Source organism: Somniosus microcephalus, unplaced genomic scaffold (assembly GCF_052327205.1).
Source record: "Somniosus microcephalus isolate GS21.2 unplaced genomic scaffold, FLI_Smic_1.0 scaffold255, whole genome shotgun sequence".
Lineage (NCBI taxonomy): Eukaryota > Metazoa > Chordata > Chondrichthyes > Squaliformes > Somniosidae > Somniosus > Somniosus microcephalus.
The window spans coordinates 50,190-194,368 of NW_028225442.1; the positions used below are offsets into that span (position 1 = coordinate 50,190).

General features: G+C 52.5%; 2 protein-coding genes across 5 annotated transcripts; one reads left to right on the forward strand and one right to left on the reverse strand.

The window, feature by feature from the left end:
- Positions 1–8,129: 8,129 nt before the first annotated feature.
- Positions 8,130–12,257, reverse strand: LOC147081971 (uncharacterized). Of its 2 annotated transcripts, XR_015076342.1 has the most exons (3): positions 11,843–12,257; positions 8,490–11,588; positions 8,130–8,235 (listed from the first exon to the last, which is right to left on the reverse strand). XR_015076342.1 is itself a non-coding variant. In XM_085980553.1 (2 exons), exon 2 carries the CDS (start codon positions 11,405–11,407, stop codon positions 9,164–9,166), a length of 2,244 nt encoding a protein of 747 aa, XP_085836679.1. In that variant the 5' UTR covers positions 11,408–11,588; positions 11,843–12,257; the 3' UTR covers positions 8,254–9,163. The 2 variants fall into 2 exon arrangements, 1 of the variants encoding a protein (XP_085836679.1); XM_085980553.1 differs by lacking the exon at positions 8,130–8,235 and having other exon boundaries at positions 8,254–11,588.
- Positions 12,258–13,036: 779 nt separating this feature from the next.
- On the forward strand, positions 13,037–118,718 carry LOC147081972 (NACHT, LRR and PYD domains-containing protein 3-like). 3 transcript variants are annotated; one of them, XM_085980555.1, is made up of 13 exons: positions 13,037–13,140; positions 19,888–20,067; positions 23,109–23,606; positions 31,902–31,997; positions 38,133–38,299; positions 90,423–90,594; positions 90,694–90,759; positions 102,010–103,747; positions 112,170–112,256; positions 112,396–112,566; positions 112,708–112,878; positions 113,020–113,187; positions 113,360–118,718. In XM_085980555.1, exons 4-13 carry the CDS (start codon positions 31,934–31,936, stop codon positions 113,445–113,447), a joined length of 2,892 nt encoding a protein of 963 aa, XP_085836681.1. In that variant the 5' UTR covers positions 13,037–13,140; positions 19,888–20,067; positions 23,109–23,606; positions 31,902–31,933; the 3' UTR covers positions 113,448–118,718. The 3 variants fall into 3 exon arrangements, with proteins under 3 accessions (XP_085836681.1, XP_085836682.1, XP_085836683.1); XM_085980556.1 differs by lacking the exon at positions 13,037–13,140 and having other exon boundaries at positions 19,643–20,067; XM_085980557.1 differs by lacking the exons at positions 13,037–13,140; positions 19,888–20,067; positions 23,109–23,606; positions 31,902–31,997; positions 38,133–38,299 and adding an exon at positions 85,699–85,853.
- The last annotated feature ends 25,461 nt before the right edge of the window (positions 118,719–144,179 follow it).

The following is a 144,179-nucleotide window of genomic DNA, read 5'->3' on the forward strand; positions in this document are numbered from 1 at the left end:
CTGCCATCCCAGGTATCAGCCTGGTGAATCTTCGCTGCACTCCTTGCATAGCAAGAACGTCCTTCCTCAGATAAGGCAACCAAAACTGCACACAATACTCACGATGTGGTCTCACCAAGGCCCTGTACAACTGCAGCAAGACATCCTTGTTCCTGTACTCAAACCCTCTCGCTACGAAGCCCAACATACCATTTGCCTTCTTAACCGCCTGCTGCACCTGCATGCTTACCTTCAGCGACTGGTGCACAAGGACACCCAGGTTTCGTTGCACTTCCCCTTCTCCCAATCTATTGCCATTTAGATAATAATCTGCCTTCCTGTTTTTGCCACCGAAGTGGATAAGCTCACATTTATCCACGTTATATTGCACCTGCCATGTTTCTGCCCAATTACCCAACATGTCCAAATCATCCTGGAGTTTCTCGGCATCCTCCTCACAGCACACACACCCACCCAACTTTGTCTCATCTGCAAATTTGGAGATATTACATCTAATTCCCTTGTCCAGATCATCTATCTCAATCTATATATATAAACGAGTCGATCTGTCTGTCTGTCCTCAGGTGTGCGTCTGTCTGGCTATGCGCTCGAAAGTTATAGAGCGTACCTACGCGCGCGTTACCTCCGAAGAAAGCTTACGGTTCCGGGACGGTCGTAAGCGTATTTACTTTTCGGTCGGACCAAAATTGTTCGCGCCTTATGCAAAACACCTTCAAAATTAAACTCATTATCTGCTACTTAGCATTGATTGACTGATGTCAAGGTTCGACCAATCCTGTGCCGTCACGATTGACCAATCCTACAGTACGGCCCCCTGATGGTTGGCCAATCGGTGTGTGTGTGTGGGACTAATCGTTTTCATCTCCGGGATCTGGCAGCCATTGTTTCACTGCCATTACTTCAGCTTCCAGCTCAAACTACTTTGATCATCCAGCTTTGAAAAAGTTAGTATCTCTTTTAAAAATAACATAAGATTTACCAAAAACGTTTTATAAGTACTTTCACTTTCATCTTTCAAGGTATTAAAAGGTAGAAATGTTGCCCGGCAGCAGATTGAGAGAGGGACACAGAGACAGGGCCCAAAAGCCTGTGACTCCATTTAAAATGTTGCCCGGCACCAGATTCACAGAGGGACACAGAGAGGCTCCAAAGCCTGGGACTCGATTTAAACCGCCCGGCCCAAAACAGCCCTGGCAAAGCCGGGCTCCCCCAGCTAGTTTTATATATATTGTGAATAGCTGGGGTCCAAGGACCGATCCCTGCGGTACCCCACTAGTCACTGCTGCCATTCAGAAAAAGACCCGTTTATTCCAACTCTTTGCTTTCTGTCTGCCAACCAGTTCTCTATCCAAGTCAATACCTTGCCCCAGATCCCATGTGCCCCAACTTTACACGCCAATCTCTTATGCGGGACCTTATCGAAGGCCCCCTGAAAGTCCAGATACACCAGATCCACTGGTTCTCCCTTATCTATTTTACCAGTTACATCCTCAAAATATTCCAGTAGATTCGTCAAGCACGATTTACCTTTTGTGAATCCATGTTGACTTTGTCCAATCCTGTCACAGTTTACCAAGTGCTCTGCTATTACATCTTTTATAATGGACTCTAGCATTTTCCCCACTACCGATGTCAGGCTTACCGGTCTGTAATTCCCCGTTTTCTCTCTACCACCTTTTTTGAATAGTGGGGTAACATTAGCTACCCTCCAATCCATGGGTACTGTTCCAGATTCCATCGAATGTTGGAAGATGATCAGCAATGCATCTACTATTTCTCGGGCCACTTCCTTAAGTACCCTAGGATGTAGATTATCAGGCCCTGGGGATTTATCGGCCTTCAGTCCCATCAATTTCCGTAACACTATTTCCCTACAAATACTGATTTCTTTCAGTTCCTCATTTTCATCAGACCCTATGTTCCCCGGCATTTCTGGGAGGTTATTTGTGTCCTCCTTTGTGAAGACAGAACCAAAATATGTATTTAGTTGGTCTGCCATTTCTTTGTTCCCCATTATAAATTCCCCTGATTCTGACTGCAAGGGACCTACATTTGACTTCACCAATCCTTTTCTCTTCACATATCTACAAAAGCTTTTACAGTCAGTTTTATGTTCCCTGAAAGCTTACTCTCATATTCTATTTTCCCCTTCTTAATTAATCCCTTTGTCCTCCTTTGTTGAATCCTAAACTGCTCCCAATCCTCAGGATTATTGTTTTTTCTGGCAAATTTATATGTCCTCTCCTTGGATCTTATGCTATCCCTAATTTCCCTTGTTAGCCACAGTTGAGTCACCTTTTTTGTTTTATTTTTATGCCAAACTGGGATGAACAAATTCTGTAGTTCATCCATGCGGTCTTTGAATGTTTGCCATTCCCTATCCACCGTCAACCCTTTGAGTGACATTCCCCAATCAATTCTACCCAACTCGCGCCTCAGACCATCGTAGTTTCCTTTATTTAAATTCAGGACCCCAGTCTCTGAGTCAACTACTTCATTCTCCATCTTAATTAAGAATTCGATCATATTATGATCGCTCCAACCCAAGGGGCCTCGTACAACAGGATTGCTAATTCATCCTTTCTCATTATATAATACCCAGTCTAAGATGGCCTGATCTCTGGTTGGTTCCTCAATATATTGGTCTAGCAAACCATCCCGTAAACACTCTAGGAATTCCTCCTCCACAGTATTGTTACTAATTTGGTTAGCCCAATCTATATGTAGATTAAAGTCACCCATGATAGCTGCTGTACCCTTATTGCACGCTTCCCTAATTTCCCTTTTAATGCCATCTCGAACCTCCGCATTACTGTTTGGAGGTCTATATACCACTCCCACTAACGTTTTCTGCCCCTTGGTATTTCTCAGTTCTACCTATACAGATTCCACATCATCAGAGCTAATATCCTTCCTTAGCATTGTGTTAATCCCCTCTTTAGCCAGCAATGCTACCCCACCTCCCTTTCCTTTTTGTCTGTCTTTCCTGAATATTGAATACCCCTGGATGTTGAGTTCCCTGCCTTGGCCACCCTGGAGCCATGTTTCCGTAATCCGAATCAAATCATATTTGTTTACCTCTATTTGCGCAGCTAATTCATCCACCTTATTACGAATGCTCCTCGCATTAAGACACAAAGCCTTCAGGCTTGTTTTTTAACACACTTAGACCTTTTAGCATGATGTACGATAGCAAAATACTGCAGATGCTGTAAATCCGAAATAACAACAGAAAATGCTGGGAAAACTCAGCAGGCCAGGCAACATCCGTGGAGAGAAATCAGAGTCGACGTTTCGGGTCAAAACCCTTTATCAAGACTAAAGAGGCACAGGGAATGAAATAGATTGAGAGGCCAGGCTGGGAGAGAACAAAAGAGAAGAGACATTAAGAGGTATTCAAAATGAGACAGATGGTGATAGGACTAGTGGAGACAAAAGACAGCTCTAGATTAGGTGTGAAATGCGCCGGCAGAATGGGAGACAGCTGCCATGTGGGAGAGAGAAAAAAAAGGAAAGGGGTGGGGGGAGGGAAAAACCAAAACAAAGGTGTGGATAAAAAATATAAAATATATCAGTAAAAATGTAATAGGGGCCGAGGTTATGATCTGAAATTGTTGAACTCGATATTGAGTCCGGAAGGCTGTAAAGTGTCTAATCGGAAGATGAGGTGCTGTTGCTCGAGTTTACGTTGAGCTTCCGTGGAACAATACAAGAGCCCAAGTACAGTGAGGTCTGAGTGGGAATGGGGCGGTGAATTAAAATGACAGGCGACCGGAAGCTCGGGGTCCCCCTTACGGACTGAACGGAGGTGTTCCGCAAAGCGGTCACCCAATCTGCGTTTGGTCTTCCCAATGTAGAGGAGACCGCATCGTGAGCAGCGAATACAGTATACTAGATTGCAAGAAGTACAAGTAAATCGCTGTTTCACCTGGAAGGGGTGTTTGGGGCCCTGGACAGTGGGAAGGGGGCAGGTATAGGGGCAGGTGTTACATCTCCTGCGCTTGCACGGGAAGGTGCCAGGAGAAGGGGAAGGGTTGTTGGGGGTGATAGAGGAGTGGACTAGGGTGTCTCGGAGGGAGCGGTCCCTACGGAATGCTGAAAGGGGAGGGGAAGATGTGTTTGGTGGTGGGATCATGTTGGAGGTGGCGGAAATGGCGGAGGATGATCCGTTGAATGTGGAGGCTGGTGGGGTGAAAGGTGAGGACAAGGGGAACCCTGTCGTGGTTTCGGGAGGGAGGGGCAGGGGTGAGGGAAGAAGTGCGGGAGATAGTACGGACCCGGTCGAGGGCCGTGTCAACCACGGTAGGGGGGAATCCTCGGTTGAGGAAAAAGGAAGACATGTCGGAAGCACTGGTGTGGAAGGTGGCATCGTTGGAGCAGACACGGCAGAGACGGAGAAACTGGGAGAATGGAATAGAGTCCTTACAGGAGGCGGGGTGGGAGTCCTATCACCAACTCGTCTGGTTTTGAATACCTCTTAATGTCTCTTCTCTTTGGTTCTCTCCCAGCCGGTCTTTCAATCTATTTCATTCCCTGTGCCTCTTTAGTCTTGACAAAGGGTTAGACCTGAAACAATGACTCTAATTTCCCTGCACGGATGTTGCCCGGCCTGCTGAGTTTTGCAGCATTGTCTGTGGTGATTTTAGACCCTTTAACACCATTGTTCACTGTGGCCATGGAGAGGCCTGCCTGGCCTGCTGAGTTTCCCAGCATTGTCTGTGGTGATTTTAGACCCTTTAACACCATTGTTCACTGTGGCCATGGAGAGGCCTGCCTGGCCTGCTGAGTTTTGCAGCATTGTCTGTGGTGATTTTAGACCCTTTAACACCATTGTTCACTGTGGCCATGGAGAGGCCTGCCTGGCCTGCTGAGTTTCCCAGCATTGTCTGTGGTGATTTTAGACCCTTTAACACCATTGTTCACTGTGGCCATGGAGAGGCCTACCTGGCCTGCTGAGTTTTGCAGCATTGTCTGTGGTGATTTTAGACTCTTTAACACCATTGTTCACTGTGGCCATGGAGAGGCCTGCCTGGCCTGCTGAGTTTCCCAGCATTGTCTGTGGTAATTTTAGACCCTTTAACACCATTGTTCACTGTGGCCATGGAGAGGCCTGCCTGGCCTGCTGAGTTTCCCAGCATTGTCTGTGGTGATTTTAGACCCTTTAACACCATTGTTCACTGTGGCCATGGAGAGGCCTGCCTGGCCTGCTGAGTTTTGCAGCATTGTCTGTGGTGATTTTAGACCCTTTCACATCATTGTTCACTGTGGCCATGGAGAGGCCTGCCTGGCCTGCTGAGTTTTGCAGCATTGTCTGTGGTGATTTTAGACCCTTTAACACCATTGTTCACTGTGGCCATGGAGAGGCCTGCCTGGCCTGCTGAGTTTTGCAGCATTGTCTGTACATTGTCAATGGTAGGTTCATAGGAGACCTCCTAGGAAGATCGACCTATTGCTCACCTCTTGGCTGCAGCACAGTAGACTATATGATTACAGACTTAGACCCATCCTCTTTCAGAGCATTCACAGTCAAACCACAAACAACACTGTCAGATCACAATCAAATTACTATGTTCCTCAAAAAGACAGAAACAAACAACATAGAAACACAACCCAGTAAACTGTACAACACCAAAAAATCGTACAGATGGGCCAAAAACGACACGGAAAAATACCAGAAAACAATTAGCAATGCATCAACTCAAGCTCTCTTAGACACCTTTCTGGATAACATATACACTCACAATAAAGAAGGCGTAAACCGGGCAGTTAGTAAACTAAACAATATTTTTGATAATTTGGCAACAAATGCAAACTTGAAAGCTCACAAGAACAAACCCAAAACAAAAAACTATGAAAAATGGTTTGACCGAGATTGCCATAACATGAGGAAAAAACTTAGAAAAATATCAAACCAAAAACACAGACATCCAGAAAACGAGGAACTACGCCTTACTTATTGTCAGACACTAACACAATACAGAAACACACTCAGAACCAAAAAAGAGCAATATATTAAGAATACACTCAGCTCCATGGAGGAATCCATTGATTCCAATTGTTTCTGGGAAAACTTGAAAACACTACACAAAAAACAACACGACGATTTGGCCATTCAAAATGGGGACACATGGGTAAACCACTTTGAAAAATTATACCAGAAAAACACACTAAGACCAGAGCAACACCAAATATGCAAAAAACTGGAAAAGCTAGAAATGGCCATAAAAGATAACCAAAACCCGCTGGACGCCATAATAACAGAAAAAGAACTTCTTGAAAAACTCAAGGACCTGCGACCAGGAAAAGCCTGCGGGACAGACGGCATACTAAACGAGATGATTAAACACACAGACAACAAAATGAAACTGGCTATCCTAAAACTCTTCAACTTGGTTCTGAGTGTCGGTTATTTCCCTGATATCTGGAACAAAGGACTCATAACGCCCATATACAAAAGTGGGGACAAAATCGACCCAAACAACTATCGAGGCATCTGTGTAAACAGTAACCTGGGGAAGGTATTCTGTAGCATCATAAACAAAAGACTTATAAACTTCCTTGAGGAGCACAATGTCTTGAGTAAAAGCCAAATTGGATTCCTGCCAAACTATAGAACATCCGACCATATCTTCACCCTACAGACCCTAATTGACAAACACGTTCACCATAACAAAAGCAAAATCTACGCATGCTTTGTAGATTTCCAGAAGGCTTTCGACTCCATCTGGCATGACGGTTTATTCCTGAAACTTATCGAAAGCGGGGTAGGAGGGAAAACATATGATGTAATTAAATCAATGTATACAAACAACAAATGTGCAGTTAAAATTGGAGACAAACAAACAAAATACTTCCCACAGGGGCGGGGGGTGACGCAGGGCTCGCCAATCTCACCGACACTCTTTAATATTTACATAAATGGATTGGCAAAACTACTTGAACAATCTACAGCACCCGGCCTCACCCTATATGAATCCAAGGTTAAATTCCTCCTCTATGCAGACGACCTGGTTCTGCTGTCACCTACTAAAGAGGGGCTACAGCAAAACCTGGACCTGCTGGAGTCGTACTGCCAGACTTGGGCCCTGACAATAAATCCCCAAAAAACCAAAGTCCTTGTGTTCCAGCAAAGATCCAAACATCAGGGACCCAAAATAAATTTCACAGTAGGAACAACCAAAATTGAACAAACCACTAACTACACATACTTGGGCTTAAAAATCAGTTCTACGGGAAACTTCAAACTGGCTGTGAATGAACTGAAAGAGAAAGCAAGAAGGGCTTTCTATGCCATCAAAAAATCAATCCAAATAGAAATCCCAATTAGCATTTGGCTCAAAATTTTCAAATCAGTAATTGAACCAATTGCACTCTATGGCAGTGAAGTATGGGGACCGCTAACTCAACAAGAATTTGCAAAATGGGACAAACACCCAATTGAGATCCTACATGCAGAATTCTGTAAAAGTATCCTCCGGACTCAAAGGAAAACAGTAAACAATGCATGCAGGGCGGAACTAGGCCAATATCCATTAATAATCACTATCCAAAAAAGAGCCACCAAATTTTGGAATCACCTACAAATGAGCAATCCCCAATGCTATCACTACGACGCCCTGAAATGCCAAGAACTGACCATAAAGAAGAATACCCTCAGTCAACTAGTCCTGGGACTCAGTGAAGTAACTACTAACAATACTAACAATAACCAGCACCAGGACAGTGACAGGGTAACACAAAGAATTCGACCCAACACAATCGTCGCTAAGCAAAAGGAAAAATATCTGACATATTGGGCAGAAACAACAAAAACCCAAAGCAAACTCAATTGCTACTTGGCCCTAAACAGACAATACAACATAGCTGATTACCTGACCATGGTAAAGGATAACAAACTGAGAAGAACCTTGACAAGGTACAGACTTAGCGAACATAGCCTAGCGATCGAAAAAGGCAGACACAGGCAGACCAGGCTACCAAGAGAAGACAGGATATGCTCTCACTGCAGTCAGGGAGTAGTGGAGACAGAGATGCACTTCCTCACAGCCTGCGGAAAATATCAGGGCATCAGGGAGAATTTCTACCAAAAATTCTCACAAATATGCCCTGTGTTCTGCCCTCGCAACGCGCTTCTATGCAGAGCTAGACAGATAGCGAACAACTCGATATCTTCCAATAAAATCACAAGGCTTGACTTTTCTTGTAACGCTTTACTGAACGATTCTAATTGTAAAACTGAAATACAACACAGAAATGGAAGCACACATTAGTATACAGGCGCATAACTGATATGTATACACAGATTTAGGTACGCCTGAGCAACACAGTACATTTAGTAAACTGGGAGGCATTCTCTTTAAATTAGCCCTGTACATAGTGTATGAAAATACAGCTACTAGTTAATCAGCTAGACAGAGAAAAGTTACAACTAAACATTTTCTACAACATACAGTGCACATTAATCATCCATAGCATTCTAAAATACTTACAGACAAACAATTTCCAAGACTCAAGCATGGGGACGATACAACTGCCCGGAGCCTGTGCTGCTGTAGGAGCACCGTGGTGTAGGTCTGTGTCCCAGCGAGGACTCCACGAGGACTACGTAGCAGTCCTGTGGGGAGCGTGATGACCTCATCACGCTCGGTAGCGTTGTCCGCGCTTGGGGCGTCACGTGATGCGCGTGGTCGCGTTTCTGGCCGTGGAGGCCGAAGTCGGGAGCGGGAGCTGGAGGCCAGGCTGAGCCGATGCTTGCCGCGGGAGCGGAAGATCGCGTCGCTCCCGGCGGCTGGTAGATGCGGCCGAAGACGCTAGGCCGGGCTGTGCCGGCAGCCTTTCTGGAAGGCCGAGTCGGGCCGGCAGCCGCCTCACGCACGTCACGTCGTACGTGCCGTGACGTCAGCACGCTACGTTGTACGTGACGTGACGTCAGCACGCTAAGGCGCGTCTTAAAGGGGCAATGGCCCTAAAAGGTAAGTTAAAGGGGCAACGGCCCCAACAGGTAGGTTATACATATATAAGTAAGTTAAATACATACAGTGAGGTTAAGTTAGAGGGAGAGGCAGCACACTCCCCGCTTGGTACAATTCCATTGTACCACTACAGATACAAAATAAACCTGAAGAAAACGTCCTTTGGCTGCAACATACTCAGAGTCCGTTCTCTAGGTTACTTCAGAAAGGAGGATCTCCGAGACTGGCCTCAGAAACACTTTGATAGGCCCCTCCTTGACAATCTTCACCTCCACCTTGCGGACCCTCTTGTCCCTGGTCGGCAGAGTTTTGACAACCAGGCCCACTGGCCATTCATTTCTGCGTGCTTGGCTGTCTTTCAGCAAGACAACGTCTCTCACTTTGACGTTTGGCTTGTCTTCTGTCCATTTCCTACGGCTCTGTAGGGTGGACAAATACTCTCCTCTTTGCTTGGGGAATGTCTGTCCCTCTTCAAGACATTTGAATTCCTCCTTGAAGACATCATGCTGGACAGAGCGAATGATCACACCTTTGGCTTGTGAAGGCTCACTTGTGCTGGATACTTCTTTAGAACATTTCCATCCTTTGCGTTCTATGTTGTCCGAATTCCCCTTGAAGGATGCTGCTACATGAATGAGTCGGGCTGTGGTTCGGCAGAGTGTTCTCCAGCTTGAGAATCGCTCGAAGCTTTGTGAGCCCAACTGAGATTCTGAGGCTTTGGTGACCAGGGTCATAACTTCAGGCCGAATCTCAGTATCAGCTTCAGGCTCCACAAGGGTGAAGGGATTGGACTCAGGAGTCTCCTCTGTGTTGACATTAGACAGGAAAGAGGGGCCCGAGAACCAACTGCTTTGCTGTAGGTGTGCTGCTGGTATAGACCTGGTAGCATGGTCTGCAGGGTTCAGGTCTGTGGAGACATAGCACCACTGGTCAGGGTGAGTGGATCGTCTGATACGAGTCACCCGGTTGGAAACATACACGTAAAACCTTCTTGTGGAGTTGTGGATGTAACCAAGTACAATCTTGCTGTCCGTGAAGAACTTGACGGCGCCCACATCGATGTCAATCTTGTCTCTGATCAACTGTAGGTTCCATTTTGCTTCTTTTTCTGGGAGGAGTGGAGCATCCCACTCACTCTGATCCGATGAGAGTTCCCGTACTAATGCTTTTCCTTGCATTGTTATGGGAGCTACGAACCCCAAAGGGTCGTACAAACTGTTGACTGTGGACAGGATGTCTCTCCGTGTGAATGGCCTTTCTTCACGGGACACCAGGAATGTGACGCTGTCTGTTTCCAGGTTCCAGGAGAGCCCCAGGCTCCGTTGAAGGGGGGGAGGATCCACTCCAAGGTGCAAATCCTTCAGATCCTTGGCACGGTCCTCTGCAGGGAAGGCTTCCATCACCTGTCCACTGTTCGATGCTACCTTGTGTAGTCTCAGGTTGGGCTCTTTCCATGACCAACAACTTTCAGGACGGCCATCTAACTCCAGAAGGCCCGAACTCAACAACTCTCGGCGGATAAGGCACCCAGCGAGGTCCTGTGTACCCTGTGGCTCGGGTGAGGACTGCTTGGCTGGATTGGCCGAGTGCTGTGGAGGTCTCTGTAGGTAAGTCTTGCTTGTTTCTTCTCCTTTAAGCTCAGTGTCTCCAAAAACAGGCTGTTTGCTACTGTGTTGAGTAGCTGGTTCTGCGTTGAGATAGTTGGATGTTTCCTTGGAGAACAATTTGGAGTGTTGTTGGACACACTCACTTGTACGTTGCACTGGACTGAGGGGCTGTCCCAGAACGTATGTTTCCTGGCTGGGCTCCCCGCTTTCGTTCTCCTCACCTTCTTCATAAGCTGCGGCTTTAGCTTTAGCTTTAGCGGCAGCTCTCTGGCTTTGGAGAATGTGGAGACTGGCAGCGAGGTCAGCTCTCTGCTTCATAACCCTAGCTTCTTTTTCAGCAAGGGCCAATTGAGCCTGGGCAGCTTTTGCCTTGGCACGTGCTTTGGCGGCTGCAGAAGCTGTCGATGACGACGGTCTGCTGGACTGCCGAGATGATCTAGTGGATACTTTAGAGGACTGTGCTGTCTGCTTCATCACACTAGCGTCGAGGTCATCTCTCTGCTTCATCACACTAGCGTCGAGGTCGGCTCTCTGCTTCATAAGGTCAGCTTTCTGCTTCATCATACTAGCTTCGAGGTCGGCTCTCTGCTTCATAAGGTCAGCTTCCTTTTCAGCGAAGGACAATTGAGCCTGGGCAGCTTTTGCCTTGGCACGTGCTTTGGCGGCTGCAGAAGCTGTCGATGACGACGGTCTGCTGGACCGCCGAGATGACCTAGGGGATACTTTAGAGGGCTGTGACTTGGCATCGTTTGCTAGGAGAGGCTCATGCTTCTCGCTTGACTGGTCGACGTCCTCTAGGGTATATTGTTTTCCTGAGCGTAGACTCATGGTAGCTGAGTGGTATCTTCCTGCGCTTGAGCCCGCTGTGCTGTTGTCTTTTTACTGTTCTGCCCTCGCAACGCGCTTCTATGCAGAGCTAGACAGATAGCGAACAACTCGATATCTTCCAATAAAATCACAAGGCTTGACTTTTCTTGTAACGCTTTACTGAACGATTCTAATTGTAAAACTGAAATACAACACAGAAATGGAAGCACACATTAGTATACAGGCGCATAACTGATATGTATACACAGATTTAGGTACGCCTGAGCAACACAGTACATTTAGTAAACTGGGAGGCATTCTCTTTAAATTAGCCCTGTACATAGTGTATGAAAATACAGCTACTAGTTAATCAGCTAGACAGAGAAAAGTTACAACTAAACATTTTCTACAACATACAGTGCACATTAATCATCCATAGCATTCTAAAATACTTACAGACAAACAATTTCCAAGACTCAAGCATGGGGACGATACAACTGCCCGGAGCCTGTGCTGCTGTAGGAGCACCGTGGTGTAGGTCTGTGTCCCAGCGAGGACTCCACGAGGACTACGTAGCAGTCCTGTGGGGAGCGTGATGACCTCATCACGCTCGGTAGCGTTGTCCGCGCTTGGGGCGTCACGTGATGCGCGTGGTCGCGTTTCTGGCCGTGGAGGCCGAAGTCGGGAGCGGGAGCTGGAGGCCAGGCTGAGCCGATGCTTGCCGCGGGAGCGGAAGATCGCGTCGCTCCCGGCGGCTGGTAGATGCGGCCGAAGACGCTAGGCCGGGCTGTGCCGGCAGCCTTTCTGGAAGGCCGAGTCGGGCCGGCAGCCGCCTCACGCACGTCACGTCGTACGTGCCGTGACGTCAGCACGCTACGTTGTACGTGACGTGACGTCAGCACGCTAAGGCGCGTCTTAAAGGGGCAATGGCCCTAAAAGGTAAGTTAAAGGGGCAACGGCCCCAACAGGTAGGTTATACATATATAAGTAAGTTAAATACATACAGTGAGGTTAAGTTAGAGGGAGAGGCAGCACACCCTGATTTCAGAAATCTGAATGACAACCAAAAACTCCCATACCTACTGGGAGAGGAGAGAAGCTGTATAACACTGGCGGCACACTATGTTACAGCTTGCCATGAACAGAGGGACAACCAGTAAACTAAGAAAAGAATATATATAAACAATGCGAATGTATATTTATACACTCAGGGATATACCTGTTTATACACTGTATGAATAGAACTGCGTTTATGTGCTAAACCATAAATGTATTTTGATGCTTTGGCAACATAAGATGTAACTTATCATGCCAATAAAGCGATTTGAATTGTGAATTGTGAATTGTCTGTGGTGATTTTAGACCCTTTAACACCATTGTTCACTGTGGCCCCGCCCCTCAGCAGCCGCAGGGGGCGGGGCTATGACGTCACCGCGCGCGGTGGGTGAACGGCGGTTCGGGGGGCGGGGTCAGAACAGGAGCCACGTGACCCCGGAGCCGGCCTCGGCCTCTCCACACGGTGGGCGGGACCCCGAGACGTTCCGGGCGGTGATTGGCGGGCGCGGCTGTCAATCCACCAGCCGCAGCCAATAGAAGAGCCGGACTCAGTGAGGGACTTTAATTAGCGTGTGCGGCCGCAGTGCATATGCTCGGTGCTGCTGCCAGTGCCCGGATGAGGTTCCGGTTTGAGGAAGGAGATAAAATGGCGTCGGGACTGAGTGTGGAGCCGGAGCGAGAGTGGGCGGCTGGCCATGGTGCGGGGATTAGGGAATCGCCGACATTTCCAGCAGCGCCCGGGGGGGGTTTGGGTCGGAGGGGCGGGGTGTGTGTTTGGGTCGGAGGGGCGGGGGGGGTGTGTGTTTGGGTCTGAGGGGCGGGGGGTGTGTGTTTGGGTCTGAGGGGCGGGGGGGGGTGTGTGTTTGGGTCTGAGGGGCGGGGGGGGGTGTGTGTTTGGGTCTGAGGGGCGGGGGGTGTGTGTTTGGGTCTGAGGGGCGGGGGGTGTGTGTTTGGGTCGGAGGGGCGGGGGGGGGGTTGTGTGTTTGGGTCGGAGGGGCGGGGGGGGGTGTGTGTTTGGGTCGGAGGGGCGGGGGGGGTGTGTTTGGGTCGGAGGGGCGCGGGGGGTTGTGTGTTTGGGTCGGAGGGGCGGGGGGGGTGTGTGTTTGGGTCGGAGGGGCGGGGGGGGGTGTGTGTTTGGGTCGGAGGGGCGGGGGGGGTTGTGTGTTTGGGTCGGAGGGGCGGGGGGGGTTGTGTGTTTGGGTCGGAGGGGCGCGGGGGGTTGTGTGTTTGGGTCGGAGGGGCGGGGGGGGGTGTGTGTTTGGGTCGGAGGGGCGGGGGGGGGTTAAATCCAAGGTTAAATTCCTCCTCTATGCAGACGACCTGGTTCTGCTGTCACCTACTAAAGAGGGGCTACAGCAAAACCTGGACCTGCTGGAGTCGTACTGCCAGACTTGGGCCCTGACAATAAATCCCCAAAAAACCAAAGTCCTTGTGTTCCAGCAAAGATCCAAACATCAGGGACCCAAAATAAATTTCACAGTAGGAACAACCAAAATTGAACAAACCACTAACTACACATACTTGGGCTTAAAAATCAGTTCTACGGGAAACTTCAAACTGGCTGTGAATGAACTGAAAGAGAAAGCAAGAAGGGCTTTCTATGCCATCAAAAAATCAATCCAAATAGAAATCCCAATTAGCATTTGGCTCAAAATTTTCAAATCAGTAATTGAACCAATTGCACTCTATGGCAGTGAGGTATGGGGACCGCTAACTCAACAAGAATTTGCAAAATGGGACAAACACCCAATTGAGATCCTACATGCAGAATTCTGTAAAAGTATCCTCCGGACTCAAAGGAAAACAGTAAACAATGCATGCAGGGCGGAACTAGGCCAATATCCATTAATAATCACTATCCAAAAAAGAGCCACCAAATTTTGGAATCACCTACAAATGAGCAATCCCCAATGCTATCACTACGACGCCCTGAAATGCCAAGAGCTGACCATAAAGAAGAATACCCTCAGTCAATTAGTCCTGGGACTCAGTGAAGTAACTACTAACAATACTAACAATAACCAGCCCCAGGACAGTGACAGGGTAACACAAAGAATTCGACCCAACACAATCGTCGCTAAGCAAAAGGAAAAATATCTGACATATTGGGCAGAAACAACAAAAACCCAAAGCAAACTCAATTGCTACTTGGCCCTAAACAGACAATACAACATAGCTGATTACCTGACCATGGTAAAGGATAACAAACTGAGAAGAACCTTGACAAGGTACAGACTTAGCGAACATAGCCTAGCGATCGAAAAAGGCAGACACAGGCAGACCAGGCTGCCAAGAGAGGACAGGATATGCTCTCACTGCAGTCAGGGAGTGGTGGAGACAGAGATGCACTTCCTCACAGCTTGTGGAAAATATCAGGGCATCAGGGAGAATTTCTACCAAAAATTCTCACAAATATGCCCTGATTTCAGAAATCTGAATGACAACCAAAAACTCCCATTCCTACTGGGAGAGGAGAGAAGCTGTATAACACTGGCGGCGCACTATGTTACAGCTTGCCATGAACAGAGGGACAACCAGTAAACTAAGAAAAAAATATATATAAACAATGCGAATGTATATTTATACACTCAGGGATATACCTGTTTATACACTGTATGAATAGAACTGCGTTTATGTGCTAAACCATAAATGTATTTTGATGCTTTGGCAACATAAGATGTAACTTATCATGCCAATAAAGCGATTTAAATTGTAAAATTGTAAATTGTGTGTTTGGGTCGGAGGGGCGGGGGGGGTGTGTGTTTGGGTCGGAGGGGCGGGGGGGGTGTGTGTTTGGGTCGGAGGGGCGGGGGGGCTGTGTGTTTGGGTCGGAGGGGGGGTGTGTTTGGGTCGGAGGGGCGCGGGGGGTTGTGTGTTTGGGTCGGAGGGGCGGGGGGGTGTGTGTTTGGGTCGGAGGGGCGGGGGGGGGGTGTGTTTGGGTCGGAGGGGCGGGGGGGGGGTGTGTTTGGGTCTAAGGAGGGGCGGGGGGGTGTGTGTTTGGGTCTAAGGAGGGGTGGGGGGGGTGTGTGTTTGGGTCTAAGGAGGGGGGGCGGGGGGGGTGTGTTTGGGTCGGAGAGGGGGCGGGGGGGAGTGTTTGGGTCGGAGAGGGGGCGGGGGGGGTGTGTTTGGGTCGGAGAGGGGGCGGGGGGGGTGTGTTTGGGTCGGAGAGGGGGCGGGGGGGTGTGTTTGGGTCGGAGGGGCGGGGGTGGGTGTGTGTTTGGGTCGGAGGGGCGGGTGTGTGTTTGGGTCGGAGGGGCGGGGGGGGTGTGTGTTTGGGTCGGAGGGGCGGGGGGGGGGTGTGTTTGGGTCTAAGGAGGGGCGGGGGGGTGTGTGTTTGGGTCTAAGGAGGGGCGGGGGGGGTGTGTGTTTGGGTCTAAGGAGGGGGGGCGGGGGGGGTGTGTTTGGGTCTAAGGAGGGGGGGCGGGGGGGGGTGTGTTTGGGTCGGAGAGGGGGCGGGGGGGGTGTGTTTGGGTCGGAGAGGGGGCGGGGGGGTGTGTTTGGGTCGGAGGGGCGGGGGTGGGTGTGTGTTTGGGTCGGAGGGGCGGGGGGGGTGTGTTTGGGTCGGAGGGGTGGGTGTGTGTTTGGGTCGGAGGGGCGGGGGGGTGTGTTTGGGTCTAAGGAGGGGCGGGGGGGGTGTGTGTGTTTGGGTCTAAGGAGGGGGGGCGGGGGGGGGTGTGTTTGGGTCTAAGGAGGGTGGGCGGGGGGGGTGTGTTTGGGTCGGAGATGGGGCGGGGGGGGAGTGTTTGGGTCGGAGAGGGGGCGGGGGGGAGTGTTTGGGTCGGAGAGGGGGCGGGGGGGTGTGTTTGGGTCGGAGAGGGGGCGGGGGGGTGTGTTTGGGTCGGAGGGGCGGGGGTGGGTGTGTGTTTGGGTCGGAGGGGCGGGGGGGGTGTGTGTTTGGGTCGGAGGGGCGGGGGGGGTGTGTGTTTGGGTCGGAGGGGCGGGGGTGGGTGTGTGTTTGGGGCGGGGGGGTGTGTTTGGGTCTAAGGAGGGGCGGGGGGGTGTGTTTGGGTCTAAGGAGGGGCGGGGGGGTGTGTTTGGGTCTAAGGAGGGGCGGGGGGGTGTGTTTGGGTCTAAGGAGGGGCGGGGGGGTGTGTGTTTGGGTCTAAGGAGGGGGGGCGCGGGGGGGGGGTGTGTTTGGGTCTAAGGAGGGGGGGCGGGGGGGGTGTGTTTGGGTCGGAGAGGGGGCGGGGGGAGTGTTTGGGTCGGAGAGGGGGCGAGGGGGAGTGTTTGGGTCGGAGAGGGGGCGGGGGGGTGTGTTTGGGTCGGAGAGGGGGCGGGGGGGTGTGTTTGGGTCGGAGGGGCGGGGGGTGGGTGTGTGTTTGGGTCGGAGGGGCGGGGGTGGGTGTGTGTTTGGGTCGGAGGGGCGGGGGGGGTGTGTGTTTGGGTCGGAGGGGCGGGGGGGGGTGGGTTGTGTGTTTGGGTCGGAGGGGCGGGGGGGGGTGGGTTGTGTGTTTGGGTCGGAGGGGCGGGTGTTATTTGGGTCTAAGGAGGGGGGGCGGGGGGGGAGTGTTGGGGGCGGGGGGGTTGTTTGGGGAGGAGAGGGGGCGGGGGGTGGGTGTGGGTTTGGGTCGGAGGGGCCAGTGGGGGTGTGTTTGGGTCGGGGGGGGTGGGGGGGAAGGTTCACCTTCACCTGACGAAGGAGCAGCGCTCCGAAAGCTTGTGATTTCAAATAAAGCTGTTGGACGATAACCTGGTGTTGTGACTTCTTACATTTGTCCACCTCTGGCATCTCCACACCAGTGAGATCAGACAGTGTGTAACATGGCAGAATGGGCCCAGTGAGATCAGACAGTGTGTAACCTGGGGAGATTGGCCCAGTGAGATCAGACTGTGTAACCCGGGGAGGATGGGCCCGGTGTGATCAGACAGTGTGTAACATGGCAGAATGGGCCCAGTGAGATCAGACAGTGTGTAACCTGGGGAGATTGGCCCGGTGAGATCAGACAGTGTGTAACCCGGGGAGGATGGGCCCAGTGAGATCAGACAGTGTGTAACATGGCAGAATGGGCCCAGTGAGATCAGACAGTGTGTAACCTGGGGAGATTGGCCCAGTGAGATCAGACTGTGTAACCCGGGGAGGATGGGCCCAGTGAGATCAGACAGTGTGTAACCTGGGGAGGATGGGCCCAGTGAGATCAGACAGTGTGTAACCCGGGGAGGATGGGCCCAGTGAGATCAGACAGTGTGTAACCCGGGGAGGATGGGCCCAGTGAGATCAGACAGTGTGTAACCCGGGGAGGATGGGCCCAGTGAGATCAGACAGTGTGTAACCCGGGGAGGATGGGCCCAGTGAGATCAGACAGTGTGTAACCCGGGGAGGATGGGCCCAGTGAGATCAGACAGTGTGTAACCTGGGGAGGATGGGCCCAGTGAGATCAGACAGTGTGTAACCCGGGGAGGATGGGCCCAGTGAGATCAGACAGTGTGTAACCTGGGGAGGATGGGCCCAGTGAGATCAGACAGTGTGTAACCCGGGGAGGATGGGCCCAGTGAGATCAGACAGTGTGTAACCCGGGGAGGATGGGCCCAGTGAGATCAGACAGTGTGTAACCCGGGGAGGATGGGCCCAGTGAGATCAGACAGTGTGTAACCCGGGGAGGATGGGCCCAGTGAGATCAGACAGTGTGTAACCCGGGGAGGATGGGCCCAGTGAGATCAGACAGTGTGTAACCTGGGGAGGATGGGCCCAGTGAGATCAGACAGTGTGTAACCCGGGGAGGATGGGCCCAGTGAGATCAGACAGTGTGTAACCCGGGGAGGATGGGCCCAGTGAGATCAGACAGTGTGTAACCCGGGGAGGATGGGCCCAGTGAGATCAGACAGTGTGTAACCCGGGGAGGATGGCCCGGTGTGATCAGACAGTGTGTAACCCGGGGAGGATGGGCCCAGTGAGATCAGACAGTGTGTAACCTGGGGAGGATGGGCCCAGTGAGATCAGACAGTGTGTAACCCGGGGAGGATGGGCCCAGTGAGATCAGACAGTGTGTAACCCGGGGAGGATGGGCCCAGTGAGATCAGACAGTGTGTAACCCGGGGAGGATGGGCCCAGTGAGATCAGACACTGTGTAACCCGGGGAGGATGGGCCCAGTGAGATCAGACAGTGTGTAACCCGGGGAGGGTGGGCCCAGTGAGATCAGACAGTGTGTAACCCGGGGAGGATGGGCCCAGTGAGATCAGACAGTGTGTAACCCGGGGAGGATGGGCCCAGTGAGATCAGACAGTGTGTAACCCGGGGAGGATGGGCCCAGTGAGATCAGACAGTGTGTAACCCGGGGAGGATGGGCCCAGTGAGATCAGACAGTGTGTAACCTGGGGAGGATGGGCCCAGTGAGATCAGACAGTGTGTAACCCGGGGAGGATGGGCCCAGTGAGATCAGACAGTGTGTAACCCGGGGAGGATGGGCCCAGTGAGATCAGACAGTGTGTAACCTGGGGAGGATGGGCCCAGTGAGATCAGACAGTGTGTAACCCGGGGAGGATGGGCCCAGTGAGATCAGACAGTGTGTAACCCGGGGAGGATGGGCTCAGTGAGATCAGACAGTGTGTAACCCGGGGAGGATGGGCCCAGTGAGATCAGACAGTGTGTAACCCGGGGAGGATGGGCCCAGTGAGATCAGACAGTGTGTAACCCGGGGAGGATGGGCCCCGTGAGATCAGACAGTGTGTAACCCGGGGAGGATGGGCCCAGTGAGATCAGACAGTGTGTAACCCGGGGTGGATGGACCCAGTGAGATCAGACAGTGTGTAACCCGGGGAGGATGGGCCCAGTGAGATCAGACAGTGTGTAACCCGGGGAGGATGGGCCCAGTGAGATCAGACAGTGTGTAACCCGGGGAGGGTGGGCCCAGTGAGATCAGACAGTGTGTAACCCGGGGAGGATGGGCCCAGTGAGATCAGACAGTGTGTAACCCGGGGTGGATGGACCCAGTGTGATCAGACAGTGTGTAACCCGGGGAGGATGGGCCCAGTGAGATCAGACAGTGTGTAACCCGGGGAGGATGGGCCCAGTGAGATCAGACAGTGTGTAACCCGGGGAGGATGGGCCCAGTGAGATCAGACAGTGTGTAACCCGGGGAGGATGGCCCAGTGAGATCAGACACTGTGTAACCCGGGGAGGATGGGCCCAGTGAGATCAGACAGTGTGTAACCCGGGGTGGATGGGCCCAGTGTGATCAGACAGTGTGTAACCCGGGGAGGATGGGCCCCGTGAGATCAGACAGTGTGTAACCCGGGGAGGATGGGCCCAGTGAGATCAGACAGTGTGTAACCCGGGGAGGATGGGCCCCGTGAGATCAGGCAGTGTGATTTGCTGGAAGCCATGGCGGGGATCTGAGAAAAGGGACAAAAATCAGACAGAAGCACTCGGACCCAAACTTTTATTTTTATTAAGCAGAAGAAAAGTCTACATTACATTACTTCATACTATTCATGTTGTTATTTTCAGTCCTGCCATAATTAGATCTCCCGGTGAAAGACTGAGTGATTGAGAAAGGTTCACAGCTGAGAGTAAACAGGGATTGTAGACTGAGGATCGACAGCAGGTGAACCAGCACAGGATTGTGAGAGCACCAACCAGAGAACCCTTCTGATTCAAAGAGCTTCCAGAGATGGACTGGGGAAAAAGGTAAGAGGAAGTCCCATTGACTCAGATACACACTGGTCCTGGAGATGGACTGGGGAGAAAGGTCAGAGAGAGTCCCATTGACTCTGATACACACTGGTCCTGGAGATGGACTGGGGAGAAAGGTCAGAGAGAGTCCCATTGACTCAGATACACACTGGTCCTGGAGATGGACTGGGGAGAAAGGTCAGAGAGTCCCATTGACTCAGATACACACTGGTCCTGGAGATAGACTGGGGAGAAAGGTCAGAGAGAGTCCCATTGACTCAGATACACACTGGTCCTGGAGATGGACTGGGGAGAAAGGTCAGAGAGAGTCCCATTGACTCTGATACACACTGGTCCTGGAGATGGTCTGGGGAGAAAGGTCAGAGAGAGTCCCATTGACTCTGATACACACTGGCCCTGGAGATGGACTGGGGAGAAAGGTCAGAGAGAGTCCCATTGACTCAGATGATGTCCCCACACTATTACTGCAGATTTGGTTTCCCCAATCTATACATAGCTTAAAATCCCCCATGATTACGAAATTACCCTTGCTACATGCACCTCTAGTTCCCTGAATTATACGCCGCCCTACATTACAACTACAGTTTGGGGGCCTATAAACACATCCAACCAATGTTTTCTGCCCCTTGCTGTTTCTTGGCTCCACCCAAACTGATTTATTTACTTTATTTTTGGAGCTAAGATCATTTCTCCCTACTGTCTTTATCCCATCCTTTATCGATGTGAGACCAGAACTGTGCCCGGTACTCTGGGTGTTGTCTCACCAAAGCCCTGTCCAATTGTAGCAAGACTTCCTCACTGTTGTATTCCAACCCCTTGTAATAAAGTCCAACATGCCATCCGCCTGCCCAATTGCTCGCGGTACCTGCATGCTAACTTTGTTTCCTGTACGAGAACACCTAAACCTCTCTGAACGCTAACATTTAATAATTTTCCACCATTTAAAAAAGGTTCTGTTTTTCTACTCTTCCTACTAAGGTGAATACGCACACATTTCCCCACATTATGTTCCATCTGTCACCTTACTGCCCGCACACTTAGACTGCCCATATCCCTTTGCAGGCTCTGTGTCCCCATAGCTTACTGTCCCACCTAGCTTTGTATCAGCAGCAAACTTGGATCCATTACACTCGGTCCCTTCATCTAAGTCAGTAATATAGATTGTAAATAGCAGAGGCCCCAGCACTGATCCTTGTGGCACCCCACTAGCCTGCCAAGCTGAAAATGTCCTGTTTATCCCTACACTCTGTTTTCTGTCAGTTAACCAATCTTCCATCAATGCTAATAGTCATAACGGCACAGAAGGAGGCCATTCGGCCCATCGAGTCCGTGCCGGCTCTCTGTAGAGCAATCCAGTCAGTCCCATTCCCCCGCTCTATCCCCGTAGCCCTGCAAGTTTATTTCCATCAAGTGCCTATCCAGTCTCCCCTTGAAAACATTGAGTGTCTCCACTTCCATCGGCAGCGAGTTCCCGGTCCTCACCACTCGCTGTGTAAAAAAGTTTTTACTCACATCCCCCCTGTATCTCTTGCCCAAAACCTTAAATCTGTGTCCCCTAGTCCTCGTACCATCCATTAGTGGGAACAGCCTTTCCCTGTCTAGCCTATCCAAACCCGTCATAATCTTGTTCACCTCTATCAAATCACCCCTCAACCTCCTTTGCTCTAATGAAAACAAATCCAGCTTCTCCAACCTGTCCTTGTAGCTAATATATTCCCCTCAACCCCATGAGTCCTTATCTTGCACAGCAGCCTTTTATGTGGCACCTTATCAAATGCCTTTTGGCAATCCAAATATTTTACATCCACCAGTTCCCCATTATCTATCCAGCTAGTTGCATCCTCAAAGAACACTAATAGCATGATTTCTCTTTCATAAAACCATGTTGACTCCACCTGATCATATGATTTTCTAAGTGCCCTCTTACCCCTCCCTTAATAATGGATTCCAGCATTTTCCTGACGCCAGGCTCACTGGCCTGTAGTTCCCTGCTTTCTCTCTTCCCCCTTTCTAGAATAGCGGGGTTACTTTTTCTACCTTCTCATCTGCTGGGACTGTTCCAGAATCTAGGGAATTTTGGAAGATCACAACCAATGCATCCACTCTCTCTTCAGCCACCTCTTGTCGAACCCTAGGATGTCGGCCGTCAGGTCCTGGGGATTTGTCGGATTTTAGTCCCATTAGTTTCTCAAGTACTTTTTTTCTCGAAGGAACTGAAAGTAATTGATGTCAGTCCTTTCATTAGTCCCTTGGTTCCCTGCTATTTTTGGTACGCTATTTGTGTTTTCTACTGTGAAGACAGATACAAAATATTTGTTTAAAGTCTCTGCCATTTCCTCATTTCCCATTATAATTTCTCCTGTCTCAGCCTCTAAGGGACCAATGCTTACTTTTGCTACTCTCCATGTTTACTTACTTTCAGAAGCTCTTACAATTTTTAAATGTTTCTTGCTGGTACACTCAGTCGATTTTTCTCCCTTTTTATCAATTTTTGGTCATCGTTTGCTGGTTAACAGAATTAAACTTCCCAATGCAATTTCACACACTGAAGGTCTGCTTCTGTAAATAGCATTCAGGTACATTTATCGTTTATTACTCGCTCAGGAACAAAGAGTTCGAGGTTGATACCATAGAAACTTGGGACCAGACAGTACAAAATGAGGCCATTGGGCACAACGTGCCTGTACCGGCTCTTTGAAAGAGCAGACCAATGTGTCCCACTCCCCTGCTCTGTGCCCAGAGCACTGCTAATGTTCTCCCCTTTGTGTGTTTCACTAATTCAGGTTTAAAAGTTACTATTGTCTCTGCTCCCATCACTCATTCAGACATTGCATTCCAGATCATAACACGATGCCTAAAAACAATCTTATCTTACCTCCCCTCTGGCGTTTTGTCAATTACATTAAATCCGTCTCCTCTGTTTACCGACCCTTCTGTCAGTGGGTACAGTTGCTCCTTATTTACTCTATGGAAACACCTTCATGATTTTGAGCACCTCTATTAAATCTCCCAATTAACATTTTTCTGCTCTAAAGAGAACCTGCGAGGAGTCGGCAGCAGCAGCGAGGAGGCATAAATACAGCGGGAGGCCGAGGACAGCGCGGACCTGCGAGGAGGCATAAATACAGCGTGAGGCCGAGGACAGCGCGGACCTGCGAGGAGTCGGCAGCAGCGAGGAGGCATAAATAGAGCGGGAGGCCGAGGACAGCGTGGACCTTCAAGGAGTCGGCAGCAGTGAGGAGGCATAAATACAGCGGGAGGCCGAGGACAGCGCGGACCTGCGAGGAGTCGGCAGCAGCAGCGAGGAGGCATAAATAGAGCGGGAGGCCGAGGACAGCGCGGACCTGTGAGGAGTCGGCAGCAGTGAGGAGGCAGATACAAGTCCGGCGAATTCCAAAAGTACAGCAAAATCGAGGAGAGACGTCACAGGACTGCAGGAAAGAGTCCGAGAGCGGGAGCAGTCAAACTACAACTGCAAAACCGCTAAAGTGACGTCGCAACCAGGGAAGGAGCTGATTGGGAAGTAGGACCTGGTGAGTATTTCTACAGTCCAGTCGTTAAAATAAAAGTAAGGTCTCTAGTTTAGCGTAAGTAGTGTTTTAAAGGGAAGTAAGGTCCCGAGTGTATTTAATATTCTTTAAAGGGAGTAAATTAAGGGTAGGACATGGCAGGGCAGCTCGGCAGTGTGGCGTGCTCCTCCTGTGCTATGTGGGAAGTCAGGGACACTTTCGGTGTCCAGGGCGAACATGTGTGCAGGAAGTGTCTCCAGCTGCAGCTACTCGAAATCCACGTTTCTGAGCTGGAGCTGCGGCTGGAGTCACTGTGGAGCATCCGCGAAGCTGAGATCTTCATAGATAGCTCGTCTAACGAGGTGGTCAGACAGAATGGGTGACCGCCAGACAGAGTAAAAGAACTAGGAAGGTAGTGCAGGGTCCATCTCCCTCGCCAACAGATTTTCCGTTTTGGATACTGCTGGGGAGATGGTTTCTGAGGGGAATGCAGCAAGAGCCCAGTCCGTGGCACTACGAGTGGCTCAGCTGCACAGGAGGGGAGGAAAAAGAGTGGGAGAGCAATAGTGATAGAGGATTCTATCGTAAGGGGAACAGATAGACGTTTCTGTGGCCGCAGACGTGACTCCAGGATGGTATGTTGTCTCTCTGGTGCCAGGGTCAGGGATGTCACTGAACGGCTGCAGGGCATTCTGAAGGGGGAGGGCGAACAGTCAGAGGTCGTGGTTCACATTGGTACCAAGGTCATGGGTAGAAAGCGGGATGAGGTCCTGCAACAAGAATTTAGGGAGCTAGGTAGCAGATTAAAAAGCAGGACCTCAAAGGTTGTAATCTCTGGATTGCTCCCGGTGCCACATGGTAGTGATTATTATAGGAATAGGTGGATAGAGCAGATGAATGCGTGGCTGAAGAGTTGGTGCAGGAGGGAGGGCTTTAGTTTCTTTGATCACTGGCTCTGCTTCTGGGGAAGGTGGGACCTGTACAAGTCGGACGGGTTGCACCTGAATCGGAACGGGACCAACATCCTTGCAGGGAGGTTTGCTGGTACTGTTGGGGTTTAAACTAACTTGGCAGGGGGATGGGATACGGAGTGGAGCTACAGTAGAGGGTGATGCACAGCCAAATATAGAGGAAAAAACAAGTCAGCCTGGAAGGCAGAGCAAATATGTAACGGCACAAGGGAGTATGGCAAGGCTGGATGGCATTTATTTTAATGCAAGGAGTCTTGCGAGTAAGGCAGATGAATTCAAGGTGTTGATGAACACATGGGAGTATGATATTGTTACTATCACAAGAGACATGGTTGAGGGAGGGGCAGGACTGGCAGCTCAGTATTCCAGGGTATAGAATCTTCAGGCAAGACAGGGGGGGGTGTAAAAGAGGAGTGGGTGTCGCAATATTAATCAAGGAGTCAATTACTGCTGTAAGGAGGGATGATATCTTAGCAGGTTCTCATTGATTTATCTCCAGAAGGTTCCTGAACACCGGCGCTAGACTGATTCGCCTGTAGATCATTGGTTTAGCACACGCTCCGTTTTTAAACAAGGGGGTAACATTTGCAAATCCCCAGTCCTGTGGCACCACTCCCCTATCCAAGGAGGATTCAAAGATTGTGGCCAGAGCCTTCCTTCTCTCAGTAACCCAGGATGTATCCCATCCAGACCATGACACTTCCACTTTGAGCGCTGTCAACTGTTTCACTACATCCTCTTGGTCTATTTATATCCTGTCCAATTTCACTACCACCCTCTCCTTCACTGTAACATTAGCAGCATCCTCTTCTTTAGTGAAGGCAGATACAAAGTACTCATTCAGTACCTCAGCCATGCCCACTGCATCCACCAGAAGATTGCCCTTTTGCTCCTTAATCATCGCACCTTTCCATTGACTCTCCTTTTAGGCTTTACATGTTTAAGAAAGATTTTAATGTTCCCTATTCTATTCCCACTAATCTTTCCTCAGTTTTTCTGTGCCCCTCTTAGTTTGTTTTTGATTTCTCCTCTGTACTTTCTGTATTCAGCTTGATTCCCTACGGTGGTGCTGTTGTTGTCGTGTGTTTATTATACCAGAGTCTGCGTGTGTCAAACAGCAGAAAACTCCATCTTACAAGGTCTCAAATTGGGTTATAACTTAATGCCGGCAAATAACATCAACTTAAGTTTGGAGAAATTACTGATCCGGGACTGAATCACTTTCACATTTCCACAGTGGGGAAAGGGAAGGACGCTGACTGAGAGTTTGTTAGACACACAGCGGGACACGCGCACACGTGGAGAATTATAATTGTAAAACAGCAGTCAGATCAAACCAGTTATGTATTTAAGACATTTCCAGATATTGTAAGACCCCTAAAGATATTGCGTCACCAATCTGCTTAAAGTGACCCCACTGTTAATATTAGTGGAGCAGTGGTGAATGTCCTCGCCTCCGACAGTGCTCATTAGTCAAGTGCTGACACCATGAGCCATGTCCTCGGCTTTATTACAGGAGGAATAGCGAATAACAGCAAGGAAGCGATGTTCAACTGTTAGAACAGACTGGTTAGGCCTCAGCTGGAGTCTGGTTTTCAATTCTGGGCACCACACTTTAGGGAGGATATCAAGGCCTTGGAGACGGTGCAGAAGAGATTTGAGAGAATTGTACTAAGGATCAGGGACTTCAGTTCTGGGGAGAGACTGGTTTGTTCTCTTTAGAGCAGAGTTGGTTAAATGAAGATTTTATAGAGCTGTTGAAACTCATGATTGGTTTTGATGAGTAAATAAGGAGGAACTGTTTCCATTGGCAGAAGGGTCAGTAACCAGACGACGCAGATTTAAAGTGAGTGGAAAAAGAGCCACAGGCAAGGTGAGGTAACATTGTGTTACACAGCGAGTTAGTGTGATCTGGAATGCATTGCCCGAAAGGGTGGTGAGGTAACATTGTGTTACACGGTGAGTTAGTGTGATCTGGAATGCATTGTCCGAAAGGGTGGTGAGGTAACATTGTGTTACACAGCGAGTTAGTGAGATCTGGAATGCATTGCCCGAAAGGGTGGTGAGGTAACATTGTGTTACACAGCGAGTTAGTGAGATCTGGAATGCATTGCCCGAAAGGGTGGAGAAGCAGATTCTGTTGTAACATTGAAAAGGGAATTGGATAAATACTTGAAGGGAAAACATTTACAGGGCTATGGGGAAAGAGAGGGACAGTGGTAATAATGGGATCGCTCTTCCAAAGAGTCAGCACCGGTGTGATGGGCTGAATGACCTTCTGTGCTGTGTCATATTATGGGTCTATGATGCAGCCTCGCCCAGTCAATGGAGGTGCCTGATGGGCTGAATGACCTTCTGTGCTGTATCATATTATGGGTCTATGATGCAGCCTCGCCCAGTCAATGGAGGTGCCTGATGGGCTGAATGACCTTCTGTGCTGTATCATATTATGGGCCTATGATGCAGCCTCGCCCAGTCAATGGAGGTGCCTGATGGGCTGAATGACCTTCTGTGCTGTATCATATTATGGGTCTATGATGTAGCCTCGCCTGGTCAATGGAGGTGCCTGATGGGCTGAATGACCTCCTGTGCTGTATCATATTATGGGTCTATGATGTAGCCTCGCCCAGTCAATGGAGGTGCCTGATGAGGCGATCTCGGCACAGAGATTTCAATGCCCTGGCAAATCCCAAGAAGCAGATATTGAAACAATCCAATCTGCCTCCGGCGCTACAGTAATCGGTTACTATGCACCAGAAGCAGCATCATCGGTTCAATATTGGCCAACAATATAGGTGTGGATAGAAAGACAAAAGTTAACCCATTGCTGGAGGTTTGCGATCTGCGATCAGGGAGCTAGGACAGGAAGCACATGAGGATCAGTTTTATGGGATGGACAGTGGAGGCCATGACATTGAAAAGAATGCCAGATGAGACTATATCGAATGCTGTGGGAAGGTGAATGATGGACAAGGAAGGGTTACACACCATGGTCACAGTCACAGAGATTGTAGTTTGTGACAATTCAGGACAGATTGGATTTACATCGAAACTGCAGCAGAGAAACAGTCCATTCGGCTCTAGTGGTCTATGCTGTGTTTATACTCCACGGGAGCCTCCTCTCACTCTCATTACAGCTTGACACCGTGTCCACATATACGTTCGAGGGCGTTAGACTCGTGACACCAATATTAAATAACATTCAGAACGCCGGAGAACCCACCCTCCTGGAATGGATTGAGTGAGTTTGTCGCACTCCCCTCACCTCAAAGAAATGAGCTCATTCACGTTGGACCTAAAAAGGATCGATCAGAGAATGTTCTAAATGGTTAGAAGTTAGGAACTGTGGATGGGCAGAGAGAACGAGGGGTCCACGTAACCTTAACCGCAGAGCGAGGCCGTTCAGGGGTGATGTTAGAAGTTAGGAACTGTGGATGGGCAGAGAGAACGAGGGGTCCACGTAACCTTAACCGCAGAGCGAGGCTGTTCAGGGGTGATGTTAGAAGTTAGGAACTGTGGATGGGCAGAGAGAACGAGGGGTCCACGTAACCTTAACCGCAGAGCGAGGCCGTTCAGGGGTGATGTTAGAAGTTAGGAACTGTGGATGGGCAGAGAGAACTAGGGGTCCACGTAACCTTAACCGCAGAGCGAGGCCGTTCAGGGGTGATGTTAGAAGTTAGGAACTGTGGATGGGCAGAGAGAACGAGGGGTCCACGTAACCTTAACCGCAGAGCGAGGCTGTTCAGGGGTGATGTTAGAAGTTAGGAACTGTGGATGGGCAGAGAGAACGAGGGGTCCACGTAACCTTAACCGCAGAGCGAGGCCGTTCAGGGGTGATGTTAGAAGTTAGGAACTGTGGATGGGCAGAGAGAACTAGGGGTCCACGTAACCTTAACCGCAGAGCGAGGCCGTTCAGGGGTGATGTTAGAAGTTAGGAACTGTGGATGGGCAGAGAGAACTCTGGGTCCAAGTACAGAAATCACTAGAAGCTAGTTGATGGGTACCAAAAATAAGTAATACTCTAATGGAATGATGGGCTTTATCTCGCGGGCTGGATTACAAAGGGGTAGAAGTTCTGTTCCAGCTGTACAGAGCTCGGGTTAGACCCATTTAGAGAACCGCACCTTGGGAACAATATCTTGGCTTTGGAGGTGGTGCAGCTCAGATTCACCAGAACGATCCCGGGGCTAAAAGATTTAAATTATGAGGATAGATTACACAGACGAAACTTTAATTCCCTTGATTATACAAAGTTAAGGGGTGATCTAATTGAGGTGTTTAAGATGATCAATGGAATTGCTAGCATAGAAAGGGTTAAACTATGTCTTTCGGTGGACTAGTCCAGAAAAAGGGGGCATAACCTTAACCGCAGAGCGAGGCCGTTCAGGGGTGATGTTACAAAGCATTTCTTCAGACACCGTGTAGTGGAAATCTGGAACACTCGCCCTCAAGAAGCTGTTGAGGTTCGGTCAATTGAAAATGACAAACTGTGATTGATAGATTTGTGTTAGGCAATGGTATTTAGGGATATGGAACCAAGGCGGGGAGATGGAGTTAAGATACAGCTCAGTCATGATCGAATTGAATGGAGGAACAAGCTGGAACAAATGAGTGGCCTACTCCTGTTCCGATGTTCCTGTGCCTCTAATTATAAAGCCAATGCTCCCATATACGTTTCTAAAAGCCTTATCGCCCTGTCCTGCCACCGTCAAGGATTTCTGTATCTATACCCCCAAGTTTTACTGTTCCTGCAACCCCTTTAAATTGTACCAGTTGGTTTAAATTGCATCGCCTCATTCTTCCTTCCAAAATGCAGCATTTCATAGAAAACATAGACATAGAAACATAGAAGATAGGAGCAGGAGTAGGCCATTCGGCCCCTCGAGCCTGCTCCGCCATTCAATGAGATCATGGCTGATCATCCAAACTCAGTACCCTGTCCCTGCCTTCTCCCCATATCCCTTGATCCCTTTAGCCTTAAGAAATATATCCAACTCCTTCTTGAATATATTTAATGAATGGCCTCCACCGCCCTCTGTGGCAGAGAATTCCACAGGTTCACCACTCTGGGTGAAGAAATTCCTCCTCATCTCAGTCCTAAATGGCTTACCCCTTAGACTGTGACCCCTGGTTCTGGACTCCCCGGCCATCAGAAACATTCTTCCTGTATCTACTCTGTCCAGGCCTGACAACATTTTATAGGTTTTGATGAGATCCCCTCTCAATCTTCTAAACTCCAGCGAGTACAAGCCCAATCGACCCAATCTCTCCTCATACGTCATTCCTGCCATCCCAGGTATCAGCCTGGTGAATCTTCACTGCACTCCTTCCATGGCAAGAACATCCTTCCTCAGGTAAGGCGACCAAAACTGCACACAATACTCAAGGTGTGGTCTCACCAAGGCCCTGTACAACTGTAGCAAGACATCCTTGTTCCTGCACTCGAACCCTCTTGCTACGAAGGCCAACATACCATTTGCCGCCTTAACCGCCTGCTGTACCTGCATGCTTACCTTCAGTGTCTGGTGCACAAGAACACCCAGGTCTCTCTGCACTTCCCCTCTCCCAATCTATTGCCATTCAAATAATAATCTGCCTTCTAGTTTTTGCCACCAAAGTGGATAACATCACATTTATCCACATTATAGTGCATTTGCCATGTTTCTGCCCAATCACCCAACCTGTCCAAATCATCCTGGAGTTTCACGACATCCTCCTCACAGCTTACCCTCCCACCCAGCTTTGTGTCATCTGCAAATTTGGAGATATTACATCCAATTCCCTCGTCCTGATCATTAATATATATTGTGAATAGCTGGGGTCCTAGGACCGATCCCTGCGGTACCCCACTAGTCACTGCCTGCCACTCAGAAAACGACCCGTTTATTCCAACTCTTTGCTTTCTGTCCGCCAACCAGTTCTCTATCCAAGTCAATACCTTGCCCCCAATCCCATGTGCCTTAATTTTGCACGCTCTGCACTTCTCTGCATTAAACTTCACCTGCCATGTGTCTGCCCATTTCACCAGTGTCTCTATTTCCTCCTGAAGTCTTCTGCTGTCCTCCTCACGGTTTACGACTTTTCCGAGATTCGTGTCATCGACAAACTTTTAAACTATGCCCTGTATACCTAAGTCCATGTCACTGAAATAAATCAAAGAGCAGTGGTCCTAATCCCGCCCCCTGGGGACACTGTAAACTTCCCTCCAGTGTGAACAATATCGGTTCACAACTACTGTCTGTTTTCTGTCCCTTCACCAATTTAGTATCCACGCTGCCACTGCTCCTTTAATATCATTGGCTCCAATTTTGTTCACCAGTCTATTATGAGGTACTTTATCAAAGGCCTTCTGAAAGTCCAGAAACACAACATCAACTGCACTACCTTCATCAACCCTCTCCTATTTCATCCATTGGCTCATTCAAGTCAGCCAGGTTAGATTTGCCTTTAAATAAAATCCATTTTGTCTGTCGCTAATAAACCCATGTTCTTCCAAGTGACGGTTAATTGTGTTTCGGAAATAACACCGATGTTAAGCTGAGTGGCCTGTAGTTATTTGGTTCATCGCGCTCTCCTTTTTTGAACAGGGAAGTAACGTTTGCAGCCCTCCCGTCCTCTGGCACCTTTCCCATATCTAAGGATTGGAAGATTGTGGCAGAGCGGGTGACATTTCTACTTTGAGCCCTGCCAACCAATTTAGTACATCGTCCTAATCGATTTATATCCTGTCCAATTTCTCTACCACCTCCTCCTTTACTGTACGATTGGCAGCATCCTCTCCTTTAGTGAATACGCAGGCAAACTGTTAATTTAGTACCTCAGCCATGTCCTCTGCTTCCACAAGATTGCCTTTTTGGTCAGTAATCGGCCCCACCTTTCCTTGGACTATTCTTTCACTATTTATATGTTTATAAAAGGCGTTAGTGTTCCCTATTATGTTACCACTAATCATTTCTCACACATTCTCCCTGCCCCTCTCTTGCTGTTGTGTGTTTATTCCACTAGTGGCAGCGTTAGTGAAACAGCAAAGTACTGAATTTTACAAAGACTCAAACTGGTACTGAATTAACTGAATCGCTTTGACATTTCCACAGTGGGGAAAGGAAAGGCCGCTGATTGATAGTTTCAATGGCCGCACGTGCGCGGGCTCACACACGAATGGAGAATTATGATTGTAAAACAGCAGTCACATTCACCAGTTGTATATTCGTGGTGTTTTCTGAGATCCCAGAGCTACCAGCTGCTGTACTGATGGGGGAGGAGGGACTTGATATCATGGCAACAAGGCAACGTTCTTCTCATTTTAATATTTCCCTCAAACACTCCATTAATATTATATTTGTTACAGAGCATCAGAGCCTGGGAACGCCTGTCACCACCATGGCTGAAGGTCCAGACAGGGGAGAAGATCCAACATCTTCAACACGAAAGAGAATGGACACAGGTAGGTTCACAAAACTCTGTAAAATACAATTTCTGTCCTGACAAAAGGTCCAGATCTATTGCCTGAACCTGCAGCTCTCTCAGGTCGAGGGAACAGGACAGAGACTGAGTACAAAGAGGGGATTGAGTGACCATCTAGAGGGACACTGCAGTCACAGGTGGAGGGAGCCCCTGAGTACTGGAACTGCCCAATAGATACCTGGTATTGGGGGCTGTAAGGTGGAGAGAGACAGTGACTGAGGATCACAGTCACAGGTGGAGGGAGCCCCTGAGCACTGGAACTGTCCAATAGATACCTGGTATTGGGGACTGTAAGGTGGATAGAGACAGTGACTGAGGATCACAGTCACAGGTGGAGGAAGCCCCTGAGCACTGGAACTGTCCAATAGATACCTGGTATTGGGGACTGTAAGGTGGAGAGAGACAGTGACTCAGGATCACAGTCACAGGTGGAGGGAGCCCCTGAGTACTGGAACTGTCCAATAGATACCTGGTATTGGGGACTGTAAGGTGGAGAGAGACAGTGACTCAGAGGATCACAGTCACAGGTGGAGGGAGCCCCTGAGTACTGGAACTGTCCAATAGATACCTGGTATTGGGGACTGTAAGGTGGAGAGAGACAGTGACTGAGGATCACAGTCACAGGTGGAGGGAGCCCCTGAGTACTGGAACTGTCCAATAGATACCTGGTATTGGGGGCTGTAAGGTGGAGAGAGACAGTGACTCAGGATCACAGTCACAGGTGGAGGGAGCCCCTGAGTACTGGAACTGTCCAATAGATACCTGGTATTGGGGGCTGTAAGGTGGAGAGAGACAGTGACTCAGAGGATCGCAGTCACAGGTGGAGGGAGCCCCTGAGTACTGGAACTGTCCAATAGATACCTGGTATTGGGGGCTGTAAGGTGGAGAGAGACAGTGACTCAGGATCACAGTCACAGGTGGAGGGAGGCCCTGAGTACTGGAACTGTCCAATAGATACCTGGTATTGGGGACTGTAAGGTGGAGAGAGACAGTGACTCCGGACCATATTCTTGAGCAAACAGTGTGGCCCCAGAGAGCAGGAGGCCACCCAGCGGGGCGAGAGTGAGAGGCAGGTGGGGCACAGGAATAGGAGAGCGGGACTGGTGTCAGATTGTATAGTCGGGGGAATAAACAACCTCTTCTGTAGCCCTGAGCAGGTCCTGAATGGTTAGTTACCTCCCTGGTGCCGGTGGGAAGAACATCCTTGACCGGTGGGACCACCTCTGGGCAGGAAAGGAGAGCAGAAAATAGCCACGGTCGGAGCCAGTAACACGGATAGAAATACGTTTATAGAGGGACTATTGAGACTGAGGCACTAAACTAAGAAACCAGGCCTCAAGCTGTTGATCTCCGGATTGTTTTGCACTGGGCTGCTTAAGGCGGGTAATATGAGGCTGGTCAATGTGTGGCTGAGGGCTGGAGCAGGAGGGAAGTGTTCACGTTCTTGGGACACTAGAGTGCGTTCAGTTGGAAGGGAAGTGACGGCTGTGATCTGTCCCGACCAACATTAATGGTTTTACAGAAAAGGTGAATGGAGCAGTGGGAGGGTATCAGGGGATGTGACTGGAGAGTGGGAAATATCCGGATCGGAGACTAGAGAGAGGAATTAATAAAAATGCTGGAGTTGAAACAGAAGATTTAAGAAATAGTGAAAAAGGTATTAGCAAGAAAAAGGAAAGAGGATTTGAAATAGTGAGAGATAAAGTTGTGTTTATAAAAAGAACCGGGGACAAGTCAACATTCCCAGTGTTGGAGCGAGTATTGAGTTGTGTGTGAGTGAACAAATCATTCCAAACATTCAGAAACATGGGATGTGATCTAGTATCTATAGAAGAAACGGGGACAAGTCAACATTCCCAGTGTTGGAGCGAGTATTGAGTTGTGTGTGAGTGAACAAATCATTCCAAACATTCAGAAACATGAGATGTGATCTAGTATCTATAGAAGAAACGGGGACAAGTCAACATTCCCAGTGTTGGAGCGAGTATTGAGTTGTGTGTGAGTGAACAAATCATTCCAAACATTCAGAAACATGAGATGTGATCTAGTATCTATCGAAGAAACGGGGACAAGTCAACATTCCCAGTGTTGGAGCGAGTATTGAGTTGTGTGTGAGTGAACAAATCATTCCAAACATTCAGAAACATGAGATGTGATCTAGTATCTATAAGACACGGCCTTGGTTTTCACAGGACTCGGAGGGAAATGTTCCTGGTGATAACATTTTGAGGGAAGAGCAACAAAATTGTGGACACCAGTATTAATAAAGCATTCTATGACAATGCAGCAACAACAAGAACAAACTGGTGTTTATATAGCGCCTTTAATGTTGAAAAACCTCTCGCGGTGCCTCGCAGGAGTGTGACCAATCAGAATTTGACACCGAGTCACACAAGGAGATATTGGGGCAGGTAAAGTTTAAGGAACGCCTGAAAGGAGGAGAGCGAGGCGGAGAGGTTTAGAAGGTAAGGGTGTTCCAGGGAGCAATGCTAAGATGGAATCCATATGTACACAGTGCAGCAACAGGAAGGGAGATAGCACAATTCTCTGGGTTTTACAGGTCAGCGAGCAGTGGAGGTGAGAGAGGTGGGACTGGGGAAACTAGTTCTGACGGATGCAATTTGGGGCGATACAAAATATTTCCTTAACTTTCTAAAAATGATGGTGGAAGTGAAGTTTTGATGTACTAGATGAGGATGTGGGCCCACAGTTAGACATCACTGTAGAGAAGGATTTGGATCTGAGTAAAATAGCCGAGGTGGAGAAGTCACTGGGCTCCGAGATAATACACCCCAGACTGTTAGAGGAAGTCAGAGAGGTGATAGGAGGGACTGAGCACAGCATTTCAACCCAGGTTTAATATCAGATTGTTAGAGGAAGTCAGAGAGGAGATTGGAGGGACTGAGCACAGCATTTCAACCCAGGTTTAATATCAGACTGTTAGAGGAAGTCAGAGAGGTGATAGGAGGGACTGAGCACAGCATTTCAACCCAGGTTTAATATCAGACTGTTAGAGGAAGTCAGAGAGGTGATAGGAGGGACTGAGCACAGCATTTCAACCCAGGTTTAATATCAGACTGTTAGAGGAAGTCAGAGAGGTGATAGGAGGGACTGAGCACAGCATTTCAACCCAGGTTTAATATCAGACTGTTAGAGGAAGTCAGAGAGGTGATAGGAGGGACTGAGCACAGCATTTCAACCCAGGTTTAATATCAGACTGTTAGAGGAAGTCAGAGAGGTGATAGGAGGGACTGAGCACAGCATTTCAACCCAGGTTTAATATCAGACTGTTAGAGGAAGTCAGAGAGGTGATAGGAGGGACTGAGCACAGCATTTCAACCCAGGTTTAATATCAGACTGTTAGAGGAAGTCAGAGCGGTGATAGGAGGGACTGAGCACAGCATTTCAACCCAGGTTTAATATCAGACTGTTAGAGGAAGTCAGAGAGGTGATAGGAGGGACTGAGCACAGCATTTCAACCCAGGTTTAATATCAGACTGTTAGAGGAAGTCAGAGAGGTGATAGGAGGGACTGACCACAGCATTTCAACCCAGGTTTAATATCAGACTGTTAGAGGAAGTCAGAGCGGTGATAGGAGGGACTGAGCACAGCATTTCAACCCAGGTTTAATATCAGACTGTTAGAGGAAGTCAGAGAGGTGATAGGAGGGACTGAGCACAGCATTTCAACCCAGGTTTAATATCAGACTGTTAGAGGAAGTCAGAGAGGAGATAGGAGGGACTGACCACAGCATTTCAACCCAGGTTTAATATCAAAAATATACTGTTGGACTGAAGGAGCCCAAGTGATGTTTCTGTTCTAATGTGGAGAGAGGATTAACCTGGTAACCAGAGACCATTGTGTAGAAACCCCACCAAATCTGTTAATCCAGGTTGAATTAGCGAGCATTTAGCGAGAAAGAGGATGATGAGGGGAGGATGGAACGGATTAGCTGCAGAAAAGTCATATATGACAATTTTACAAACAATGACGGACAGGTAAAGACCCTTTGGTCCATCCAGACTTTCCCAGGCAATTGCGATACTTTGTTCTAGTTATCCCAAACCAAACCATGGGTGAGGTGAAAAAAAACAGGTAAAAACACAGGTCAATTTGGGGGATTTAAATAGGGGAAATTCCTCTCCGACCCATCTCGGCGATTGAAACTAGTCCAGCAGATCAATCTTGCACTGAATTCCCGGAAGTGTCTTCCTGTTGTAAGAGGTGATGTCCGCACCAAACAGGAACCGGTCCAGCTCTCGCCTGAAGGAATTCACCGAGTCAGTGTCCACTGCCAGAGAAGGTATCCTGTTCCAGAGGTCGACTATTCTCTGGGAAAAGAACCACCTCCTGACATCTAACTTAAATTTGGCCTTTCACAACTTAAAGTGGTGACCTCTCCGTAAGCTATGTCATTGGAACAAACTGTTAAATGGAACACAATCGATTCCCTTCATCATCTTATAAACCTCAATCAGATCACCGCTTAGTCTTTGCTTCTCTAAAGTGTAGAGTCCACATTCTTAGCCTATCTTGATAACTAAATTGCTTTATACTGGGAATTAGTGTAATGTCCCTCTGCATCAGTTTCAAAGCCTCAATATCACCCACCTTATGTGGGGACCATAACTGGACACAGTATTCCAAGTGAAGCCTTTACCAAGGTCTTGTACTAGGACAGAATAGGTTGTCTTATACCCTACTGTCATATGAATGCACCCCAATATCCCCTTTGTTCTAGCTATCACTTCACGGCATTGCTCCTGTACCTTTAGAGATGTATACACCAGAATGCCTGGATCTTCCTTTCTCCCCCTTATTTAATGCCATGAAGGGTGTATGAATGTTGAGCACTCGCACTGCCCACAGGAATAACACGGCACTTATCCAAGCTAAACATCATTTGCCAGTCATGTGCCCAATCTCCCAACACATTAAGATGCAGTTTTGTGGAGCCGTGACTATACAGGTTGATGGAATGTTGTACATGTGGTGTATGTGGGTTATCAGAAGGTGTTTGATAATGTGGCTCACTGGAAGGTGTTTGATAATGTGGCTCACCAGAAGGTGTTTGATAATGTGGCTCACAGGAAGGTGTTTGATAATGTGGCTCACCAGAAGGTGTTTGATAATGTGGCTCACCAGAAGGTGTTTGATAATGTGGCTCACCAGAAGGTGTTTGATAATGTGGCTCACCAGAAGGTGTTTGATAATGTGGCTCACCAGAAGGTGTTTGATAATGTGGCTCACCAGAAGGTGTTTGATAATGTGGCTCACCAGAAGGTGTTTGATAATGTGGCTCACCAGAAGGTGTTTGATAATGTGGCTCACCAGAAGGTGTTTGATAATGTGGCTCACCAGGTGTTTGATAATGTGGCTCACCAGAAGGTGTTTGATAATGTGGCTCACCAGAAGGTGTTTGATAATGTGGCTCACCAGAAGGTGTTTGATAATGTGGCTCACCAGAAGGTGTTTGATAATGTGGCTCACCAGAAGGTGTTTGATAATGTGGCTCACCGGAAGGTGTTTGATAATGTGGCTCACCAGAAGGTGTTTGATAATGTGGCTCACCAGAAGGTGTTTGATAATGTGGCTCACCAGAAGGTGTTTGATAATGTGGCTCACCAGGTGTTTGATAATGTGGCTCACCAGAAGGTGTTTGATAATGTGGCTCACCAGAAGGTGTTTGATAATGTGGCTCACCAGAAGGTGTTTGATAATGTGGCTCACCAGGTGTTTGATAATGTGGCTCACCAGAAGGTGTTTGATAATGTGGCTCACCAGAAGGTGTTTGATAATGTGGCTCACCAGAAGGTGTTTGATAATGTGGCTCACCAGAAGGTGTTTGATAATGTGGCTCACAGGAAGGTGTTTGATAATGTGGCTCACCAGAAGGTGTTTGATAATGTGGCTCACAGGAAGGTGTTTGATAATGTGGCTCACCAGAAGGTGTTTGATAATGTGGCTCACAGGAAGGTGTTTGATAATGTGGCTCACCAGAAGGTGTTTGATAATGTGGCTCACAGGAAGCTGTCGCCGTTTGGTATATGATGACATGTAGCCACCTGGGTAGAAAGTGGATAATATGTTTAGTTTTCTCCATTTGTGTTCACAGATCCGAACTCTACAATCACTGAGTTCTTGACAAAGTGCGACGATTACCAGCTGTTCCGGTTCACGAAATTCTACCGGGACAGACTGGAACAGGCGATTGAAGGAGGGGTGGACGGAGTCAGCTTGTTGTTAACATACGAGAGGCATTTCAGTGGACAAGAACATCGGGTAAGTGGGAGGGACACAGAATGAGTCTGGATTATCCAAACATCACAGAACTGACAGGATATCAGATCTTAGAATCACAGAATGTTACCGAAGAGAAATTGTCAAATAGGAACTAAATAGATAAACTGAAAATATTGTGAATCTGAAACAATGATATGAAGAGGTGAAAATACCCAGCGGATCGGTCAGTATCTGTACAAAGGACCGGGGAACGGTTCGGGTATAACTCTTTGTGGACTGAAAACAAAGGGAACAGTTTTAGTGGGACTGGGAAAAGGAGAGGCCAGAGGCAACAGACAGGAATTACAGGGAACGTCGTGAGTTTACTGACCTGGAAACTACTTAAAGTAAATGAAGGAAATGAGACATGACAAAAATCATCTGTGGAGTAAATGAGAGGCTTTTCAAGAACAGAAACACAATGGTTAAAATGTCTGAGACACGAACAGGAAAACTAACCCCCCAAAGAATGAGGATTGAAAACCCGACGCTGTGCAGGTTTTTCCTCCCCCTGCATCACCGGGAGTCAATTCCAACTTTGACAGAGACTCAATACTGGTGGTAGAACCTGTCGAGGAGCGTCACTCCCCGGGACAGCACTTCAGGAAATTACAGCAAGCAGCCTGTACTGTTCTGTCAGTTACCTGTAATGGAACAGAACTAAATGGAAATGATAATCGGGCAGGGTGTATAATGGACGGTCGACCTGCTACCAACTTTCCCAGTCGATAATCTAGGACATTTACTCTCATCCCAACCTCCTGCTCACTGCCCATTACTGTTAATATCCCACCTAGTCTAATCCCAACCTCCTGCTCATTACCAATTACTGTTAATATCCCACCTAGTCTAATCCCAACCTCCTGCTCACTGCCCATTACTGTTAATATCCCACCTAGTCTAATCCCAACCTCCTACTCACTGCCCATTACTGTTAATATCCCACCTAGTCTAATCCCAACCTCCTGCTCACTGCCCATTACTGTTAATATCCCACCTAGTCTAATCCCAACCTCCTGCTCACTGCCCATTACTGTTAATATCCCACCTAGTCTAATCCCAACCTCCTGCTCACTGCCCATTACTGTTAATATCCCACCTAGTCTAATCCCAACCTCCTGCTCACTGCCCATTACCGTTAATATCCCACCTAGTCTAATCCCAACCTCCTGCTCACTGCCCATTACTGTTAATATCCCACCTAGTCTAATCCCAACCTCCTGCTCACTGCCCATTACCGTTAATATCCCCCCTAGTCTAATCCCAACCTCCTGCTCACTACCCATTACTGTTAATATCCCACCTAGTCTAATCCCAACCTCCTGCTCACTGCCCATTACTGTTAATATCCCACCTAGTCTAATCCCAACCTCCTGCTCACTGCCCATTACTGTTAATATCCCACCTAGTCTAATCCCAACCTCCTGCTCACTGCCCATTACTGTTAATATCCCCTCTAGTCTAATCCCGACCTCCTGCTCACTGCCCATTACTGTTAATATCCCACCTAGTCTAATCCCAACCTCCTGCTCACTACCCATTACTGTTAATATCCCACCTAGTCTAATCCCAACCTCCTGCTCACTGCCCATGACTGTTAATATCCCCTCTAGTCTAATCCCGACCTCCTGCTCACTGCCCATTACTGTTAATATCCCACCTAGTCTAATCCCAACCTCCTGCTCACTGCCCATTACTGTTAATATCCCACCTAGTCTAATCCCAACCTCCTGCTCACTACCCATTACTGTTAATATCCCACCTAGTCTAATCCCGACCTCCTGCTCACTGCCCATTACTGTTAATATCCCACCTAGTCTAATCCCAACCTCCTGCTCACTGCCCATTACTGTTAATATCCCACCTAGTCTAATCCCAACCTCCTACTCACTGCCCATTACTGTTAATATCTCACCTAGTCTAATCCCAACCCCCTGCTCACTGCCCATTACTGTTAATATCCCACCTAGTCTAATCCCAACCTCCTGCTCACTGCCCATTACTGTTAATATCCCACCTAGTCTAATCCCAACCTCCTGCTCACTGCCCATTACTGTTAATATCCCACCTAGTCTAATCCCAACCTCCTGCTCACTGCCTATTACTGTTAATATCCCACCTAGTCTAATCGCAACCTCCTGCTCACTACCCATTACTGTTAATATCCCACCTAGTCTAATCCCAACCTCCTGCTCACTACCCATTACAGTTAATATCCCACCTAGTCTAATCCCAACCTCCTGCTCACTGCCCATTACTGTTAATATCCCACCTAGTCTAATCCCAACCTCCTGCTCACTGCCCATTACTGTTAATATCCCACCTAGTCTAATCCCAACCTCCTGCTCACTGCCCATTACTGTTAATATCTCACCTAGTCTAATCCCAACCCCCTGCTCACTGCCCATTACTGTTAATAACCCACCTAGTCTAATCCCAACCTCCTGCTCACTTCCCATTACCATTAATATCCCACCTAGTCTAATCCCAACCTCCTGCTCACTCCCCATTACTGTTAATATCCCACCTAGTCTAATCCCAACCTCCTGCTCACTACCCATTACTGTTAATATCCCACCAATCTAATCCCAACCTCCTGCTCACTGCCCATTACCGTTAATATCCCACCTAGTCTAATCCCAACCTCCTGCTCACTGCCCATTACTGTTAATATCCCACCTAGTCTAATCCCAACCTCCTGCTCACTGCCCAGTACTGTTAATATCCCACCTAGTCTAATCCCAACCTCCTGCTCACTGCCCATTACTGTTAATACCCCACCTAGTCTAATCCAAACCTCCTGCTCACTGCCCATTACTGTTAATACCCCACCTAGTCTAATCCCAACCTCCTGCTCACTGCCCATTACTGTTAATATCCCACCTAGTCTAATCCCAACCTCCTGCTCACTGCCCATTACTGTTAATATCCCACCTAGTCTAATCCCAACCTCCTGCTCACTACCCATTACTGTTAATATCCCACCTAGTCTAATCCCAACCTCCTGCTCACTACCCATTACCGTTAATATCCCACCTAGTCTAATCCAAACCTCCTGCTCACTACCCATTACCGTTAATATCCCACCTAGTCTAATCCCAACCTCCTGCTCACTGCCCATTACTGTTAATATCCCACCTAGTCTAATCCAAACCTCCTGCTCACTACCCATTACCGTTAATATCCCACCTAGTCTAATCCCAACCTCCTGCTCACTGCCCATTAGTGTTAATATCCCACCTAGTCTAATCCCAACCTCCTGCTCACTGCCCAGTACTGTTAATATCCCACCTAGTCTAATCCCAACCTCCTGCTCACTGCCCATTACTGTTAATATCCCACCTAGTCTAATCCCAACCTCCTGCTCACTGCCCATTACTGTTAATATCCCACCTAGTCTAATCCCAACCTCCTGCTCACTACCCATTACTGTTAATATCCCACCTAGTCTAATCCCAACCTCCTGCTCACTGCCCATTACTGTTAATATCCCACCTAGTCTAATCCCAACCTCCTGCTCACTGCCCATTACTGTTAATATCCCACCAATCTAATCCCAATCTCCTGCTCACTGCCCATTACTGTTAATATCCCACCTAGTCAAATCCCAACCTCCTGCTCACTGCCCATTACTGTTAATATCCCACCAATCTAATCCCAATCTCCTGCTCACTGCCCATTACTGTTAATATCCCACCTAGTCTAATCCCAACCTCCTGCTCACTGCCCATTACTGTTAATATCCCACCTAGTCTAATCCCAACCTCCTGCTTACTGCCCATTACCGTTAATACCCCACCTAGTCTAATCCCAACCTTCTGCTCACTGCCCATTACTCTTAATATCCCACCTAGTCTAATCCCAACCTCCTGCTCACTGCCCATTACTGTTAATATCCCACCTAGTCTAATCCCAACCTCCTGCTCACTGCCCATTACTATTAATATCCCACCTAGTCTAATCCCAACCTCCTGCTCACTACCCATTACTGTTAATATCCTACCTAGTCTAATCCCAACCTCCTGCTCACTACCCATTACTGTTAATATCCCACCTGGTCTAATCCCAACCTCCTGCTCACTGCCCATTACTGTTAATATCCCACCTGGTCTAATCCCAACCTCCTGCTCACTGCCCATTACTGTTAATATCCCACCTGGTCTAATCCCAACCTCCTGCTCACTGCCCATTACTGTTAATATCCCACCTAGTCTAATCCCAACCTCCTGCTCACTGCCCATTACCGTTAATATCCCACCTAGTCTAATCCCAACCTCCTGCTCACTACCCATTACTGTTAATATCCCACCTAGTCTAATCCCAACCTCCTGCTCACTACCCATTACCGTTAATATCCCACCTAGTCTAATCCCAACCTCCTGCTCACTGCCCAGTACCATTAATATCCCACCTAGTCTAATCCCAACCTCCTGCTCACTGCCCATTACTGTTAATATCTCACCTAGTCTAATCCCAACCTCCTGCTCACTGCCCATTACTGTTAATATCCACCTAGGCTAATCCCAACCTCCTGCTCACTCCCCATTTCTGTTAATATCCCACCTAGTCTATTCCCAACCTCCTGCTCACTGCCCATTACCGTTAATATCCCACTTAGTCTAATCCCAACCTCCTGCTCACTGCCCATTACCGTTAATATCCCACCTAGTCTATTCCCAACCTCCTGCTCACTGCCCATTACGATTAATATCCCACCTAGTCTAATCCCAACCCCCTGCTCACTGCCCATTACCGTTAATATCCCACCTAGTCTATTCCCAACCTCCTGCTCACTGCCCATTACGATTAATATCCCACCTAGTCTAATCACAACCTCCTGCTCACTGCCCATTACTGTTAATATCCCACCTAGTCTAATCCCAACCTCCTGCTCACTGCCCATTACTGTTAATATCCCACCTAGTCTAATCCCAACCTCCTGCTCACTGCCCATTACTGTTAATATCCCACCTAGTCTAATCCCAACCTCCTGCTCACTGCCCATTACCGTTAATATCCCACCTAGTCTAATCCCAACCTCCTGCTCACTACCCATTACTGTTAATATCCCACCTAGGCGAATCCCAACCTCCTGCTCACTCCCCATTACTGTTAATATCCCACCTAGTCTAATCCCAACCCCCTGCTCACTGCCCATTACTGTTAATATCCCACCTAGTCTAATCCCAACCTCCTGCTCACTACCCATTACTGTTAATATCCCACCTAGTCTAATCCCAACCTCCTGCTCACTGCCCATTACCGTTAATATCCCACCTAGTCTAATCCCAACCTCCTGCTCACTACCCATTACTGTTAATATCCCACCTAGTCTAATCCCAACCCCCTGCTCACTGCCCATTACTGTTAATATCCCACCTAGTCTAATCCCAACCTCCTGCTCACTGCCCATTACCGTTAATATCCCACCTAGTCTAATCCCAACCTCCTGCTCACTGCCCATTACTGTTAATATCCCACCTAGTCTAATCCCAACCTCCTGCTCACTGCCCATTACTGTTAATATCCCACCTAGTCTAATCCCAACCTCCTGCTCACTGCCCATTACTGTTAATATCCCACCTAGTCTAATCCCAACCTCCTGCTCACTGCCCATTACTGTTAATATCCCACCTAGTCTAATCCCAACCTCCTGCTCACTACCCATTACCGTTAATATCCCACCGAGTCTAATCCCAACCTCCTGCTCACTGCCCATTACTGTTAATATCCCACCTAGTCTAATCCCAACCTCCTGCTCACTGCCCATTACTGTTAATATCCCACCTAGTCTAATCCCAACCTCCTGCTCACTGCCCACTACTGTTAATATCCCACCTACTCTAATCCCAACCTCCTGCTCACTGCCCACTACTGTTAATATCCCACCTAGTCTAATCCCGACCTCCTGCTCACTGCCCATTACTGTTAATATCCCACCTAGTCTAATCCCAACCTCCTGCTCACTACCCATTACTGTTAATATCCCACCTAGTCTAATCCCAACCTCCTGCTCACTGCCCATTACTGTTAATATCCCACCTAGTCTAATCCCAACCTCCTGCTCACTGCCCATTACCGTTAATATCCCACCTAGTCTAATCCCAACCTCCTGCTCACTACCCATTACTGTTAATATCCCACCTAGTCTAATCCCAACCTCCGGCTCACTGCCCATTACTGTTAATATCCCGCCTAGTCTAATCCCAACCTCCTGCTTACTGCCCATTACTGTTAATATCTCACCTAGTCTAATTCCAACCTCCTGCTCACTACCCATTACTGTTAATATCCCACCTAGTCTAATCCCAACCTCCTGCTCACTGCCCATTACTGTTAATATCCCACCTAGTCTAATCCCAACCTCCTGCTCACTGCCCATTACTGTTAATATCCCACCTAGTCTAATCCCAACCTCCTGCTCACTACCCATTACTGTTAATATCCCACCTAGTCTAATCCCAACCTCCTGCTCACTGCCCATTACCGTTAATATCCCACCTAGTCTAATCCCAACCTCCTGCTCACTGCCCATTACTGTTAATATCCCACCTAGTCTAATCCCAACCTCCTGCTCACTACCCATTACCGTTAATATCCCACCTAGTCTAATCCCAACCTCCTGCTCACTGCCCATTACTGTTAATATCCCACCTAGTCTAATCCCAACCTCCTGCTCACTGCCCATTACTGTTAATATCCTACCTAGTCTAATCCCAACCTCCTGCTCACTGCCCATTACTGTTAATATCCCACCTAGTCTAATCCCAACCTCCTGCTCACTACCCATTACTGTTAATATCCCACCTAGTCTAATCCCAACCTCCTGCTCACTGCCCATTACCGTTAATATCCCACCTAGTCTAATCCCAACCTCCTGCTCACTACCCATTACCGTTAATATCCCACCGAGTCTAATCCCAACCTCCTGCTCACTGCCCATTACTGTTAATATCCCACCTAGTCTAATCCCAACCTCCTGCTCACTACCATTACTGTTAATATCCCACCTAGTCTAATCCCAACCTCCTGCTCACTGCCCATTACTGTTAATATCCCACCTAGTCTAATCCCAACCTCCTGCTCACTGCCCATTACTGTTAATATCCCACCTGGTCTAATCCCAACCTCCTGCTCACTGCCCATTACTGTTAATATCCCACCTAGTCTAATCCCAACCTCCTGCTCACTACCCATTACTGTTAATATCCCACCTAGTCTAATCCCAACCTCCTGCTCACTGCCCATTACTGTTAATATCCCACCTAGTCTAATCCCAACCTCCTGCTCACTACCATTACTGTTAATATCCCACCTAGTCTAATCCCAACCTCCTGCTCACTGCCCATTACTGTTAATATCCCACCTAGTCTAATCCCAACCTCCTGCTCACTGCCCATTACTGTTAATATCCCACCTAGTCTAATCCCAACCTCCTGCTCACTGCCCATTACTGTTAATATCCCACCTAGTCTAATCCCAACCTCCTGCTCACTGCCCATTACTGTTAATATCCCACCTAGTCTAATCCCAACCTCCTGCTCACTGCCCACTACTGTTAATATCCCACCTAGTCTAATCCCAACCTCCTGCTCACTGCCCATTACTGTTAATATCCCACCTGGTCTAATCCCAACCTCCTGCTCACTGCCCATTACTGTTAATATCCCACCTAGTCTAATCCCAACCTCCTGCTCACGACCCATTACTGTTAATATCCACCTAGGCTAATCCCAACCTCCTGCTCACTGCCCATTACTGTTAATATCCCACCTAGTCTAATCCCAACCTCCTGCTCACTACCCATTACTGTTAATATCCCACCTAGTCTATTCCCAACCTCCTGCTCACCACCCATTACTGTTGATATCCCACCTTGTCAAATTCCAACCTCCTGTTGACCGCATTAGGTTAGCATCCCAATTAGTCCAGGTGCAATCTTCTGTTCACTCCCCATTCTCCAGCATTAATTTCTATCCATGCAGCAAAAGAAATAGATTTTATTTTTTTAAAAAGTTCCACTTGCTTCTAACATAGCTTGTGGGATTGAATTCTGCTTTGTAACCACCTCATGTGTAATTCAGTTTATTAACCTTCACACCGAATTCTTCTAAATAGCCTAAATATGTGCCCTCTGGGCAATCAGTGGAAACTATCAGTAACTATTTATTGGATCATAACTCTACAGAATCTGAAGAGTTGCAGCAAACCCTCACTTAATCTGCTCACCTCTAGTGGATTGAGTCCAACGTTCTCAAATCGCACTCTCTCATGGTAACTCCACATCCCTGCTAACATCTTAGTGTAATTGCACGCTGCTTTTCCACTGCTTTTACATCCTAAACATGGAGTGCACAAACCTGTGCACAACTGGGTAAATTACCTGCCCCTGTGCTCCTGGTGTGGGACGTCACTCCCCAGGGGGAACATGAGGAATTTGAGATTTCTCAGTCTGTAATTACCTGCCCCTGTGCCCTCGGTGTGGGACGTCACTCCCCAGGGGGAACATGAGGAAATTGAGATTACTCAGTCTGTAATTACCTGCCCCTGCGCTCTTGGTGTGGGACGTCACTCCCCAGGGGGGAACATGAGGAAATTGAGATTTCTCAGTCTGTAATTACCTGCCCCTGTGCTCTTGGTGTGGGACGTCACTCCCCAGGGGGAACATGGGGAAATTGAGATTACTCAGTCTGTAATTACCTGCCCCTGTGCTCTTGGTGTGGGACGTCACTCCCCAGGGGGAACATGGGGAAATTGAGATTACTCAGTCTGTAATTACCTGCCCCTGCGCTCTTGGTGTGGGACGTCACTCCCCAGGGGGAACATGGGGAAATTGAGATTACTCAGTCTGTAATTACCTGCCCCTGCGCTCTTGGTGTGGGACGTCACTCCCCTGGGGGGGAACATGAGGAAATTGAGATTACTCAGTCTGTAATTACCTGCCCCTGTGCTCTTGGTGTGGGACGTCACTCCCCAGGGGGGAACATGAGGAAATTGAGATTACTCAGTCTGTAATTACCTGCCCCTGTGCTCTTGGTGTGGGACGTCACTCCCAGGGGGAACATGAGGAAATTGAGATTTCTCAGTCTGTAATTACCGGCCCCTGTGCTCTCGGTGTGGGACGTCACTCCCCAGGGGGGAACATGAGGAAATTGAGATTACTCAGTCTGTAATTACCAGCCCCTGTGCTCTTGGTGTGGGACGTCACTCCCCAGGGGGAACATGAGGAATTTGAGATTTCTCAGTCTGTAATTACCAGTCCCTGTGCTCTTGGTGTGGGACGTCACTCCCCAGGGGGAACATGGGGAAATTGAGATTTCTCAGTCTGTAATTACCAGCCCCTGTGCTCTTGGTGTGGGACGTCACTCCCCAGGGGGGAACATGAGGAAATAGAGATTTCTCAGTCTGTAATTACCTGCCCCTGTGCTCTTGGTGTGGGACGTCACTCCCCAGGGGGAACATGAGGAAATTGAGATTACTCAGTCTGTAATTACCGGCCCCTGTGCTCTCGGTGTGGGACGTCACTCCCCAGGGGGAACATGAGGAAATAGAGATTTCTCAGTCTGTAATTACCTGCCCCTGTGCTCTTGGTGTGGGACGTCACTCCCCAGGGGGGAACATGAGGAAATTGAGATTACTCAGTCTGTAATTACCTGCCCCTGTGCTCTTGGTGTGGGACGTCACTCCCCAGGGGGGAACATGAGGAAATTGAGATTACTCAGTCTGTAATTACCTGCCCCTGTGCTCTTGATGTGGGACGTCACTCCCCAGGGGGGAACATGAGGAAATTGAGATTTCTCAGTCTGTAATTACCTGCCCCTGTGCTCGTGGTGTGGGACGTCACTCCCCAGGGGGAACATGAGGAAATTGAGATTTCTCAGTCTGTAATTACCTGCCCCTGTGCTCTTGGTGTGGGACGTCACTCCCCAGGGGGGAACATGAGGCAATTGAGATTACTCAGTCTGTAATTACCTGCCCCTGTGCTCTCGGTGTGGGACGTCACTCCCCAGGGGGGAACATGAGGAAATTGAGATTTCTCAGTCTGTAATTACCTGCTCCTGTGCTCTTGGTGTGGGACGTCACTCCCCAGGGGGAACATGAGGAAATTGAGATTACTCAGTCTGTAATTACCAGCCCCTGTGCTCTTGGTGTGTGACGTCACTCCCCAGGGGGAACATGAGGAAATTGAGATTACTCAGTCTGTAATTACCTGCCCCTGTGCTCTTGGTGTGGGACGTCACTCCCCAGGGGGAACATGAGGAAATTGAGATTTCTCAGTCTGTAATTACCTGCCCCTGTGCTCTTGGTGTGGGACGTCACTCCCCAGGGGGGAACATGGGGAAATTGAGATTTCTCAGTCTGTAATTACCTGCCCCTGTGCCCTCGGTGTGGGACGTCACTCCCCAGGGGGAACATGAGGAAATTGAGATTACTCAGTCTGTAATTACCTGCCCCTGCGCTCTTGGTGTGGGACGTCACTCCCCAGGGGGGAACATGAGGAAATTGAGATTTCTCAGTCTGTAATTACCTGCCCCTGTGCTCTTGGTGTGGGACGTCACTCCCCAGGGGGAACATGGGGAAATTGAGATTACTCAGTCTGTAATTACCTGCCCCTGTGCTCTTGGTGTGGGACGTCACTCCCCAGGGGGAACATGGGGAAATTGAGATTACTCAGTCTGTAATTACCTGCCCCTGCGCTCTTGGTGTGGGACGTCACTCCCCAGGGGGAACATGGGGAAATTGAGATTACTCAGTCTGTAATTACCTGCCCCTGTGCTCTTGGTGTGGGACGTCACTCCCCAGGGGGGAACATGAGGAAATTGAGATTACTCAGTCTGTAATTACCTGCCCCTGTGCTCTTGGTGTGGGACGTCACTCCCAGGGGGAACATGAGGAAATTGAGATTTCTCAGTCTGTAATTACCGGCCCCTGTGCTCTCGGTGTGGGACGTCACTCCCCAGGGGGGAACATGAGGAAATTGAGATTACTCAGTCTGTAATTACCAGCCCCTGTGCTCTTGGTGTGGGACGTCACTCCCCAGGGGGAACATGAGGAATTTGAGATTTCTCAGTCTGTAATTACCAGTCCCTGTGCTCTTGGTGTGGGACGTCACTCCCCAGGGGGAACATGGGGAAATTGAGATTTCTCAGTCTGTAATTACCAGCCCCTGTGCTCTTGGTGTGGGACGTCACTCCCCAGGGGGGAACATGAGGAAATTGAGATTTCTCAGTCTGTAATTACCTGCCCCTGTGCTCTTGGTGTGTGACGTCACTCCCCAGGGGGAACATGAGGAAATTGAGATTTCTCAGTCTGTAATTACCTGCCCCTGTGCTCTTGGTGTGGGATGTCACTCCCCAGGGGGGAACATGAGGATATTGAGATTTCTCAGTCTGTAATTACCGGCCCCTGTGCTCTTGGTGTGGGACGTCACTCCCCAGGGGGAACATGAGGAAATAGAGATTTCTCAGTCTGTAATTACCTGACCCTGTGCTCTTGGTGTGGGACGTCACTCCCCAGGGGGAACATGAGGAAATTGAGATTACTCAGTCTGTAATTACCGGCCCCTGTGCTCTCGGTGTGGGACGTCACTCCCCAGGGGGAACATGAGGAAATAGAGATTTCTCAGTCTGTAATTACCTGCCCCTGTGCTCTTGGTGTGGGACGTCACTCCCCAGGGGGGAACATGAGGAAATTGAGATTACTCAGTCTGTAATTACCTGCCCCTGTGCTCTTGATGTGGGACGTCACTCCCCAGGGGGGAACATGAGGAAATTGAGATTTCTCAGTCTGTAATTACCTGCCCCTGTGCTCGTGGTGTGGGACGTCACTCCCCAGGGGGAACATGAGGAAATTGAGATTTCTCAGTCTGTAATTACCTGCCCCTGTGCTCTTGGTGTGGGACGTCACTCCCCAGGGGGGAACATGAGGCAATTGAGATTACTCAGTCTGTAATTACCTGCTCCTGTGCTCTTGGTGTGGGACGTCACTCCCCAGGGGGAACATGAGGAAATTGAGATTACTCAGTCTGTAATTACCAGCCCCTGTGCTCTTGGTGTGTGACGTCACTCCCCAGGGGGAACATGAGGAAATTGAGATTACTCAGTCTGTAATTACCTGCCCCTGTGCTCTTGGTGTTGGACGTCACTCCCCAGGGGGAACGTGAGGAAATTGAGATTTCTCAGTCTGTAATTACCTGCCCCTGTGCTCTTGGTGTGGGACGTCACTCCCCAGGGGGGAACATGAGGAAATTGAGATTTCTCAGTCTGTAATTACCTGCCCCTGTGCTCTTGGTGTGGGACGTCACTCCCCAGGGGGAACATGAGGAAATTGAGATTACTCAGTCTGTAATTACCTGCCCCTGCGCTCTTGGTGTGGGACGTCACTCCCCAGGGGGAACATGGGGAAATTGAGATTTCTCAGTCTGTAATTACCAGCCCCTGTGCTCTTGGTGTGGGATGTCACTCCCCAGGGGGAACGTTAGGAAATTGAGATTTCTCAGTCTGTAATTACCTGCCCCTGTGCTCTTGGTGTGGGACGTCACTCCCCAGGGGGAACGTTAGGAAATTGAGATTTCTCAGTCTGTAATTACCTGCCCCTGTGCTCTTGGTGTGGGACGTCACTCCCCAGGGGGAACATGGGGAAATTGAGATTTCTCAGTCTGTAATTACCTGCCCCTGTGCCCTTGGTGTGGGACGTCACTTCCCAGGGGGAACATGAGGAAATTGAGATTTCTCAGTCTGTAATTACCTGCCCCTGTGCTCTTGGTGTGGGACGTCACTCCCGAGGGGGAACGTGAGGAAATTGAGATTTCTCAGTCTGTAATTACCAGCCCCTGTGCTCTTGGTGTGGGACGTCACTTCCCAGGGGGAACATGAGGAAATTGAGATTACTCAGTCTGTGATTACCTGCCCCTGTGCCCTTGGTGTGGGACGTCACTTCCCAGGGGGAACATGAGGAAATTGAGATTACTCAGTCTGTAATTACCAGCCCCTGTGCTCTTGGTGTGGGACGTCACTCCCCAGGGGGGAACATGAGGAAATTGAGATTACTCAGTCTGTAATTACCAGCCCCTGTGCCCTTGGTGTGGGACGTCACTCCCCAGGGGGGAACATGAGGAAATTGAGATTACTCAGTCTGTAATTACCTGCCCCTGTGCTCTTGGTGTGGGACGTCACTCCCCCAGGGGGAACATGAGGAAATTGAGATTTCTCAGTCTGTAATTACCAGCCCCTGTGCTCTTGGTGTGGGACGTCACTCCCCAGGGGGAACATGGGGAAATTGAGATTTCTCAGTCTGTAATTACCTGCCCCTGTGCTCTTGGTGTGGGACGTCACTCCCCAGGGGGAACGTTAGGAAATTGAGATTTCTCAGTCTGTAATTACCTGCCCCTGTGCTCTTGGTGTGGGACGTCACTCCCCAGGGGGGAACATGAGGAAATTGAGATTTCTCAGTCTGTAATTACCTGCCCCTGTGCTCTTGGTGTGGGACGTCACTCCCCAGGGGGGAACATGGGGAAATTGAGATTTCTCAGTCTGTAATTACCTGCCCCTGTGCTCTTGGTGTGGGACGTCACTCCCCAGGGGGAACGTTAGGAAATTGAGATTTCTCAGTCTGTAATTACCTGCCCCTGTGCTCTTGGTGTGGGACGTCACTCCCCAGGGGGGAACATGGGGAAATTGAGATTTCTCAGTCTGTAATTACCAGCCCCTGTGCTCTCGGTGTGGGACGTCACTCCCCAGGGGGAACATGAGGAAATTGAGATTACTCAGTCTGTAATTACCTGCCCCTGTGCTCCTGGTGTGGGACGTCACTCCCCAGGGGGAACATGAGGAAATTGAGATTTCTCAGTCTGTAATTACCGGCCCCTGTGCTCTTGGTGTGGGACGTCACTCCCCAGGGGGAACATGGGGAAATTGAGATTTCTCAGTCTGTAATTACCTGCCCCTGTGCTCTCGGTGTGGGACGTCACTCCCCAGGGGGAACATGGGGAAATTGAGATTTCTCAGTCTGTAATTACCTGCCCCTGTGCTCTTGGTGTGGGACGTCACTCCCCAGGGGGAACATGAGGAAATTGAGATTACTCAGTCTGTAATTACCTGCCCCTGTGCTCTTGGTGTGGGACGTCACTCCCCAGGGGGGAACATGAGGAAATTGAGATTTCTCAGTCTGTAATTACCTGCCCCTGTGCCCTTGGTGTGGGACGTCACTCCCCAGGGGGGAACATGAGGAAATTGAGATTTCTCAGTCTGTAATTACCTGCCCCTGTGCTCTTGGTGTGGGACGTCACTCCCCAGGGGGGAACATGAGGAAATTGAGATTTCTCAGTCTGTAATTACCTGCCCCTGTGCTCTTGGTGTGGGACGTCACTCCCCAGAGGGAACATGAGGAAATTGAGATTTCTCAGTCTGTAATTACCTGCCCCTGTGCTCTTGGTGAGGGACGTCACTCCCCAGGGGGGAACATGAGGAAATTGAGATTTCTCAGTCTGTAATTACCTGCCCCTGTGCCCTTGGTGTGGGACGTCACTCCCCAGGGGGAACGTTAGGAAATTGAGATTTCTCAGTCTGTAATTACCTGCCCCTGTGCCCTTGGTGTGGGGCGTCACTCCCCAGGGGGAACGTTAGGAAATTGAAATTTCTCAGTTTGTCATTTTCCATCCGCTCACTTTAATGGTTTGATTTCTGCACCATTTTGTTCACGGACTGAGTGACTGGGGGTGAAATAGTGGTAGCTTCATATTTTTGCAATAGGCCAGATTTTGCGGTAGAATTAACGGTGGGGCTAACAGCGCTCACTTATTAAAGTGTAAATTGGACAGTAACTTCCAGTGACCGCACATGCGGAGTTAAACAGGAAAATCGGGAATGCCCTGTCCGAGTTGCCCTGTTGCTCACCAAGCTGCGCGAGGATGGTATCTCGCCGAGAGACTCGCCATTGAAATGGAACGGCGTAAAATTACTGTACTTGATAGATACACAGGAAACTCACCAGGAAAAGTCAGGACTTGCCTATTCCAGTGTAATTATTTGTTTAACGGTGTGATCAGTCTTAACTAATGCCAGACATCCTCTCTTGCACTGAAAATTAACCTTTACACCTGTGGAGTCTCATTCCTTCAGATTTTAATCATTGTTGGAGCTGTACAAACAAAAATTCAATAATGTTGGTTCCTTTTCTTTGTCACTTTTTTTTTGTTCCCTCTGAACATAAGATAAGAAATAATAGCAGGAGCCCATTTATCCCTTTGAGCCTGCTCCGCCATTCGATGAAATCATGGCTGATCATCCAAATTCAGTACCCTGTCCCTGCCTTCTCCCCATATCCCTTGATCCCTTTAGCCTTAAGAAATATATCTAACTCCTTCTTGAATATATTTAATGAATTGGCCTCAACTGCCTTCTGTGGCAGAGAATTCCACAGGTTCACCACTCTCTGGGTGAAGAAATTCCTCCTCATCTCTGTCCTAAATGGCTTACCCCTTATCCTTGGACTGTGACCCCTGGTTCTGGACTCCCTGGCCACCGGGAACATCCTTCCTGCATCTAGTCTGTCCAGTCCTGTCAGAATTTTATAAGTTTCAATGAGATCCCCTCTCATTCTTCTAAACTCCAGCGAGTATAAGCCTAATTGAACCAATCTCTTTTCATACATCATTCCTGCCATCCCAAGTATCAGTCTGGTGAATCTTCGCTGAACTCCTTCCATGGCAAGAACATCCTTCCTCAGATAAGGCGACCAAAACTGCACACAATACTCAAAGTGTAGTCTCACCAAGGCCCTGTACAAATGCTGCAAGACATTCTTGCTCCTGTACTCGAATCCTCTCCCTACGAAGGCCAACATACCACTCGCCTTCTTAAACACTAGCTGCACCTGCATGCTTACCTTCTGCGACTGGTGCACAAGGACACCCAGATCATGTTGCACTTCCCCTTTTCCCAATCTATTGCCGTTCAGATAATCTGTCTTCCTGTTTTTGCCACCAAAGTGGATATCCGCGCATTCATCCACATTATTCTGCATTTGCCATGCATCTGCCCAATCACACAACCTGTCCAAATCGTAATGGATTATCTCTGCATCTTCCTCACAGCACATACGCCCACCCAGCTTTGTGTCATCTGCAAACTTGGAGATATTACATCTAGTTCCCTCGTCCAGATCATTAACATATATTGTGAATAGCTGGGGTCCTAGGACCGATCCCTGCGGTACCCCACTAGTCACTGCCTGCCTCTCAGAAAAAGAGCCGTTTATTCCAACTCTTTGTTTCCTGTCTGCCAACCAGTTCTCTATCCAAGTCAATACCTTACCCCCAATCCCAAGTGCCTTAACTTTGCACACTAATCTCTTATGCGGGACCTTATCGAAAACCTTCTGAAAGTCCAAATATACCGCATCCACTGGTTCTCTCCTATCTATTCTACCAGTTACATCCTCAAAAAATTCCAGTAGATTATTCACGCATGATTTACCGTTTGTAAATCCATGCTGACTTTGTCCGATCCTGTCACTGTTTTCTAAGTGCTCTGCTATTACATCTTTTATAATGGACTCTGGCATTTTCCCCACTGCCAATGTCAGGCTTACCGGTCTGTAATTCCCCATTTTCTCTCTGCCACTTTTTTTGAATAGTGGGGTAACATTAGCTACCCTCCAATCCATGGGAACTGTTCCAGAGCCTATAGAATTTTGGAAGATGACCAGCAATGCGTCTACTATTTCTAGGGCCACTTCCTTAAGTACCCTAGGATGTAGATTTATCGGCCTTCAATCCCATCAATTTCCCTAACACCATTTCCCTACAAATACTGATTTAATTCAATTCCTCCCTCTCATTAGACCCTATGTTCCCCGACATATCTGGAAGTTTATTTGTGTCCTCCTTTGTGAAGACAGAACCAAAGTATGTATTTGTGGTAAACCACTGTTATCGTTCACAACCGTTCACTGTTGTTATCACTGTTTACACTGTTGTTATCACTACACAAGGTTATGTCTTGCCATGCACGCTGTTATACCTGGGCATACCTCAGCTGACTCCGCCCATGGCTCCGCCTGCTTGCCCAAGTATAAAGGTGACCGCTTGGCTAGTATTCTTCCTTGTTGGAACCGATCACCCACGAGGGTGGGCTGTTATTTAGCCAATAAAAACCTATATAGTTACTATCTTAACTCGTCGCTTTTCATGGAATGAATTGATAGGTATATCAATTTTATTGGCTAAATTTTGAAATGAATGGACTGGAGCAGCCAAACGACCAGCCAAACGGCCAGCTACAACAGCCCCAGCAGCCGACTTGGCTGCGAGCCCTCCGACCACCGTACCTGGGTCTAAATCCACAGGCAGCGAATTCAGCCCTCGACTTCGATCACTGGCTGAGCTGCTTTGAATCCTACCTGGTAGCCTCCGGCGTGCCATCGGAAGCCGACAAACTAAGAGTTCTGACCGCCCAGGTGAGCCCTAAAGTATTTGCACTCATCCGGGACCTTGCTACATACGAGGAGGCCCTCGACCTGCTAAAAGAGCAGTACCGGAGCCCAGTAAATTCAATGTATGCCAGACATCTCCTAAGATCCCACTCGCAACAGCCAGGAGAGTCTGTAGATGAATTTTTACGGGTGCTACAAACACTCGGCAGGGACTGTGACTTTAAAGCTGTATCGGCTGCACAACATGCTGAAGGAAATATCCGTGATACCTTCGTGAAAGGCCTTCGGTCCGACTACTCACGGCAAAGACTGCTCGAATCAAAGGACCTCGGCTTGAAAGCAGCTGCAGCCCTCGCTCGCTCCCTGGAAGTGGCCCATCGGGACCTCGAGGCGTACTCCGGGTACAGTGCTGCGCGACCCTGGGACTCGGGCCCGACTTCGGCCGCAATACCCCTCGCACTGCCGCCCTGGGACCTACTACGGCATCGGTGTCCCGGAATCGATCGGGACCGCCACCCTCGGGACCTGCTGCGGCAGCGGAGCCCCGCGATCGGGCCGCCAGCTGCTATTTCTGTGGCCAGGCGAGACATCAAAGGGCGCGCTGCCCTGCAAGGAACGCGACCTGCTCCGGATGAGGAAAAAAAGGCCACTTCGCAAACGCCTGCAGGGGGAAAGCCACAGACGCCAGCAGTGCCTCATGTGAGTCGCGGGGGCGGCCATCTTCTCCGCCATTTTGTTCAACTTCGACCTCGTGGGGATCCGCGTCATGGGCGCCGCCATCTTGTTCGCCGCAATCGACCGCCATTTTGTCTCCCGACCCGACCACCGCCTCACCTGCAGACTACAGCAGCTCACTCAGCCATACACTGGCCTCCGTCACGCTTGACCAAGCTCTCCCGCATCATCTGTCCAGGTCCATGATGGACATCGAAGTAAACGGCCACGCCACGACCTGCCTGTTCGACAGCGGGAGCACGGAGAGTTTTATTCACCCAGACACGGTGAGCTGCTACTCCCTCACTGTCCGGCCAACGCGCCATCGGATCTCGATGGCGGCGAAGTCCCATTCAACAGACGTCAGCGGCTACTGTGTGGTGACCCTGTCGGTTAGGGGCACGGAATATAAAAACTTTAAACTTCTCGTCCTGCCCCAGCTCTGCGCTGCCGTCCTACTGGGGCTGGATTTCCAATGCCACCTTCAAAGTGTCACTTTGGCATACGGTGGACCCCTCCCCCCACTCACAGTCTACAACCAGCAGTTTTTAAACCGCCCGCCGCGTACCACCTGCGGCCTCTCCACTCTCAAAGTCCCGCCCCCCTCCTTGTTCGCTAACCTCACCCGCGACTGTAAACCCGTCGCTACCAAGAGCAGGCGGTACAGCGCGGGGGACAGAGCTTTTATTAGCTCTGAGGTGCAGCAACTCCTGAAGGAGGGCATCATCGAGGGGAGCACCAGCCCCTGGCGTGCCCAGGTCGTAGTCGTTAAGACCGGCAATAAACACCGCCTGGTCATCAACTACAGCCAAACCATAAACAGGTACACCCAGCTGGACGCATACCCCCTTCCCCGCATATCTGTTATGGTCAACCAGATTGCACAGTACCGGGTATTCTCCACCATCGACCTTAAGTCGGCCTATCACCAACTCCCTATCCGCCCTGAGGACCGCCAGTATACCGCCTTCAAGGCGAATGGCCGCCTCTACCACTTCCTGAGGGTTCCCTTCGGCGTCACCAACGGGGTTTCGGTCTTCCAAAGGGAGATGGACCGGATGGTTGACCAGAACGCGCTGCAGGCCACGTTTCCTTATCTAGATAACGTCACCATCTGCGGCCACGACCAGCAGGACCATGATGTTAATCTGGAAAAATTCCTCCGTACGGCCCAACGGCTGAATCTCACTTACAATAAGGAGAAATGTATGTTTAACACCTCGCGCCTTGCCATCCTCGGCTGCGTAGTAGAGAACGGAGTCATCGGCCCTGACCCCGAAAGAATGCGCCCCCTCATGGAGCTTCCCCTTCCCCACTGTCAAAAGGCACTGAAAACCCTGGGGCTCTTTGCTTACTATGCCCAATGGGTGCCCAATTATGCAGACAAAGCCAGACCCCTCATGAAGTCCACCTCCTTCCCCCTGACAGCAGAAGCATGCGCAGCCTTCTCCCTCATAGAAGGAGACATTGCGAAGGCCACAATGCACGCAGTGGATGAGTCCATCCCTTTCCAAGTGGAGAGCGATGCATCCGACTTCGCCCTAGCTGCAACCCTTAACCAGGTGGGGGGACCTGTGGCCTTCTTCTCAAGGACCCTCCAGGGCCCTGAGATCCGACACTCTTCTGTCGAGAAGGAGGCCCAGGCGATTGTGGAAGCGGTACGACGCTGGAGGCATTACCTGGCAGGCAAAAGATTTACCCTCCTCACCGACCAGCGTTCGGTTGCTTTTATGTTTAATAACAAGCTGAGGGGCAAAATCAAGAACGACAAGATCTTGAGGTGGAGAATTGAGCTCTCCACCTACAATTACGATATCTTGTACCGGCCTGGTAAACTCAATGAGCCCCCAGATGCTCTATCATGAGGTACATGCGCCAACGCGCAAGTTGATAGACTGCGGACCCTCCACAACGACCTCTGCCACCCGGGGTCACTAGACTTTACCACTTCATTAAGGCCCGCAACCTGCCCTACTCCATCGAGGAGGTCAGGACCATGACCAGGAACTGCCAAGCCTGTGCCGAATGCAAACCGCATTTCTATAGGCCGGACAGAGCAAGCCTGATCAAGGCCAACCGCCCCTTCGAGCGCTTGAGCATCGATTTTAAGGGGCCCCTCCCGTCCTCTGACCGTAATGTGTACTTCCTCAACATTATTGACGAGTACTCCCGTTTCCCCTTTGCCATCCCCTGCCCAGACATGACCAGTACCATGGTCATCAAATGCCTGAACGACCTCTTCGCCTTGTTCGGGTTCCCGAACTATATACATAGCGACCGGGGCTCATCCTTCATGAGCGAGGAACTTCGCCAGTTCCTGCTCGCGAGAGGTATTGCTGCGAGCAGGACCACCAGCTACAACCCCCGGGGGAACGGCCAGGTGGAAAGAGAGAATGCGACAGTTTGGAAGGCCGTCCTCTTAGCCCTAAAGTCTAAGGGCCTCCCAACCTCTCGCTGGCAGGAAGTCCTCCCGGCAGCGCTCCATTCCGCCATTAACGCCACCCCTCATGAGCAAATGTTTGTTTTCCCCAGGAAGTCGACTACGGGAACCTCGCTACCGACATGGCTGACTTCTCCGGGGCCCGTCCTGCTGCAGAAGCACGTGAGGACCCATAAAACGGACCCCCTGGTCGAGAGGGTGAACCTCCTGCATGCCAACCCCCAGTATGCCTATGTGGCATACTCAGACGGGCGGGAGGACACAGTCTCCTTGCGAGACCTCGCACACTCGGGCACGCCTGAGATACCACCGTTATCCCCCACCACTCCCCCAAATCCAGCTCCTGTAGGCGGCATGCCGGAACCCCAGGAGCCTTCGTCGACCACGCAGACACCAGCATTAACATCGGATACTGCACCACCGCCGCCGCTGCTGCGCCGATCAGAAAGGCTTACGAGGCCTCCTGATACACTGACATACACGAACTGGTAGTACACTTCACCCCACCGGACTCAATTTTAAACAAGGGGTGAATGTGGTAAACCACTGTTATCGTTCACAACCGTTCACTATTGTTACACTGTTGTTATCACTGTTTACACTGTTGTTATCACTACACAAGGTTACCTCTTGCCACGCACGCTGTTATACCTAGGCATACCTCAGCTGACTCCGCCCATGGCTCCGCCTGCTTGCCCAGGTATAAAGGTGACTGCTTGGCTAGTATTCTTCCTTGCTGGAACCGATCACCCATGAGGGTGGGCTCTGTTATTTAGCCAATAAAAACCTATAGTTACTACCTTAACTCGTCGCTTTTCATGGAATGAATTGATAGGTATATCAGTATTTAATTGATTAGCCATTTCTTTGTTCCCCATTATAAATTCCCCTGATTCTGACTGCAAGGGACCTACACTTGACTTCACCAATCGTTTTCTCTTCACATATCTATAGAAGCTTTTACAGTCAGTTTTTATGTTCCCTGCAAGCTTACTTTCATATTCTATCTTCCCCCTCTTAATTAATCCCTTTTTCCTCCTTTGCTGAATCCTAAACTGCTCCCAATCCTCAGGTTTGCAGCTCTTTCTGGCCAATTTATATGTCCTCTCCTTGGATCTTATGCTATCCCTAATTTCCCTTGTTAGCCACGGTTGAGTCACCTTTTTTGTTTTATTTTTATGCCAAAAAGGGATGAACAAATTCTGTAGTTCATCCATGCGGTCTTTGAATGTTTGCTATTGCCTATCCACCATCAACCCTTTAAGTAACGTTCCCCAATCCATCCTAGCCAACTGACTCCTCATACCATCGTAGTTTCCTTTATTTAAATTCAGGACCTTAGCCTCTGAGTCAACTACTTCACTCTCAATCTTAATGAAGATTTCGATCATATTATGATCGCTCCTCCCCAAGGGGCCTCGCACAACAAGATTGTTGATCTCTGTCGATCTCTCTCCTGAATATACCCAATGACTGAGTCTCCACAGCCCTCTGGGGTAGAGAATTCCAAAGATTCACCACCCTCTGAGTGAAGAAATTTCTCCTTATCTCAGTCCTAAATTGCCGACCCCTTTTTCTGAGACTGTGACCCCTGGTTACAGACTCCCCAGCCCGGGGAAACACCCTCCCTGCATCTACCCTGTCAAGCCCTGTAAGAATGTTGTATGTTTCAGTGAGAACCATTCTGAATCCAATCTTTCTTTCCCTCTCTTTTTATTTCACTTCCTGCATGTGATTTGACATTGCATTCTATATTCTAACTAAGACTTCCTGGTTCAGACTTTGCGTAAGGATTCTTCAAGCTGATTGGTTAAGGAAATATACAGTCGCTTCTCCTGTTCCCTCTGTAGAGGGCGCTGGGTGTTTTGGCTCTAATTTACACTGACGATGAAGGAACGGCGATATCTGTTCAAGTCAGGATCGTATGTTACTTGAAGTGGAACTTGGAGGTGGTGGTGTTTCCATGCGGATGATGCTCTTGTCCTAGGTGGCAGAGGGCGAGGGTTTGAGAGGTGCTGTCAAAGAAGCCTTGGCGAACTGCTGCAGTTCTTTCTGTAAACAGCACACACTGCAGTGATGGTGCACCGTTGGTGGAGGGATTGGATGTTTAAGGTGGTGGGTGGGTGGACTGATGAAGCGTATTTCTCTGTCCTGGATTGCGGGGAGCTTCGAGTGTTGTTGCAGCTGCACCTATCCAGGCAAGTGGAGAGTTTTCCATCACACCGCAGTTGTACCTATAGGTGCAGGAGAGGCTCCTGGGTGGCCGGGAGTTGAGCCACTCGCCACAGAATACACAGCCTCTTACCTGCTCTAGCAGCCACGAGTTTTTTGTGGCTAGTCAATGGTAGGGATTTGACGATGGCAATGCCAGTGAATGACAAAGGGAAATGGTTAGACTCTCCTGTGAGAGATGGGCATTGCCTGACACTTGTGGGGTGCGAATGTTACTTGCCACTTGTCTGCCCAAGTCTAGATTTTGTCCAGGACTTGCTGCATTCGAGCACGGGCTGCTTCATTATCTGACTAATTGAAAATGGAGCTGAACACTGCAATCATCAGAGAACATCCCCACTCCTGGCTTTATGATGGAGGGAAGGTCATTGGCGAAGCAGCTGAAGTGGTTAGTCCGAAGACTCTGCCCCGAGGATCTCCTGCAGTGATGTCCTGGTGCTGAGATGATTCACCTCCAATAACCACACTCCATGGTGCCACACACGTCGAACACTGCCCCGAGGAACTCCTGCAGTGATGTCCTGGTGCTGAGACGATTCTCCAATAACCACACTCCATGGTGCCACACACGACGAACACTGTCCCGAGGATCTCCTGCAGTGATGTCCTGGTGCTGAGACGATTCTCCTCCAATAACCACACTCCATGGTGCCACACACGATGAACACTGCCCCGAGGATCTCCTGCAGTGATGTCCTGGTGCTGAGACGATTCTCCTCCAATAACCACATTACATGGTGTCACACACGTCGAACACTGTCCCGAGGATCTCCTGCAGTGATGTCCTGGTGCTGAGACGATGCTCCAATAACCACACTCCATGGTGCCACACACGTCGAACACTGTCCCGAGGATCTCCTGCAGTGATGTCCTGGTGCTGAGACGATGCTCCAAAAACCACACTCCATGGTGTCACACACGTCGAACACTGTCCCGAGGAACTCCTGCAGTGATGTCCTGGTGCTGAGACGATGCTCCAATAACCACACTCCATGGTGCCACACACGTCGAACACTGTCCCGAGGATCTCCTGCAGTGATGTCCTGGTGCTGAGACGATTCTCCAATAACCACACTCCATGGTGTCACATACGTCGAACACTGTCCCGAGGATCTCCTACAGTGATGTCCTGGTGCTGAGACGATTCTCCAATAACCACACTCCATGGTGCCACACACGTCGAACACTGTCCCGAGGATCTCCTGCAGTGAGGTCCTGGTGCTGAGACGATTCTCCAATAACCACACTCCATGGTGTCACACACGTCGAACACTGTCCCGAGGATCTCCTGCAGTGATGTCCTGGGGCTGAGACGATTCTCCTCCAATAACCACACTCCATGGTGTCACACACGTCGAACACTGTCCCGAGGATCTCCTGCAGTGATGTCCTGGGGCTGAGACGATTCTCCAATAACCACACTCCATGGTGTCACACACATCGAACACTGTCCCGAGGATCTCCTGCAGTGATGTCCTGGTGCTGAGACGATTCTCCTCCAATAACCACACTCCATGGTGTCACACACGTCGAACACTGTCCCGAGGATCTCCTGCAGTGATGTCCTGGTGCTGAGACGATTCTCCAATAACCACACTCCATGGTGTCACACACGTCGAACACTGTCCCGAGGATCTCCTGCAGTGAGGTCCTGGTGCTGAGACGATTCTCCAATAACCACACTCCATGGTGCCACACACGATGAACACTGTCCCGAGGATCTCCTGCAGTGATGTCCTGGTGCTGAGACGATTCTCCAATAACCACACTCCATGGTGTCACACACGTCGAACACTGTCCCGAGGATCTCCTGCAGTGATGTCCTGGTGCTGAGACGATTCTCCAATAACCACACTCCATGGTGCCACACACGTCGAACACTGTCCCGAGGATCTCCTGCAGTGATGTCCTGGGGCTGAGACGATTCTCCAATAACCACACTCCATGGTGTCACACACGACGAACACTGTCCCGAGGATCTCCTGCAGTGATGTCCTGGTGCTGAGACGATTCTCCTCCAATAACCACACTCCATGGTGCCACACACGCCGAACACTGTCCCGAGGATCTCCTGCAGTGATGTCCTGGTGCTGAGACGATTCTCCAATAACCACACTCCATGGTGTCACACACGTCGAACACTGTCCCGAGGATCTCCTGCAGTGATGTCCTGGTGCTGAGACGATTCTCCAATAACCACACTCCATGGTGCCACACACGTCGAACACTGTCCCGAGGAAACCCTGCAGTGATGTCCTGGTGCTGAGACGATTCGCCTCCAATAACCACACTCCATGGTGTCACACACGTCGAACACTGTCCCGAGGATCTCCTGCAGTGATGTCCTGGTGCTGAGACGATTCTCCAATAACCACACTCCATGGTGTCACACACGTCGAACACTGTCCCGAAGATCTCCTGCAGTGATGTCCTGGTGCTGAGACGATTCTCCAATAACCACACTCCATGGTGTCACACACGTCGAACACTGTCCCGAGGATCTCCTGCAGTGATGTCCTGGTGCTGAGACGATTCTCCAATAACCACACTCCATGGTGTCACACACGTCGAACACTGTCCCGAGGATCTCCTGCAGTGATGTCCTGGTGCTGAGACGATTCTCCAATAACCACACTCCATGGTGCCACACACGTCGAACATTGTCCCGAGGATCTCCTGCAGTGATGTCCTGGTGCTGAGACGATTCTCCAATAACCACACTCCATGGTGCCACACACGTCGAACACTGTCCCGAGGATCTCCTGCAGTCATGTCCTGGTGCTGAGACGATTCTCCAATAACCACACTCCATGGTGTCACACACGTCGAACACTGTCCCGAGGATCTCCTGCAGTGATGTCCTGGTGCTGAGACGATTCTCCTCCAATAACCACACTCCATGGTGTCACACACGTCGAACACTGTCCCGAGGATCTCCTGCAGTGATGTCCTGGTGCTGAGACGATTCTCCAATAACCACACTCCATGGTGCCACACACGTCGAACACTGCCCCGAGGATCTCCTGCAGTGATGTCCTGGTGCTGAGACGATTCTCCTCCAATAACCACACTCCATGGTGTCACACACGTCGAACACTGTCCCGAGGAACTCCTGCAGTGATGTCCTGGTGCTGAGACGATTCTCCTCCAATAACCACACTCCATGGTGCCACACACGTCGAACACTGTCCCGAGGATCTCCTGCAGTGATGTCCTGGTGCTGAGACGATTCTCCAATAACCACACTCCATGGTGTCACACACGTCGAACACTGTCCCGAGGATCTCCTGCAGTGATGTCCTGGTGCTGAGACGATTCTCCAATAACCACACTCCATGGTGCCACACACGTCGAACACTGTCCCGAGGATCTCTTGCAGTGATGTCCTGGTGCTGAGACGATTCTCCAATAACCACACTCCATGGTGCCACACATGTCGAACACTGTCCCGAGGAACTCCTGCAGTGATGTCCTGGTGCTGAGACGATTCTCCAATAACCACACTCCATGGTGTCACACACGTCGAACACTGTCCCGAGGATCTCCTGCAGTGATGTCCTGGTGCTGAGACGATTCTCCTCCAATAACCACACTCCATGGTGCCACACACGTCGAACACTGTCCCGAGGATCTCCTGCAGTGATGTCCTGGTGCTGAGACGATTCTCCTCCAATAACCACACTCCATGGTGTCACACACGACGAACACTGTCCCGAGGATCTCCTGCAGTGATGTCCTGGTGCTGAGACGATTCTCCTCCAATAACCACACTCCATGGTGCCACACACGTCGAACACTGTCCCGAGGAACTCCTGCAGTGATGTCCTGGTGCTGAGACGATTCTCCTCCAATAACCACACTCCATGGTGTCACACACGTCGAACACTGTCCCGAGGAACTCCTGCAGTGATGTCCTGGTGCTGAGACGATTCTCCTCCAATAACCACACTCCATGGTGCCACACACGTCGAACACTGTCCCGAGGATCTCTTGCAGTGATGTCCTGATGCTGAGACGATTCTCCAATAACCACACTCCATGGTGCCACACACGTCGAACACTGTCCCGAGGATCTCCTGCAGTGATGTCCTGGTGCTGAGACGATTCTCCAATAACCACACTCCATGGTGTCACACACGTCGAACACTGTCCCGAGGATCTCCTGCAGTGATGTCCTGGTGCTGAGACGATTCTCCAATAACCACACTCCATGGTGTCACACACGTCGAACACTGTCCCGAGGATCTCCTGCAGTGATGTCCTGGTGCTGAGACGATTCTCCTCCAATAACCACACTCCATGGTGCCACACACGTCGAACACTGTCCCGAGGATCTCCTGCAGTGATGTCCTGGTGCTGAGACGATTCTCCAATAACCACACTCCATGGTGTCACACACGTCGAACACTGTCCCGAGGATCTCCTGCAGTGATGTCCTGGTGCTGAGACGATTCTCCAATAACCACACTCCATGGTGTCACACATGTCGAACACTGTCCCGAGGATCTCCTGCAGTGATGTCCTGGTGCTGAGACGATTCTCCAATAACCACACCCCATGGTGCCACACACGTCGAACACTGTCCCGAGGATCTCCTGCAGTGATGTCCTGGTGCTGAGACGATTCTCCAATAACCACACTCCATGGTGTCACACACGTCGAACACTGTCCCGAGGAAACCCTGCAGTGATGTCCTGGTGCTGAGACGATTCTCCAATAACCACACTCCATGGTGTCACACACGTCGAACACTGTCCCGAGGATCTCCTGCAGTGATGTCCTGGTGCTGAGACGATTCTCCTCCAATAACCACACTCCATGGTGCCACACACGTCGAACACTGTCCCGAGGATCTCCTGCAGTGATGTCCTGGTGCTGAGACGATTCTCCTCCAATAACCACACTCCATGGTGTCACACACGTCGAACACTGTCCCGAGGAACTCCTGCAGTGATGTCCTGGTGCTGAGACGATTCTCCAATAACCGCACTCCATGGTGCCACACACGTCGAACACTGTCCCGAGGATCTCCTGCAGTGATGTCCTGGTGCTGAGACGATTCTCCAATAACCAGACGCCATGGTGTCACACACGTCGAACACTGTCCCGAGGATCTCCTGCAGTGATGTCCTGGTGCTGAGACGATTCTCCAATAACCACACTCCATGGTGTCACACACGTCGAACACTGTCCCGAGGATCTCCTGCAGTGATGTCCTGGTGCTGAGACGATTCTCCTCCAATAACCACACTCCATGGTGTCACACACGTCGAACACTGTCCCGAGGATCTCCTACAGTGATGACCTGGTGCTGAGACGATTCTCCAATAACCACACTCCATGGTGCCACACACGTCGAACACTGTCCCGAGGATCTCCTGCAGTGATGTCCTGGTGCTGAGACGATTCTCCAATAACCACACTCCATGGTGCCACACACGTCGAACACTGTCCCGAGGATCTCCTGCAGTGATGTCCTGGTGCTGAGACGATTCTCCTCCAATAACCACACTCCATGGTGCCACACACGTCGAACACTGTCCCGAGGATCTCCTGCAGTGATGTCCTGGTGCTGAGACGATTCTCCAATAACCACACTCCATGGTGCCACACACGTCGAACACTGTCCCGAGGATCTCCTGCAGTGATGTCTTGGTGCTGAGATGATTCTCCTCCAATAACCACACTCCATGGTGCCACACACGTCGAACACTGCCCCGAGGATCTCCTGCAGTGATGTCCTGGTGCTGAGACGATTCTCCAATAACCACACCCCATGGTGCCACACACGTCGAACACTGTCCCGAGGATCTCCTGCAGTGATGTCCTGGTGCTGAGACGATTCTCCAATAACCACACTCCATGGTGTCACACACGTCGAACACTGTCCCGAGGAACTCCTGCAGTGATGTCCTGGTGCTGAGACGATTCTCCTCCAATAACCACACTCCATGGTGCCACACACGTCGAACACTGTCCCGAGGATCTCCTACAGTGATGTCCTGGTGCTGAGACGATTCTCCAATAACCACACTCCATGATGTCACACACGTCGAACACTGTCCCGAGGATCTCCTGCAGTGATGTCCTGGTGCTGAGACGATTCTCCAATAACCACACTCCATGGTGTCACACACGTCGAACACTGTCCCGAGGATCTCCTGCAGTGATGTCCTGGTGCTGAGACGATTCTCCAATAACCACACTCCATGGTGCCACACACGTCGAACACTGCCCCGAGGAACTCCTGCAGTGATGTCCTGGTGCTGAGACGATTCTCCAATAACCACACTCCATGGTGTCACACACGTCGAACACTGTCCCGAGGATCTCCTGCAGTGATGTCCTGGTGCTGAGACGATTCTCCAATAACCACACTCCATGGTGTCACACATACGTCGAACACTGTCCCGAGGATCTCCTGTAGTGATGTCCTGGTGCTGAGACGATTCTCCAATAACCACACTCCATGGTGCCACACACGTCGAACACTGTCCCGAGGAACTCCTGCAGTGATGTCCTGGTGCTGAGACGATTCTCCTCCAATAACCACACTCCATGGTGTCACACACGTCGAACACTGTCCCGAGGAACTCCTGCAGTGATGTCCTGGTGCTGAGACGATTCTCCTCCAATAACCACACTCCATGGTGTCACACACGTCGAACACTGTCCCGAGGATCTCCTGCAGTGATGTCCTGGTGCTGAGACGATTCTCCAATAACCACACTCCATGGTGCCACACACGTCGAACACTGTCCCGAGGATCTCCTGCAGTGATGTCCTGGTGCTGAGACGATTCTCCAATAACCACACTCCATGGTGTCACACACGTCGAACACTGTCCCGAGGATCTCCTGCAGTGATGTCCTGGTGCTGAGACGATTCTCCAATAACCACACTCCATGGTGTCACACACGTCGAACACTGTCCCGAGGATCTCCTGCAGTGATGTCCTGGTGCTGAGACGATTCTCCTCCAATAACCACACTCCATGGTGCCACACACGTCGAACACTGTCCCGAGGATCTCCTGCAGTGATGTCCTGGTGCTGAGACGATTCTCCAATAACCACACTCCATGGTGTCACACACGTCGAACACTGTCCCGAGGATCTCCTGCAGTGATGTCCTGGTGCTGAGACGATTCTCCAATAACCACACTCCATGGTGCCACACACGTCGAACACTGTCCCGAGGATCTCCTGCAGTGATGTCCTGGTGCTGAGACGATTCTCCAATAACCACACTCCATGGTGCCACACACGTCGAACACTGTCCCGAGGATCTCCTGCAGTGATGTCCTGGTGCTGAGACGATTCTCCAATAACCACACTCCATGGTGCCACACACGTCGAACACTGTCCCGAGGATCTCCTGCAGTGATGTCCTGGTGCTGAGACGATTCTCCAATAACCACACTCCATGGTGTCACACACGTCGAACACTGTCCCGAGGATCTCCTGCAGTGATGTCCTGGTGCTGAGACGATTCTCCAATAACCACACTCCATGGTGCCACACACGTCGAACACTGTCCCGAGGATCTCCTGCAGTGATGTCCTGGTGCTGAGACGATTCTCCAATAACCACACTCCATGGTGCCACACACGTCGAACACTGTCCCGAGGAACTCCTGCAGTGATGTCCTGGTGCTGAGACGATTCTCCTCCAATAACCACACTCCATGGTGTCACACACGTCGAACACTGTCCCGAGGATCTCCTGCAGTGATGTCCTGGTGCTGAGACGATTCTCCAATAACCACACTCCATGGTGCCACACACATCGAACACTGTCCCGAGGATCTCCTGCAGTGATGTCCTGGTGCTGAGACGATTCTCCAATAACCACACTCCATGGTGTCACACACGTCGAACACTGTCCCGAGGAACTCCTGCAGTGATGTCCTGGTGCTGAGACGATTCTCCAATAACCACACTCCATGGTGCCACACACGTCGAACACTGTCCCGAGGATCTCCTGCAGTGATGTCCTGGTGCTGAGACGATTCTCCTCCAATAACCACACTCCATGGTGTCACACACGTCGAACACTGTCCCGAGGATCTCCTGCAGTGATGTCCTGGTGCCGAGACGATTCTCCAATAACCACACTCCGTGGTGTCACACACGTCGAACACTGTCCCGAGGATCTCCTGCAGTGATGTCCTGGTGCTGAGACGATTCTCCAATAACCACACTCCATGGTGCCACACACGTCGAACACTGTCCCGAGGATCTCCTGCAGTGATGTCCTGGTGCTGAGACGATTCTCCAATAACCACACTCCATGGTGTCACACACGTCGAACACTGTCCCGAGGATCTCCTGCAGTGATGTCCTGGTGCTGAGACGATTCTCCAATAACCACACTCCATGGTGCCACACACGTCGAACACTGTCCCGAGGATCTCCTGCAGTGATGTCCTGGTGCTGAGACGATTCTCCAATAACCACACTCCATGGTGTCACACACGTCGAACACTGTCCCGAGGATCTCCTGCAGTGATGTCCTGGTGCTGAGACGATTCTCCAATAACCACACTCCGTGGTGCCACACACGTCGAACACTGTCCCGATGATCTCCTGCAGTGATGCCCTGGTGCTGAGACGATTCTCCAATAACCACACTCCATGGTGTCACACACGTCGAACACTGTCCCGAGGAACTCCTGCAGTGATGTCCTGGTGCTGAGACGATTCTCCAATAACCACACTCCATGGTGTCACACACGTCGAACACTGCCCCGAGGATCTCCTGCAGTGATGTCCTGGTGCTGAGACGATTCTCCAATAACCACACTCCATGGTGCCACACACGTCGAACACTGTCCCGAGGATCTCCTGCAGTGATGTCCTGGTGCTGAGACGATTCTCCAATAACCACACTCCATGGTGTCACACACGTCGAACACTGTCCCGAGGATCTCCTGCAGTGATGTCCTGGTGCTGAGACGATTCTCCAATAACCACACTCCATGGTGCCACACACGTCGAACACTGTCCCGAGGATCTCCTGCAGTGATGTCCTGGTGCTGAGACGATTCTCCAATAACCACACTCCATGGTGTCACACACGTCGAACACTGTCCCGAGGATCTCCTGCAGTGATGTCCTGGTGCTGAGACGATTCACCTCCAATAACCACACTCCATGGTGCCACACACGTCGAACACTGTCCCGAGGAACTCCTGCAGTGATGTCCTGGTGCTGAGACGATTCTCCTCCAATAACCACACTCCATGGTGTCACACACACGTCGAACACTGTCCCGAGGATCTCCTGCAGTGATGTCCTGGTGCTGAGACGATTCTCCAATAACCACACTCCATGGTGCCACACACGTCGAACACTGTCCCGAGGATCTCCTGCAGTGATGTCCTGGTGCTGAGACGATTCTCCTCCAATAACCACACTCCATGGTGCCACACACGTCGAACACTGCCCCGAGGATCTCCTGCAGTGATGTCCTGGTGCTGAGACGATTCTCCAATAACCACACTCCATGGTGCCACACACGTCGAACACTGTCCCGAGGATCTCCTGCAGTGATGTCCTGGTGCTGAGACGATTCTCCAATAACCACACTCCATGGTGCCACACACGTCGAACACTGTCCCGAGGATCTCCTGCAGTGATGTCCTGGTGCTGAGACGATTCTCCTCCAATAACCACACTCCATGGTGTCACACACGTCGAACACTGTCCCGAGGATCTCCTACAGTGATGTCCTGGTGCTGAGACGATTCTCCAATAACCACACTCCATGATGTCACACACGTCGAACACTGTCCCGAGGATCTCCTGCAGTGATGTCCTGGTGCTGAGACGATTCTCCAATAACCACACTCCATGGTGCCACACACGTCGAACACTGCCCCGAGGAACTCCTGCAGTGATGTCCTGGTGCTGAGACGATTCTCCAATAACCACACTCCATGGTGTCACACACGTCGAACACTGTCCCGAGGATCTCCTGCAGTGATGTCCTGGTGCTGAGACGATTCTCCAATAACCACACTCCATGGTGCCACACACGTCGAACACTGTCCCGAGGATCTCCTGCAGTGATGTCCTGGTGCTGAGACGATTCTCCAATAACCACACTCCATGGTGTCACACATACGTCGAACACTGTCCCGAGGATCTCCTGTAGTGATGTCCTGGTGCTGAGACGATTCTCCAATAACCACACTCCATGGTGCCACACACGTCGAACACTGTCCCGAGGAACTCCTGCAGTGATGTCCTGGTGCTGAGACGATTCTCCTCCAATAACCACACTCCATGGTGTCACACACGTCGAACACTGTCCCGAGGAACTCCTGCAGTGATGTCCTGGTGCTGAGACGATTCTCCTCCAATAACCACACTCCATGGTGTCACACACGTCGAACACTGTCCCGAGGATCTCCTGCAGTGATGTCCTGGTGCTGAGACGATTCTCCAATAACCACACTCCATGGTGCCACACACGTCGAACACTGTCCCGAGGATCTCCTGCAGTGATGTCCTGGTGCTGAGACGATTCTCCAATAACCACACTCCATGGTGTCACACACGTCGAACACTGTCCCGAGGATCTCCTGCAGTGATGTCCTGGTGCTGAGACGATTCTCCAATAACCACACTCCATGGTGTCACACACGTCGAACACTGTCCCGAGGATCTCCTGCAGTGATGTCCTGGTGCTGAGACGATTCTCCTCCAATAACCACACTCCATGGTGCCACACACGTCGAACACTGTCCCGAGGATCTCCTGCAGTGATGTCCTGGTGCTGAGACGATTCTCCAATAACCACACTCCATGGTGTCACACACGTCGAACACTGTCCCGAGGATCTCCTGCAGTGATGTCCTGGTGCTGAGACGATTCTCCAATAACCACACTCCATGGTGCCACACACGTCGAACACTGTCCCGAGGATCTCCTGCAGTGATGTCCTGGTGCTGAGACGATTCTCCAATAACCACACTCCATGGGGCCACACACGTCGAACACTGTCCCGAGGATCTCCTGCAGTGATGTCCTGGTGCTGAGACGATTCTCCTCCAATAACCACACTCCATGGTGTCACACACGTCGAACACTGTCCCGAGGATCTCCTGCAGTGATGTCCTGGTGCTGAGACGATTCTCCTCCAATAACCACACTCCATGGTGTCACACACGTCGAACACTGTCCCGAGGATCTCCTGCAGTGATGTCCTGGTGCTGAGACGATTCTCCAATAACCACACTCCATGGTGCCACACACGTCGAACACTGTCCCGAGGATCTCCTGCAGTGATGTCCTGGTGCTGAGACGATTCTCCAATAACCACACTCCATGGTGTCACACACGTCGAACACTGTCCCGAGGATCTCCTGCAGTGATGTCCTGGTGCTGAGACGATTCTCCAATAACCACACTCCATGGTGCCACACACGTCGAACACTGTCCCGAGGATCTCCTGCAGTGATGTCCTGGTGCTGAGACGATTCTCCAATAACCACACTCCATGGTGCCACACACGTCGAACACTGTCCCGAGGAACTCCTGCAGTGATGTCCTGGTGCTGAGACGATTCTCCAATAACCACACTCCATGGTGCCACACACGTCGAACACTGTCCCGAGGATCTCCTGCAGTGATGTCCTGGTGCTGAGACGATTCTCCAATAACCACACTCCATGGTGTCACACACGTCGAACACTGTCCCGAGGATCTCCTGCAGTGATGTCCTGGTGCTGAGACGATTCACCTCCAATAACCACACTCCATGGTGCCACACACGTCGAACACTGTCCCGAGGAACTCCTGCAGTGATGTCCTGGTGCTGAGACGATTCTCCTCCAATAACCACACTCCATGGTGTCACACACACGTCGAACACTGTCCCGAGGATCTCCTGCAGTGATGTCCTGGTGCTGAGACGATTCTCCAATAACCACACTCCATGGTGCCACACACGTCGAACACTGTCCCGAGGATCTCCTGCAGTGATGTCCTGGTGCTGAGACGATTCTCCTCCAATAACCACACTCCATGGTGCCACACACGTCGAACACTGCCCCGAGGATCTCCTGCAGTGATGTCCTGGTGCTGAGACGATTCTCCAATAACCACACTCCATGGTGCCACACACGTCGAACACTGTCCCGAGGATCTCCTGCAGTGATGTCCTGGTGCTGAGACGATTCTCCAATAACCACACTCCATGGTGCCACACACGTCGAACACTGTCCCGAGGATCTCCTGCAGTGATGTCCTGGTGCTGAGACGATTCTCCTCCAATAACCACACTCCATGGTGTCACACACGTCGAACACTGTCCCGAGGATCTCCTGCAGTGATGTCCTGGTGCTGAGACGATTCTCCAATAACCACACTCCATGGTGTCACACACGTCGAACACTGTCCCGAGGAACTCCTGCAGTGATGTCCTGGTGCTGAGACGATTCTCCAATAACCACACTCCATGGTGCCACACACGTCGAACACTGTCCCGAGGATCTCCTGCAGTGATGTCCTGGTGCTGAGACGATTCACCTCCAATAACCACACTCCATGGTGTCACACACGTCGAACACTGTCCCGAGGATCTCCTGCAGTGATGTCCTGGTGCTGAGACGATTCTCCAATAACCACACTCCATGGTGTCACACACGTCGAACACTGTCCCGAGGATCTCCTGCAGTGATGTCCTGGCGCTGAGACGATTCTCCAATAACCACACTCCATGGTGCCACACACGTCGAACACTCCCGAGGATCTCCTGCAGTGATGTCCGGGTGCTGAGATGATTCTCCTCCAATAACCACACTCCATGGTGCCACACACGTCGAACACTCCCGAGGAACTCCTGCAGTGATGCCCTGGTGCTGAGACGATTCTCCTCCAATAACCACACTCCATGGTGCCACACACGTCGAACACTGTCCCGAGGATCTCCTGCAGTGATGTCCTGGTGCTGAGACGATTCTCCAATAACCACACTCCATGGTGCCACACACGTCGAACACTGTCCCGAGGATCTCCTGCAGTGATGTCCTGGTGCTGAGACGATTCTCCAATAACCACACACCATGAACACTGTCCTGAGGATCTCCTGCAGTGATGTCCTGGTGCTGAGACGATTCTCCAATAACCACACTCCATGGTGTCACACACGTCGAACACTGTCCCAAGGATCTCCTGCAGTGATGTCCTGGTGCTGAGACGATTCTCCTCCAATAACCACACTCCATGGTGCCACACACGTCGAACACTGTCCCGAGGATCTCCTGCAGTGATGTCCTGGTGCTGAGACGATTCTCCTCCAATAACCACACTCCATGGTGTCACACACGTCGAACACTGTCCCGAGGATCTCCTGCAGTGATGTCCTGGTGCTGAGATGATTCTCCAATAACCACACTCCATGGTGTCACACACGTCGAACACTGTCCCGAGGATCTCCTGCAGTGATGTCCTGGTGCTGAGATGATTCTCCAATAACCACACTCCATGGTGTCACACACGTCGAACACTGTCCCGAGGAACTCCTGCAGTGATGTCCTGGTGCTGAGACGATTCTCCAATAACCACACTCCATGGTGCCACACACGTCGAACACTGTCCCGAGGATCTCCTGCAGTGATGTCCTGGTGCTGAGACGATTCTCCTCCAATAACCACACTCCATGGTGTCACACACGTCGAAAACTGTCCCGAGGATCTCCTGCAGTGATGTCCTGGTGCTGAGACGATTCTCCAATAACCAGACGCCATGGTGCCACACACGTCGAACACTGTCCCGAGGATCTCCTGCAGTGATGTCCTGGTGCTGAGACGATTCACCTCCAATAACCACACTCCATGGTGTCACACACGTCGAACACTGTCCCGAGGATCTCCTGCAGTGATGTCCTGGTGCTGAGACGATTCTCCAATAACCACACTCCATGGTGTCACACACGTCGAACACTGTCCCGAGGATCTCCTGCAGTGATGTCCTGGCGCTGAGACGATTCTCCAATAACCACACTCCATGGTGTCACACACGTCGAACACTGTCCCGAGGATCTCCTGCAGTGATGACCTGGTGCTGAGACGATTCTCCAATAACCACACTCCATGGTGCCACACACGTCGAACACTCCCGAGGATCTCCTGCAGTGATGTCCGGGTGCTGAGATGATTCTCCTCCAATAACCACACTCCATGGTGCCACACACGTCGAACACTCCCGAGGAACTCCTGCAGTGATGTCCTGGTGCTGAGACGATTCTCCTCCAATAACCACACTCCATGGTGCCACACACGTCGAACACTGTCCCGAGGATCTCCTGCAGTGATGTCCTGGTGCTGAGACGATTCTCCAATAACCACACTCCATGGTGCCACACACGTCGAACACTGTCCCGAGGATCTCCTGCAGTGATGTCCTGGTGCTGAGACGATTCTCCAATAACCACACTCCATGGTGTCACACACGTCGAACACTGTCCCGAGGATCTCCTGCAGTGATGTCCTGGTGCTGAGACGATTCTCCAATAACCACACTCCATGGTGCCACACACGTCGAACACTGTCCCGAGGATCTCCTGCAGTGATGTCCTGGTGCTGAGACGATTCTCCTCCAATAACCACACTCCATGGTGTCACACACGTCGAACACTGTCCCGAGGATCTCCTGCAGTGATGTCCTGGTGCTGAGACGATTCTCCTCCAATAACCACACTCCATGGTGCCACACACGTCGAACACTGTCCCGAGGATCTCCTGCAGTGATGTCTTGGTGCTGAGACGATTCTCCAATAACCAAACTCCATGGTGCCACACACGTCGAACACTGTCCCGAGGATCTCCTGCAGTGATGTCCTGGTGCTGAGACGATTCTCCAATAACCACACTCCATGGTGTCACACACGTCGAACACTGTCCCGAGGATCTCCTGCAGTGATGTCCTGGTGCTGAGACGATTCTCCAATAACCACACTCCATGGTGCCACACATGTCGAACACTGTCCCGAGGATCTCCTGCAGTGATGTCCTGGGGCTGAGACGATGCTCCAATAACCACACTCCATGGTGCCACACACGTCGAACACTGTCCCGAGGAACTCCTGCAGTGATGTCCTGGTGCTGAGACGATTCTCCAATAACCACACTCCATGGTGTCACACACGTCGAACACTGTCCCGAGGATCTCCTGCAGTGATGTCCTGGTGCTGAGACGATTCTCCAATAACCACACTCCATGGTGCCACACACGTCGAACACTGTCCCGAGGATCTCCTGCAGTGATGTCCTGGTGCTGAGACGATTCTCCAATAACCACACTCCATGGTGTCACACACGTCGAACACTGTCCCGAGGATCTCCTGCAGTGATGTCCTGGTGCTGAGACGATTCTCCTCCAATAACCACACTCCATGGTGCCACACACGTCGAACACTGTCCCGAGGATCTCCTGCAGTGATGTCCTGGTGCTGAGACGATTCTCCTCCAATAACCACACTCCATGGTGTCACACACGTCGAACACTGTCCCGAGGATCTCCTGCAGTGATGTCCTGGTGCTGAGATGATTCTCCAATAACCACACTCCATGGTGTCACACACGTCGAACACTGTCCCGAGGATCTCCTGCAGTGATGTCCTGGTGCTGAGACGATTCTCCAATAACCACACTCCATGGTGTCACACACGTCGAACACTGTCCCGAGGATCTCCTGCAGTGATGTCCTGGTGCTGAGACGATTCTCCAATAACCACACTCCATGGTGCCACACACGATGAACACTGTCCCGAGGATCTCCTGCAGTGATGTACTGGTGCTGAGACGATTCTCCTCCAATAACCACACTCCATGGTGTCACACACGTCGAACACTGTCCCGAGGATCTCCTGCAGTGATGTCCTGGTGCTGAGACGATTCTCCAATAACCACACTCCATGGTGCCACACACGTCGAACACTGTCCCGAGGATCTCCTGCAGTGATGTCCTGGTGCTGAGACGATTCTCCTCCAATAACCACACTCCATGGTGCCACACACGTCGAACACTGTCCCGAGGATCTCCTGCAGTGATGTCCTGGTGCTGAGACGATTCTCCAATAACCACACTCCATGGTGCCACACACGTCGAACACTGTCCCGAGGATCTCCTGCAGTGATGTCCTGGTGCTGAGACGATTCTCCAATAACCACACTCCATGGTGCCACACACGTCGAACACTGTCCCGAGGATCTCCTGCAGTGATGTCCTGGTGCTGAGACGATTCTCCTCCAATAACCACACTCCATGGTGTCACACACGTCGAACACTGTCCCGAGGATCTCCTGCAGTGATGTCCTGGTGCTGAGACGATTCTCCTCCAATAACCACACTCCATGGTGTCACACACGTCGAACACTGTCCCGAGGAACTCCTGCAGTGATGTCCTGGTGCTGAGACGATTCTCCAATAACCACACTCCATGGTGTCACACACGTCGAACACTGTCCCGAGGATCTCCTGCAGTGATGTCCTGGTGCTGAGACGATTCTCCAATAACCAGACTCCATGGTGCCACACACGTCGAACACTGTCCCGAGGATCTCCTGCAGTGATGTCCTGGTGCTGAGACGATTCTCCAATAACCACACTCCATGGTGCCACACACGTCGAACACTGTCCCGAGGATCTCCTGCAGTGATGTCCTGGTGCTGAGACGATTCTCCAATAACCACACTCCATGGTGCCACACACGTCGAACACTGTCCCGAGGATCTCCTGCAGTGATGTCCTGGTGCTGAGACGATTCTCCAATAACCACACTCCATGGTGTCACACACGTCGAACTCTGCCCCGAGGATCTCCTGCAGTGATGTCCTGGTGCTGAGACGATTCTCCTCCAATAACCACACTCCATGGTGTCACACACGTCGAACACTGTCCCGAGGATCTCCTGCAGTGATGTCCTGGTGCTGAGACGATTCGCCTCCAATAACCACACTCCATGGTGTCACACACGTCGAACACTGTCCCGAGGATCTCCTGCAGTGATGTCCTGGTGCTGAGACGATTCTCCAATAACCACACTCCATGGTGCCACACACGTCGAACACTGTCCCGAGGATCTCCTGCAGTGATGTCCTGGTGCTGAGACGATTCTCCTCCAATAACCACACTCCATGGTGCCACACACGTCGAACACTGTCCCGAGGATCTCCTGCAGTGATGTCCTGGTGCTGAGACGATTCTCCTCCAATAACCACACTCCATGGTGTCACACACGTCGAACACTGTCCCGAGGATCTCCTGCAGTGATGTCCTGGTGCTGAGACGATTCTCCTCCAATAACCACACTCCATGGTGTCACACATGTCGAACACTGTCCCGAGGATCTCCTGCAGTGATGTCCTGGTGCTGAGACGATTCTCCTCCAATAACCACACTCCATGGTGCCACACACGTCGAACACTGTCCCGAGGATCTCCTGCAGTGATGTCCTGGTGCTGAGACGATTCTCCTCCAATAACCACACTCCATGGTGCCACACACGTCGAACACTGTCCCGAGGATCTCCTGCAGTGATGTCCTGGTGCTGAGACGATTCTCCAATAACCACACTCCATGGTGTCACACACGTCGAACTCTGTCCCGAGGATCTCCTGCCGTGATGTCCTGGTGCTGAGACGATTCTCCTCCAATAACCACACTCCATGGTGCCACACACGTCGAACACTGTCCCGAGGATCTCCTGCAGTGATGTCCTGGTGCTGAGACGATTCTCCAATAACCACACTCCATGGTGCCACACACGTCGAACACTGTCCCGAGGATCTCCTGCAGTGATGTCCTGGTGCTGAGACGATTCTCCAATAACCACACTCCATGGTGTCACACACGTCGAACACTGTCCCGAGGAACTCCTGCAGTGATGTCCTGGTGCTGAGACGATTCTCCTCCAATAACCACACCCCATGGTGCCACATACGTCGAACACTGTCCCGAGGATCTCCTGCAGTGATGTCCTGGTGCTGAGACGATTCTCCAATAACCACACTCCATGGTGTCACACACGTCGAACATTGTCCCGAGGATCTCCTGCAGTGATGTCCTGGTGCTGAGACGATTCTCCTCCAATAACCACACTCCATGGTGTCACACACGTCGAACACTGTCCCGAGGAACTCCTGCAGTGATGTCCTGGTGCTGAGACGATTCTCCAATAACCACACTCCATGGTGTCACACACGTCGAACACTGTCCCGAGGATCTCCTGCAGTGATGTCCTGGTGCTGAGACGATTCTCCAATAACCACACTCCATGGTGTCACACACGTCGAACACTGTCCCGAGGATCTCCTGCAGTGATGTCCTGGTGCTGAGACGATTCTCCAATAACCGCACTCCATGGTGTCACACACGTCGAACACTGTCCCGAGGAACTCCTGCAGTGATGTCCTGGCGCTGAGACGATTCTCCAATAACCACACTCCATGGTGTCACACACGTCGAACACTGTCCCGAGGATCTCCTGCAGTGATGTCCTGGTGCTGAGACGATTCTCCAATAACCACACTCCATGGTGTCACACACGTCGAACACTGTCCCGAGGATCTCCTGCAGTGATGTCCTGGTGCTGAGACGATTCTCCTCCAATAACCACACTCCATGGTGCCACACACGTCGAACACTGTCCCGAGGATCTCCTGCAGTGATGTCCTGGTGCTGAGACGATTCTCCTCCAATAACCACACTCCATGGTGTCACACACGTCGAACTCTGTCCCGAGGATCTCCTGCCGTGATGTCCTGGTGCTGAGACGATTCTCCTCCAATAACCACACTCCATGGTGTCACACACGTCGAACACTGTCCCGAGGATCTCCTGCAGTGATGTCCTGGTGCTGAGACGATTCGCCTCCAATAACCACACTCCATGGTGCCACACACGTCGAACACTGTCCCGAGGAACACCTGCAGTGATGTCCTGATGCTGAGACGATTCTCCAATAACCACACTCCATGGTGTCACACACGTCGAACACTGTCCCGAGGATCTCCTGCAGTGATGTCCTGGTGCTGAGACGATTCTCCAATAACCACACTCCATGGTGCCACACACGTCGAACACTGTCCCGAGGATCTCCTGCAGTGATGTCCTGGTGCTGAGACGATTCTCCAATAACCACACTCCATGGTGTCACACACGTCGAACACTGTCCCGAGGATCTCCTGCAGTGATGTCCTGGTGCTGAGACGATTCTCCAATAACCACACTCCATGGTGTCACACACGTCGAACACTGCCCCGAGGATCTCCTGCAGTGATGTCCTGGTGCTGAGACGATTCTCCAATAACCACACTCCATGGTGTCACACACGTCGAACACTGCCCCGAGGATCTCCTGCAGTGATGTCCTGGTGCTGAGACGATTCTCCTCCAATAACCACACTCCATGGTGTCACACACATCGAACACTGTCCCGAGGATCTCCTGCAGTGATGTCCTGGTGCTGAGACGATTCTCCAATAACCACACTCCATGGTGCCACACACGTCGAACACTGTCCCGAGGAACTCCTGCAGTGATGTCCTGGTGCTGAGACGATTCTCCAATAACCACACTCCATGGTGCCACACACGTCGAACACTGTCCCGAGGATCTCCTGCAGTGATGTCCTGGTGCTGAGACGATTCTCCAATAACCACACTCCATGGTGCCACACACGTCGAACACTGTCCCGAGGATCTCCTGCAGTGATGTCCTGGTGCTGAGACGATTCTCCAATAACCACACTCCATGGTGTCACACACGTCGAACACTGTCCCGAGGATCTCCTGCAGTGATGTCCTGGTGCTGAGACGATTCTCCAATAACCACACTCCATGGTGTCACACACGTCGAACACTGCCCCGAGGATCTCCTGCAGTGATGTCCTGGTGCTGAGACGATTCTCCAATAACCACACTCCATGGTGTCACACACATCGAACACTGTCCCGAGGATCTCCTGCAGTGATGTCCTGGTGCTGAGACGATTCTCCAATAACCACACTCCATGGTGCCACACACGTCGAACACTGTCCCGAGGAACTCCTGCAGTGATGTCCTGGTGCTGAGACGATTCTCCAATAACCACACTCCATGGTGCCACACACGTCGAACACTGTCCCGAGGATCTCCTGCAGTGATGTCCTGGTGCTGAGACGATTCTCCAATAACCACACTCCATGGTGCCACACACGTCGAACACTGTCCCGAGGATCTCCTGCAGTGATGTCCTGGTGCTGAGACGATTCTCCAATAACCACACTCCATGGTGTCACACACGTCGAACATTGTCCCGAGGATCTCCTGCAGTGATGTCCTGGTGCTGAGACGATTCTCCTCCAATAACCACACTCCATGGTGCCACACACGTCGAACACTGTCCCGAGGATCTCCTGCAGTGATGTCCTGGTGCTGAGACGATTCACCTCCAATAACCACACTCCATGATGTCACACACGTCGAACACTGTCCCGAGGATCTCCTGCAGTGATGTCCTGGTGCTGAGACGATTCTCCAATAACCACACTCCATGGTGCCACACACGTCGAACACTGTCCCGAGGATCTCCTGCAGTGATGTCCTGGTGCTGAGACGATTCTCCAATAACCACACTCCATGGTGTCACACACGTCGAACATTGTCCCGAGGATCTCCTGCAGTGATGTCCTGGTGCTGAGACGATTCTCCAATAACCACACTCCATGGTGTCACACACGTCGAACACTGTCCCGAGGATCTCCTGCAGTGATGTCCTGGTGCTGAGATGATTCTCCAATAACCACACTCCATGGTGTCACACACGTCGAACACTGTCCCGAGGATCTCCTGCAGTGATGTCCTGGTGCTGAGACGATTCTCCTCCAATAACCACACTCCATGGTGCCACACACGTCGAACACTGTCCCGAGGATCTCCTGCAGTGATGTCCTGGTGCTGAGGCGATTCTCCAATAACCACACTCCATGGTGCCACACACGTCGAACACTGTCCCGAGGATCTCCTGCAGTGATGTCCTGGTGCTGAGAGGATTCTCCAATAACCACACTCCATGGTGCCACACACGTCGAACACTGCCCCGAGGATCTCCTGCAGTGATGTCCTGGTGCTGAGACGATTCTCCAATAACCACACTCCATGGTGCCACACACGTCGAACACTGTCCCGAGGATCTCCTGCAGTGATGTCCTGATGCTGAGACGATTCTCCTCCAATAACCACACTCCATGGTGCCACACACGTCGAACACTGTCCCGAGGATCTCCTGCAGTGATGTCCTGGTGCTGAGACGATTCTCCAATAACCACACTCCATGGTGTCACACACGTCGAACACTGTCCCGAGGATCTCCTACAGTGATGTCCTGATGCTGAGACGATTCTCCAATAACCACACTCCATGGTGTCACACACGTCGAACACTGTCCCGAGGATCTCCTGCAGTGATGTCCTGATGCTGAGACGATTCTCCTCCAATAACCACACTCCATGGTGCCACACACGTCGAACACTGTCCCGAGGATCTCCTGCAGTGATGTCCTGGTGCTGAGACGATTCTCCTCCAATAACCACACTCCATGGTGTCACACACGTCGAACACTGTCCCGAGGATCTCCTGCAGTGATGTCCTGGTGCTGAGACGATTCTCCAATAACCACACTCCATGGTGCCACACACATCGAACACTGTCCCGAGGATCTCCTGCAGTGATGTCCTGGTGCTGAGACGATTCTCCAATAACCACACTCCATGGTGCCACACACGTCGAACACTGTCCCGAGGATCTCCTGCAGTGATGTCCTGGTGCTGAGACGATTCTCCAATAACCACACTCCATGGTGCCACACATGTTGAACACTGTCCCGAGGATCTCCTGCAGTGATGACCTGGTGCTGAGACGATTCTCCAATAACCACACTCCATGGTGTCACACACGTCGAACACTGTCCCGAGGAACTCCTGCAGTGATGTCCTGGTGCTGAGACGATTCTCCAATAACCACACTCCATGGTGCCACACACGTCGAACACTGTCCCGAGGATCTCCTGCAGTGATGTCCTGGTGCTGAGACGATTCTCCAATAACCACACTCCATGGTGCCACACACGTCGAACACTGTCCCGAGGATCTCCTGCAGTGATGTCCTGGTGCTGAGACGATTCTCCTCCAATAACCACACTCCATGGTGCCACACACGTCGAACACTGTCCCGAGGATCTCCTGCAGTGATGTCCTGGTGCTGAGACGATTCTCCAATAACCACACTCCATGGTGCCACACACGTCGAACACTGCCCCGAGGATCTCCTGCAGTGATGTCCTGGTGCTGAGACGATTCTCCAATAACCACACTCCATGGTGCCACACACACGTCGAACACTGTCCCGAGGATCTCCTGCAGTGATGTCCTGGTGCTGAGACGATTCTCCAATAACCACACTCCATGGTGCCACACACGTCGAACACTGTCCCGAGGATCTCCTGCAGTGATGTCCTGGTGCTGAGACGATTCTCCTCCAATAACCACACTCCATGGTGCCACACACGTCGAACACTGTCCTGAGGATCTCCTGCAGTGATGTCCTGGTGCTGAGATGATTCTCCTCCAATAACCAGACGCCATGGTGCCACACACGTCGAACACTGTCCCGAGGATCTCCTGCAGTGATGTCCTGGTGCTGAGACGATTCTCCTCCAATAACCACACTCCATGGTGTCACACACGTCGAACTCTGTCCCGAGGATCTCCTGCAGTGATGTCCTGGTGCTGAGACGATTCTCCTACAATAACCACACTCCATGGTGCCACACATGTCGAACACTGCCTTGATGTCAAACACAGTCACTGTCACCTCACAGCTGGAATTCAGTTCTTTGGTCCTTTGTTTGGAGTCGATTGGTCCTGGTGGAACTCAAATTGAGCCTCGGTGAGCAGCTTATTTGTGACGAAGTGCTGCTTGATCGCAGTGTTTATAACTCCTTCCAACACTTTGATGATTGCAAACAGGCTGATAGGGCAGTAATTGATCGGGTTGGATTTGTCCTGCTCTTTGTGGACAGGACATACCTGGACAATTCTGGATATCTGGAACAACTTCACTAGATGTGCGGTTAGTTCCAGAGCACAGATCTTCAGCACCACAGCCAGAATATTGACGGGACCTGTGGTAAACCACTTTTATCGTTCACTATCGTTACACTATAGTTATCACTGTTCACATTGTTGTATCACTGTACGAGGTCGCCTCTTGTCACACTGTTATACCTGGGCTGACCACTGCCGACTCCGCCCATGGCTCCACCTACCTGCCCAGGTATAAAGGTGGTCGACTGGCTGGTATTCCTCCTTGTTGGATCCGATCACCCACGAGGGTGGGCTCTGTTATTTAGCCAATAAAAACCTATAGTTACTTTCTTAACTCGTCGCTTTTCATTGGATGAATTGATAGGTATATCAATTTTATTGGCTAAATTTTAAAATGTCTAACGTGCCAGACCAGTCAGACGCCCAGCTACAACAGCCACACGCTGAGCTACAACAGCCACAGCAGCCGGCTTGGCTGCGAGCCCTCAGACCTCCGTACCTGGATCTAAACCCACAGGCAGCAAACTCAGCCCTCGACTTCGAACACTGGCTGTGCTGCTTCGAATCCTACCTGGAAGAATCCGGCGTCCCTCAGAGATCCAAACTAAGAGTTCTGACCGCCCAAGCGAGCCCTAAAGTATACGCACTCATCCAGGACATTACTACATACGAGGCCGCTATCAACCTACTGAAACAACAGTACCGGAGCCCGGTAAATTCCATGTATGCCAGACACCTCCTAAGATCCCGCCCGCAACAGCCAGGAGAGTCTGCAGCTGAATTTTTACGGGCGCTACGAACACTCGGCAGGGACTGTGACTTTAAAGCAGTATCGGCTGCAGAAAACACTGAAGATAACATCCGCGATGCCTTCGTGAAAGGCCTTCGGTCCGACTACTCATGGCAGAGACTGCTGGAATCAAAGGACCTCGACCTGAACACAGCTGCAGCCCTGGCCTACTCCCGAGAAGTGACCCAGCGGGACCTCGGTGTATTCCAGGTACTGTTCGCGACTCTGGGACTCGGGCCCGACCCCGACCGCAATACCCCCCGCAGCGCCGGCGTCCCGGACCCGACCGGGACCGCCACCCCCGGTACCGGCTGCGACTTCAGACCCCCGCGATCGGGCCGCCGGCTGCTTCTTCTGTGGGCAGGCGAAACACCCGAGGTCGCGCTGCCCAGCCAGAAACACGACGTGTTCCAGCTGCCAGAAAAAAGGCCATTTCGCTAAGGCCTGCAGAGGGAGAGCAGCAGAGGCCAGCAGTGCCTCATGCGAGTTGTGGGGGCGGCCATCTTTTATCAAGGCCACAGATGCCAGCATTCTCTCGTGTGAGCAGTGGGGGCGGCCATCTTTGATCCAGGCAACCGACACCAGCAGTGCCTCATGTGGGTTGTGGGGGCAGCCATCTTCGCCGCCATTTTACCCACCGCACTCGACCGCCACCTTACCTCCAGACCTGACAACCGCTTCACCCACAGACTACAGCGACTCGCTCGGCCACACACTAGCCTCCGTCACACTAGACCAAGCTCGCCCGCATCATCTGTCCAAATCAATGATGGACATCAAAGTAGACGGCCACGCCACGACCTGCCTGTTCGACAGCGGAAGCACGGAGAGTTTCATCCATCCATCCAGACACGGTGAGCCACTACTCCCTCACTGTCCAGCCAACGCGCAACCGGATCTCGATGGCATCGAGGTCCCACGCCACAGACATCAGCGGCTACTGTGTTGTGACCCTGTCGGTTAAGGGCACGGAGTATAAAAACTTTAAACTCCTCGTCCTGCCCCAGCTATGCGCTGCCGTCCTACTAGGGCTGGACTTTCAATCCCACCTCCAAAGTGTCACTCTAGCATACGGTGGACCCCTCCCCCCGCTCACAGTCGACAACCAGCAGCCTTTAAATCGCCCACCGCGTAACACCGGCCTATCCACCCTCAAGGTCCCGCCACCTTCCCTGTTCGCTAACCTCACCCCTGACTGCAAACCCGTCGCTACCAAGAGCAGACGGTACAGCGCCGGGGACAGAGCTTTTATTAGCTCTGAGGTGCAGCGCCTCCTGAAGGAGGGCATCATCGAGGGGAGCATCAGCCCCTGGCGTGCCCAGGTCTTAGTCGTTAAGACCGGCAATAAAAACCGCTTGGTCATCGACTACAGCCAAACCATAAACCGGTACACCCAGCTGGACGCATACCCCCTTCCCTGCATATCTGATATGGTCAATCAGATTGCACAATACCGGGTATTCTCTACCATCGACCTCAAGTCGGCCTACCACCAACTCCCTTTCCACCCCGAGGACCGCCAGTATACCGCCTTCGAGGCGAATGGCTGCCTCTACCACTTCCTTAGGGTCCCCTTCGGCGTCACCAACGGGGTTTCGGTCTTCCAAAGGGAGATGGACCGGATGGTTGACCAGAACAGGCTGCAAGCCACGTTCCCCTATCTAGATAACGTCACCATCTGCGGCCGCGACCGGCAAGACCATGACGTTAATCTGGAAAGATTCCTCCGTACGGCCCAATGGCTGAACCTCACCTACAATAAGGAGAAATGTGTTTTTAACACCTCGCGCCTTGCCATCCTCGGCTGCGTAGTAGAGAACGGAGTCATCGGCCCTGATCCCGAAAGAATGCGCCCCCTCATGGAGCTACCCCTCCCCCACTGTCCAAAGGCGCTGAAGAGAACCCTGGGGCTCTTCGCCTACTATGCCCAATGGGTGCCGAATTATGCGGACAAAGCCAGACTCCTCATGAAGTCCACCTCCTTCCCCCTTACGGAAGAAGCGTGCGCGGCCTTCTCCCTCATCAAGGGAGACATTGCTAAGGCCACTACGCACGCGGTGGATGAGTCCATCCCCTTCCAAGTGGAGAGCGATGCATCCGACTTCGCCCTAGCCGCTACCCTCAACAAGGAGGGGAGACCGGTGGCCGCCTTCTCAAGGACCCTACAGGGCCCTGAGATCCGACACTCTTCGGTCGAGAAGGAGGCCCAGGCGATTGTGGAGGCGGTACGCCACTGGAGGCATTACCTCGCAGGCAAGCGATTTACCCTCCTCACCGACCAGCGTTCGGTCGCTTTTATGTTTAATAACAAGCTGAGGGGTAAAATCAAGAACGACAAGATCTTGAGGTGGAGAATCGAGCTATCCACCTACGATTATGATATCTTGTACCGGCCTGGTAAGCTGAACGAACCCCCTGACGCTCTATCGCGAATTACATGCGCCAACGCGCAAACTGATAGACTTCAGACCCTCCACAACGACCTCTGCCACCCTGGGGTCACCAGACTTTACCACTTCATTAAGGCCCGCAACCTGCCCTACTCCATCGAGGAGGTCAGGACCATGACCAGGAACTGCCAGACCTGTGCCGAGTGCAAACCGCACTTCTTTAGGCCGGACAGAGCAAGCCTGATCAAGGCCACCCGCCCCTTCGAGCGCTTGAGCATCGATTTTAAGGGGCCCCTCCCGTCCTCTGACCGTAATGTGTACTTCCTCAATATTGTTGATGAGTACTCCCGTTTCCCCTTTGCCTTCCCCTGCCCAGACATGACCAGTACCACGGTCATTAAATGCCTGAACGACCTCTTCGCCTTGTTCGGGTTCCCAAACTATATACATAGTGACCGGGGCTCCTCCTTCATGAGCGAGGAACTCCGCCAGTTCCTACTAGCGAGAGGTATTGCTGCAAGCAGGACCACCAGCTACAATCCCCGAGGGAACGGCCAGGTGGAAAGAGAGAACGCGACGGTATGGAAGGCCGTCCTCTTAGCCTTAAAGTCTAAGGGCCTCCCAACCTCTCGCTGGCAGGAGGTCCTCCCGGCGGCGCTGCATTCCACCCGGTCACTACTTTGCACTGCCATCAACGCCACCCCCCATGAACGAATGTTTGTTTTCCCCAGGAAGTCGACTACAGGAACCACGCTACCAACCTGGCTGACCTCTCCGGGGCCTGTCTTGCTGCGAAAGCACGTGAGGGCCCATAAAACGGACCCCCTGGTCGAGAGGGTGAACCTCCTGCACGCCAACCCCCAGTACGCCTACGTGGCATACCCAGACGGGCGGGAGGATACAGTCTCCTTACGAGACCTCGCACCCTCGGGCACTCCGGAGACACCACCTTTACCCCCCCCCACCACCCCCCCAATTCTAGCCCAGGTAGACGGTACGCCGGAACCCCAAGAGCCTTCGCCTACCTCGCAGACGCCAGCATTAACACCGGATACCGCAACACCGCCGCTGCGACGATCAGAAAGGCTTACGAGGCCTCCGGACAGACTGACATACCAGAACTGGTAGTACACTTCACCCCGCCGGACTCCAATCTAAACAAGGGGTGAATGTGGTAAACCACTTTTATCGTTCACTATCGTTACACTATAGTTATCACTGTTAGATCGTTTCCCTATAGTTATCACTGTTCACATTGTTATCATTGTACGAGGTCGCCTCTTGTCACACTGTTATACCTGGGCTGACCACTGCCGACTCCGCCCATGGCTCCACCTACCAGCCCAGGTATAAAGGTGGTCGACTGGCTGGTATTCCTCCTTGTTGGATCCGATCACCCACGAGGGTGGGCTCTGTTATTTAGCCAATAAAAACCTATAGTTACTTTCTTAACTCGTCGCTTTTCATTGGATGAATTGATAGGTATATCAGGACCTTTAGCATTTGCTGTGCCCAGTTCGTTCATTTGTTTCTTGATACTGAAATGCGGGGGAACTCTGCACTAAATCTCACACCTACTGTACATTCTGGAACTTTTGTCACCTTTAGTGCTTCCTCCAAGTTGTGCTCAAAATGGAGGAGCACTGATTCATCGGCTGAGGGAGGGCGGTAATCAGCAGGAGGTTTCCTTGCCCATGTTTGACCTGAAGGCATGAGATTTCCTTGGCTCTGGAGTCAATGTTAATGACACGAAGGGCACTTGCATCTGAGGGTACATCACTGCGCCCCACCACTGGTGGGTCTGTCCTGTCCGATGACTGCTGATGGAGGTACCTGGGACTTTGCCTAATAACTATGATTTTAAATGTATCACTACGTCACACAGTTGCTTGACTAATGTGTGGTCCACTTCTCCCTACTTTGGCACCAGTCCCCAGGAGTTAATGAGGAGGGCTTTGCAGGGTTGACTGGGCTGGGTGTTCCTTTGTGGTGTCCGAATCCAATGCCGAAGCTGAGCGGTCCGCCCAGTTTTATTCTTCTGTATCCTTCTTTCGAGAGGCTTTCTAGGCCATTTCAGAGGCCATCACATTGGTGAAGGACTGGAGTCACGTATAGACCAGGTATAAAGGGCATTGGGTTTTACAACAATCTTTACTAATCAGCTTTTTGTTTTGAAATGTTTCAAATTTGAATTCAAATTCATGAAACGTCCACGATGATATTTGGACCGTTATCTCAGGATTACTTGTCCAGTAACATAACCAACAGGCTATCGTTCTCGACGTCTCATCATCTCTGTCCATTGTCTGATTGCACCTCTGAAGTGCCTTTCGACGCTTTCTTTTCTGCATTAAAGGTGTTATATAAATGTAATCTTTGATGATGAAAGTCCTGACTACACCAACCCCATTGCTGGATATCTGTTCCCGGTTACCGAGGTTTCATACCGGCAGCGGATGTGTAAAATAACGGGTGTCGGACATTTCAATTACCCGGGGGGGAAAGCGATTAGATTTTTCATTACTTTTATTGGTCGATTCTCCAGCCCTACACCAACAGTGATTGTTTTGATTAGTCAGTGTAATTTCTCAGGCAGTTTTCTAGCTGTTTCTCACTTCAGATTCGTTCCTTCCCTGCCACTACAGTTCTGACTCGCTTTTTTATTTCTCGGGAAATCGCAAAGTGCAGCAGCAGGAAAAACTGAGAGAAATTCTATCTGTCAGTCAGTAATCTGATGTCATGTTGGACACTGAGGGACAGAGACAAATAATCACGTTAAAACTGCTGCAGATTCTCAGTGATTCCTCACTCTCCGAGAACTATAATTCATTAAATTTCTTTGCCATTAACGACTGAATCAAGATGTTTACAGAATATTCAGCCAATGTTCAGAATGGATCAGAACCCGACACAGTGACTGCTTCCTGTGCTCAACAACTGGGAGATCCCATCACTGAGCAGATCCTTTCCTTCCCATTCTCGGTGTTTATATTTCACTCAGCTCCTCAATTCATTCATTACTATTCTTTACAGAAAGTCACTGAGCTCGCGGAGAAGGGAAACCGGGCGGACAGTTCCAAACTTCTCCTAACTCTGGTGATGGAGAAAGGCTCTCGGGCCCGAAGGGTGATGTGGGAATCCTTTGTGAAAATGCGCCATGGGGTACCAAAGCTGGACAAAATACTGAAAGAAATACAGGAACTTGGTACGGTAAAATCACACTGAATTCAGTTTCACATTCAAACAGGATTTTACTATAATATTACACAGATCTGATTTCATGAACGCTAATTGATTTAAACAGGTTCTGATCCATTTGATTACATGAACATCGCACGAGGTTTATCCGAAGTACCCAGTCACCTGAGAGGTAAGTGATGAAATGGAAATTTCAAACCGTTTATCTCACGATAGAATCCAAATATTTGACTGGAGCTGATTTGTTTAAATGTTGTCAGAATCTGTGAATGAGAAGGTCCAAGGCTCAGGGAATAGGATTGAACATTATTTGGATTCGTGATTAATCCACAAAAGTTCTGCATAGATTCAATTTACAAATAAAGCTGATTTTTGAATTATTGGTAAATTTGCAGGTCTTGTATGCTCCAGTTAATCCAACTGCACATTGCCTACACCTGGCAGGATCCTGATACACTGTGAAAGCCCATACACACCTGGCAGGATCCTGATACACTGTGAAACCCCAGACACACCTGGCAGGATCCTGATACACTGAAACCCCATACACACCTGGCAGAATCCTGATACACTGTGAAACCCCATAAACACCTGGCAGGATCCTGATACACTGTGAAACCCCATACACACCTGGCAGGATCCTGATACACTGTGAAACCCCAGACACACCTGGCAGGATCCTGATACACTGAAACCCCATACACACCTGGCAGAATCCTGATACACTGTGAAACCCCATAAACACCTGGCAGGATCCTGATACACTGGGAAACCCCATACACACCTGGCAGGATCCTGATACACTGTGAAACCCCATACACACCTGGCAGGTTCCTGATACACTGTGAAACCCCAGACACACCTGGCAGGATCCTGATACACTGTGAAACCCCATACACACCTGACAGGATCCTGATACACTGTGAAACCCCATACACACCTGGCAGGATCCTGATACACTGTGAAACCCCATACACACCTGGCAGGATCCTGATACACTGTGAAACCCCATACACACCTGGCAGGATCCTGATACACTGTGAAACCCCATACACACCTGGCAGGATCCTGATACACTGGGAAACCCCATACACACCTGGCAGGATCCTGATACACTGTGAAACCCCATACACACCTGGCAGGATCCTGATACACTGTGAAACCCCATACACACCTGGCAGGATCCTGATACACTGTGAAACCCCATACACACCTGGCAGGGTCCTGATACACTGTGAAACCCCATACACACCTGGCAGGATCCTGATACACTGTGAAACCCCATACACACCTGGCAGGATCCTGATACACGGTGAAACCCCAAACACACCTGGCAGGATCCTGATACACGGTGAAACCCCATACACACCTGACAGGATCCTGATACACTGAAACCCCATACACACCTGGCAGGATCCTGATACACTGTGAAACCCCGTACACACCTGGCAGGATCCTGATACACTGTGAAACCCCATACACACCAGGCAGGATCCCGATACACTGTGAAACCCCATACACACCTGGCAGGATCCTGATACACTGTGAAACCCCATACACACCTGGCAGGATCCTGATACACTGTGAAACCCCATACACACCTGACAGGATCCTGATACACTGAAACCCCATACACACCTGGCAGGATCCTGATACACTGTGAAACCCCGTACACACCTGGCAGGATCCTGATACACTGTGAAACCCCATACACACCAGGCAGGATCCCGATACACTGTGAAACCCCGTACACACCTGGCAGGATCCTGATACACTGTGAAACCCCATACACACCAGGCAGGATCCTGATACACTGTGAAACCCCGTACACACCTGGCAGGATCCTGATACACTGTGAAACCCCACACACACCTGGCCAGATCATTATACCGTGTGAAACCCCGTACACACCTGGCAGGATCCTGATACACTGTGAAACCCCATACACACCTGGCAGGATCCTGATACACTGTGAAACCCCACACACCTGGCCATAAGGGATGGTTATCTGGATCAATATGTCGAGGAACCAACTCGGGAACAGGCTATATTGGACTGGGTACTGTGCAATGAGAAGGGACTAATCAGTAATCTTGTTGTACGGGGACCCTTGGGTCAGAGCGATCATAACATGATCGATTTCTCACTCGAAATGGAGAGCGAAGAAATTGACTCAGAGACTAAGGTCCTGAATTTAAACAAGGGGAATTATGATGCCATGAGACGGGAACTGAGTAGGTCTGATTGGACAACGTTCCTGGGAGGACTGGAGGTAGATAAACAATGGCAAACATTTAAAGATAGAATGACAAAATTGCAAAAATTGTTTATACCAATCTGGCATAAAAGGAAATCTAAAAAGGTGACTCAACCGTGGATAACAGGGGAAATTAGAGACAGCATAAAATCCAAAGATAGGGCGTATAAAATAGCCAAAAAAAGCGCCAGAGCGGAAGATTGGGAACAGTTTAAGATAGAGCAAAGGAGGGCAAAGGGCATGATCAAGAGGGGCAAAATAGCTTACGAAAACAAGCTGGCGGAAAATATAAAAACTAACTCCAAAAGCTTTTATAAATATATCAAAAGGAAAAGACTGGTGAAAACCAAAGTTGGTCCATTGCAGTCAGATACGGGGGAATATATAATGGGAAATAAGGAAATGGCAGATCAACTAAATGCATACTTTGGGTCAGTCTTTACGAAGGAAGACACAAAAAACCTCCCTGGGATATCGGGAAAAATAGGGACATTGGCAAAGGAGGAACTGACGCAAATCAATATCTCTAAGGATATGGTGTTAAGGAAGCTAAAGGGATTGAAGGTGGACAAATCCCCAGGGCCTGATAACATGCATCCTAGGGTACTGAAGGAGGTGGCCCTAGAGATAGCGGATGCACTAAGGATGATTTTTCAGAATTCATTAGACTCAGGAACAGTGCCGATGGATTGGAGGGTAGCTAACGTTACCCCACTATTCAAAAAGGGGGGTAGGGAAAAAGCAGGTAATTACAGACCTGTAAGCCTTACATCAGTTGTGGGCAAAATGCTGGAGTCCATCATTAAGGATGAAATAGCGGAGCACTTAGCAAATGGGGACAGGATAGGACAGAGTCAACATGGATTTACAAAGGGTAAATCGTGCTTGACTAATCTATTGGAATTTTTTGAGGGAGTAACTGGTAGAATAGATGGGGGAGAGCCAGTAGATGTGGTGTACCTGGACTTCCAAAAGGCCTTCGATAAGGTCCCACATAAAAGATTAGCATGGAAAATTGAGGCTCATGGGATAAAGGGGAAAGTTTTGGCGTGGATAGGGAACTGGCTGTCAGATAGAAAACAGAGAGTTGGAATAAACGGCTCATTTTCTGAATGGCAGGCAGTAACAAGTGGGGTACCACAGGGATCTGTCCTGGGCCCCCAGCTGTTCACAATTTACATTAATGACCTGGATCAGGGAGTCGGATGCAGCATTTCCAAATTTGCAGACGACACTAAACTAGGAGGGGGGGTGGGCTCAGAGGAAGAGACCAGGAAGCTCCAGAGCGATTTGGACAGACTGGGCGATTGGGCGGATAAATGGCAGATGCACTATAATGTGGACAAGTGCGAAGTTATCCACCTTGGGTGCAGGAACGGGAGGGCAAATTATTATTTAAATGGCAATAGATTGGGAGAGGGGGAAGTACAGAGAGACCTGGGTGTTCTTGTACACCAGTCACTGAAGGCGAGCATGCAGGTGCAACAGGCGGTCAAGAAGGCAAACGGTATGCTGGCCTTCATAGCAAAAGGGTTAGAATACAGGAACAGGGATACCTTGCTGCAGCTGTACAGGGCACTGGTGAGACCACACCTCGAGTACTGTGTACAGTTTTGGTCGCCTCATCTGAGGAAGGATGTTCTTGCCATGGAGGGGGTGCAGCGGCGATTCACCAGGCTGATACCAGGAATGGCGGGAATGACCTATGAGGAGAGACTATGTAGTTTAGGGATGTACACACTGGAGTTTAGAAGATTGAGAGGGGACCTCATAGAAGTGTATAAAATTCTGACAGGTCTAGACAGACTGGATGCAGAAGGAATGTTTCCCTTGGCGGGTGAGAACAGAACTAGAGGACATAATTTAAGGATAAGGGCTAAACCATTTAGGACAGAGATGAGGGGGAATTTCTTCACTCAGAGAGTGGTGAACCTGTGGAACTCATTGCCACAGAGGGCAGTGTACGCCAGCTCATTAAATATATTTAAGAGGGAATTAGATATATTTCTACGGGCAAAAGGGGTTAAGGGTTACGGAGAGAAGGCGGGGACGGGATACTGAATTAAAGGATCAGCCATGATCTCATCGAATGGCGGAGCAGGGCCGAATGGCCTACTCCTGCTCCTATCTTCTATGTATCTATGTATCATTATACCGTGTGAAACCCCATACACACCTGGCAGGATCCTGATACACTGTGAAACCCCATACACACCTGGCCAGATCATTATACCGTGTGAAACCCCATACACACCTGGCAGGATCCTGATACACTGTGAAACCCCATACACACCTGGCAGGATCCTGATACACTGGGAAACCCCATACACACCTGGCAGGATCCTGATACACTGTGAAACCCCATACACACCTGGCAGGATCCCGATACACTGTGAAACCCCATACACACCTGGCAGGATCCTGATACACTGTGAAACCCCATACACACCTGGCAGGATCCTGATACACTGTGAAACCCCATACACACCTGGCAGGATCCTGATACACTGTGAAACCCCATACACACCTGGCAGGATCCCGATACACTGTGAAACCCCATACACACCTGGCAGGATCCCGATACACTGTGAAACCCCATACACACCTGGCAGGATCCCGATACACTGTGAAACCCCATACACACCTGGCAGGATCCCGATACACTGTGAAACCCCATACACACCTGGCAGGATCCCGATACACTGGGAAACCCCATACACACCTGGCAGGATCCCGATACACTGTGAAACCCCATACACACCTGGCAGGATCCTGATACACTGTGAAACCCCATACACACCTGGCAGGATCCTGGTACACTGTGAAACCCCATACACACCTGGCAGGATCCTGATACACTGTGAAACCCCATACACACCTGGCAGGATCCTGATACACTGTGAAACCCCATACACACCTGGCAGGATCCTGATACACTGTGAAACCCCATACACACCTGGCAGGATCCCGATACACTGTGAAACCCCATACACACCTGGCAGGATCCTGATACACTGTGAAACCCCATACACACCTGGCAGGATCCTGATACACTGTGAAACCCCATACACACCTGGCAGGATCCTGATACACTGTGAAACCCCACACACACCTGGCCAGACCATTATACCGTGTGAAACGAGTGCCTGATGTGGATGTTATCTCTGCCCCTGGGCAGCTATTCAGCACAAACTGTGGTCAGTGGTGCAGAATTGGGAAAAGGTTAAGCATTACCATTGTACATCACCTCATGAACATCCGATAGTGTTCGCTCTAATCTGAGAAGATGTTCAGAGTTTCACAATCAAACATTAACTGAGGAGGAACATGAGCAATAGGCCGTGTTCTGGGTGATTTGAAATTGACTGTGCCGATTACCTCTGGCAGTAAAACAGACAAACTAGGCACAGAGAATCTTGTTGTACTGAAAGAACCGTCATTTCATTCAGGGGGATTTGAATCCCAATTTAATTATTATCACAAACATATTTATAATTTTCAAAACTACATTATCGGCAACTCGTATCCAAATGAAACGATGGAGTTTAATAATAGTAACTGTTGAAATGAAGTCTGTCTTCCCTAACGTAATACTGAGTGAAGTGGGCGGTAGTTCTAGTTCTGATTCTGATCGATTATCTGATGAGACTGTTATCTAAAAATAATATAAATGTAAAATTACTGAAAGCTGATCGCATTTTCTGAAACACAACAGGAGGATGTTTAGGGGAACACAAGGCTACTTTGGTCCAAACCAGTCTGTCCCTGTTCGAGGTGAACTCACCTTCCTCTCTTCAGCTTATCCACAGAAATACAACCAATTGTCTCTTGTCCCCAATCACACTGCCCCTTAGTGTCCTCCCTGGTAACTGGTCTCCCACTCTACTACCCTTCAGTGAAAAATATTACCCTGATTTCACACACAAACACAACCAATTGTCTCTTGTCCCCAATCACACTGCCCCTTAGTGTCCTCCCTGGTAACTGGTCTCCCACTCTACTACCCTTCAGTGAGAAATATTACCCTGATTTCACACAGAAACACAACCAATTGTCTCTTGTCCCCAATCACACTGCCCCTTAGTGTCCTCCCTGGTAACTGGTCTCCCACTCTACTACCCTTCAGTGAAAAATATTACCCTGATTTCACACAGAAACACAACCAATTGTCTCTTGTCCCCAATCACACTGCCCCTTAGTGTCCTCCCTGGTAACTGGTCTCCCACTCTACTACCCTTCAGTGAGAAATATTACCCTGATTTCACACAGAAACACAACCAATTGTCTCTTGTCCCCAATCACACTGCCCCTTAGTGTCCTCCCTGGTAACTGGTCTCCCACTCTACTACCCTTCAGTGAAAAATATTACCCTGATTTCACACAGAAACACAACCAATTGTCTCTTGTCCCCAATCACACTGCCCCTTAGTGTCCTCCCTGGTAACTGGTCTCCCACTCTACTACCCTTCAGTGAAAAATATTACCCTGATTTCACACAGAAACACAACCAATTGTCTCTTGTCCCCAATCACACTGCCCCTTAGTGTCCTCCCTGGTAACTGGTCTCCCACTCTACTACCCTTCAGTGAGAAATATTACCCTGATTTCACACAGAAACACAACCAATTGTCTCTTGTCCCCAATCACACTGCCCCTTAGTGTCCTCCCTGGTAACTGGTCTCCCACTCTACTACCCTTCAGTGAAAAATATTACCCTGATTTCCCTTCTTACTCCTGGCGAGTTACTCAGTTTTCCCTTAATTAATTGTGTTCTTTATGAATCTCATTCCGGCATTAAGTTTGTGACTTTGATTAGAAATTCTGATCAATTCCTGACACACAGTCATCTTATTTCCCTTTGCACTTTCACCATTTCAATAATAATATTCCATTGATTAGAAGGGCACACAATACCTGCCCAGGGTCTGATAGACAAACGGTGGAACTTCTCTCCATTCACAGTCTGTCCCTCTCCCAGTGTACACACCAACCCAGATAACCTGCCCATGGTCTGATACAGTAACAGTGCAAGTTCTGTCCATTCACAGTCTGTCCCTCTCCCAGTGTACACACTAACCCGGATAACCTGCCCACGGTCTGATACAGTAACAGTGCAAGTTCTGTCCATTCACAGTCTGTCCCTCTCCCAGTGTACACACTAACCCAGATAACCTGCCCACGGCCTGATACAGTAACAGTGCAAGTTCTGTCCATTCACAGTCTGTCCCTCTCCCAGTGTACACACTACCCCAGATAACCTGCCCACGGTCTGATACAGTGACAGTGCAAGTTCTGTCCATTCACAGTCTGCCCCTCCCCCAGTGTACACACTAACCCAGATAACCTGCCCACGGTCTGATACAGTAACAGTGCAAGTTCTGTCCATTCACAGTCTGTCCCTCTCCCAGTGTGCACACTAACCCAGATAACCTGCCCACGGTCTGATACAGTAACAGTGCAAGTTCTGTCCATTCACAGTCTGTCCCTCTCCGTGTACACACTAACCCAGATAACCTGCCCACGGTCTGATACAGTAACACTGCAAGTTCTGTCCATTCAAAGTCTGTCCCTCTCCCAGTGTACACACTAACCCAGATAACCTGCCCACGGTCTGATACAGTAACAGTGCAAGTTCTGTCCATTCACAGTCTGCCCCTCCCCCAGTGTACACACTAATCCAGATAACCTGCCCACGGTCTGATACAGTAACAGTGCAAGTTCTGTCCATTCACAGTCTGTCCCTCTCCCAGTGCACACACTAACCCAGATAACCTGCCCGCGGTCTGATACAGTAACAGTGCAAGTTCTGTCCATTCACAGTCTGTCCCTCTCCCAGTGTGCACACTAACCCAGATAACCTGCCCCTGGTCTGATACAGCAACAGTGCAAGTTCTGTCCATTCACAGTCTGTCCCTCTCCCAGTGTACACACTAACCCAGATAACCTGCCCACGGTCTGATACAGTAACAGTGCAAGTTCTGTCCATTCACAGTCTGTCCCTCTCCCAGTGTACACACTAACCCAGATAACCTGCCCACGGTCTGATACAGTAACAGTGCAAGTTCTGTCCATTCACAGTCTGTCCCTCTCCCAGTGTACACACTAACCCAGATAACCTGCCCACGGTCTGATACAGTAACAGTGCAAGTTCTGTCCATTCACAGTCTGTCCCTCTCCCAGTGTACACACTAACCCAGGTAACCTGCCCATGGTCTGATACAGTAACAGTGCAAGTTCTGTCCATTCACAGTCTGTCCCTCTCCCAGTGTACACACCAACACAGATAACCTGCCCATGGTCTGATACAGTAACAGTGCAAGTTCTGTCCATTCACTGTCTGTCCCTCTCCCAGTGTACACACTAACCCAGATAACCTGCGACGGTCGAATACAGTAACAGTGCAAGTTCTGTCCATTCACAATCTGTCCCTCTCCCAGTGTACACACTAACCCAGATAACCTGCCACTGGTCTGATACAGTAACAGTGCAAGTTCTGTCCATTCACAGTCTGTCCCTCTCCCAGTGTACACAATAACACAGATAACCTGCCCACGGTCTGATACAGTAACACTGCAAGTTCTGTCCATTCACAGTCTGTCCCTCTCCCAGTGTACACACTACCCCAGATAACCTGCCCACGGTCTGATACAGTAACAGTGCAAGTTCTGTCCATTCACAGTCTGTCCCTCTCCCAGTGTACACACTAACCCAGATAACCTGCCCACGGTCTGATACAGTGACAGTGCAAGTTCTGTCCATTCACAGTCTGTCCCTCTCCCAGTGTACACACTAACACAGATAACCTGCCCACGGTCTGATACAGTAACAGTGCAAGTTCTGTCCATTCACAGTCTGTCCCTCTCCCAGTGTACACACTAACACAGATAACCTGCCCACGGTCTGATACAGTAACAGTGCAAGTTCTGTCCATTCACAGTCTGTCCCTCTCCCAGTGTACACACTAACCCAGATAACCTGCCCACAGTCTGATACAGTAACAGTGCAAGTTCTGTCCATTCACAGTCTGTCCCTCTCCCAGTGTACACACTAACACAGATAACCTGCCCACGGTCTGATACAGTAACAGTGCAAGTTCTGTCCATTCACAGTCTGTCCCTCGCCCAGTGTACACACTAACACAGATAACCTGCCCACGGTCTGATACAGTAACAGTGCAAGTTCTGTCCATTCACAGTCTGTCCCTCTCCCAGTGTACACACTAACCCAGGTAACCTGCCCATGGTCTGATACAGTAACAGTGCAAGTTCTGTCCATTCACTGTCTGTCCCTCTCCCAGTGTACACACTAACCCAGATAACCTGCGACGGTCGAATACAGTAACAGTGCAAGTTCTGTCCATTCACAGTCTATCCCTCTGCCAGTGTACACACTAACCCAGATAACCTGCCCACGGTCTGATACAGTAACAGTGCAAGTTCTGTCCATTCACAGTCTGTCCCTCTCCCAGTGTACACACTAACCCAGATAACCTGCCCACGGTCTGATACAGTAACAGTGCAAGTTCTGTCCATTCACAGTCTGTCCCTCTCCCAGTGTACACACTAACCCAGATAATCTGCCCACGGTCTGATACAGTAACAGTGCAAGTTCTGTCCATTCACAGTCTGTCCCTCTCCCAGTGTACACAGTAACCCAGATAACCTGCCCACGGTCTGATACAGTAACAGTGCAAGTTCTGTCCATTCACAGTCTGTCCCTCTCCCAGTGTACACACTAACCCAGATAACCTGCCCACGGTCTGATACAGTAACAGTGCAAGTTCTGTCCATTCACAGTCTGTCCCTCTCCCAGTGTACACACTAACCCAGATAACCTGCCCACGGTCTGATACAGTAACAGTGCAAGTTCTGTCCATTCACAGTCTGTCCCTCTCCCAGTGTACACACTAACCCAGATAACCTGCCCACGGTCTGATACAGTAACAGTGCAAGTTCTGTCCATTCACAGTCTGTCCCTCTCCCAGTGTACACACTAACCCAGATAACCTGCCCACGGTCTGATACAGTAACAGTGCAAGTTCTGTCCATTCACAGTCTGTCCCTCTCCCAGTGTACACACTAACCCAGATAACCTGCCCACGGTCTGATACAGTAACAGTGCAAGTTCTGTCCATTCACAGTCTGTCCCTCTCCCAGTGTACACACTAACCCAGATAACCTGCCCACGGTCTGATACAGTAACAGTGCAAGTTCTGTCCATTCACAGTCTGTCCCTCTCCCAGTGTACACACTAACCCAGATAACCTGCCCACGGTCTGATACAGTAACAGTGCAAGTTCTGTCCATTCACAGTCTGTCCCTCTCCCAGTGTACACACTAACCCAGATAACCTGCCCACGGTCTGATACAGTAACAGTGCAAGTTCTGTCCATTCACAGTCTGTCCCTCTCCCAGTGTACACACTAACACAGATAACCTGCCCACGGTCTGATACAGTAACAGTGCAAGTTCTGTCCATTCACAGTCTGTCCCTCTCCCAGTGTACACACTAACCCAGATAACCTGCCCACGGTCTGATACAGTAACAGTGCAAGTTCTGTCCATTCACAGTCTGTCCCTCTCCCAGTGTACACACTAACCCAGATAACCTGCCCACGGTCTGATACAGTAACAGTGCAAGTTCTGTCCATTCACAGTCTGTCCCTCTCCCAGTGTACACACTAACCCAGATAACCTGCCCACGGTCTGATACACTAACGGCGGGTCTTCTGCACATTGTCCCTCTCGGTGAGCGATCAATCCCGTTTTCCATTGCTTCAGAAGGGAATCACCACTGACGGTTTCAGAGTTTGATCCACTAGAACTTCTACTGTCATATAAACAGGATCATGTGTGGATTTGTAATGTGATTTCTAAAGCACAGCGCAGGCCGGAGAGTATTAACCATCAGAGGGAAAATATCACCTTCATTGAAACCTCCATGTTCAGTGAATATTAGAATCAAGTGAGGATTTGAAACTTTTCTCGACCATTGTTCGCTTTCAAGCGAGGTTTCCATTAACTGAGATTTAATTTCTACACGCACGTCTATTGAAGCTGTGAATTAAACCGTGCAATATTTTACTGAACATTCAATGTTATTGAGAAGTTGTTTTTTGTCAATACAACTAACATTGAAACCACTTTCTGTCTGTTCTAATTGAAGATGTTCAGCAGAAACACAAGGAAACACTCCGGGTACAAACTGAAACACTGAGAGTGAACACGATCCTAATAAAGGAGAAGGTTAAGATTTTCCAGCTGGTTGATCGATACGCTGAACTAACGATCATTTCTACTGTTCGAGATCGGACACTTGTTGAACATGAACTGCTGGCAAGAGGCCGAGACCATGAAGAGTGGAGAAAACAACATCTCCGGGGAGTGCTGGAAAAAATACGAACTGATCAATTGTTCCACAGCAGTTTTTCCCAGAGAGAATCCAAATCTGGGAGTTCAGGAGCAGTGAGCGGAGTCCCTGGGATTGGAAAAACAACAATGGTACAAAAGATTGTTCATGACTGGGCCACTGGGAAAATATACCCAAACTTTCAATTTGTTTTCAGCTTTAAATTCCGGGATTTGAACGCTATTAATTGTAGAATAAACCTGAGGAATCTGATACTGGATCAGTATCCTTACTTTGGGAATATTCTTAGGGAGCTCTGGAAGAACCCAGAGGTATTGCTGTTTATATTCGATGGTTTGGATGAATTCAAGGACAGGATCGATTTTGCTGACAATCGGAGAAATACTGAACCTCAGCACAGGTGCACAGATCCTGAAGACTGGTGTGAAGTGTCTGACATTGTGTACAGTTTAATACAGCACAAGCTGCTCCCAGGATGTTCAGTGCTAGTGACCAGCCGCCCCACTGCATTACATTTATTGGAAAAGGCTGAGATCAGTGTCTGGGCTGAAATCCTGGGATTTGTTGGTGAAGAACGGAAGGAATATTTCAACAAGTTTTTTGAAGATCAGACGGTGGCAGCAGCTGTTTTCAAACACGTGGAGGAGAACGAGATCCTGTACACAATGTGCTACAACCCTTCCTACTGCTGGATCCTCGGTCTGTCACTGGGCCCCTTCTTTACACAAAGAGACAGGAATCAGCTGCGAGTTCCCAAGACCATCACCCAACTATATTCCTACTATATTTACAACATTCTGAAAAACCATGGCCGAGAGATTGAAAGCCCCCGTGACGTGTTACTGAAGCTTGGTGAGATGGCCTTCACAGGAGTCTCCGAGAAGAAGATTGTGTTTGGAAATGGAGATTTGATCAAGTACAATCTACAACCTTCCCAGTTCCTGTCTGGGTTCATGATGGAACTTTTGGAGAGAGATGAATCTGCCCAGACCGTGGTGTACACATTCCCACACCTCACCATCCAAGAGTTTGTAGCCGCACTCGCACAATTCCTGACTCCAGATTCTGGGGACATCCTGAAACTCCTCGGAGAATCCCACAGCAAGGAAGATGGGCGATTTGAGATATTTCTCCGTTTTGTTGCTGGTCTCTCCTCCCCACGGGCAGCTCGGCCCCTGGAGGAGTTTCTGGGTCCATTTCTTCATCAAACCACCTGCCGAGTGATTGACTGGGTGAAGGAGAAGATTGAAGGACAGATTGGGAACACAGGGAGTGAAACTGGTAAAAGGGACCTCCTGAACACATTCCACTACCTGTTTGAGTCTCAGAATAAAGGACTGGCTCAGACCACAGTGGGATCTGTGGAAACACTTACATTTCGTGAATTGACATTGACCCCGATTGACTGTGCGGTCCTGTCTCACGTCATTGGACTCTGTGATTCAATAAAAGACCTCGATCTAGGAGGCTGCTCCATTCAGTGTGAAGGATTCCAGCGGCTGGGACCTGTACTGCACAAATGCCGGGTGTTGAGGTAACTGTTTATTTGTCTCTAACTGTTGGGTGAATTGTAGAACAGTCACGGATTGTGTTGTTGCTCCGTAATGTAGGGAAACAAACAGTTCAGTTAAACCAGGGAGAAGCGGATTCAACACAAATATGACCAATAATAAGAGGATCGGTCAGTAATTCCCTAAGGACTGGAGAATCTAAAATGGATCCTTGTGAACAAGTAGGGATTTTACAGTCTTTATCGGATCAGCAGATACAGGTCACTGAGAGTCTGATAATTTAATTACAATAAATCACGTTTAATAAGGCTGGACAGGTAAACATATAAAATATAATCCGGCAGTAAAGATAAAATTAATTTAAAATGTTTTCCACATCCACCATTTCAACTAGAAACAGGAGAGAAACCCGAGTTTAAATCACTAACTGTTCGATATTTACTCCAATACCGTGCAGGGTGTATCCTGTCGAGGGGGTAGTTTCCTGGATTGGGAATATTGGGGAATCGGGAATTCTTTCAGCTGTAAATGTTTACAATTATTCACAGTCCTGAACATTGAGTAAAGATTGATATTCAGGATCTTAAACCTGCCGGTGAAAAGGTTCCAATCTAACCAGAGTACAGACACACACCGGCCAGCGGTGGGGCCTCGCACACAGCGGGCGGCTCCTGGGTAAACCGGGGGCAGTGAACCCGGGAATTCCCCATAATCCACCCCCTGTGTGTGAGGCCCCGCTCGGGGAGGGAACTTCCAAAAATTCCCCAAAAACTGTCGGGCCAGTTACCCCGAAATAAATGTAGAGCCAGTTTAATGGGAATAAAGTGAGAGACTCCCCTCCCCTATAAACTAGGAGCACAGGGACATTTAAAACTTGTAACGGGACAGAATAAACTCTCTTGCTGCTATTGACAAACATTCACTATAAGCCCTCTGACTCCCACAGCTACCTGGAATACACTTCCTCCCACCTCACTTCCTGTAAGGACGCTGGCCCATTCTCCCAGTTTTTCTGATGATGCCACGTTCCATCCAATGCTTCCGACATGTCTTCCTTTTCCCTCAACCGAGGATTCCCCTCTACCGTGGTTGACGCGGCTCTTGACCGTGTCTGTTCTGTTTCCCACACTTCTGCTCTCACCCCTGCCCCTCCCTCCCAGAACCACGATAGGTTCCCCTTGTCTTCACCTTTCACCCCACCAGCCTCCACATTTAATCTCTCCTGTCTTCCACCCTATCACAGACCTTCCCTTTTGTTCTGTCCTCCGCTCCCCCCACCTTTCCCGGCCCCGACACTTGCTTAAACATCTGTTACATCTGTAACTTGTTCCAGTTCTGACGAGGGGTCCTTGTCCTGAAACATTAACTCTGTTTCTCTCTCTCTAGATGCTGCCTGACCTGCTGGGTATTTCCAGCATTTCCTGTTTTTATTTCAGAATAAATTCTCCTTGTTATATAAAATCCTGGGGGGCGGATTTTACAGCAGCAGTGAGCGTTTCACAATATAACTCACCCAGAGTTATTGTACAGATTAATATAATGCACAGAGTAGAAAGCACAGGGAATCACCGCTTTATCATTTAATTCTGGGAAATTCGACCGATTCCCATAAAATCCGGGATTTAAGGAGCAGCAGAACTGAGACAAGTTTCTCCAAACATGACGAGGCCGGTCACTGAGCTCCAGGAGGGTAATTCTCATCATCAGGGAATGAGACCGGACTGAGGGACATTTAAAGGCTCCACACAGACAGCACTTTATTTAATAAATACATTAACGGACAGTCCCTGAATATATGGGCAGTTGGACAGAGTGAGATACATTCCCAGTGAGGGGGGAATTTCGCAGGGGTCAGCGGGCGCGATCAGTGGCGGGTCGGGTGGGAAAATGGATTTTTCCCCAGTGGGTCGGGACCTCGCTGTCAACCCGCCACCACGTGCCTTTCCCAAATGTCAGGTCTGTCAGAGCAGAGCAGACCCGACACGTAGCGGCGGGGGAGGCAATTCAGGTCATTATAACCTTGTTAACAGAGGATTACAGTAACAACTATTTTCAGCTCGCCTTCAGAGTTTACATAGAAACATGGAAGATAGGAGCAGGAGTAGGCCAATCGGCCCCTCGAGCCTGCTCCGCCATTCAATGCGATCATGGCTGATCATCCAAATTCAGTACCCGGTCCCTGCTTTCTCCCCATACCCCTTGATCCCTTTAGCCTTAAGAAATATATCCAACTCCTCCTTGAATATCACAGAAATCACAGAAACCCCACAGTGCAGATAGAGGCCATTTCGGCCCATCGAGCCTGCACCGACACATATCCCACCCGATCCCCGTAATCCCTACACCAACACATATCCCACCCTATCCCTGTAACCCCACGTATTTAATCCCCCTAACACTAAGGGTCAATTTATCATAGCCAATCAACCTAACTCGCGCATCTTTGGACTGTGGGAGGAAACCGGAGCACCCGGAGGAAACCCACGCAAACACGGGGAGAATGTGCAAACTCCACACAGACAGTCGCCCGAGGCCGGATTCGAACCCGGGTCCCTGGCGCTGTGAGGCAACAGTGCTAACCACTATGCCACCGTTTATTGGCCTCTGCTGCCCTCTGTGGTGGAGAATTCCACAGGTTCACCACTCTCTGGGTGAAGAAATTCCTCCTCATTTCTGTCCTAAAAGGTCTACCCCTTATCCTTTAGACTGTGACCCCTGGTTCTGGACTCCCCCGCCATCGGGAACATCCTTCCTGCATCTAGTCTGTCTAGTCCGGTTAGAATTTTATAAGTTTCAATGAGATCCCCTCTCATTCTTCTAAACTCCAGCGAGTACAAGCCCAATCGACCCAATCTCTCTTCATACGTCATTCCTGCCATCCCAGGTATCAGCCTGGTGAATCTTCGCTGCACTCCTTCCATGGCAAGAAAATCCTTCCTCAGATAAGGCGACCAAAACTGCACACAATACTCAAGGTGCGGCCTCACCAAGGCCCTGTACAACTGCAGCAAGACCTCCTTGTTCCTGTACTCAAACCCTCTCGCTACGAAGGCCAACATACCATTTGCCGCCTTAACCGCCTGCTGTACCTGCATGCTTACCTTCAGCGACTGGTGCACAAGGACACCCAGGTCTCATTGCACTTCCCCTTCTCCCAATCTATTGCCATTCAGATAATAATCTGCCTTCCTGTTTTTGACACCAAAGTGGATAACCTCACATTTATCCACGTTGTATTGCATCTGCCATGCTTCTGCCCAATCACCCAACCTGTCCAAATCATCCTGTAGTTTCTCGGCATCCTCCTCACAACACACACGCCCACCCATGCTTTGTTTCACCTGCAAATTTGGAGATATTACATCTAGTTCCCTTGTCTAGATCATTAATATATATTGTGAATAGCTGGGGTCCAAGGACCGATCCCTGCGGTACCCCACTAATCACTGCCTGCCACTCGGAAAAAGACCCGTTTATTCCAACTCTTTGCTTTCTATCTACCAACCAGTTCTCTATCCAAGTCAATACCTTGCCCCCCAATCCCATGTGCCTTAACTTTATACGCTAATCTCTTATGTGGGACCTTATCGAAAGCCTTCTGAAAGTCCAAATACACCACATCCACTGGTTCTCCCTTATCTATTTTACTAGTTACATCCTCAAAAAATTCCAGTAGATTATTCAAGCACGATTTACCTTTTGTAAATCCATGTTGACTTTGTCCGATCCTGTCACTATTTTCCAAGTGCTCTGCTATTACATCTTTTATAATGGACTCCAGCATTTTCCTCACTACCGATGTCAGGCTTACCGGTCTGTAATTCCCTGTTTTCTCTCTACCACCTTTTTTGAACAGTGGGGTAACATTAGCTACCCTCCAATCCATGGGTACTGTTCCAGATTCCATCAAATGTTGGCAGATGATCAGCAATGCATCTACTATTTCTGGGGCCACTTCCTTAAGTACCCTAGGATGTAGATTATCAGGCCCTGGGGATTTATCGGCCTTCAATCCCATCAATTTCCCTAACACCATTTCCCTACAAATACTGATTTCTTTCAGTTCCTCCCTTTCATCAGACCCTATGTTCCTGTGGTCCACGCTGCTCGGGGATCACGTCAGGTAACCAGGGCGGGAGTTGAAAGGCCATGGAATCATTTCATTACTTGACAGCTGGAAATGTGCTATAAAAGCTCCCATCTCACAGCTGTTCACTTTCCAAGCTCAGAAGCTGTTGCTTACTGCATTTGGAAGACAGATTGAGCTTTATGCAGGTTGCAAGTGTTTGGAGCAAACTCTCTATCCAGTGTCACCTCATTGGAACAACCTCTCTCACCATTAACAGATTGCTTCTGACATCTCAAGTTCACCTGCCATCTATTACACCAGCATGGGTCTGGTTTATACTGTCTCACCTTGGGCCTCAGAGTCTCACCACGATCAGCCCCAACACCAGCAGCACCAGGGACACCAGCAGCACCAACAGCAACACCAACCTTCTTCACAACTCCTGATGCTGCACCGCACAGAGGGCATCAACACCCGGCCACATTGCTGACCGGGTCACCAGAGATGGCCTCACCATGGCCAGAATTTCTTCACTTGGTGCTGCTCGCCCTGGATGACACATGATGTGCCAGGTTAACACCAGCCCACACCAACAACACAAAGCATCCCGACAATGCCCAAACCATTCCTGTCACACTCATCAGCATTGCGGGGGCTACCGTTATGTCTCACCATTCACTGCAACTCACTAAGCCACTTCCAAACATGGACACAAATCTTTCGAAGAACGGAAAGTGTTGAAAATAAAGATTTCAATGTTTGACACCACATTAACAGAAACTTCACATGAACATTGGCTAAAACACACAATTGCCTATCCTTGTGTGTTGTTAGTTGGTATGATTGGACTAGGATGAGGGTGAGTGTGAGGGGTGGCTCGTGAGATGGGGATGTGATAATATAGAGAGAGATGGGTGGAGGTGCAAGGTAAGTTGGTGAGAGTAAGGATGTTCAGGAGTAGGGTGGGGAAGGCAGAGTGATGGGGATGTGATAATATAGAGAGAGATGGGTGGAGGTGCAGGGTAAGTTGGTGAGAGTAAGGATGTTCAGGAGTAGGGTGGGGAAGGCAGAGTGATGGGGATGTGATAATATAGAGAGAGATGGGTGGAGGTGCAAGGTAAGTTGGTGAGAGTAAGGATGTTGAGGAGTAGGGTGGGGAAGGCAGAGTGATGGGGATGTGATAATATAGAGAGAGATGGGTGGAGGTGCAGGGTAAGTTGGTGAGAGTAAGGATGTTCAGGAGTAGGGTGGGGAAGGCAGAGTGATGGGGATGTGATAATATAAAGAGAGATGGGTGGAGGTGCAGGGTAAGTTGGTGAGAGTAAGGATGTTCAGGAGTAGGGTGGGGAAGGCAGAGTGATGGGGATGTGATAATATAGAGAGAGATGGGTGGAGGTGCAGGGTAAGTTGGTGAGAGTAAGGATGTTCAGGAGTAGGGTGGGGAAGGCAGAGTGATGGGGATGTGATAATATAGAGAGAGATGGGTGGAGGTGCGGGGTAAGTTGGTGAGAGTAAGGATGTTCAGGAGTAGGGTGGGGAAGGCAGAGTGATGGGGATGTGATAATATAGAGAGAGATGGGTGGAGGTGCAGGGTAAGTTGGTGAGAGTAAGGATGTTCAGGAGTAGGGTGGGGAAGGCAGAGTGATGGGGATGTGATAATATAGAGAGAGATGGGTGGAGGTGCAGGGTAAGTTGGTGAGAGTAAGGATGTTCAGGAGTAGGGTGGGGAAGGCAGAGTGATGGGGATGTGATAATATAGAGAGAGATGGGGGAGGTGCAGGGTAAGTTGGTGAGAGTAAGCATGTTCAGGAGTAGGGTGGGGAAGGCAGAGTGATGGGGATGTGATAATATAAAGAGAGATGGGTGGAGGTGCAGGGTAAGTTGGTGAGAGTAAGGATGTTCAGGAGTAGGGTGGGGAAGGCAGAGTGATGGGGATGTGATAATATAGAGAGATGGGTGGAGGTGCAGGGTAAGTTGGTGAGAGTAAGGATGTTCAGGAGTAGGGTGGGGAAGGCAGAGTGATGGGGATGTGATAATATAGAGAGAGATGGGTGGAGGTGCAGGGTAAGTTGGTGAGAGTAAGGATGTTCAGGAGTAGGGTGGGGAAGGCAGAGTGATGGGGATGTGATAATATAGAGAGAGATGGGTGGAGGTGCAGGGTAAGTTGGTGAGAGTAAGCATGTTCAGGAGTAGGGTGGGGAAGGCAGAGTGATGGGGATGTGATAATATAAAGAGAGATGGGTGGAGGTGCAGGGTAAGTTGGTGAGAGTAAGGATGTTCAGGAGTAGGGTGGGGAAGGCAGAGTGATGGGGATGTGATAATATAGAGAGAGATGGGTGGAGGTGCAGGGTAAGTTGGTGAGAGTAAGGATGTTCAGGAGTAGGGTGGGGAAGGCAGAGTGATGGGGATGTGATAATATAGAGAGAGATGGGTGGAGGTGCAGGGTAAGTTGGTGAGAGTAAGGATGTTCAGGAGTAGGGTGGGGAAGGCAGAGTGATGGGGATGTGATAATATAGAGAGAGATGGGTGGAGGTGCGGGGTAAGTTGGTGAGAGTAAGGATGTTCAGGAGTAGGGTGGGGAAGGCAGAGTGATGGGGATGTGATAATATAGAGAGAGATGGGTGGAGGTGCAGGGTAAGTTGGTGAGAGTAAGGATGTTCAGGAGTAGGGTGGGGAAGGCAGAGTGATGGGGATGTGATAATATAGAGAGAGATGGGTGGAGGTGCAGGGTAAGTTGGTGAGAGTAAGGATGTTCAGGAGTAGGGTGGGGAAGGCAGAGTGATGGGGATGTGATAATATAGAGAGAGATGGGGGAGGTGCAGGGTAAGTTGGTGAGAGTAAGCATGTTCAGGAGTAGGGTGGGGAAGGCAGAGTGATGGGGATGTGATAATATAGAGAGAGATGGGGGGAGGTGCAGGGTAAGTTGGTGAGAGTAAGGATGTTCAGGAGTAGGGTGGGGAAGGCAGAGTGATGGGGATGTGATAATATAGAGAGAGATGGGTGGAGGTGCAGGGTAAGTTGGTGAGAGTAAGGATGTTCAGGAGTAGGGTGGGGAAGGCAGAGTGATGGGGATGTGATAATATAGAGAGAGATGGGGGAGGTGCAGGGTAAGTTGGTGAGAGTAAGGATGTTCAGGAGTAGGGTGGGGAAGGCAGAGTGATGGGGATGTGATAATATAGAGAGAGATGGGTGGAGGTGCAGGGTAAGTTGGTGAGAGTAAGGATGTTCAGGAGTAGGGTGGGGAAGGCAGAGTGATGGGGATGTGATAATATAGAGAGAGATGGGTGGAGGTGCAGGGTAAGTTGGTGAGAGTAAGGATGTTCAGGAGTAGGGTGGGGAAGGCAGAGTGATGGGGATGTGATGAGAGCACAGCCTGATGAGGTTAAGTGAGGCTTTGCAGTAACGTTTTGTGATCTACTGAGATCATTGAAAGGTTTGTGTCACTGCAGGCTGGTCCTCCCGATGACATCCCTTCTTGAGCCCCACGGTGCAATGTGCACCCAGGCTGTGTTGGTCTCTTCCGCCCCTTGGAAGAGACGAGAACCTCCCTGCGGGCTGTGGCTCCCTCCATAATCATCTAGAGGGAGTTCTGGGAGAGCCTGGGTGCAGCCGAGCTCCTCTGTGCTGATGTCAGTGTTTGTAGAACCTCAATACTGTAGAACACAGAGCACAATGGGCAAAGTCAATGTGTGTCATCAAACCCGCTTCCCCCAATTCCCCAGAGCGAGGCCGCGACACCCGACCCCGGACACACCCGACCCCCCCGCCGTCCCCGACCCCGGACACACCCGACCCGACCCCGGCCCGACCCTCCGCCGTCCCCGGCCCCGCCCGACCCTCCGCCAACCCCGGCCCCGCCCAACCCTCCGCCAAACCCGGCCCGGCCCCGCCCAACCCTCCGGCTGCCCCCGCCCAACCGCCGCCCCCGGCCTCGCCCCGACCCTCTCCCGACCCCGGCCCCGCCCGACCCTCTCCCAGCCCCGCCCGACCCTCGCACCGACCCTCTCCCGGCCCCGGCCCCGCCCGACCCTCTGCCGACCCCGGCCCCGCCTGACCCTCCCCGACCCCGGCCGCACCCAACACCGACCCCACCCGACCCGCCACCAACTCTCCACCGACCCTGACCCCCGCCCGACCCTCGCACCGACCCTCTCCCGGCCCCGGCCCCGCCCGACCCTCCACCGACCCCAGCCCCCGCCCGACCCTCCACCGACCCCCGCCCGACCCTCCACCGGACCCCACCCGACCGTCGCCGATGGGGAAAACCGGGTGATTAATTTCCTGAAGTACTTTCAGTGATTGTTGTAATATCCCAGAGAGAAAAGTATATCAGATCCGGACTTTGATTCAGTTTGTTTCTCTCTCTCTGTTTTTAGGCTGAATGGCATTCAATTGGGAGATTCAGGAATGAAACTAGTGTCTGTGGCTCTGAGGAACCCGGACTGTAAATTACAGACACTGGGGTAAGTACCAGACTCTGAGATTGTGTTTATAATAACTGGATGTCTGACACTGAACATTATTATTAGTATCAGTAATAGTGTTATTAATAAACTCTGGGGATTGACTCTGATTCCTGTTATTTCTCTCTCTGATCCCCAGGCTGGATGCTAACAGTCTCACAGATTCTTGTACTGAGGATCTCGCCTCCGCTCTCAGTACAAACCGCTCACTGACGGATCTGAACCTGGGTAATAATGAACTGGGAGATTCAGGAGTGAAACTACTGTCTGTGGCTCTGAGGAACCCGGACTGTAAAATACAGACACTGGGGTAAGTACCAGACTGTGTGAGATAGTGTTTATAATAACTGGATGTCTGACACTGAACATTATTATTAGTATCAGTAATAGTGTTATTAATAAACTCTGGGGATTGACTCTGATTCCTGTTATTTCTCTCTCTGATCCCCAGGCTGGAGGCTAACAGTCTCACAGATTCTTGTGCCGAGGATCTCGCCTCCGCTCTCAGTACAAACCGCTCACTGACGGATCTGAACCTGAGTAATAATAAACTGGGAGATTCAGGAGTGAAACTACTGTCTGTGGCTCTGAGGAACCCGGACTGTAAAATACAGACACTGGGGTAAGTACCAGACTGTGTGAGATTGTGTTTATAATAACTGGATGTCTGACACTGAACATTATTATTAGTATCAGTAATAGTGTTATTAATAAACTCTGGGGATTGACTCTGATTCCTGTTATTTCTCTCTCTCATCCCCAGGCTATGGTCTGTCGGTCTCACAGATTCTTGTGTCGAGGATCTCGCCTCCGCTCTCAGTACAATGCGCTCACTGAGGGATCTGGACCTGGGAGGAAACTCCTTCACAGACCGATCTGTCCCCGCTATCCGCCGCCTCATACTGACCTGCAGGAGTCTGGAGTACATCAGGTGAGTGTTTGTGTTAATGTTTAATGTAATAAATAAAATATCAGTGGGATTCAGTCACTGTTTTGGGTAATATTTGTCTGTAATTATTATTGAAATATTAACCCCTGTCTCGCGGTTATTTACACTGTTGTTCAATCTGTTTATTTCCTGTTTAATCTTTAATCTGTTTCAGGCTGGGGTGGAATCAGTTCAGTTCATCCGGAGAAAAACAGCTGGAGTTACTGCGGGGAACAAGACGCGGACTGAGTGTGGAAGTGTGAACAGTCCAAGTGATGACCTCACTGCTCCCATTGTGTGAACAGTCCAAGTGATGACCTCACTGCTCCCATTGTGTGAACAGTCCAAGTGATGACCTCACTGCTCCCATTGTGTGACCATTCCAAGTGATGACTTCACTGCTCCCATTGTGTGACCATTCCAAGTGATGACCTCACTGCTCCCATTGTGTGACCATTCCAAGTGATGACCTCACTGCTCCCATTGTGTGACCAGTCTAAGTGATGACCTCACTGCTCCCATTGTGTGAACATTCCAAGGATGACCTCACTGCTCCCATTGTGTGACCATTCCAAGTGATGATGTCACTGCTCCCATTGTGTGAACAGTCCAAGTGATGACCTCACTGCTCCCATTGTGTGACCATTCCAAGTGATGACCTCACTGCTCCCATTGTGTGACCATTCCAAGTGATGATGTTACTGCTCCCATTGTGTGACCATTCCAAGTGATGACCTCACTGCTCCCATTGTGTGACCATTCCAAGTGATGACCTCACTGCTCCCATTGTGTGACCATTCCAAGTGATGATGTCACTGCTCCCATTGTGTGACTATTCCAAGTGATGACCTCACTGCTCCCATTGTGTGACCATTCCAAGTGATGACCATTCCAAGTGATGACGTCACTGCTCCCATTGTGTGACCATTCCAAGTGATGACCTCACTGCTCCCATTGTGTGACCATTCCAAGTGATGACCTCACTGCTCCCATTGTGTGACCATTCCAAGTGATGACGTCACTGCTCCCATTGTGTGACCATTCCAAGTGATGACCTCACTGCTCCAATTGTGTGAACAGTCCAAGTGATGACCTCACTGCTCCCATTGTGTGACCATTCCAAGTGATGACCTCACTGCTCCCATTGTGTGACCATTCCAAGTGATGACCTCACTGCTCCCATTGTGTGATCATTCCAAGTGATGACCTCACTGCTCCCATTATGTGACCATTCCAAGTGATGACCTCACTGCTCCCATTGTGTGACCATTCCAAGTGATGACGTCACTGCTCCCATTGTGTGAACAGTCCAAGTGATGACCTCACTGCTCCCATTGTGTGACCATTCCAAGTGATGATGTCACTGCTCCCATTGTGTGACCATTCCAAGTGATGACCTCACTGCTCCCATTGTGTGACCATTCCAAGTGATGACCTCACTGCTCCCATTGTGTGACCATTCCAAGTGATGACCTCACTGCTCCCATTGTGTGACCATTCCAAGTGATGATGTCACTGCTCCCATTGTGTGACCATTCCAAGTGATGATGTCACTGCTCCCATTGTGTGACCTTTCCAAGTGATGATGTCACTGTTCCCATTGTGTGACCATTCCAAGTGATGACCTCACTGCTCCTTGTGTGAACATTCCAAGTGATGACGTCACTGCTGTCATTGTGTGACCATTCCAAGTGATGACATCACTGCTCCCATTGTGTGACCATTTCCAATTGATGATATCACTGCTCCTTCACCCCGCCTGGGGCCGGTAGCGGTGGGGCTCCTTCACCCCACCTGGGGCCGGTAGCGGTGGGACTTCTTCACCCCACCCGGGGTGGGACTTCACCCCGCCCGGGGCCGGTAGCGGTGGGGCTCCTTCACCCCGCCCGGGGCCGGTAGCGGTGGGGCTTCTTCATCCCGCCCGGGGCCGGTAGCGGTGGGGCTTCTTCACCCCGCCCGGGGCCGGTAGCGGTGGGGCTTCTTCACCCCGCCCGGGGCCGGTAGCGGTGGGACTTCTTCACCCCGCCCAGGGCCGGTAGCAGTGGGGCTTCTTCACCCCGCCCGGGGCCGGTAGCGGTGGGGCTCCTTCACCCCGCCTGGGGCCGGTAACGGTGGGGCTCCTTCACCCACCCTGAGCCGGTAGCGGTGGGACTTCTTCACCCCGCCCAGGGCCGGTAGCGGTGGGGCTCCTTCACCCCGCCCGGGGCCGGTAGCGGTGGGACTTCTTCACCTCGCCCGGGGCCGGTAGCGGTGGGGCTCCTTCACCCCACCCGGGGCCGGTAGCGGTGGGACTTCTTCACCCCGCCCGGGGCCGGTAGCGGTGGGACTTCTTCACCCCGCCCGGGGCCGGTAGCGGTGGGACTTCTTCACCTCGCCCGGGGCCGGTAGCGGTGGGACTTCACCCCGCCCGGGGCCGGTCGCGGTGGGGCTCCTTCACCCCGCCCGGGGCCGGTAGCGGTGGGACTTCTTCACCTCGCCCGGGGCCGGTAGCGGTGGGACTTCATCCCGCCCGGGGCCGGTCGCGGTGGGGCTCCTTCACCCCGCCCGGGGCCGGTAGCGGTGGGACTTCTTCACCCCGCCCGGGGCCATTAGCGGTGGGGCTCCTTCACCCCGCCCGGGGCCGGTAGCGGTGGGACTTCTTCACCCCGCCCGGGGCCATTAGCGGTGGGGCTCCTTCACCCCGCCCGGGGCCGGTAGTGGTGGGACTTCTTCACCCCGCCCGGGGCCGGTAGTGGTGGGACTTCTTCACCCCGCCCGGGGCCGGTAGTGGTGGGACTTCATCCCGCCCGGGGCCGGTCGCGGTGGGGCTCCTTCACCCCGCCCGGGGCCGGTCGCGGTGGGGCTCCTTCACCCCGCCCGGGGCCGGTAGCGGTGGGGCTCCTTCACCCCGCCCGGGGCCATTAGCGGTGGGGCTCCTTCACCCCGCCCGGGGCCGGTAGTGGTGGGACTTCTTCACCCCGCCCGGGGCCGGTAGTGGTGGGACTTCACCCCGCCCGGGGCCGGTAGCGGTGGCGCTCCTTCACCCCGCCCGGGGCCGGTAGCGGTGGGGCTCCTCCACCCCGCCCGGGGCCGGTAGCGGTGGCGCTCCTTCACCCCGCCCGGGGCTGGTAGCGGTGGGGCTCCTTCACCCCGCCCGGGGCCGGTAGTGGTGGGGCTCCTCCACCCCGCCCGGGGCCGGTAGCGGTGGGACTTCACCCCGCCTGGGGCCGGTAGCGGTGGCGCTCCTTCACCCCGCCCGGGGCCGGTAGCGGTGGCGCTCCTTCACCCCGCCCGGGGCCGGTAGCGGTGGCGCTCCTTCACCCCGCCCGGGGCCGGTAGTGGTGGGGCTCCTCCACCCCGCCCGGGGCCGGTAGCGGTGGGACTTCACCCCGCCCGGGGCCGGTAGCGGTGGCGCTCCTTCACCCCGCCCGGGGCCGGTAGTGGTGGGGCTCCTCCACCCCGCCCGGGGCCGGTAGCGGTGGGACTTCACCCCGCCCGGGGCCGGTAGCGGTGGCGCTCCTTCACCCCGCCCGGGGCCGGTAGTGGTGGGGCTCCTCCACCCCGCCCGGGGCCGGTAGCGGTGGGACTTCACCCCGCCCGGGGCCGGTAGCGGTGGCGCTCCTTCACCCCGCCCGGGGCCGGTAGCGGTGGGACTTCTTCACCCCGCCTGGGGCCGGTAGCGGTGGGACTTCACCCCGCCTGGGGCCGGTAGCGGTGGCGCTCCTTCACCCCGCCCGGGGCCGGTAGCGGTGCGGCTCCTTCAATCTCTTTGACACAACTTGCCACAATTGCCAATCACACATGTTTCCTCAAGGATAGTCGGTGCTTCAACGTTTCATCCTCCCTTAATCTCTCCCTCCATATTAACTACCCTACCCATATTCACAACCACCCCCTTGACCTTGCGATCTCGCGTGTCCTTGCTACTCCCATCGTGTCAATCACAGATAAGGCCATCTCTGGTCACTTCCTTGTATCACTCTCTTCCCAAACCTCCTTCCTTCTGTTTCCGCCCCTGGAAAATATTCTCTCCCAATTCACTTTCAAAATTCCAACTGCCTAGCCTTTGGCCCTCCATTCACCTGAACATTTCTGCAGCTACCGATCTGCTCAACCACACCCTCACCTCCACCTTTGATGCCCTAGTCCCTATTAAAACCATTGCTCTCTCTCACCCCATCATTCCCCCTGGTTCGACCCTCACCTCCACCTTTGATGCCCTAGTCCCTATTAAAACCATTGCTCTCTCTCACCCCATTCATTCCCCCTGGTTCGACCCTCATCTCCACCAACTTAAGTCCAAGGGACGCAGACTTGAATGTATATTGTGGACAACTGGTTTAGCCATTCATCGCCAGATCTGGCTGGCCCACATAAAGCACGATCCTGGGTTGGGTGATTGGGCAGATGCAGCAAAATGTGGATAAATGCGAGTGTGAAGGAATAGCCTTGATTCAGAGAAATACACGATACCATGAACAGATTTCTAATATTATTACAGAACATACTGGGTTTAAAAGACATGTCTCAGCAGACACAGGCTGTAAACAGAAATACAGGCTTCTGAGAAAGAATCAGTTGATAACAAAGTTGTAAACAAGCTTTGAAATGGGAATTAGTTAAATATTCTAAAACAATGAAAGATTGAAGCAAACCATTGGTGCTTCCAAAAGGTCGACGGTTTGCAATGAACACAATGAAAAGACCCAGTTTAAAGTGTGAAGAGCTAACACGTAAAACAGAAACACAAACATTGAAAGAGGCACGTGCCTTTGAAAACGTGACATCAAGTAAAAGAAACATCTGGTCAAATAGTTTTATGTTAAACTTGGAAAACAGGAACCATAAGATTAAATATGCAACCAATTGAGATAGCTAGAAAACAAGTAAACACACAGTTAAAGTGGTTTTGATTTACATATTATAAATATAATACCAAAAAGAAGGCTTTGAAGATATGACTTCAATAGAGACACCAAGCAATTGCATTGTGTTTGTATTGAACTTGGAGAATGAGAGTCAAAATGGCTGCTAAGAACCAGTAAAGCCAATATTAAGAATTGAATGAAGAATCTTTGATAAGAATGGCATTAAACAGAAACCATTGCTGTCATTGTTTTTATGATGGTTTTTTTAACACCTAAAAGTAGAGAAATAATTATTCATGCAATAGTTGAATTGATAGTAAGAATAGAAAGCATTCAAAAGAGGTATCAATAAAGACAATTAGCTGACATCAGCAGAGAACATCAAAGAAGAAACCACTGCCAAAAGGGTATAAAAATAAGAACATGCTGAACGGGCAAAATGTTTCTCAACTCTACGGAGGCATCTCTAAGTTTTTAACTTTGAGTCTCGGGTAAATCAAAGTGATTGATTTTGGTGGATGTTCTGGATTTAGAAATAAGTGAGAAATAAATGTAACGAAAGTAAAGATTTGAGAATAAGGATCTCAGAAATGTAAGCTAATTGTATTTTGAATTGTTAATGTTGCGACTGATTCAACAGATGTTAACTGAATGTCGGCTCTTAAATTAAACTATATATTTTTAGAATTGTCTCAGAGTAATTCTGTATAGATTTGCGAACACACAAATTCTGTATACTCTTGTAATGAGGTGCAGAATTCTGGGGGGTATTCCGGACCCTCATAATATCCGGAAGGTTACAGTCTAGTTCAACTTATTAAAAATACTATCTGGTGGACGGTAACATCTTTAGTCGTTCCTTTCCTTTAGGGAGAGATAGCCTGAATCTTTAGACCCATTTAAGCATCTTATGGAATTCGGCTATCTCTAACTTAAGTTGAGGGTGAACGTCTGGGGAATACGCCTGATCTGGAATAGCCCAAAAGGGCTAGGACTGTAATTTATTCCTTCACGAGGTTATCCACTTTGGTGTCAAAAACAGGAAGGCAGATTATTATCTGAACGGCAATAGATTGGGAGAAGGGGGAAGTGCAACGAGACCTGGGTGTCCTTGTGCACCAGTCGCTGAAGTTAAGCATGCAGGTGCAGCAGGCGGTTAAGAAGGCAAATGGTATGTGATATACCTATCAATTCAGTCCATGAAAAGCGACGAGTTAAGGTAGTAACTATAGGTTTTTATTGGCTAAATAACAGAGCCCACCCTCGTGGGTGATCGGTTCCAACAAGGAAGAATACTAGCCAAGCGGTCACCTTTATACCTGGGCAAGCAGGCGGAGCCATGGGCGGAGTCAGCTGAGGTATGCCTAGGTATAACAGCGTGCGTGGCAAGAGGTAACCTTGTGTCGTGATAACAACAGTGTAACAATAGTGAACAGTTGTGAACGGTAACAGTGGTTTACCACATTCACCCCTTGTTTAAAATTGAGTCCGGCGGGGTGAAGTGTACTACCAGTTCGTGTATGTCAATCTCTCAGGAGGCCTCGTAAGCCTTTCTGATCGGCGCAGCAGCGGTGGTGCAGTATCTGATGTTAATGCTGGTGTCTGCGTGGTCGACGAAGGTTCCTGGGGTTCCGGCATGCCGTCTACAGGAGCTGGATTTGGGGGAGTGGTGGGGGGTAACGGTGGTATCTCAGGGGTGCCCGAGGGTGCGAGGTCTCGCAAGGAGACAGTGTCCTCCCGCCCGTCTGGGTATGCCACATAGGCGTACTGGGGGTTGGCGTGCAGGAGGTCCACCCTCTCGACCAGGGGGTCCGCTTTATGGGTCCTCACGTGCTTCCGCAGCAGGACGGGCCCCAGAGAAGTCAGCCATGTTGGTAGCGAGGTTCCTGTAGTTGACTTCCTGGGGAAAACAAACATTTGTTCATGGGGGGTGGCGTTAATGGCAGTGCAAAGCAGTGACCGGATGGAGTGGAGCGCTGCCGGGAGGACTTCCTGCCAGCGAGAGGTTGGGAGGCCCTTAGACTTTAGGGCTAAGAGGACGGCCTTCCAACTGTCGCATTTTCTCTTTCCACCTGGCCGTTCCCCCGGGGGTTGTAGCTGGTGGTCCTGCTCGTAGCAATACCTCTCGCGAGCAGGAACTGGCGAAGTTCCTCGCTCATGAAGGATGCGCCCCGGTCGCTATGTATATACTTCGGGAACCCGAACAAGGCGAAGAGGTCGTTCAGGCATTTGATGACCGTGGTACTGGTCATGTCTGGGCAGTGGATGGCAAAGGGGAAACGGGAGTACTCGTCAACAATGTTGAGGAAGTACACATTACGGTCAGAGGACGGGAGGGGCCCCTTAAAATCGATGCTCAAGCGTTCGAAGGGGCGGGTGGCCTTGATCAGGCTTGCTTTGTCCGGCCTAAAGAAATGCGGTTTGCATTCGGCACAGGTTTGGCAGTTCCTGGTCATGGTCCTGACCTCCTCGATGGAGTAGGGCAGGTTGCGGGCCTTAATGAAGTGGTAAAGTCTGGTGACCCTGGGGTGGCAGAGGTCGTTGTGGAGGGTCCGCAGTCTATCAACTTGCGTGTTGGCGCATGTACTTCGCGACAGAGCATCTGGGGGTTCGTTCAGTTTACCAGGCCGGTACAAGATATCATAATCGTAGGTGGAGAGCTCAATTCTCCACCTCAAGATCTTGTCGTTCTTGATTTTGCCCTTCAGCTTGTTATTAAACATAAAAGCAACCGAACGCTGGTCGGTGAGGAGGGTAAATCGTTTGCCTGCCAGGTAATGCCTCCAGCGTCGTACCGCCTCCACAATCGCCTGGGCCTCCTTCTCGACAGAAGAGTGTTGGATCTCAGGGCCCTGGCGGGTCCTTGAGAAGAAGGCCACAGGTCTCCCCGCCTGGTTAAGGGTTGCAGCTAGGGCGAAGTCGGATGCATCGCTTTCCACTTGGAAAGGGATGGACTCATCCACTGCGTGCATTGTGGCCTTCGCAATGTCTCCTTTTATGAGGGAGAAGGCTGCGCCTGCTTCTGCTATCAGGGGGAAGGAGGTGGACTTCATGAGGGGTCTGGCTTTGTCCGCATAATTGGGCACCCATTGGGCATAGTAAGCGAAGAGCCCCAGGGTTCTCTTCAGCGCCTTTGGACAGTGGGGGAGGGGAAGCTCCATGAGGGGGCGCATTCTTTCGGGGTCGGGGCCGATGACTCCGTTCTCTACTACGCAGCCGAGGATGGCAAGGCGCGAGGTGTTAAACACACATTTCTCCTTATTGTAAGTGAGGTTCAGCCGTTGGGCCGTACGGAGGAATTTCTCCAGATTAACATCATGGTCCTGCTGGCCGTGGCCGCAGATGGTGACGTTATCTAGATAAGGGAACGTGGCCTGCAGCGCGTTCTGGTCGACCATCCGGTCCATCTCCCTTTGGAAGACCGAAACCCCGTTGGTGACGCCGAAGGGAACCCTAAGGAAGTGGTAGAGGCGGCCATTCGCCTCGAAGGCGGTATACTGGCGGTCCTCAGGGCGGATAGGGAGTTGGTGATAGGCCGACTTGAGGTCGATGGTGGAGAATACCCGGTACTGTGCAATCTGGTTGACCATATCAGATATGCGGGGGAGGGGGTATGCATCCAGCTGGGTGTACCAGTTTATGGTTTGGCTGTAGTCGATGACCAGGCGGTGTTTATCGCCAGTCTTAACGACTACGACCTGAGCACGCCAGGGGCTGGTGCTCCCCTCGATGATGCCCTCCTTCAGGAGTCGCTGCACCTCAGAGCTAATAAAAGCTCTGTCCCCGGCGCTGTACCGCCTGCTCTTGGTAGCAACGGGTTTACAGTCACGGGTGAGGTTAGCGAACAAGGAGGGGGGCGGGACTTTGAGGGTGGAGAGGCCGCAGGTGGTACGCGGCGGGCGGTTTAAATTTTGCTGGTTGCAGACTGTGAGTGGGGGGAGGGGTCCACCGTAAGCCAAAGTGACACTTTGAAGGTGGCATTGGAAATCCAGCCCTAGTAGGACGGCAGCGCAGAGCTGGGGCAGGACGAGAAGTTTAAAGTTTTTATATTCCGTGCCCCCAACCGACAGGGTCACCACACAGTAGCCGCTGATGTCTGTTGAATGGGACTTCGCCGCCATCGAGATCCGATGGCGCGTTGGCCGGACAGTGAGGGAGTAGCAGCTCACCGTGTCTGGGTGAATAAAACTCTCCGTGCTTCCGCTGTCGAACAGGCAGGTCGTGGCGTGGCCGTTTACTTCGATGTCCATCATGGACTTGGACAGATGATGCGGGAGAGCTTGGTCAAGCGTGACGGAGGCCAGTGTATGGCTGAGTGAGCTGCTGTAGTCTGCAGGTGAGGCGGTGGTCGGGTCTGGAGACAAAACGGCGGCCGAGTGCGGCGAACAAAATGGCGGCGCCCATGACGCGGATCCCCACGAAGTTGGACAAAATGGCGGAGAAGATGGCCGCCCCCACAACTCACATGAGGCACTGCTGGCGTCTGTGGCCTTGATCAAAGATGGCCGCCCCACGACACATGTGGCCTTGATCAAAGATGGCCGCCCCCACAACTCACGAGGCACTGCTGGCGTCTGTGGCTTTCCCCCTGCAGGCGTTTATGAAGTGGCCTTTCTTTTTGCAGCCAGAGCAGGTCACGTTCCTTGCAGGGCAGCGCGCCCTTTGACGTCTCGCCTGGCCACAGAAGAAGCAGCTGGCGGCCCGATCGCGGAGGTCCGCTGCCGCAACAGGTCCCGGGGGTGGCGGTCCCGATCGATTCCGGGACACCGACGCCGTAGTAGGTCCCAGGGGCGGCGGTGCGAGGGGTATAGCGGCCGGAGTCGGGCCCGAGTCCCAGGGTCGCGCAGCACTGTACCTGGAGTACGCCTCGAGGTCCCGATGGGCCACTTCCAGGGAGCGAGCGAGGGCTGCAGCTGTTTTCAAGTCGAGGTCCTTTGATTCGAGCAGTCTTTGCCGTGAGTAGTTGGACCGAAGGCCTTTCACGAAGGCATCGCGGATATTTCCTTCAGTATGTTCTGCAGCCGTTACAGCTTTAAAGTCACAGTCCCTGCCGAGTGTTTGTAGCGCCCGTAAAAATTCATCTACAGACTCTCCTGGCTGTTGCGAGCGGGACCTTAGGAGATGTCTGGCATACATTGAATTTACTGGGCTCCGGTACTGCTCTTTTAGCAGGTTGAGGGCGTCCTCGTATGTAGCAAGGTCCCGGATGAGTGCAAATACTTTAGGGCTCACCTGGGCGGTCAGAACTCTTAGTTTGGATTCCGGAGGCACGCCGGAGGCTCCCAGGTAGGATTCGAAACAGCTAAGCCAGTGTTCGAAGTCGAGGGCTGAATTCGCTGCCTGTGGGTTTAGATCCAGGTACGGCGGTCGGAGGGCTCGCAGCCAGGTCGGCTGCTGGGGCTGTTGTAGCTGGCCGCTTGGCTGGGGCTGTTGTAGCTGACCATTTGGCTGGTCGGTTGGCTGCTCCGGTCCATACATTTCAAAATTTAGCCAATAAAATTGATATACCTATCAATTCAGTCCATGAAAAGCGACGAGTTAAGGTAGTAACTATAGGTTTTTATTGGCTAAATAACAGAGCCCACACTCGTGGGTGATCGGTTCCAACAAGGAAGAATACTAGCCAAGCGGTCACCTTTATACCTGGGCAAGCAGGTGGAGCCATGGGCGGAGTCAGCTGAGGTATGCCTAGGTATAACAGCGTGCGTGGCAAGAGGTAACCTTGTGTAGTGATAACAACAGTGTAACAATAGTGAACGGTTGGGAACGGTAACAGTGGTTTACCACAGTATGTTGGTGATTGTTTTATTGTTATTGGTGAGCGTGCTCTCTGGGAATCTGACCCCTGTTCCTTCTCCGTGAGGAATTCAAGCTCTGCTTTAAACTTGCGCCCTCCGTCAGATTGCACTTTTATCACAGCTGATGTGCAGGCTCCTGACGATGACGTGGGCAGCAAACCCTTCTTCACCCCGCCAGGGGCTAATAGCCATGGGACTTCTTCACCCCGCCCGGGGCCGGTAGCGGTGGAACTTCACCCCACCCGGGGCCGGTAGCGGTGGGGCTTCTTCACCCCGCCCGGGGCCGGTAGCGGTGGGGCTTCTTCACCCCGCCCGGGGCCGGTAGCGGTGGGGCTTCTTCACCCCGCCCGGAGCCGCTAGCGGTGGGACTTCTTCACGCTGCCCAGAGCCGGTAGCCATGGGACTTCTTCACCCCGCCCGGGGCCGGTAGCGGTGGGACTTCACCCCACCCGGGGCCGGTAGCGGTGGGGCTTCTTCACCCCGCCCGGGGCCGGTAGCGGTGGGGCTTCTTCACCCCGCCCGGGGCCGGTAGCAGTGGGGCTTCTTCACCCTGCCCGGGGCCGGTAGCGGTGGGACTTCTTCACCCCGCCCGGGGCCGGTAGCGGTGGGGCTTCTTCACCCCGCCCGGGGCCGGTAGCGGTGGGACTTCACCCCACCCGGGGCCGGTAGTGGTGGGGCTTCTTCACCCCGCCCGGGGCCGGTAGCGGTGGGGCTTCTTCACCCCGCCCGGGGCCGGTAGTGGTGGGACTGCACCCTGCCCGGGGCCGGTAGCGGTGCGGCTTCTTCACCCCGCCCGGGGCCGGTAGCGGTGGGGCTTCTTCACCCCGCCCGGGGCCGGTAGCGGTAGGAATTCTTCACCCTGCCCGGGGCCGGTAGCGGTGGGACTTCTTCATCCCGCCCAGGGCCGGTAGCAGTGGGGCTTCTTCACCCTGCCCGGGGCCGGTAGCGGTGGGACTTCTTCACCCCGCCCGGGGCCGGTAGCGGTGGGAATTCTTCACCCCGCCCGGGGCCGGTAGCGGTGGGACTTCTTCACCCCGCCCGGGGCCGGTAGCGGTGGGGCTTCTTCACCCCGCCCGGGGCCGGTAGCGGTGGGGCTTCTTCACCCCGCCCGGGGCCGGTAGCGGTGGGGCTCCTTCACCCCGCCCGGGGCCGGTAGCGGTGGGACTTCTTCACCCCGCCCGGGGCCGGTAGCGGTGGGGCTTCTTCACCCCGCCCCGAGCCGGTAGCGGTGGGGCTTCGTCACCCCGTCCGGGGCCGGTAGCGGTGGGGCTTCTTCACCCCGCCCGGGGCCGGTAGCGGTGGGGCTTCTTCACCCCGCCCGGGGCCGGTAGCGGTGGGGCTTCTTCACCCCGCCCGGGGCCGGTAGCGGTGGGACTTCTTCACCCCGCCCGGGGCCGGTAGCGGTGGGACTTCTTCACCCCGCCCGGGGCCGGTAGCGGTGGGGCTTCTTCACCCCGCCTGGGACCGGTAGCGGTGCGGCTCCTTCACCCCACCCGGGGCCGGTAGCGGTGGGACTTCTTCACCCCACCCGGGGCCGGTAGCGGTGGGGCTCCTTCACCCCACCCGGGGCCGGTAGCGGTGGGACTTGTTCACCCCACCCGGGGCCGGTAGCGGTGGGGCTTGTTCACCCCACCCGGGGCCGGTAGCGGTGGGACTTGTTCACCCCACCCGGGGCCGGTAGCGGTGGGACTTGTTCACCCCACCCGGGGCCGGTAGCGGTGGGACTTGTTCACCCCACCCGGGGCCGGTAGGGGTGGGGCTCCTTCACCCCACCCGGGGCCAGTAGCGGTGGGGCTCCTTCACCCCACCCGGGGCCGGTAGCGATGGGGCTTCTTCACCCCGCCCGGGGCCGGTAGCGTTGGGTCTTCTTCACCCCGCCCGGGGCCGGTAGCGGTGGGGCTTCTTCACCCCGCCCGGGGCCGGTAGCGGTGGGGCTCCTTCACCCCGCCCGGGGCCGGTAGCGGTGGGGCTTCTTCACCCCGCCCGGGGCCGGTAGCGGTGGGGCTCCTTCACCCCTGGCAAAGGAGGACCGAATCTGAGGGATGTCCTGCGGCCGCGATGGCGATTGGGAATTTCAGGGAAGCTCCTCTATGTCACAGATTACCTCTCTGGTCGGCGGTTTTTATGCGACACCGGGGCGCAGTGTAGCATCCTTCCTGCATCAGCACTGGATATACAGGCTGGGAGGCATGGCCTCTCCCTCGAAGCAGCTAATGGCGGGGCTATTCGTACCTTTGGCAAATGGCGGGTCCAGGTGTGCTTCGGCGGGCAACGGTTTCATTGGGAATTCATCACAGCCAAGGTCTCGCAAGCCATCCTCGGTGCGGATTTCTTATGTGCCAACAGCCTCTTGGTTGATGTAAGGAACTGACGGTTAATTAATGCGGCCACTTTCCACTCCATCCCTTGCTTCCGCAGTACCGCCATGTCGCGCACTGTCTCCTGCACATTGCCCTCTCCGGACGATTTCACTCGCCTGCTAGGCGAATTCCCGTACTTGACCAGGCCCACCTTCTCCTCGGCCACTAAACATGGTGTCGAACATCACATCACTATGACTGGCTTCCCGGTCTACGCACGGGCTTGGCGTCTGGAACCTGGCAAGCTCGCGGCTGTGAAGGCGGAGTTCACCACGATGGAGCGGCTAGGGATTATTCGCCAGTCGAATAGTCCCTGGTCTTCACCTCTCCACATTGTCCCAAAACCCAGCGGCGGATGGCGGCCATGCGGCGACTACCGATGCCTTAATGACGCCACTACTCCCGATCGGTACCCGATCCCTCATATTCAAGATTTCTCTGCCCACTTGGCGGGAAATTCTATATTCTCCAAGGTCGACCTCGTCCATGGCTACCACCAGGTCCCCGTACACCCGTAAGACGTCCAGAAAACTGCAGTCATTACCCCCTTTGGCCTGTTCAAGTTCCTACGGATGCCATTTGGGCTGAAGAATGCTGCACAGGCTTTCCAGCACCTGATGGACTCGGTACTGCGGGACCTTAAATTTATATTTGTCTACCTCGACGATATCCTTATCGCCAGCCCTAACAAAGAGGAGCACATCTGCCATTTACGCACCCTCTTTCGACGCCTCAGCCAACACGGCCTGACCATTAACCCAGCCAAGTGTCAGTTCGGCCTGCAGCAGATTGATTTCTTGGGCCACCGCATTACTTCGGAAGGTGCAATTCTGTTGCAGACGAAGGTAGAGGCAGTCACGGCGTTCCCACGGCCGCAGACCATCAAGGCCCTGCAGGAATTCCTCAGCATGGTAAATTTTTACCACCGCTTTGTACCTAAGGCAGCACGGCTAATGCAGCTCCTCTACGAGGCCCTCAAAGGCAAGTCTGGCAAGGATTCGGTAACCTGGACAGTCGAAATGCACAACGCCTTCGACAACACGAAAACCGCTTTGGCCAACGCGACCATGCTGGCGCACCCACTGCCAGGTGCCACCATCGCACTTACCACCGACGCTTCCGACTACGCCATTGGCGCTGTACAGGAACAGTGGGTCAATGGGACGTGGCAACCACTGGCGTTTTTCAGCCATCAACTACGGCGCAACGAACGAAAATACAGCACTTTCGACCGGGAGTTGCTGGCACTCATTCTGGCTATCCGCCATTTCCACTTCTTGTTAGAGGGACGTCCCTTTACTGCGTTTGTGGACCACAAACCACTAACCTTCGCCATGGCCAAGACCACCGAACTGTGGTCAGCTCGACAACAACGTCAGTTAACGTTCATATCAGAATTCACGACAGATATCCAACACATAGCTGGCAAGGACAACTTGGTAGCAGATTGCCTCTCTCGTGCGACCGTCCAAGCACTCCAGCTGGGCATCGACTATGCCCTCATGGCTGCCGACCAAGTATCCGATCCTGAAACACAGGCATACCGCACCGACATCTCCAGCCTCCAACCGGCTGATGTTGAATTCCATGCAGCAGGCACCACACTACTCTGTGACGTCTCCATGGGAGACCCTCGCCCAATCGTTCCGGTTGCCTGGCACGGCAAAGTTTTTGATGCCATACACGGGCTTTCGCATCCTGGAATGAAGGCCTCCCAAAAATTAATGTCTAAATTTGTCTGGAAATGTATGCATAAGGATATCCGCGACTGGGCTAACACCTGCATTGTCTGCCAAAAATCTACGGTACAGCCTCATGTCAAGGCTCCATTGGCCACTTTTACAGTACCAGAGCGTCGGTTTGACCATGTAAACGTGGATCTCGTTGGGCCGCTTCCACCATCACAGGTTCACACACCTCCTCACCATAGTAGACCGCACTGCTAGATGGCCAGAGGCGGTTCCTTTGTCATCTACCACTTCCGCTAATGTCGCCCGTTTGGGCATTCCGGCAGACATTTCTTCAGACTGCGGTCCACAGTTTTCTTCTGAGCTTTGGAACGCTGTGGCCCAGGGTCTCGGCACCAAGCTACACCGCACCATGGCCTACCATCCACAGGCAAACGGCTTGTGCGAGCATTTTCACAGGTCGCTAAAAGCATCGCTGAGGGCCAGCCGCCAAGGCGCCGGATGGGTAGATAAGCTTCCGTGGGTCATGTTGGGTCTTCGCACGGCACCCAAAGAAGATCTTCAATCGTCTTCTGCTGAGCTCATGTACGGTCAGCCATTCCGCGTACCAGGAGACTTCCTTCCGATTCCAACAGCGCCATGGTCTGCATCCGACCAACTCAGCAGCCACTGCGAAACAACCAAGTCTTTTGCGCCAATCCCAACGTCGCATCATGGCCTCCCAACCTCGCACGTCCCAGCAGAGCTAAAGAATGCCGAATTTGTGTTCATCCGACATGACACCCATCGGGATCCGCTCAAGGCCCCTTACACAGGCCCTTTTCATTTGTACTGGAGGCAGGTGACAGAAGTTTCTCCGTTGACATCGGTGGTAAACCCGACCACGTTTCCATTGACCGTCTCAAGCCGGCACACCCGGACCTCGGCCGTCCTGTCGAGACCGCACAGCCGCCACGACGTGGTCGACCGCCTGCTGCAGCCGTGCCAAACCAAATGCTTCCACCCGCCAGCCCGCCCACCGTCCAACAGCTTCCACTCCAGGAATATAGAAGTCGCTCCGACAGGCTTGTCAGACCTCCTAGTCGATTGACTTTTTCTGTTAAAGATAATTCTGGGGGGGTGCATGTGGCAGAGCCACTAAGGGACTTTGATCAACTGTACATAATTCCCTTTAACAATTTGTTAGCTACAGGCTGAATCTGTATCTTTGTTTATATTGTTGCATGTACATAGCGCGGTCCCTTTAAGAGCGAGACCAAATGCGATGACGTCATCACGTTGATCACGTGATCCTCCGGCGGGAAAACGTGACCTGGGAAGCCGCCCCAGTCAGTCCTCGTGGAGCCATCGAACTGTACAGACCTGTAACCTTGATGCGCCATCAATTACTCAAAAGACTGAAGTTGAGCGAGTAACAATCAGGCTTTTATTAACTAAAGAATGAAGGTCTTGTCTCGAGTGGTCGACCCGTCCAGAATACTAAGGGACTGGGAGGTAGTCACTTATATACCTGGAATAGTGGGAGGAGTCAGCCGAGGCATGTCCAGACCTGTACCTAGTGGAATACACATACAGACACAGACAGGTATGACAGTGGTTTACCACATTCACCCCTTGTTTAAAAATGAGTCCGGCGGGGTGAAGTGTATTTAAAAGTTCGTGTATTGGAGTCTCTCCGGAGGTCTTGTCTGCCGCTGTGATCGACGTGGCGACGGCAGGGGTGGTGGAGCTTCCGGCGTCGCGTCCCGTGTAGGCTGGGGCCCTGGAGTGTAGTCCTCATGGGTGACGGTCCAAGGCGAGCCGGCTGCTGGGGTTGGATATCGGGGCGTGGGGGGGGGTGGTAATGGGTAGTGGGTTACAGCGGTCCCCGAGGGTGCGAGGTCTCGTATGGAGACTGTCCTCCCGCCCGTCCGGGTACGCAATGTAAGCGTACTGGGGGTTGGCGTGGAGGAGGTCGACCCTCTCGACCAGGGGGTCCGTTTTATTGGCCCTCACGTGTCTTCTCAGTAGTACCGGCCCTGGGGACGTCAGCCATGGCGGTAACGATGTCCCCGATGTGGACTTCCTTGGGAAGACAAACATTTTCTCGTGAGGGGTGGCATTGGTGGCAGTGCAGAGCAGTGACCGAATCGAGTGGAGCGCATCGGGGAGCACCTCCTGCCAGCGGGAGGTCGGAAGGCCCCTAGACTTTAAGGCTAGTAGGGCGGCCTTCCAAACTGTTGCATTCTCTCTTTCCACCTGTCCGTTCCCCCGGGGGTTGTAACTGGTGGTCCTGCTTGTGGCTATACCCCTAGCGAGCAGGTACTGGCGGAGTTCGTCGCTCATAAACGACGAGCCCCGGTCGCTATGGATATAGCTGGGGAAACCGAACAGGGTGAAGAGGCTGTTCAGAGATTTAATGACCGTGGCACTGGTCATGTCCGAGCAGGGGATAGCGAACGGGAAACGGGAGTACTCATCAATGATGTTGAGGAAGTACACATTGCGGTCGGAGGAGGGGAGAGGCCCTTTAAAATCGACGCTCAGGCGTTCGAAAGGGCGAGTGGCTTTTATCAGGTGGGCTCTGTCTGGTCTATAAAAGTGCGGTTTGCACTCAGCGCAGACTTGGCAGTTCTTGGTCATGGTCCTGACCTCCTCAATGGAGTAAGGCAGGTTGCGGGCCTTGATGAAGTGGAAGAACCTGGTGACCCCCGGGTGGCAGAGGTCATTGTGGAGGGCCCTCAGCCTATCGATCTGCGCGCTGGCGCAGGTGCCACGCGATAGGGCATCTGGGGGTTCATTGAGCTTCCCAGGCCGGTACAAGATCTCGTAATTGTAGGTGGAAAGTTCGATTCTCCACCTCAAGATCTTGTCATTTTTGATTTTGCCCCTCTGCTTGTTGTTGAACATAAAAGCAACTGAACGCTGGTCAGTGAGCAGGGTAAATCGTTTTCCGGCCAGGTAGTGCCTCCAATGACGCACAGCCTCCACGATAGCCTGGGCCTCCTTCTCGACCGCGGAGTGTCTGGTCTCCGGGCCCTGGAGGGTTCATGAGAAGAATGCCACAGGTCTCCCCGCCTGATTAAGGGTGGCGGCCAGAGCGAAGTCGGACGCATCGCTTTCCACCTGGAAGGGGATGGATTCGTCCACTGCGTGCATGGTGGCTTTGGCAATGTCTTCCTTGATACGGTGGAAGGCTAAGCGGGCCTCTGCCGTCACGGGAAAAGAGGTGGACTTGATCAGCGGATGGGCTTTGTCTGCATAGTAGGGGACCCACTGAGCGTAGTAGGAAAAAAACCCTAGGCACCTCTTCAGAGCTTTTAGGCAGTGGGGCAGTGGGAGTTCCATAAGGGGACGCATCCGGTCCGGGTCGGGACCGATGACCCCGTGTTCTACAACACAGCCAAGGATGGCGAGGCGGTCTGTGCGGAATATGCACTTCTCCTTGTTATATGTCAGGTTCAGGAGTTGGGCGGTGCGGAGGAATTTCTCAAGGTTTGCGTCATGGTCCTGCAAGTCATGGCCGCAGATGGTCACATTATCTAGGTAAGGGAAAGTGGCCTGCAGCTCGTTTTGATCGACCATCCGGTCCATCTCCCTTTGGAAGACGGAGACCCCGTTGGTAACGCCGAAGGGAACCCTAAGGAAGTGATAGAGGCGGCCGTTTGCCTCAAAAGCAGTATACTGGCGGTCTTCAGGGCTGATGGGGAGCTGGTGGTACGCTGATTTCAGGTCAATGGTCGAAAAGACGCGGTACTGCGCGATCTGGTTGACCATGTCAGCTATGCGGGGGAGTGGGTAGGCGTCCAGCAGGGTGTAGCGGTTTATTGTTTGGCTGTAGTCGATGACCAGGCGTTGTTTCTCGCCGGTCTTAACGACCACAACCTGGGCTCGCCAGGGGCTGGAGCTGCCCTCAATAATCCCCTCCTTCAGGAGCCGTTCCACTTCGGTTTTGATGAAAACCCTGTCCCCGGCACTGTATCGCCTGCTCTTTGTGGCGATGGGCTTACAGTCAGGGGTGAGGTTAGCAAACAGTGGGGGGGGTGGGACTCTGAGTGTGGAGAGGTTGCATCTAGTGCGCGGCGGGCAATTTGGAGGCTGCTGGCTGCGGACTGTGAGTGGGGGGAGGGGGCCACCGTACGCCATCGTAACGCTTTTGAGGTGGCACTGGAAATCCAACCCCAGTAGAACGGCAGCGCAGAGGTCGGGCAGGACCAGGAGTTTAAAATTATTGAACACAGTCCCGTCTACTACTAGTGTCACCACGCAGTAGCCGCCAATGTCCGCTGACTGGGACTCGGAGGCCATAGAAATCCGCTGGTGCGCAGGCAGGACTGGGAGAGAGCAACGCCGCACCGTGTCGGGGTGGATGAAGCTCTCTGTGCTCCCGGAGTCAAAAAGGCAGTTTATTGCATGGCCGTTTACCTTAACGTCCATTTTGGACCGAGCTAACTGGTGCGGTCTCGTTTGGTCCAGCGTCACAGAGGCCAGCGTAGGGGTCGGTGTGTCGCTGCGAGTATCAGATGGGTGGGGGTTGGCGGTCTGCTGCGTCCCGGCTGGTGTCCAAGATGGCGGCGCCCATGATTCCCATGTGGCTGGAGTCGTCCAAGATGGCTGCTGCTGCGGTGGTTCGCACATGGCTGGGGAGGCCCAAGATGGCGGCTCGCACGGCCCACACGCGGCGCTGCTGGCGTTCGGGGTGGCTTTGGCCTTGCAGACGCTGGCGTAGTGTCCCTTTTTCCCGCAGCCCGAGCAGGTTGCATTCTTCGCCGGGCAGCGCACTCTGGGGTGTTTGGCCTGGCCACAGAAGTAGCATTTCTGGCCTTGGGATACTGCTGTCTGGCTTTGGGACACTGCTGCGGCAGTTGGGCCGTTGTTGGGCTGTGGCTGGGGTGGCACGGTGCTATGGGGCTGTCCTACCGTGTCCCAGGTTGTCGTTCCCCGCGGCGTCCACGGTGCAGAGGAGTAGGCATCCATGCCCCGGAAGGCTGCGTCCAGCGTTAGTGCGATGTCGGAGGCTTTGTCGAGGGTGAGGTCACTCTGCTCCAGCAGTCGCTGTCGGGTGTAGTTGGACCTGTGGCCCGCTACGAAGGCATCCCGGATCAGTTCCTCCGTGTACTTAGTGGGCGTTACCGCCTTACACCCACAGGCCCGGCCAAGCACGGACAGTGCTTGGAGGTATTCCTCAGTCGATTCCCCAGGTTGTTGCTTGCGACTCCCCAGAAGGTGCCTAGCGTATACTTCGTTCACAGGGCGCGTGTACTGGGTCTTGAGGAGCTGGAGGGCGGCTGTGTACGAGGTCGCGTCCCGGATGACTGAGTACACTCGGTGGTTCACCTTGGAGATCAGGACAGACAGTTTGTCCGCATCCGTTTCGACCGCAGTGGAGGCAGTCAGGAATGTCTCGAAGCACGTGAGCCAGTGAGCAAACTTGGTGGAAGCGTCCGCTTCCCGACTGTCCAGGTCCAGGCATGCTGGTGTGAGGATCTTCTCCATTATAAAAAATTTAGTTAATAAAATTGATGCGCCATCAATTACTCAAAAGACTGAAGTTGAGCGAGTAACAATCAGGCTTTTATTAACTAAAGAATGAAGGTCTTGTCTCGAGTGGTCGACCCGTCCAGAATACTAAGGGACTGGGAGGTAGTCACTTATATACCTGGAATAGTGGGAGGAGTCAGCCGAGGCATGTCCAGACCTGTACCTAGTGGAATACACATACAGACACAGACAGGTATGACAGTGGTTTACCACAAACCTAAGTTCTCCTGCACTTGCATATTAAACTCTGTTGAATAGTATTAAACATCGTTTCTTTGATAGACTGACTCGACCTCAGTCCTTTAGTTAGGAATCCGAACATTCCTACAAGGCAAAACTGGGTAGGAAAAAGGGAAACATGTTCCTTTGTGCTTATATGTTGTTTCTGCAATTAATTTATGAATTAATTAAAACAAAAAAATCATTTCTGTTGAATTATAAGTTATTTCAAGTAACCTTCAATTACATGGGAGAAAAACGAATCATTCTTGGGAAGCAAGTATATTTACTTAATCTATTAAAAATGAATTTAATTTCGATTGAATGCAACAACACTGGGAACAAACTCACTGCAAAAATCTCCCCATGATAAAATTAAAATCTCCCAGCAGTAATGTGATGCAACAGGAGCCTCATTTGCTGAAGCGGAATGAAAATAACTGCCCGGCCACAACCAATCAGAAATCAGCATAAGGTGACTGTCATTGAACCAATGGCGTCAAAGTACCTATTAGTCCCGTGGCGAGGTTAATCTCATTTCGCCAGACACTGACTAAACTATCCCCAAACTGTTGGGAGAATTTGAGAGCATGGTATTCAAAATTATTATTAGAGACTGTCCCCACTCCGCTCCTCCAGCTCCGGCCCTGCTCGCGGCCGTCCCGGCCCAACCCGACCCGTCCCGACCCGACCAGTCCTGATGGCCGAGACTGTCCCGGCCCCTCCCCCGGCCCAACCCGACCCGACCTGACCCACCCAGTCCTGATGGCCGAGACTGTCCCCGACCCGTCCCGACCAGTCCTGATGGCCGAGACTGTCCCCGAACCGACCCGACCAGTCCTGATGGCGAGACTGTCCACGCCCCTCCCCCGAACCGACCCGACCAGTCCTGATGGCGAGACTGTCCCCGACCCGACCAGACCTGACCAGTCCTGATGGCCGAGACTGTCCCCACCCCTCCCCCGACCCGACCCGACCCGACCCGACCAGACCTGACCCAACCAGTCCTGATGGCCGAGACTGTCCACGCCCCTCCCCCGAACCGACCCGACCAGTCCTGATGGCGAGACTGTCCCCACCCCTCCCCCGAACCGACCAGTCCTGCTGGCCGAGACTGTCCCCACCCCTCCCCCGAACCGACCAGTCCTGATGGCCGAGACTGTCCCCACCCCTCCCCCGAACCGACCCGACCAGTCCTGATGGCGAGACTGTCCCCACCCCTCCCCCGAACCGACCAGTCCTGATGGCGAGACTGTCCCCGCCCCTCCCCCGAACCGACCAGTCCTGCTGGCCGAGACTGTCCCCACCCCTCCCCCGAACCGACCAGTCCTGATGGCCGAGACTGTCCCCACCCCTCCCCCGAACCGACCCGACCAGTCCTGATGGCGAGACTGTCCCCACCCCTCCCCCGAACCGACCAGTCCTGATGGCCGAGACTGTCCCCACCCCTCCCCCGACCCGACCAGTCCTGATGGCCGAGACTGTCCCCACCCCTCCCCCGAACCGACCCGACCAGTCCTGATGGCGAGACTGTCCCCACCCCTCCCCCGACCCGACCAGTCCTGATGGCCGAGACTGTCCCCACCCCTCCCCCGAACCGACCCGACCAGTCCTGATGGCGAGACTGTCCCCACCCCTCCCCCGAACCGACCAGTCCTGATGGCCGAGACTGTCCCCGCCCCTCCCCCGACCCAACCAGTCCTGATGGCCGAGACTGGTCCCGCCCCACCCACTCCCCCGACCCGACCAGTCCTGATGGCCGAGACTGTCCCCGACCCAACCAGTCCTGATGGCCGAGACTGTCCCCGCCCCTCCCCCGACCCGACCAGTCCTGATGGCCGAGACTGTCCCCGCCCCTCCCCCGAACCGACCCGACCAGTCCTGATGGCCGAGACTGTCCCCGCCCCTCCCCCGACCCGACCAGTCCTGATGGCCGAGACTGTCCCCGCCCCTCCCCCGACCCGACCCAACCAGTCCTGATGGCCGAGACTGTCCCCGCCCCTCCCCCGACCCAACCAGTCCTGATGGCCGAGACTGTCCCCGCCCCTCCCCCGAACCGACCCGACCAGTCCTGATGGCCGAGACTGTCCCCGCCCCTCCCCCGACCCGACCCAACCAGTCCTGATGGCCGAGACTGTCCCCGCCCCTCCCCCGACCCGACCAGTCCTGATGGCGAGACTGTCCCCACCCCTCCCCCAAACCGACCCGACCAGTCCTGATGGCCGAGACTGTCCCCACCCCTCCCCCGACCCGACCCGACCAGTCCTGATGGCCGAGACTGTCCCCACCCCTCCCCCGACCCGACCCGACCCGACCAGTCCTGATGGCCGAGACTGTTCCCACCCCTCCCCCGACCCGACCCAACCAGTCCTGATGGCCGAGACTGTCCACACCCCGCCCCCGAACCGACCCGACCAGTCCTGATGGCCGAGACTGTCCCTGCCCCTCCCCCGACCCGACCCGACCAGTCCTGATGGCCGAGACTGTCCCCACCCCTCCCCCGACCCGACCCGACCAGTCCTGATGGCCGAGACTGTCCCCACCCCTCCCCCGACCCGACCCAACCAGTCCTGATGGCCGAGACTGTCCACGCCCCGCCCACGAACCGACCCGACCAGTCCTGATGGCCGAGACTGTCCACGCCCCGCCCCCGACCCGACCAGTCCTGATGGCCGAGACTGTCCACGCCCCTCCCCCGACCCGACCAGTCCTGATGGCCGAGACTGTCCCCGCCCCTTCCCCGACCCGACCAGTCCTGATGGCCGAGACTGTCCCCGCCCCTTCCCCGACCCGACCAGTCCTGATGGCCGAGACTGTCCCCGACCCTCCCCCGAACCGACCAGTCCTGATGGCCGAGACTGTCCCCCACCCCTCCCCCGACCCGACCCGACCACTCCTGATGGCCGAGACTGTCCACACCCCTCCCCCGACCCGACCCGACCAGTCCTGATGGCCGAGACTGTCCCCGCCCCTCCCCCGACCCAACCAGTCCTGATGGCCGAGACTGGTCCCGCCCCACCCACTCCCCCGACCCGACCAGTCCTGATGGCCGAGACTGTCCCCGACCCAACCAGTCCTGATGGCCGAGACGGTCCCCGCCCCTCCCCCGACCCGACCAGTCCTGATGGCCGAGACTGTCCCCGCCCCTCCCCCGAACCGACCCGACCAGTCCTGATGGCCGAGACTGTCCCCGCCCCTCCCCCGACCCGACCAGTCCTGATGGCCGAGACTGTCCCCGCCCCTCCCCCGACCCGACCCAACCAGTCCTGATGGCCGAGACTGTCCCCGCCCCTCCCCCGACCCAACCAGTCCTGATGGCCGAGACTGTCCCCGCCCCTCCCCCGAACCGACCCGACCAGTCCTGATGGCCGAGACTGTCCCCGCCCCTCCCCCGACCCGACCCAACCAGTCCTGATGGCCGAGACTGTCCCCCGCCCCTCCCCCGACCCGACCAGTCCTGATGGCGAGACTGTCCCCACCCCTCCCCCAAACCGACCCAACCAGTCCTGATGGCCGAGACTGTCCCCACCCCTCCCCCGACCCGACCCGACCAGTCCTGATGGCCGAGACTGTCCCCACCCCTCCCCCGACCCGACCCGACCCGACCAGTCCTGATGGCCGAGACTGTTCCCACCCCTCCCCCGACCCGACCCAACCAGTCCTGATGGCCGAGACTGTCCACACCCCGCCCCCGAACCGACCCGACCAGTCCTGATGGCCGAGACTGTCCCTGCCCCTCCCCCGACCCGACCAGTCCTGATGGCCGAGACTGTCCCCACCCCTCCCCCGACCCGACCCGACCAGTCCTGATGGCCGAGACTGTCCCCACCCCTCCCCCGACCCGACCCAACCAGTCCTGATGGCCGAGACTGTCCATGCCCCGCCCACGAACCGACCCGACCAGTCCTGATGGCCGAGACTGTCCACGCCCCGCCCCCGACCCGACCAGTCCTGATGGCCGAGACTGTCCACGCCCCTCCCCCGACCCGACCAGTCCTGATGGCCGAGACTGTCCCCGCCCCTTCCCCGACCCGACCAGTCCTGATGGCCGAGACTGTCCCCGCCCCTTCCCCGACCCGACCAGTCCTGATGGCCGAGACTGTCCCCGACCCTCCCCCGAACCGACCAGTCCTGATGGCCGAGACTGTCCCCCACCCCTCCCCCGACCCGACCCGACCACTCCTGATGGCCGAGACTGTCCACACCCCTCCCCCGACCCGACCCGACCAGTCCTGATGTCCGAGACTGTCCCCGCCCCTCCCCCGAACCGACCCGACCAGTCCTGATGTCCGAGACTGTCCCCGCCCCTCCCCCGAACCGACCCGACCAGTCCAGATGTCCGAGACTGTCCCCGCCCCTCCCCCGAACCGACCCGACCAGTCCTGATGTCCGAGACTGTCCCCGCCCCTCCCCCGACCCGACCACTCCTGATGTCCGAGACTGTCCCCACCCCTCCCCCGACCCGACCCGACCAGTCCTGATGGCCGAGACTGTCCCGGCCCCTCCCCCGACCCGACCCAACCAGTCCTGATGTCCGAGACTGTCCCCGCCCCTCCCCCGACCAGACCACGCCTGATGTCCGAGACTGTCCCCACCCCTCCCCCGAACCGACCCGACCAGTCCTGATGTCCGAGACTGTCCCCGCCCCTCCCCCGACCCGACCCGACCAGACCTGATGTCCGAGACTGTCCCCACCCCTCCCCCGACCCGACCCAACCAGGCCTGATGTCCGAGACTGTCCCCACCCCTCCCCCGACCCGACCCAACCAGACCTGATGTCCGAGACTGTCCCCGCCCCTCCCCCGACCTGACCACTCCTGATGTCCGAGACTGTCCCCACCCCTCCCCCGACCTGACCCAACCAGTCCTAATGGCCGAGACTGTCCGGGCCCCTCCCCCGAACCGACCCGACCAGTCCTGATGTCCGAGACTGTCCCCACCCCTCCCCCGACCCGACCCGACCAGTACTGATGGCCGAGACTGTCCCGGCCCCTCCCCCGAACCGACCCAACCAGTCCTGATGTCCGAGACTGTCCCCACCCCTCCCCCGACCCGACCCGACCAGTCCTGATGGCCGAGACTGTCCCCACCCCTCCCCCGACCCGACCCGACAAGTCCTGATGGCCGAGACTGTCCCCGCCCCTCCCCCGACCCGACCCAACCAGTCCTGATGGCCGAGACTGTCCCGGCCCCTCCCCCGAACCGACCCGACCAGTCCTGATGTCCGAGACTGTCCCCACCCCTACCGCGACTCGACCCGACCAGTACTGATGGCCGAGACTGTCCCCACCCCTCCCCCGACCCGACCCGACCAGTCCTGATGGCCAAGACTGTCCCCACCCGTCCCCCGACCCGACCCAACCAGTCCTGATGGCCGAGACTGTCCACGCCCCTCCCCCGACCCGACCCGACCAGTCCTGATGGCGAGACTGTCCCCACCCCTCCCCCGAACCGACCCGACCAGTCCTGATGGCGAGACTGTCCCCACCCCTCCCCCAACCCGAGCCGACCAGTCCTGATGTCCGAGACTGTCCCCACCCCTTCCCCGACCCGACCCGACCAGTCCTGATGGCGGAGACTGTCCCCACCCCTCCCCCGACCCGACCCGACCAGTCCTGATGGCGAGACTGTCCCCACCCCTCCCCCGAACCGACCCGACCAGTCCTGATGGCGAGACTGTCCCCACCCCTCCCCCGAACCGACCCGACCAGTCCTGATGGCCGAGACTGTCCCTGCCCCTCCCCCGACCCAACCCAACCAGTCCTGATGGCCGAGACTGTCCCTGCCCCTCCCCCGACCCAACCCAACCAGTCCTGATGGCCGAGACTGTCCCCACCCCTCCCCCGACCCGACCCGACCAGTCCTGATGGCCGAGACTGTCCCTGCCCCTCCCCCGACCCAACCCAACCAGTCCTGATGGCCGAGACTGTCCCTGCCCCTCCCCCGACCCAACCCAACCAGTCCTGATGGCCGAGACTGTCCACGCCCCTCCCCCGACCCGACCAGACCAGTCCTGATGGCCGAGACTGTCCCCGCTCCTCCCCCGACCCAAACAGTCCTGATGGCCGAGACTGTCCCCGCCCATCCCCCGACCCGACCAGTCCTGATGGCCGAGACTGTCCCCACCCCTCCCCCGACCCGACCAATCCTGATGGCCGAGACTGTCCCCACCCCTCCCCCGACCCGACCAGTCCTGATGGCCGAGACTGTCCCCACCCCTCCCCCGCCCCGACCCGACCAGTCCTGATGGCCGAGACTGTCCACACCCCTCCCCCGAACCGACCAGACCAGTCCTGATGTCCGAGACTGGCCCCGCCACTCCCCCGACCCAACCAGTCCTGATGGCCGAGACTGTCCCCGCCCATCCCCCGACCCGACCAGTCCTGATGGCCGAGACTGTCCCCACCCCTCCCCCGACCCGACCAATCCTGATGGCCGAGACTGTCCCCGCCCCTCCCCCGACCCGACCAGTCCTGATGGCCGAGACTGTCCCCACCCCTCCCCAGCCCCGACCCGACCAGTCCTGATAGCCGAGACAGTCCACACCCCTCCCCCGAACCGACCAGACCAGTCCTGATGTCCGAGACTGGCCCCGCCACTCCCCCGACCCGACCAGTCCTGATGGCCGAGACTGGCCCCGCCCCTCCCCCGACCCGACCAGTCCTGATGGCCGAGACTGTCCCCCCCGCCCTCCCCCGACCCGACCCAACCAGTCCTGATGGCCGAGGCTGTCCCCGTCCCGACCAGTCCTGATGGCCGAGACTGTCCCGCCCCTCCCCCGACCAGTCCTGATGGCGAGACTGTCCCCGACCCAACCAGTCCTGATGGCGAGACTGTCCCCGACCCGACCAGACCTGATGGCCGAGACTGTCCCCGTCCCGACCAGTCCTGATGGCCGAGACTGTCCCCGCCCCTCCCCCGACCCGACCCAACCAGTCCTGATGGCGAGACTGTCCCCGTCCCAACCAGTCCTGATGGCGAGACTGTCTCCGCCCCTCCCCCGACCCGACCCATCCAGTCCTGATGGCGAGACTGTCCCCGTCCCGACCAGTCCTGATGGCCGAGACTGTCCCCGACCCGACCAGTCCTGATGGCGAGACTGTCCCCGTCCCGACCAGACCTGATGGCCGAGACTGTCCCCGACCCGACCAGACCTGATGGCCGAGACTGTCCCCGCCCCTCCCCCGACCCGACCAGTCCTGATGGGGAGACTGTCCCCGACCCGACCAGACCTGATGGCCGAGACTGTCCCCGCCCCTCCCCCGACCCGACCAGTCCTGATGGCGAGACTGTCCCCGCCCCTCCCCCGACCCGACCCAACCAGTCCTGATGGCGAGACTGTCCCCGTCCCGACCAGTCCTGATGGCCGAGACTGTCCCCGCCCCTCCCCCGACCCGACCCAACCAGTCCTGATGGCGAGACTGTCCCCGACCCGACCAGACCTGATGGCCGAGACTGTCCCCGCCCCTCCCCCGACCCGACCCAACCAGTCTTGATGGCGAGACTGTCCCCGACCCGACCAGACCTGATGGCCGAGACTGTCCCCGCCCCTCCCCCGACCCGACCAGTCCTGATGGCGAGACTGTCCCCGACCCGACCAGACCTGATGGCCGAGACTGTCCCCGCCCCTCCCCCGACCCGACCAGTCCTGATGGCGAGACTGTCCCCGCCCCTCCCCCGACCCGACCCAACCAGTCCTGATGGCGAGACTGTCCCCGTCCCGACCAGTCCTGATGGCCGAGACTGTCCCCGCCCCTCCCCCGACCCGACCCAACCAGTCCTGATGGCGAGACTGTCCCCGACCCGACCAGACCTGATGGCCGAGACTGTCCCCGCCCCTCCCCCGACCCGACCAGTCCTGATGGCCGAGACTGTACCCGCCCCTCCCCCGACCCGACCAGACCTGATGGCCGAGACTGTCCCCGCCCCTCCCCCGACCCGACCAGTCCTGATGGCGAGACTGTCCCCGACCCGACCAGACCTGATGGCCGAGACTGTCCCCGCCCCTCCCCCGACCCGACCCAACCAGTCTTGATGGCGAGACTGTCCCCGACCCGACCAGACCTGATGGCCGAGACTGTCCCCGCCCCTCCCCCGACCCAACCAGTCCTGATGGCGAGACTGTCCCCGCCCCTCTCCCGACCCGACCCAACCAGTCTTGATGGCGAGACTGTCCCCGACCCAACCAGTCTTGATGGCGAGACTGTCCCCGACCCAACCAGTCCTGATGGCCGAGACTGTCCCCGCACCTCCCCGACCCGACCCAACCAGTCTTGATGGCGAGACTGTCCCCGACCCAACCAGACCTGATGGCCGAGACTGTCCCCGCACCTCCCCCGACCCGACCCAACCAGTCTTGATGGCGAGACTGTCCCCGACCCAACCAGTCTTGATGGCGAGACTGTCCCCGACCCGACCAGTCCTGATGTCCGAGACTGTCCCCGCCCCTCCCCCGAACCGACCCGACCAGTCCAGATGTCCGAGACTGTCCCCGCCCCTCCCCCGAACCGACCCGACCAGTCCTGATGTCCGAGACTGTCCCCGCCCCTCCCCCGACCTGACCACTCCTGATGTCCGAGACTGTCCCCACCCCTCCCCCGACCCGACCCGACCAGTCCTGATGGCCGAGACTGTCCCGGCCCCTCCCCCGACCCGACCCAACCAGTCCTGATGTCCGAGACTGTCCCCGCCCCTCCCCCGACCAGACCACGCCTGATGTCCGAGACTGTCCCCACCCCTCCCCCGAACCGACCCGACCAGTCCTGATGTCCGAGACTGTCCCCGCCCCTCCCCCGACCCGACCCGACCAGACCTGATGTCCGAGACTGTCCCCACCCCTCCCCCGACCCGACCCAACCAGGCCTGATGTCCGAGACTGTCCCCACCCCTCCCCCGACCCGACCCAACCAGACCTGATGTCCGAGACTGTCCCCGCCCCTCCCCCGACCTGACCACTCCTGATGTCCGAGACTGTCCCCACCCCTCCCCCGACCTGACCCAACCAGTCCTAATGGCCGAGACTGTCCGGGCCCCTCCCCCGAACCGACCCGACCAGTCCTGATGTCCGCGACTGTCCCCACCCCTCCCCCGACCCGACCCGACCAGTACTGATGGCCGAGACTGTCCCGGCCCCTCCCCCGAACCGACCCAACCAGTCCTGATGTCCGAGACTGTCCCCACCCCTCCCCCGACCCGACCCGACCAGTCCTGATGGCCGAGACTGTCCCCACCCCTCCCCCGACCCGACCCGACAAGTCCTGATGGCCGAGACTGTCCCCGCCCCTCCCCCGACCCGACCCAACCAGTCCTGATGGCCGAGACTGTCCCGGCCCCTCCCCCGAACCGACCCGACCAGTCCTGATGTCCGAGACTGTCCCCACCCCTACCCCGACTCGACCCGACCAGTACTGATGGCCGAGACTGTCCCCACCCCTCCCCCGACCCGACCCGACCAGTCCTGATGGCCAAGACTGTCCCCACCCGTCCCCCGACCCGACCCAACCAGTCCTGATGGCCGAGACTGTCCACGCCCCTCCCCCGACCCGACCCGACCAGTCCTGATGGCGAGACTGTCCCCACCCCTCCCCCGAACCGACCCGACCAGTCCTGATGGCGAGACTGTCCCCACCCCTCCCCCAACCCGAGCCGACCAGTCCTGATGTCCGAGACTGTCCCCACCCCTTCCCCGACCCGACCCGACCAGTCCTGATGGCGGAGACTGTCCCCACCCCTCCCCCGACCCGACCCGACCAGTCCTGATGGCGAGACTGTCCCCACCCCTCCCCCGAACCGACCCGACCAGTCCTGATGGCGAGACTGTCCCCACCCCTCCCCCGAACCGACCCGACCAGTCCTGATGGCCGAGACTGTCCCTGCCCCTCCCCCGACCCAACCCAACCAGTCCTGATGGCCGAGACTGTCCCTGCCCCTCCCCCGACCCAACCCAACCAGTCCTGATGGCCGAGACTGTCCCCACCCCTCCCCCGACCCGACCCGACCAGTCCTGATGGCCGAGACTGTCCCTGCCCCTCCCCCGACCCAACCCATCCAGTCCTGATGGCCGAGACTGTCCCTGCCCCTCCCCCGACCCAACCCAACCAGTCCTGATGGCCGAGACTGTCCACGCCCCTCCCCCGACCCGACCAGACCAGTCCTGATGGCCGAGACTGTCCCCGCTCCTCCCCCGACCCAAACAGTCCTGATGGCCGAGACTGTCCCCGCCCATCCCCCGACCCGACCAGTCCTGATGGCCGAGACTGTCCCCACCCCTCCCCCGACCCGACCAATCCTGATGGCCGAGACTGTCCCCACCCCTCCCCCGACCCGACCAGTCCTGATGGCCGAGACTGTCCCCACCCCTCCCCCGCCCCGACCCGACCAGTCCTGATGGCCGAGACTGTCCACACCCCTCCCCCGAACCGACCAGACCAGTCCTGATGTCCGAGACTGGCCCCGCCACTCCCCCGACCCAACCAGTCCTGATGGCCGAGACTGTCCCCGCCCATCCCCCGACCCGACCAGTCCTGATGGCCGAGACTGTCCCCACCCCTCCCCCGACCCGAC

Coding starts and splice junctions, on each gene's coding strand:
- LOC147081971 (XM_085980553.1), bottom strand. CDS start 11,407: ATGAGTCTACGCTCAGGAAAACAATATACCCTAGAGGACGTCGACCAG.
- LOC147081972 (XM_085980555.1), top strand. CDS start 31,934: ATGGCTGAAGGTCCAGACAGGGGAGAAGATCCAACATCTTCAACACGA. Junction 103,748..112,169: donor CACAAATGCCGGGTGTTGAG/GTAACTGTTTAT, acceptor CTCTGTTTTTAG/GCTGAATGGCATTCAATTGG. Junction 113,188..113,359: donor AGGAGTCTGGAGTACATCAG/GTGAGTGTTTGT, acceptor AATCTGTTTCAG/GCTGGGGTGGAATCAGTTCA.